Source organism: Saccoglossus kowalevskii, chromosome 9, assembly GCF_978046115.1.
Source record: "Saccoglossus kowalevskii chromosome 9, keSacKowa6.1, whole genome shotgun sequence".
Taxonomy (NCBI): domain Eukaryota; kingdom Metazoa; phylum Hemichordata; class Enteropneusta; family Harrimaniidae; genus Saccoglossus; species Saccoglossus kowalevskii.
The window spans coordinates 9907473-10025868 of record NC_140649.1 but is presented as its reverse complement, the minus strand read 5'-3'; the positions used below and the strand labels follow the sequence as shown (position 1 = coordinate 10025868).

The window sequence follows — 118396 nt, the reverse complement described above, 5'->3', positions numbered from 1 at the left end:
AATTAAAAAAATCACAAAATCAAAATCAAAGTAAAATAATAAAACAAAATAAAATAAAATAAAATAAAATAAAATAAAATAAAATAAAATAAAATAAAATAAAATAAAATAAAATAAAATAAAATAAAATAAAATAAAATAAAATAAAATAAAATAAAATAAAATAAAATAAAATAAAAGGGCATTAATAACAAAAGTAATAAAAAATAAAATTAAAATAAGTTAATAGCCAAAATAATTAAAGCCCGTACACTACATCAGATTTTAATCAGATTGGTTAGGGTCGAGCCTGTGGGCGAATACGAGCGTTTTATGTGGTATATATTATTTCACATATACTTATCAAATGACATTTTTTTTTGTAAATGCGTTCTCATCACTAAATGAACTGTGTGATTGTGGTTTACCCAGTACATTGTTTCATTATGTCACTAGTAATGAGAATGTGTGTACTGTGAATATAACAAATGTCCACCGAGATCTCGAGAGTCACGAGACTTGGTTTCTGTCTCCTCAAGTAGTGTTCAAGTTTGTTTCCAGCAATAGCGTTCACTGCTACGAATACCGTTTGTACATAGGTCAGGAAGCAGTGGACGCGATGCCGTGATAAAATGGAACTCCACTTGGGACAAAAACCCAATCTCAATCTAAATGTAAGTGTTCTATAACGTAGCAATGAATATAATACAATATTTTTATTGATCAGTATGTATCGAGGCAATTGTACTTTTGACTAAATTTCGGGTTTATTTTATTTAGAATAAAATTTTACCAAAAAGGTCATGATTAATATAAATATGTATGAATGAATAAACTTTATGGTAGAGTTTATTTTGTAAAATTTATACTATTTTTGTTGTTAGTTCATACTTTCATTTTTTTAAATATCTATAGCTATGTTTTTTTAAATCGCATTTAATGTCATGGTAACCTCAAATCGATGTTATCAACGAATTTGTTTGCATTGTACTATGTTTATTTTTTGACTTACAACAAATAATTTTAATCGCATGACACAAGGTTAATTATTAACACGCGCACTGATATAAGTGTATACACAATGTAAACAGTAAATTATATTACAGAGGGGTAATGTTTAGTTCATGTCTGAGTACATTACCTTTTCAGAGTTGTGTTTCTTATTCATTGAAGTTTTGTTTTAATTGAGTTTCATTTATTATTACAGAATTTTTAATGTGTACTTACTAATTAACGAATTGTGTAGGCATCTATTATTACACATGGTCCGGGGCTATAATGAAAATGACAACTTACAACTGCATTCAGATTGATTGACAGTAAATACTACGTTCACATATTTCACTATTTACAGCGCTTTTGATTGTAAATTTTATATATACATATGTATATATATATATATATATATATATATATGCACACAAGTGCATTTCAGTAATATTCGAATAATGTTAAATATTCAAAGGTCAAAGCTAATTTGCATATTTAAATAAAATGCAACTATTTTAATTTTCTCCTATGGGCTGTAAATCGGTCTCTCATTTCAGACATTGGTCAAACAACAAGCAAAACTTCAAATCAGTATACGAATACGATATTTGTGATTCAGCCACACACTCATCTTCTCCGGCCAAGGTTGGTTTACTTGTAATTGGCCCTCGCCTTGTCAGTTTGTAAGAAAGGGGTATGTTTACGAAACCATACGATCCGGACGATGCCACGCACTCGACATCATCCAATACTGTCCTTGTCATGATTGGAATGCGCCTAGTAAATATAAATGCAAAAACTTCACCCTAGACTGGGTGTAATTCTATTAAGTGATACAGCTGCTATCAGTATATCGTAAACACACCGTACTGACGTCAATGCGAGTTACACCCATACATAGATTGCACACCGATTGCAAAGTAATTAGGGGAGTTCACAGTGGTTGTTTAGGAGGCATATTTTACTGGGTTAAACTGAAATTTCAAGATGAATATAATGTTTATTATATATACACTAATTGTTCTCCAATAATCTGCAATACTAGATTGGGCAAATATTGACAGAGAGACAATCGCATGTACTGGTGAGCACACAACAACGTCCTCAACGTCGGTATCTCACGAAAACTATTCAATAACGATTATTGATTGCATCGATGTAATGAATTAAGAAGCGTTACAAACTGGAATCAGTCTGATAATCCCAATTTTCATTGTCAACAGCTTACGTTTCGGCCTGGTTATAGAGCGGTGGTCGTCGCGCTGCGCATGTGCGACATTTGTGTTGATAAACATTGATTTTCCCACAATACAATGCGCTATTCTAATGGAAATCACAAGTATGAGGTTTGGCCTGGGCACGACCTTACAATCATCTAAGAAATACCTAATTAAAGATTGGTAACGTCTCAGTTTGTACTCGTCCCCATCTTTGTTTATATGACGTATAAAGGCGTAGAGGTGTGCAGTTGCGCCATAAGTTAATGGTTATAGGGGTATATCTATCTATTTTTAACAATAAAATAATCTTGATATATTTTATGAATATATACAAAACACGGGATATTACACTATGAACTTTAATACCTGAAACACTTTTGTTCTATATTCATATATAAGCAACATTAATGTACAGGACTGATTAATACAATTGATAGTTGTACAATACAGTTTATGTTAAAACTTAACAACTTTGGCGATAGCATATTAATTTATCTCCAGTTAGCTTTCCTCGAATAAATCACTTATAGGGAAGGAATGATGTCTGTGCCTCGGTGTACTAGTAACATTGCAAGAGCACTGAGTCTGTCTTGAGCCATGCTAGATCGTGTCCATAACTTCACCCGCCGAAGTGCAGAAAAAGAACGTTCACATGACACGCTTCCGACAGGTGTTGTAAAGAATATTATGAGAATTCTGTGGATGGCTGGGAAATAGTTGACATCACAAACAGCAAGAGATGAAGCAGCATCATTGGGCCTTTGCTCAATGTGTGTATCACTGAACTTTGTTATCCACATTGCAGACCCTGTGGAATCTCGACCACCAAGAAGATCATAATGAAGTGATCGAGCTTGAATAGTGGCTTGATAGCAACCAAACAAAAAGGTCCTTTCAGGGCCACCACATATTCCGAAAAGAAAAACCGTAATTTAAATGATTTATATCATCAGATTGTGGCGAGTGTGGTCGATTGTTCGTTTATTTGAATTTACTGCCACACATACTGTCAGGGCGACATCATACATCAATCATACTGGTATTCCTTACCTCGATTCCTTACTGCTTTTACTATAAAAAATCAACATTGACAGTTGCAACGTTTCTTCGGAGCTGACATGGCTGACGTGTCAATCAGAAATACTTGAAGGTAACGTTTGACCCGCTGTGCTGGGTGCATGCGTCCTACCTGTACGCGTCAAATCGCTCAACAATAAATATAAACAAAGTACACGAAACTGGCTTACCATGTTTTATTTCATTATTTCAAATCGTGAACAAACTAAATACGTGGTTGCTCGAAACTTTTCTATTTTAAGTTTTAAAAAAAAGATCCCTTACTCAGGGGGGCTGCCCCCCTTGACCCCCCCCCCCCAGCTACCGCCTTTTAATTATTCGGGTATTTGTTACGCCAAGAATATATGTCGGTCATAATCTGCGTCCCATACTCATGATCACGTATTATTTGGTGATGGGTATTCTTTGTGTTACGCGGTCACTGTGAACGTGAATAAAAGAAATTATGATCGGAGACAGCTCGCATGTAAAATGTGCACACGTGTGGCGCGCTGACACAAGAAAACATGAACCAATTCCGTCCATTGTCTTTCTTTTAAGTGGGCAGTTCTCAGTATAATGACCCACATGCTGCTACTATTTTAATCAAATATAGAATTAAATAAATCACTGTTCAAAACGGTAACTGACACTAGTGACTCTCTTGGTCTCTATGTGTGTAGTCCTTTTACACGTGACACATGGTTACTTTGGTGATGGGCTGCTTTACGTGTCAACTATGGCATTTCTACAAACCATACACACGAGATCTGATAATAATTAGACACCAGCTGCTGGGACAGATACATACGATGCAGATGATATTTGGTAATTAATTGTATATTTCATCTGCTAATGAGGAATGGTTATTTTACGAAATATCTAGCTAACTTGAAAACAACAACGAATATCACAATACTAGTAGATATGATATTGGTTCATACGTGTTGTGGATAAGATCACTTATGTGTATGTAGATGTTAATTCTCAATCACAGGTAATTGCTATATTAGAACTTGCTGAATTTGGCGAATGGATTGTTGCCCACAGGCCTTATTAAAGCGGGCAGTCGTCACCTGCGCACGCGCCAGACGGCGATAGCGTCTTTGCGTTTTAGCGGACGTTGATATCGTCGCTTAGGAGTTCCACATACACAGGTTTCGTCCCCTGTGTGCTATGTACAAGGTATAGTCCAGCGGATAAGTTGAAGAAATGTTCAAATTATGACAAAAGCATGAAACTTGGTACATATGTGGGGTTTAGTGTGCTCAGGAGATGGACCCACTACGAATATCTGCTATAATATTTGGGTGAAAAAAAATATTTTGGATCAAAAATTGAAAAACAAGCAATTAACCATTGAAAAATATATGCATGAAATATAGCGTATATGTCAATCAGGATAATACAGAGACGTAAGGATTTAAGATAAATTACATATTTTAGCTAAAAATAGCCAAACATATTTTTGGCCAAAGATTTAACAAATATGTTAAAACTACTCCATGCAGCACGTGGTGTCAGAAATGGTTACTACAAAATTATGATCAGAACTGTCAATCTTTCATGGCTTCACTGGATGTGACACAGTCTCTGCCTTTTCCGGAAGAAAAAAAAACGATTCGTTGTTTCGATGCATATAGTGGCACATCGCACAGTCAATGAAGCTCGCCGAGCAGGGTACAAGATCTATTGAGAATATTCCACCAAGTCAAGCTTGGGACACTTGATCATGTACGTAGACAAACCCTCACGCCTATTCAAGAACTGCTACGTCCTGGTGACTGGGCTGGGAGGTGTTGGATACCAAATTGGACCACACTGCCAGATACATCCAAATAGTGCCTTGGGTCTTTGTGAGTTCCAAGGCTCGTCTTTGCTGTACTAGACTTTGTTTTTGTGATGAGAATTCTCAACAGGAATGAGAATGTGTATATAGTTCAGGTTCACCTCTGGCGTATTCAGTTTCACTGACAATGTGCCTTTCTTATCATACATCAAAGTAAATGCGTCTTGGCGCCATTTTGTTACTCGTGACAATGATATTGCAGTAGCATCACCGTATTTTTTCCATATAAATGTTTACATTTTTTTTATATCTATATTTATATATTCCCACTTCTCTGACCGGAAATCAAATCTATAATCGCATGATTAACATACATGAATATATTACAGTCGGTTTAAATTTTGGCTAGTTTTGGCAATTTTCAAATCTTTGATCCAAAATGTTGTTTTTTTAAACCTAAATATCAGTCATTAGAGAAGAGAAGAAACATTAATTAGGTCCATGTCTAATTTGGATAAGAAATTATATATAAGCAAGCTTTTGTCATAATTGGAAAAAATACTGATATCTTAGATGGCGCGATCTATCCCAAGATGGCGCTGCGCATTCGTTCCTATGTCATGAATTTGTTTTTGTGTATCTGTTGACCGACTTAATTAGCTGATTATTAGCGAATTGCCGTGTTATGTCTGTCATCGTTCAGGCCTATTTGAAGTTTTGGACGGAACTTGGCTCAGTGATTTGGAACTAATTACGAGATAACCGCCGCTATTCTGACTATTAATTTTGACAGTTGGTATTCATAGTTATTAATGTAGTGAACGATTAATCAAAATATATGACGTATTCAGTACTTAGTGTGATTGGCTTTATGGTTGAAGGTTACGCCCTAGAGTCTTTTTACTGTTTTGTAATTGGTTAGAGTTTTGAAAATGAATAAAGAGAGTTTGAGTTGGTCTTGGGGAGCACAGCACGATAGACGCAGTCTAGAGCAGTCCTGGAGAGCCTTGGGGCGAGTGTTGACGCAGTCTAAAAGAGTCTTGGGTCAGCCTTGCGATAGTCTTGGGGATTTTTCCCCAGGGCGCTGTGTCTTATAGAGTGCTCGATTGACCGACTAAGACAAGAGCTGAAACGTATTTCGTTGTGTGTGTCTTATTTGACTGTAAAGTATAAGTGACTTTCCCGATCCCATACCTCAAGGGGACGAGATATAGAGACGAGACGAGATTCCCCCCTGACAAGTGTGGAGAACCCAGAGAGAAGAAGAACTTCACCCCTGATACATGGTGTGAGAACCCTGGGCATTGCGTCTTACGCACATTGACATCCTGTGAAGAGAAGTGAAATGGCGAAGGTGTGTCTTTCTTGCGAACCGAACTAACCAGCTCCATGGCAGAGACGACTCAGAAACCGCCCTTGACGACTAACACCGTTAACAGTATGGCTCCAATGAACGACGCTGAAGAGATGAAGATTTCAGAACCCCTTATGAAGGACGAGTACCAGATAGGACTGTATAATTAAGAATTGAACGACATTAAAGACAAGAAGACTATAAAGAACGACCCGGACTAACGCGATGACAAGAGGAGACGCTTATAGACTTTGATTAGAACTTTAGCTATTTGCTTAGAGTACCGCTCGCTGGACACTGTAACTGACACTGTGTAACTCAAGATGTTGAACTCTTTTTCACATCACAACACTATTGCTCAGTAATGTAATGTATTGCTGTTTTTTTCTATTGTTTTTACCGTTTTTTTGTGATGTTGAATTGTATGTATGTAAGCGCCCAGATCTTTGTTTTGAAATGATATTTAGTGACGTGCGAGGTCCTTTATAACGATTTAAGCGCGCCTCAGTGGACAAGTATTTGCAACACAGTGTTTTGAGTTTTGTGAAGTTTTATGGAGTTTTAATACGGAATATGATGGGGAGAGTAATGCCCCAATGAGTTTTTCAGAGTTTTGAGATTTGTCGAGTACAGAGATACCGACGTTTTAAGAGTTGTTGTTGTTGTTTACGTGTTGTTCCGGAATACTTCTGACGCTTTTTGAGTTGTTAGTACCTTTGTAACGTTTTTCAATGTCTTTATGGGATGAGAGTTTGGTGCGCTTATATACGTATTGTTTGATAACGCAAGTTTTTTTTTCATGATTGACAGGATTATATGTAACATAGTAGTTTCTATTGTTTTGCTTTTCCCCGTCTTTTTGCCAGAGGAGTAATGTGTTATGATAGCGGCTTTGTCTTTGCATTCCGTTTCCACGCCGTATGACTTTTGTTTAGATTAACGACTTGTAAGTTCAGTTGAAGTTTATAAGCGTATGTGACAGGAGTTTGATTAATAGCTTGTTTATTCGTTACCGCTTTGCAATGCTTTAACCGAGAGACGCATCCCTAGTAATCACGTGATCATGCTGTCGACTGCAGCGATTGGCTGATCGCTTGGTTACACCGCCACGCCTTAGTTTTTTTGACCTTTTGATATAGAGTTTGTAACCTTAGTAACGGAGACAGTGCAGCGAAGGGTTACCCTCGGCGGACCGTTTGAGAAAAGCGAGTCGATTGGTAGCCTTTCCCTTGCTTTTTGATTTATAACCGTTGATATTTGAGACTTTATAACCATAATTGTATTTAGACTTTATAATCAGTTTATTAATTAGTGTGTTTTACTCTTTTTTGATTTATACCTTTTCTTAGTATTGTATTTAACCCTATGACGATGAGTGGCTGACGGTATCTTTGATTTGTGAACGTGCAGTGCCAGGAGGCATATCTCAGTTTGGGTGAAGGGATGTGTCATGAATTTGTTTTTGTGTATCTGTTGACTGACTTAATTAGCTGATTATTAGCGAATTGCTGTGTTATGTCTGTCATCGTTCAGGCCTATTTGAAGTTTTGGACGGAACTTGGCTCAGTGATTTGGAACTAATTACGAGATAACCGCCGCTATTCTGACTATTAATTTTGACAGTTGGTATTCATAGTTATTAATGTAGTGAACGATTAATCAAAAGATATGACGTATTCAGTACTTAGTGTGATTGGCTTTATGGTTGAAGGTTACGCCCTAGAGTCTTTTTACTGTTTTGTAATTGGTTAGAGTTTTGAAAATGAATAAAGAGAGTTTGAGTTGGTCTTGGGGAGCACAGCACGATAGACGCAGTCTAGAGCAGTCCTGGAGAGCCTTGGGGCGAGTGTTGACGCAGTCTAAAAGAGTCTTGGGTCAGCCTTGCGATAGTCTTGGGGATTTTTCCCCAGGGCGCTGTGTCTTATAGAGTGCTTGATTGACCGACTAAGACGAGAGCTGAAACGTATTTCGTTGTGTGTGTCTTATTTGACTGTAAAGTTAAAGTGACTTTCCCGGGACGCGATATAGAGACGATACGAGATTCCCCCCTGACACGTGTGGAGAACCCCAGAGAGAAGAATTTACCCCTGATAACTATATCAGAATATGATCACCTACCCGGGTAGAACAATTGTGTAAAGTTTGTGCTTTACTCATACGTCTAGTGTCTGAAAGAATAACCATCGCTTGTTTCACAATTTGGACTAAAATTTGTTTTGTCAAATAAAATATGCAATATTGTTTATAGAATAAATTGCTATTTTCTCCATTTTAAATTTGTTGGTACAAAATGTTGTTTTTTAAACCCAAATATCTGGATTGCATGTCTTATTTTGATAAGCACAATAAACTCAACATCTGTACCAAATGTTATGTTTTTATCATAATTTGGCAGCTTATCTGCTGGACTAGTATAGGGTTGTCTCTCGCAAAACATGGTATTAACCAACCATTAACATCTTTGTCATACTGTTTACAATGAACTATATCACACAATAAACAGATTTAGCCAAAAACCATCGCACTTTGGTTCCTGTTGGTCATGTGCTATCGTATGTTGTGAACCTGAGAATTTCGTGACGTGGGCATTGTAGAGTGTGGTTTTTTTGGGTTTTTTTTGATCGCCAGTGCTTACTGGATTGCATGCCAGCAGACAAGCAGGTGATAGAATAAACACGATCAAGAGTAGACAAAGCATTACTCGATTATTAAGAAGAAAATAGAAGAGCGCGGGACAACGTTGGTGATTGCCGATAAGCCACTCAACGAAATTATGAATAAGTCTGTTTTTCTCCTACATGCAGTCACATACCTACTCGTTCTACTTGAACTTCAATCATAGCAACGAATCTTTTCTATTTTAATCTATCAAGAAATCAATTGACAGTATCCAGATCTGTTATTTAGGATGGATAGCGTAAATATGTAAAGTATCATTTTTTTTTACAATTTGTACTCGATTTGTGAAAACGTATTCGATAATTGATAATTAAGTATCAAGAAATCGAAGAACCACATTTTTTGTTCACTCTACAGCATACCAAATTCACACCACCCTTGAAAACATTGGATACAATAATATTACACTGTATTACAAAAAGACACAAATAACAATTATCTTTGTACAAAGAGGAAAGAATCAATAATTAAAATAATGATTTACAGCAAAATCTTCGAGTGACTACCAGGGAAATCTGATGTTGATTAAATTTGTTAATGTAATTATACCAATGGTTATTTTTAAGTTACAATTACATCTTGAAAAAACGCAAAAGCAAACTTAGGCGAAATTCTATACTTATGGATAAAATGTTTGTATTTTAAAACTTGTACATATTTTCAGTTATTGCTATCACAGGCAATGTGAACACTATGGCAACGTCAAAATGGAAATATTATAAATATTTTAAAAACTACTATATTTAACCTGTTGCATTTCATTATGACCCAAACCATTTGAATACTTTAGCAGAACACCTATTCTGTAAAAAAATTTTGACACCACTAAAGACAGCTCATATGCATATCCTTGTATATTTTAACAATTGCATATTTTGCACATTGCATGTATATATATATATAAAAAAAAAACTTTATATATACTAGAATCGAACTTAGGTGGGACTTCAGACATATGCATATAATGTCACGGTTTGGAAACAATCGGATTAAAACTATTAGAACAGCAACGACGACACATGGACAGAATTCTTTACATTAATGCCTATGCCGCTGAGTCCACAGTGAGTGCAGTAAAGCATGATGAAGAATAGGTATCTGTAAATTACCTGAACAAGACATCTGAAGAAAGCATAGATCTATTACAAATGTGCGATATCCAGTATAATTGCATTTTGAAGCGCAACTTTAAAAAAGTACCCGAACTCACTGAGTGTTATCAAGTTGTGCTAACTGGCATGTAAACCAAATAACACTATATTAAAGGGCGGCAGTCGTCGCGCCTCGTCCTGTTCGATACGGGACTCATATCGACGTATACAGCGCGTGTAAAATACATTGTTTATTTACATGAAATTCGAATACGCGCAGCGCGACGACCACCGCGCTCTAATCTATAACGGGTCCTCACATATATCACATCCAGACACCATAAAGTATCTATTTAAGTTCGCTAAGTAAAGCCCATCTTTTTGACAATGCTTTCCTGACAATGTCAACTTGAAAGTAAGCATAATACCGAGATACTACTAAAACGAGACAAATTATTATCATTGATACAATAATTGTAGCTGTTATGTTTCTATTTGTTTATAAATGTTTCGTAATACTGGCTTCTTGGTAGCACGTTCCAAGGTCGATACATCAATTTCGCTCTAACCGTGATGTAACCATGTATGGTAAATACTGACATTACTTTCTGTGAACAGGAAAACCTCAGGTGACGTACTGTAGAAATTACAGGGACATATTCATATTTATAGGAATCCTGTTGGTAACTTGCGTTAGCTTTGCACATTAAGAAACTAATAATGATGGAAAGAATATATATATTTATTATTTAGCTACGATAATGATGTCACACTATTGTTTATGCGCTAATTATTTGGGGGAAATAACCGGAGAGTCAGGCTAGAACTCTTGGATCGCCCTCTATCACTTTAGTGTCACTATGTTTCTAGCATTGAATAAAGCCAAAAATCTGACCAACAGGCAGAGTCAGAGTTTGAGGACCTTATCTGACCTAAAACCCACTGCCCTATCTATACAATGTATATTCAATGAAAAATAATCCATACTTGTTAGCTCCTGTCAACAATTCTGCACAGTCACAACTCGTAACAGAGTATGCTTTAAGTCCCGAGGTGCTTCATCGCGCAATGCGTGAATCCGTTACGCTGGTACATGGATATTTATAGAATTCTTCTTCATAGAATTTGCATACTGAAATTGTTGCAGGTAGACAATATTTGCATAATGACCAATTAATGAATAATCATTATCTAAGTTGAAATATCATATACAGCCCAAAAGTTAATTACAGATATGTTCCAGATCAATGAGCAACGCATGTTACCGAGCCCATAGTATTGTGCGTGCTCAAATTTACGAGCCCACTTTTGTTATTTCCTCGTAACACAGTAACACACGGTGTTCTATTTGTGGTGTTACATGATCTACATGAAAGTCCCAGGACAATTTATAAGAATAAAAAGCAAATACAAGTCAAAGGCCATTATGGTATAAATGTCGTAGGTCAATTTATGTAAACTTGCAGAAACAGGTCAGACTCAAAATCAGGACATTTAGTGTATATAAAAGTATTGCAATTAAGCATTCTGATTGGTAAAGCAGCGCTAGATGGGTTTCTGATTGGTTGAGCAGCACTAGACCAGTCTCTACGGGAGTTTAAGACTATAAGCCTTCCATTAGTACACAACTTACTTCTGAATTTTGTTAGTGGTCAGACTACGGACACGAATCTCAAATCACAGGTAAAATACGGATCACTGTGAGAAAAAAAATAAAAAAAATAAAAAAAATAAAAAAAATATTGTCTGCAATTGTAAAAGAGTACTGGTATATTAGGTCTTGTATCTTTGTTCCAACATAAAAGATGCTCATTTGTCAACATGTAAGGTTTCTCTTCAAGAAATAGAATTAGCCGTGACAATCGACGTCACTCGAAAGCAATTCTCCACAACTATCCAATCAAAATTCACAGGTTCTGTAAGATGCAATTGTGTTACTGTGTTTATAGCGTAAACTATTCGAAGATGATGTATCGTGTTGCCATCACAACTGACACAATACGCAAGAAATACTTATAAATCCAGCATGACAGTGCAGACAATGTCTTCAGAATGACGTGCAAATAGTTAAGTCAATTCAATAACAAAAAACCTTTCTACAATTGCATTAAAAAATAGCTGGTGGCTTGATGACAGTTTTGCAGCAAGTTTAATTTGAGTTTAGTCTAGTTGATTTTACTTGTTTAAATATTTTTCAAAGCTGTACTGGAGCCAAGCGGACTATCGCACTCTAGAGGGCTGTCATCTCTAGTATGTTTATCCTTTATGTCATTTACACCACCAAAGCTCGCCCACCAATGCTTACAAATTGCATTTAATTACTGTATCATGTCTCACTGTTACAGCTCGAGTCAGATTGACTTGTGTTCTCTTTAAACCCTGCACTATAGCTGTCCCATTTGAGCTACTATTAGTCTAAAATAATGTGTGTTAGGAGGCCTGAATTTTCTGGTATACAATCAGTATAGTCATTAGTAAAATCTCAGATCGTTCTGCATAGCATGTAACACAGCAATCATATCAACAGAAAAGAATAATGCCTAATAACGAAGCCTGAGAACAATAGTCCCTCTAAGATTGTCGAGACTGTGCCGAGAAATTTCTTCCAAATGCTTCACTTGGTGGTCTGTCACATGGTGCAACAATTTAGCATCGCCAGAAGTTTCTAGAAGCCTCGGCATACTCTGTCCTCAGGAATGTCTTGATCATCCATAATAGGGTTAGGGGGCTTACCCATATCTATATACTATTTCTAATGGCAAAATCACTTTAAATGGAGCTGGAGCTGGAGCTCAGTTTCAGAAGTTCAGTTCCTCCGCTGGAGGTGGTCACAGGTGCAATATTCTGTCTAACATAATGTGGTACAGAAAATGCTGAAAGCAATATGACTAATTTGGTTGTTGTATTTGTCTCCCCAAAATTGGAAATTTGATTATCCCAGATTGTTTAAATATTACCACCACTGGTCTTCATCACCATGGCAGTGCCAAAGTCAGAGTTACCCAGCTCTTTCTTGCCATGGTATTACACTCTCCCTAATCTGTTGAAAATTTGATACTGTCAAACCAGGGGCTCCTGTCCAGGCAGGCTCTACAGTAGTGATGCTTTTAACCTTCCTTTTATTATTGGGTTACTGCACAATCTAACAGATCTTGAAGAGCATATTATACAAATATCTAGTTCTTATGAACGTATCCCATACATAATATGGTTGTTATAGTCAAGGTAGAAGCTTTATTATAGTACTAAATGTATATACATGTACTCTTGGTCAGGTTAGGAATAACCAGCCTATTTTTTTTAATTATCAAAAATGCTATTTCACTTTATCATTGTGTTCTAAGAAACTGTTTCAAAAACAGCCAATTTTTACATAATATCTGGTAAATTTTTTCAAAACACAACACAGCACAGAATGTTGTTTAAGTTATCATGTAATTTTCATTACATTACATTAGTTTCATGATGGTATCTAGTTACACAGTGAACATTGCCATGTGATTTCATGACAAACAATTACTTAGATGTAGACTCCACAATAATGGCGAGAGTCTAGTAAATGTAATGATTCATTCCAGGGTTCAGCTTTTGTGAAGTGACAAGAACTAAACCTAAGGTAGTAATATGAAGTAATTGATTGCCAACAGCAAGGTGGTTGTTGCACCAGACAAGGTAATAATTGGTCTGGGGTTGAATAAAAGAAAAACAGTAGTTGAAAAAAAAAATTATTATCATGAAAAAGTTTATTGTAATACAGGTATGCATACATAAAATAATGTGTATTTTTTCATTAAAAACAAGTTGTTTTTTTGTTTTTTGTTTTTTGAGTGAGCAAATTCGTTAGCAGTGCTTCACATGTTACACAGGTCAACAGTGGCAGAGTGGTTAACTGATTTTTACTTCCTTTTTGAACGAGACGACCTTGCATTCTTGTCAGTCAACTTCTCTAAAACTTGAGTTACTGTAACAGGACAACAATAAAACTAAGTGTGACACATTAACACAGTTACCGGTATAAATAAATATCATTAGTAATTCTGGCAGGGAGCACACGACCTCTCAATTCCTCATAATTGTATTATTTAGAACAGCATTTACTCCAATCTGATTAAAATCCGATGTAATGTACAGGCTTTAATTATTTTGGCTATAAACTTATTTTAATTTTATTTTTTATTACTTTTGTTTTACTTTGATTTTGATTTTGTGATTTTGTGAACGTCTACATCTACTATATATGCCTTACAACTGTTTTTTGTCAGAATTTTAGAACAAGCAGCCTCTCGGCTGAAATAGCTCCGCTGTTGGCAATGTACATTTCAATTAAAGAATTGAAGATATCATCACAAAATGAACAAATCTCACAGAGGTCCACCTGTAGTACCTATATGTGTAAGAAGTCAAAAATATATTCATCTAAATAAGAGAATCAAAAATATCATCACGAAATGAACAAATATGAGAGAGGTCTACTCAAGGTATAAATACACCAAATTTAAAGCAATCAGACTTGTATTTTTCAAGAAAAAGTAAAAGGTTGGCACAGATGCTGGACAATCACTTGTATTTCAATTAAAATAAAATATCATGCACGTGCATTAATTTAAATAAATTGACATTGACATTTTTTACTTTTTTTTTCTCTGACAGTTACATATGAGTTAGTAATGTGTGAAGAGAGATTAACAATGTCAGACAGTATTACAAACATGATGTGCACAGATGTGAAATTTACATTTTATAAAAAGTGTAAAACAAAGTAAATCAAGGGGCTACAACATTTTTGTTTTGCGCCTAAAGTCACCTATACTGTCACATACATTTTTCTTGAAGACCGACCTCTCCAGCAGTCAACGAGACTAATTTCATTTTGGTGAATGCTATTTTGACTCAGAATCCCTGCAAAATCAGTCATGTTGGAGGGCACATTGGTGCAACCATTCTTTTGCACAGATTGCACAAACATTGTATACATAGCATGGGACCCATATAAACATGTAGACTGTAGAGGAATAAAATTACCTTGAAATCATAATATCACAATCTACATATTATATAATTATGAGGGAATGGAGAGGGAATACAAAACAAATAAATTGTTGTATTACTTACACAAAGCATTACTTCTTTTGAGTTCATGTGCTACAGCTTTAGAATCACAGTTTTTAGCAAGATCTTCACCAGTTTTAGCCAAGTTAGATATTGACTGCAAAAGATCATACAAAATGACTCAAATTACATTTAGAATTGGCTCACAAATTACTCAGAGATAATATTCACCATTCAAAAACATGTTATTACCGGTACCCACAGACAGTTGAAATAAACATCAGAAAAACATTTTATCTGATAAATATGTGTCTTTACATGTAGGCATACTAGTACGAGTATTTCAATTTGTTTCATGAATATGACAAATTGTTTTATTTTTCATATCTGCTCTTCCTGTTTGTAATGTGGGTAAATAAGTTAGTGATTGGCTACAAAAAAACTTATAGTATTAGCCATCTCAGCTAAAACTATATTTTAGCAGAAGCCCAAAGGAATGTCCAGTGTTTACTGATTTTTTTTTTACTAGACATGACATGGTGGTGCCTTCTGTTGACACCTCAACTCCGAAGGGATTTGAAATGGTCATATTTGACTAAACACTGTTGTCTATGGGATTTCTATTACTGATCATTATAGCCATCTGACTATGGAAAACCTGACATCATTCTGTCAAGATATGATAAATACCTGGTAATTAAGAGACTCTTTCCTCGCCTTTATTACTGTTCTATTCAAAGCAAATACTCTACTTCTAACAGCAGCATACCTACACACAGAGTAAGAAATACAACTTACAGTAAATGATCCAATCACTGGGTTATAATTACCCGGTACCAGCATAAATTACTTATTTATGTTATTATGCATGTATGCGTACAGAGACAGTTTAAGGAGAATCAGTATTGAGAATAACACTAACAGCATTGTTCGCCATATCTGTTTTTAAATATACATGTGCGAGTCCCTGTTAATAAAACGACTTATGGGTAAACTTGTCACAGCAGTTCTCTAGGTAGAGTGCTGTTCAGTGAATGACACTTGTTATCCGACATTTGTATGCTGGCTGGCAAATATGAGAAATGACATCGCAGTGCAACAGCCAATACTTATATAACACAAAGAAGACAAATATAGTGAGTCTGTTGCATGTATGCTGCTTGTCCAGTGGGACGGGAGGTGTATGTGATATGGACTTTATCAGTACCAACCATTTTGCATCTCTGTGCAATTGCTAACTCCCATACATATGATTACATTACCGGGGGGGTTATGTTGAATTACCTCTCCAATTTGTCATCCAGTTCTTCCTGTGTGATGTCATCCACATCATCATCATTAGGCCATTCCATTGGATATGCATCAAGTGCTCTTCAGAAGAATAAAAAAAATATTGAAATGACATGCCACATAAACTTGAAAGCTAATGTTAGATATTCATATCAATAATTTGAATTAAAAATGGAAATGTATGAAATTAATTAAAAAAAAATTAAACAGACAGACAGACATATAGAGGTTACCCTTCCAAATAAAAAAACAGGTAGTTTGGTCAACAACAACACACAAAAATGATACTCGCCTCTAGCTATACTACTACAGCTACAGATTCTCAGATCAAATTTTCATTTGTGGCTATAATGAAATAGTTACAATAATACTACAATAATACTAGTCCATAGGATATACAAGATAGCAGTACAAGAAGATGATGATATGGCTTGGGTCTATGAATTAAAACACGTTCACACATTCACTTACTCCTGAATATCTGCCCCTAGTCTTGGTTTCGGTACACCACAATGTGAACGTTCATCCTCTGATAGCTGTTTCCTATATTGATCAATATCTTGAAGAGTAAATCTGCGCTGTGCTCTGGTAAACTCAGATCTTACACTGCTATCAAGGCGATGATTTACTGTAAGAAAAAAATGTTTGTTTTTAAATTGTTGTTACTAAACCATACTTTTATTAACCACAGTTTCAAAACAATTTTTTTTCTTCTACTAATACTTTCCTGTCCAAATATTGGTTGAAATTTTCTAACATGAAAATTTCTATAACTGTAAATTTTGGACCAAATGGGCAGAATTCCCTATTTTGCAACATGTCCTGATTAACATTTTGAAAAACTTAAGTGAGTATATTTTGTAAAAGTTGATTTAATTGACTTTTGTGTGCAAAGAGTCAAAAAGACCTTTCTCATAGTCCTTCACAAAATTTTGCATTTAGTGAAAAATAAACTTTTCTTCAAAGAATAAGTTGATGTATTGATGACAATAATAGTTTTCATGAAAAATCAAAGCCAGATGACGGCCGGCTTAAGTTGGTTGTTAAGTTTTGCTCTGATTGTAGTGTACGTACATGAATGAGGGGTCTTCCGCAGATCATACAATTTTAAGACGAGACCACTATTTTTTTATTTTCATTAACATTTTATGAAGAAATATTCTCCACATGTGAAAATATTATACACAAATTTGAATTAGAAAGCAGGAAGTAGTTATAACACTTACATTTTCTGACAGCATTATCAATAGCAATTCTTGGGATAGAAGTTGATCCAATTTCATCTTTCCCTGAAAGACAATTAGTTAAATCATACATGGTCACCATAAAAATGGAATGGTTTGTGAGTAAGAAATGATTTTGTTTCTAAATTAATTTAGTAATTTTGTTCATTTAGTAATACATGTACCATATTCACTCTATTAGAAGAGCATTCACTTATGAAACTAAAATTTCCAATCAGCAACCATGATATAATCAACAACCAAGATATCATAATCAGAAACCATATAATCAGAATCCATGTCATAATCAACAACCAAGATATCATAATCAGAAACCATATAATCAGAATCCATGTCATAATCAACAACCAAGATATCATAATCAGAAACCATATAATCAGAATCCATGTCATAATCAACAACCAAGATATCATAATCAGAAACCATATAATCAGAATCCATGTCATAATCAACAACCAAGATATCATAATCAGAAACCATATAATCAGAATCCATGTCATAATCAACAACCAAGATATCATAATCAGAAACCATATAATCAGAATCCATGTCATAATCAACAACCAAGATATCATAATCAGAAACCATATAATCAGAATCCATGTCATAATCAACAACCAAGATATCATAATCAGAAACCATATAATCAGAAACCATGTCATAATCAACAACCAAGATATCATAATCAGAAACCATATAATCAGAAACCATGTCATAATCAACAACCAAGATATCATAATCAGAAACCATATAATCAGAAACCATGTCATAATCAACAACCAAGATATCATAATCAGAAACAATATAATCAGAATCCATGTCATAATCAACAACCAAGATATCATAATCAGAAACCATATAATCAGAATCCATGTCATAATCAACAACCAAGATATCATAATCAGAAACCATGTCATAATCAACAACCAAGATATCATAATCAGAAACCATATAATCAGAAACCATGTCATAATCAACAACCAAGATATCATAATCAGAAACCATATAATCAGAATCCATGTCATAATCAACAACCAAGATATCATAATCAGAAACCATATAATCAGAATCCATGTCATAATCAACAACCAAGATATCATAATCAGAAACCATGTCATAATCAACAACCAAGATATCATAATCAGAAACCATATAATCAGAAACCATGTCATAATCAACAACCAAGATATCATAATCAGAAACCATATAATCAGAATCCATGTCATAATCAACAACCAAGATATCATAATCAGAAACCATATAATCAGAATCCATGTCATAATCAACAACCAAGATATCATAATCAGAAACCATATAATCAGAAACCATGTCATAATCAACAACCAAGATATCATAATCAGAAACCATATAATCAGAAACCATGTCATAATCAACAACCAAGATATCATAATCAGAAACCATATAATCAGAAACCATGTCATAATCAACAACCAAGATATCATAATCAGAAACCATATAATCAGAAACCATGTCATAATCAACAACCAAGATATCATAATCAGAATCCATGTCATAATCAACAACCAAGATATCATAATAAGAAACCATATAATCAGAAACCATGTCATAATCAACAACCAAGATATCATAATCAGAATCCATGTCATAATCAACAACCAAGATATCATAATAAGAAACCATGTCATAATCAACAACCAAGATACCATAATAAGAAACCATGTCATAATCAACAACCAAGATATCATGATCAGAAACCATATAATCAGAATCCATGTCATGATCAACAACCAAGATATCATAATCAGAAACCATGTCATAATCAACAACTAGGATATCATAATCAGAAACCATATAATCAGAATCCATGCCATAATCCACAACCAAGATATCATAATCAGAAACTATATAATCAGAATCTATGCCATAATTCACAACCAAGATATTATATTCATAAACCACCTCATAATCAGCAATAATGTTAATAATAATCCTAACCACATTTATCTATACCGGTAATAATTAACTATATCCATAAATTAAATATCAAGTCATGTTTTGACTGTATATACTCACTTTTCCAGCTTTGAAACCATTTCAATAAATCACCTTGCAAATGAAAAGGTTTTGACAACAGTTTAATTTGATTGTCAATAAACTCTTTATCTGCCATATGGGTTTCCAAATCACCACTTGCCATGTAACATGTAAGTCCTGTATGAAAAAAAACAGAAACGAATTCTGTAACCATTAAATATTCACCAGAAAACTTGGATCTTTTGAACATCACTGTTGACAATTTTGATCAAGACAGCAGCCAATAGGAAATAATGCCTATTTTGTCCAAAATTATACATAAAAAAATACATAATAGGCAAAAATGTGTCTGTTTGCTAAAAAATTTACAATTAAATGAAGCAAAATGTGCAAAAATTGACATGATATGTAAGGAAAAATTTGGGGGAATTTTGGAACATTTGGGGAAAGTCGATCAGTCCACTATAGAGAGGTGCAAAATTAATAATGTCGCATCTTTTTGTTATTGCTTTAGAATCAGATCAATCAATGCATCTCCTAGAAATGGGACCAATGATATAGATACATCTACATGTATTAGAGAACAAATTAACCACCGACATAGATCTGTGTACCTACTTTTGGTAGATTTTTTTGACAATGTTGGTTTCAATTTTGTTTTTACAACTTGAGTTTCTTCATTTGGCTTTTTCTTTTGACTGCTACTAGGCTTAGTACTCGTACGACCCTTGGAAGACAACGCTGAAGATTTTTCAGTCCTGCTAAACAGATGAGAAGTCATTGTTGATGTTTCATCAGCGCTAACTTCTGACGATGCTTTCCGTGTTTTTCGTCGTGGTAGTTCTTCCTCTGTTGAATCATTCTCAGAAGTGACTGAAGAGGATTTTCTGGTTTCTCGCATATTAAAACTCACTTCATCATTCAAATCACAGTTGGAAGTCGTAACAGCAGAAGAATTTCCAAATCTTGAAGTTTCAGCTACACTGGAAGACATTGGTGTGGTTGTAGACTGGGCGGTAGTCTTTTTTCCTTGATGGTTTTCTACTCTTGGTGAGTGTAGATTATGCTGCTTCATGCTGCGTTGCTTAACATCTAGATAGTGTTGTATACTTTTAGTTGGCACAGGAATTTTTTCGGATTTCTTTTTAAATTGTGATCCACGTTTTGCATGTCTTATATCAATATTTTCATCAGGTGATCGTGATGTTAAATCTGGACTACGGTATACTCTGGAAGTTTCTGGTGAGAAAACCTGTTTATAAAAAGAATAGTTATATTTATTCTCAGGCTGTGTATGATTGGAATATGTATACCAACATTGAATTTTAAATCAGATTGCATCCTCATTAAGGTATGATGATACTGAAATGTATGCTCAATGGCAGTACAGCGATTATATCGAATGTGTAGCAGTGGTCAGCGCAAGCCCACACTGCCTTAGTACATACATTGCGGTAATCTTGTGATAACCTTATTAATATAAATATGTTTGAACATGTACTATGTTTTGGAACGAGTGCAGATATAGCTTTGTACGGTAAGGCAAATTCTGTTGTTTCCGATGCCAGCGTAAGTTAGCAAGTTTCCGGTGTGAGCAATCTGATTAAAATCTGATGTAGTGTACGGGCTTTAATTATTTTGGCTATAAACTTATTTTAATTTTATTTTTTATTACTTTTGTTATTAATGCCCTTTTATTTTATTTTATTTATTATTTTACTTTGATTTTGATTTTGTGATTTTTTTAATTCCGCCCTACCTACATCTGAGCCGATGCCTATGTAACGAGATTTCAACGAGACCCACTATCGACGATTTTAGTCAACGAATCACATACCTCCTTCTATAGCGCACATGATGACGTCACCGGGCGGAGTTGGGTGGCAAACACACTCAAATAAAATGGCGGATTATACCGACGTTAGCGACCAAGAATAACACGGCTTTTCGGTAAGTTTATCATTGTCAAATGCAACGAAAGTCATGTTTATGTTAATATTGTGGCTCGAATGGTTCGACTTTAGATCGTTATTTTGCATAGTTATTCTGGGAGTGACGATTTTGTTTCCGCCGTTTCGACCGATGTTTTGTTGAAGATCGGGCCAACATCGTCTACGGTATTGAAACCGTAGCTGTAAATATTCATCAAATTGTATCATCATTTTGTACATTATACAATAACTTTTTATTAAAGTAATTGAGCTGATTTGGACTGGAATAAAATATTTTTTATTGGAACACATCGCAATTGATCAGGAAATACTTTTTTGCTCCAATTTTCTGCGTCGATGCCGTGGGCCAGTGACCGTTATACAATTTAAAATCAGTTTGCATTGTTTACTATAGCTGTTTACAGTGTTCTAATCATTACGATTTACTTATTTTTTTGTTTCCATTCTAGATAATTATGCTCAGTGATGTAAAATTGAAGCGATGACTGAATGAACGAACCTTGGTTGGCGAAGATGTATCTGGAAGTGTACACATTTGTTGGAAGTGAAAAAAATATTCAATGTAATGACAAAAATTGTAAAATGCTGTGGAATTTCTTTTGCAAATAAAAATATACTAGCAATTTTCTATTAATGGTTTATTCAAGTGGGCAAAATATAATGTACAGAAAGATTGCCCGTAGAGTATCGCTACACTGAAAAGTAAGCAAACGACAGCCTGTATAAAAGGGGGGCTGTGATTGGCTGTTACTTATGCGGGATTTGAACGGGACTTACATAGGCGTCGGATCAGATGTAGGTAGGGCAGAATTAAAAACAAATCACAAAATCAAAATCAAAGTAAAATAATAAAATAAAAGGGCATTAATAACAAAAGTAATAAAAAAATAAAATTAAAATAAGTTTATAGCCACAATAATTAAAGCCCGTACACTACATCAGATTTTAATCAGATTGCGGTGTGAGTAGTTATTTTGGCATTGCAAATGTTCAGCAGTGCAAAATTTGAATTTGTCACAAACTGCCTTGATTGAAAATAATGAACTTCTGAATGCCACAGTGTTTCAAACTGTATTTGCTCGTTTCAATACACATCTCCAATAACAAATCATTGATGACACATTCACCATTGATACTTTTTTCAAAGTGGTCTTTTTAAACACCAGAGACTAAAGAAAAACAATTTCATGCAATCGCAGATGAAAGCAACAATATATTTAAATTGTCCATTGAAGTTGGTATGCTAAATAAAGTGGAGATGTATAGATTTACTTTCATGTTGTTTGACCAGTGTCCCCAAACCTGCATCTAAACCTTACAGGGCGGTGGACGCCATGCCTTGTAGTGTTTAATATGGGTCTCGTGTGCATGCATACAGTAGGCACCATTTTCACAAAATTCTACTGCAATCTAACAGAGTGTCTATAAATAACTTCAAATACAGTTGACATGTGATATAGTTCTTATTTTGCTTACTGTGTCAATGGTAGCCTGGGATAATCTGGATTGCTTCTTCTTTTTAAATTCAGTATTTAGCGATTTTACTGGTGATGAAGAATAGGTACCACTATGCGACAATTTCGTTTTGTTTGAACCTGATGTCTTCATTGGAACTTTCTGTTTTTTTTCTAAAAATGAAAAAAAAAATGTTTAGAAAGAGAAAATATTTAGTTCATACAAATGTAAGAGAATCATTTATAATACATTTGTTGAATACACATTGAACATAAATATGTTTTATCGCATTTAAGAAATATTTAATACAAGTATACGTTTTTTCAAATACGTGTACATATATAAAAAAAATGAATATCTTTTTTTTAAATATAAATATGAATGTTTGCATATAAATACATGTTTACGAACACTACAACACTTTAAGCTTGCCATACAGGTATCTATAACTTTAATTGTTTTAATTGTTTTATAAATGTCAGCTATCAAAGAATTGTACCATATTCGTTTTACCATATATGCAAGGTTATCTAGAGGTGTAAATATTGTACCGGGTATATGCTATTTCTAACTAATCTGCAACAACAAGCTGACTTGTGGATTCTTATATCTTTATGAAATTGTCTAACATACAGGTAAGACTAAGAAGTAGATCGTCGTGGAAACTGACGTCCATGACAAAAAAAGCTGATATTTGAGGTGGAAAAACATTCTATTGTACCCCCACTCCTTACTCTAACTCAAACCCTAACCCTCAATTCAGTTTTATATACGTCTCTCCAAATAATTATAGGTATCTTCAAAAGGGGCAGATACAATTAATTTAGGGGGGATAGAGGGTGGGAATAGATTTAGGATTAGGAGTTTGGGGGGTAAATTGAATGGCAAGTTTTTTCATTTTAGCTGAAATGCAATATAAACAAGTTGTTATTTGTTAGGCATTCAGCTCTGTGGTTTGACAAATAACTCCATTGAACCAGGGCAAATTGATTCAAATCCCCCTAGCAACGATGATTGAACCAGAACTGCAAAAACTTATTGTGATATTTATAGTGAATGGCAGAAACCTGGGGACGTTATGAACGTTTTATAAATTGTTATAAATCAACATGGCTGATAGATTTCAAATTGACCAATCCAGAAATAGTATTCTAACATCATCATTCATTTCAATTAATAATAATGAGTTCAACATTGAGCAACCATGCAGAAATCGTGGCGGTTAAAAGCGGTTAAAAAAAGGGCTTTTGGATTGAGTGATTTGAAAAGTTACTTCGACAGGAGGTCCGTTAAAATTAAGAGAACAATGTAAACATTATATGATGTGGCTAAATGAATCATGGCAGAGAGGAAAGATCTTGGGATGGACGTACATGTATACCAATATGCAAAACAAGTGATAAAAATATGTTGCTATGTCCTGTTTATCTCTTGAGCCAATATGGATCCCTATTAAATATTTGAATTTGAATGAAAGCCGATGATCGGTATTTACAATTATTAATAGATATGTTTATAAACTAGTTCACAGCTTTCTGCCCTTCACTGTACATGACATTGTCCATCAACACCCACGGGCGTTCCGAGCGCCAGTGTCAACGTCCACTGATTGGGAAATTTGGAAGAATATTTGATTTGCTGTTGCACACAACCACAGTCCCTCACACAACACACACAGAGCTCAAATAACGTCCAAAATCAAAACAAACAAACAAACTGCGATAACTCTACAAATGTAGCTGAACTGCTACTAATAAGACAAATCCAGGGGGAAAAAAACGTAAAAGCTCGTCAATCATGACTGAATGACCTCCCATGGCATAAACATAGATTAAAAGAACTTATTCCTCAATTTACGTACTTAACTTAATCGATCTGTCAACAATTTTCCCAGTCACTTTTCTCATTTTAGTGCAGGTTGGAGCAACTTTAGAATAATTGACAAGATCTGTAAACACGGTAATTTCGATCTGACCTCTAGTTTACCCCAACTTCAAAGACGGGCGCCATTTGTTGACAGCTCTGATGGCCGTGACCACTTGGCATGTTGTATTTTTGTTGTCGCCAATATTTATTACGGTAAAATGTAATCACACAATTATCATACGATAATATGAAAGTATCATAGTTAAAAAATAGAAAATAACACAACACATATTTATCTTTGATTAATAATGCTCGTTAACTGAACTAGCAAAAATAAAATATACTTGGTAGTTTTAACTAGGTTAAGTAGTCTGACGATTTTAACGTTTGTGCGCAGCTTCGGTGAGCATTTAGTAACAAAATGGCTGAAGCTGTTGATAGTGTTGCTGCCCGCAAGATTTAATGTTCGGTTATTGCTAATGGTCATTTAACTAAAATCAGGAATTCTTCTATATTGAATAACATTCACTGAATAATACGTGAAGCACCCTCGTCTATTTCAAGTTGCGTCAACAGGTAGGTACCTAATGGGCGCTAGATTGTTGTCGCCAGGCGCTGTTATTCGCCTCGTACTTGATGTCTGGCCGCTGCTCACAGCATCGGTGTCCAGGAGACGGTGTTAGTTTATAGTAAAATAAATAACCAGTGTTTATGCGGCCATATTAGAAGACTTCACACCCAATATTGGTAATGGTACGCAACGATAATACTAATTGCATAAACAATCGACCATTATGGCATAATATAACTGACGACCGTGTCTGAAGGTCGTCATGCTTGCTCGGACAGGTTTGGAGCCTAGATAATTGCAGGCTGTAATTTCAGTATTTATATCATATCAAATATTTAAGTGTGCATTTCCATGGATAAATAGTGGCTCAATTCAGTCGCCCGAGCGACTGTTTATTGGAGATGTGGTTGTTGCCTCAGACAGCTAATAAACAACTGGCAACGAGGCGTTTTCTATTGAAGTAATGCGTGCCAAGTTTGTTTAGGTTATCAGTTCTTACCATGTCTAATAAAAGTTGCAGAGCAACGAGATTATCATTAGATCTCAGAAAGTAATGCAAGATCTATTCATATTCCAACCAACTATCGCGATATATCGCGAGATATGAAACACAGGAAGCCATGGACAACAGCAGTTGTTAGTGAGCCACACCATGGAGGTAATGAGAGGTATTACCTCCATGACCACACCGAACTTCGAAAATGGCATTTACGGAAGAATTTAGCAAGTCACGTACTATAAAGTTGAACGTGACAAAAATAACACACCTCCAGTTTTTACCGCTAACTGGATTACGCTGATACGCTAAGAGTTATCATGTATATGACACCAGCTATCCCATGTATTGAACACAAAAAAGAAATGTTAACACCCAAAGTGGTATGATCGCTCAAAATGCTGCGATATGCCCTTCCGGAAAAAATGACGAAAACCTTCCGCAAAATCCGCAACAGCAAGAAATATCATTGTATTCAACAACTATTTGAGGTATATACTAAAACATTCAGTTACTTGTAACTCGCCTAAATGTTGGTCGATTCTTAAAATTTTATACAGCTACAAAGGGCAAAATGTCTTGAATGCATCTCCTGTTGTTTTACGAAGAAATACACAATTTTCAAAGAAGTGTGCAGAATATCTGATGTTCGTTAAACTTTGATGGTGTCTATGTCAATACAACTGAGTGAGGCACTCATAGCATATAGAATTAAGCTGATTAACACCTTAAACAATAGACATTGCCAGTCTGTTTATTAGTTGTCTATGGTTTACTAAAACCCTTTTAGTTTATTTACAAGTAAAAACAGTAATCCAATGAAGGGTCAATAGTAGCATTCACGCACAGCTCCTTAGCATAAGTACGGTTACTAAAAACTACTACTACTTTTTTAGTAACCGTGAGTACCTAAGCTTGTGCTATGAAAGTGTGTGTGAACACTTAGCATGGGTAAGAATCGCTAAATACAGATTAAATCTGGCTGTTTTTTAAGACCTGATCTGGATCGATAGCACGGGCTAACAAAGTGTGTGAACGCTTAGCTCAGGATGAGCCCATGATAATCAATGTAAGCACATCTAGAGATATTGTTCTTGAAAAAATGAACTGACAATGAGACTCTGTGCTACTTCCCGTTATTCTGCAATCTGCATTTTTTGAATTTGCTTTGGTATTTTTTTGTAACCGTAGAACTAACATGTATACCTTCTTACTATTCTTTTGTAAACTTTGGAGATATTGGGTTACATCGCCGAGCATACCCCTTCTAACACATACACGCTCACCCAATGATCTAGGGTTAGATCACCACGTATGCACACTCTCAGGAGTTTTTCTAGAAAAAAAACTGCCAGAGGGAGCACTGCAATTCCACTAAGTGGGGCGGTATGGTTTCTCCCTACCAGGGTGTGGAGTTTTTGATAATTCTAAGTTAAAATGGCTTCCTTGGGGCCAAAATTACTATCAGACAGGTCACAGTTGAAGACTGTGGCCACATGTGATCCCTGGTCAGTCAGAATTTTATGGTTGCCAGAGGATCTGCTCCCCAGGGTAAGGGGGCGCATGACCATGGCATGAGGGCGCTGCACCCTTGTTCCCTTGTTTAAAAAAAATCCTTGCACTCTGAACATAACAGTAAACAATACTAAACACAGTATTAATTTCATTAAAACAGCAATGAGTAGTTGAAGAAAACTTGACTTTACCAGAGATTGGCTGGAGCTGTTTACTACAGCATGACTTGCAATGAAATAATCCCTATTGTTTAGAAGTGTATTTATAGTATACATGTACGTGGGCCTATATGTAAGCCTACTACATGTACAGGAAGTGTATAACACCAGAGCACTACCAGTAGAAATGTTTTCATGGAACATCAAAGACAACAGCTATATTGGGAAGCTTGACAATGTACCATATATCTTATTACGTACCCTACATCTGCCCCCTTAACTTAATGCTAAGACACTAATTCATATTAGCAAAAAGTAACTTTCTTTGATCATGGACGTACTAGAGATGAACGCTGCACGGTGATTCACACCTAATAAGACGCATTGTCTTTCTATTGTACTCATCTTAAATTTATGAATAGGCAGACGTACTTTCATCTTGGCTGAGTTGCCGCCCGATCTTAGTTTTGATTTTTCACGACAAGATTCAAATCTTAAATTTTATATTATATTGGGTCAAAAAAAAAGTACAGACCTTGCCCGTGAGTTGGTGCAATGTTAAGTTGTAAATCAAGGGCTTAACGCAATTCCGTATGTTCTAGGCAAGTTTACGAGCATGTTTGTACCGATCTTCTGCATTTGTTAACAATTTTAATTTAATATTGCCAGTAAACCCGGTGTGAGCGAATGACGATTTTTTTATCCGAGGTTCAATTTGAGTGAAATTTCCAGATGGCACAAAGCTCAAAATGTTCGGAAAAGTTCGGCCGCCGTAATTCGATGTTAAACATGGACTTCCTTAACATTAGCTTCCACGTTCATGGTGGGCTCTCGCGAGAAACAATACTGCTGTTCGTCCTCTTCAGGGACAGCTGAGTCGACAGTTTCAGTGTTTTCAATATCAAAATCATTTTCGTCTAGTTCTAAAATGTCGGGATCAACAAAATCCAAACCGAAACCAAACTTTCTGTTGCCTGCTCGTTGCCATTTTGTTTTCTCTTGACGATCGTAAACAGATCGCCGGGGGCGTTCGGGACAAAATGAAGATGAACCGAGCTATAATCGAGTGTGTTCGTGATCGTTCCCCGTGGACAGGAAATTATGCAGACACGATCTGGATTAACAGTAATCTGGTGGCGGCAACGCACATACATCATAGCGAGTAAACACCGTGCAGCGTCCATCTCTAGTACGTCCATGCTATGATGTCATAATTTATTTACATGTGCACAAGACAATGTGTGACCTTGTTGAACTATAGTAATCATGTGTTTACTATTCGCTAATTTGGACTTTTAGGGCATTTTCTTGTGTGTTTTTTTTCAAATTATTAACATCACTGTAAAGTTTATTCAACAAGAAAGTGTTTGGTATGCACGTACAATTTATATCATGAAAACTGTATTTTCAAGAGATTACTGCGGACTCCTATTCTACACTAACTCCAGAATCTTCAAATTTCATCCCCATTTATGAATCGGGACAAGAAAACAAAATTTAATTTTGTTAATGGTTGAACATGCATAATTACTGAAAAGCTGAATTTATTAAATGTTACTTTTCCACAAGACAGAGACATCAAACAAAATTGCAGTATATTTTTGTTTTTATTGTTACCCTTATTTTGTTCCTGTTATGTAACTTTAGTGAACTTTTTGTAGCAATAATTTCAGAAATAGATAAAAAGAAGTTGATTCACCTATCTGTATAATACAGCGATGTACCCAACTATATTTATTTATGCTTTTTTTATCGATAAAAAATAACAGAATAACACTCATATATACAAACTTTTCTTGTCGTTAGTAATATACATGTACTTCTGTATTTGTATCTGTAATGTAACTGAGTAATGCCATTTGAACTGAAAGTTCAATGCATCTTTTCACTATTTGTTTTAATTTGTGTGTGAGAGTCAATACGTATGGTTTTGACAGATTTGCTGGTACATGTATAAAAAACCAACCAAACAAAATTGCCAATTTAAATAGCATTGCAATTTCTTTGTTGTTAGAGAGTGAGACTGAGAAAATATAATATCAGTTTACACTGCCATGAATCTGTATTTGTTATGTAAACATAACCTGTATAATATATTGTTTGTTTACATAAAATAAAAACACATGCTGTGCATCAACCTCACAGTTCGTTGATGACTGAAGTATGACTCTTTGCTTTGTCAACAGAAAAGCAGAACAAAATGAGTGGTAGTCGCAGAAAGACCAGTAAAAGTTCAGTTGACAGCACTAGCTATAGGTCACCTGGATCTGCCGGATCACACAGAAGTAACGATTCCGAACTATTAAGTGAATGTCATTCAGTTTACACTATAGTGTTTGACAGTGTAACCGAACCAATCAGATCAAAGGAAGAGTTGTCTCAAGGTACGAATCAGATGTATTAATGCATGAAAATACTAAGACAAATGTTTCTCAGATTGTCCAGTAGAGTTTGACGTGAATGCAAGATTTTACTAAAAGTAGAACTGGCCTAATCAACGCTGTATATCACATGATGAAAGAAATCACGTAAGAACTTGTGCAGATGGTAGATTTTTTTTCAATTCCGACTGTTTTTAGTCCCCGTTCGGACGCAGTCCGAAAACGGGGACTTATGTTTTGCCCTGTGTGCGTCCGTCCGTCCGTGATCACCTGTATCTCGAACATGCATGGACCGATTAAGTTCAAACTTCACTCATACATCACACATTATATGGGACATATGCACATGCATTTTTTTCATGATCTGATTAACGATAGCCGAATAGCGGCCATTTTAAGGCCGAAAATGCATCAAAATCGCACATTTTCACCATTCCGGACCCGGATCTCAGTTATGCATGGACGGATTTTGTTCAAATTTGGTACATACATTAAACATAATAGAACCTTGATGCACGTCATTTTTTTTTTTTTGGATCGGGTTCGAAATGGCAAACTGGCGGCTATTTTGTTTTAAAGAATTCAGTTCTGGATCCGTATCTGAGACATGCTTGGATTGATCGAGTTCAAACTTCACACACACAAGGTACATCATGTCACAAATATGTATGTGCATTTATTTCATGATCTCATTAACGATAGCCAAATGGCGGTCGCTTTAAAGCCGAAAATGCATTGAAATCGCACATTTTCACCATTCCGGACCCGGATCTCAAATTTGGTACATACATTAAACATAATAGGACCTTGATGCACGTCATTTTTTAAGTTCGAATCAAGTTGTTTTAAAGAATTCAGTTCTGGATCCGTATCCGAGACATGTCTGGATTGATCAAGTTCAAACTTCACACACACAAGGTACATCATGTCACAAATATGTATGTGCATTTGTTTCATGATCTCATTAACGATAGCCAAATGGCGGCCGCTTTAAGGCCGAAAATGCATTGAAATCGCACATTTTCACCATTCCGGACCCGGATCTCAGTTATGCATGGACGGATTTCATTCAAATTTGGTACATACATTAAACATATTAGGACCTTGATGCACGTCATTTTTTTTTTCGAATCAAGTTCGAAATGGCCGACTGGCGGCCATTTTGTTTTAAAGAATTCAGTTCTGGATCCGTATCCGAGACATGTCTGGATTGATCAAGTTCAAACTTCACACACACAAGGTACATCATGTCACAAATATGTATGTGCATTTGTTTCATGATCTCATTAACGATAGCCAAATGGGGGCCGCTTTAAGGCCGAAAATGCATTGAAATCGCACATTTTCACCATTCCCGACCCGTATCTCAGTTATGCATGGATGGATTTTGTTCAAATTTGGTACATACATTAAACATAATAGGACCTTGATGCACATCTTTTTTTTTTTCGGATCAAGTTCGAAATGGCCGACTGGCGGCCATTTTGTTAAAGAATTCAGTTCTGGATCCGTATCCAAGACATGTCTGGATTGATCAAGTTCAAGCTTTACACACACAAGGTACATCATGTCACAAATATGTATGTGCATTTGTTTCATGATCTCATTAACGATAGCCAAATGGGGGCCGCTTTAAGGCCGAAAATGCATTGAAATCGCACATTTTCACCATTCCGGACCCGTATCTCAGTTATGCATGGATGGATTTTGTTCAAATTTGGTACATACATTAAACATAATAGGACCTTGATGCACGTCATTTTTTTTTTCGAATCAAGTTCGAAATGGCCGACTGGCGGCCATTTTGTTTTAAAGAATTCAGTTCTGGATCCGTATCCGAGACATGTCTAGATTGATCAAGTTCAAACTTCACACACACATAGTACATCATGTCACAAATAGAGATGTGCATTTGTTTCATGATCTGCTTAACAATAGTGGAATGATGGCCATTTTAAGGCCGAAAATGCATCAAAATCACGTATTTTCACAATTCCAGAACCGGATCTCAGTCATGCATGGATGGATTTTGTTCAGATTTAGCACAATGTGTTGTACATATGCAGGTGCATTTCGGTCATGATCTGCTTTGAATGTATATGTCACTCAAATATGAACGGAACGGGGACGTGTCATTGACAATGACTTGTCATTTAATCATTTTTTGTTTGAAAGCAACATCTTTGTGAATAATAACTCACAAAGTGTATTAATTAAAGTGACATCATTTAAAACATTTACACTTTCACTGAAAGTACTTTCGATAAATAAGACTTACAAGGAACATTGAGGGTTACATGAAGTACTGTAAAATACTTTATTTTAGCTGGAATTAATTTTTTGCTGAAAAAACTTTTTGGGTGTTTTGTATAGAATTTATTTTCACTGATTTTTGTGAAGTTGAATGTAAAATATAGGAAAAAAGGTATATTCGCTGATTTTTTTTATTTTCACTGAATCATTCCTTCAGTGAAAATAATGAAAATAAAGTATTTTACAGTATACTGGTAGTTTGATTGTTCATTTTACTAACTTTACATGCATGACTACTATTTTTCATGTAGTGCTATACCAAGCAGGTCGTAATCCCTCAAATCGAACACTCAGCAAATATTGGTCTAGTGACACAAGTAAGTAAAATACAATTAGGGTAATTAGGGTAAAACTACATCAGTAGTGGTTACACCATGGACTATGTGTATATGCAATATACATGGTTAATACTGCATCACAAAATATTTGTGTGTGTTAGTGTTTTAGAGGGCACACTATTTCTTATAAAACATAATCCACTGTGTATGATAAGTTGCTAAAAAACTAAATTATCAGGCAATGAATGAAGGAATGAATGAATGGGTCAAGTTTCTGAAAGGATTATGTTGGGTGTCAGTCAGAAGAAATATTTCAAACGCATGATCAAGTTTTTTGACTACTCACTAAATTTATTCACTCAGCTTACGTACATCACAAAATGGATTTTTGACTTCATCCACAAAGAAAAATAACATTGCCATCTTCTACTGTACTTGAAAGTTGTTTTTGAACTCGTTTTTTTTTTTTTTTTGACAGACCAACTGAGCTATAATGACTTTTGTGATATCATGAGAAAAGAGAAGGCCACATCAGAGGCGGATTTGATCAGAGCTTTTAAAAAGATAGATATGAATGGGGATGGATATATATCTCATGATGAGTTGTATAAAGTAATGACTGAGGTGAGTTTCACTTTGGAGTATGTACCACAGTTTGACGCTGATCAGAAACACCTACAAATCCATCAGACCAGTGAAATTTTGCTGATCCATTGATGGTCCTAATGAATCACTTGAATATGTCAATTCTGATTAAATTTGAAACCACTTGACCCGAAACATGTAGCCACATTTCTATCCTGGAGTCAGTGTTGAGAATCAGCTGTTGACAGATTTAGATTGAGATCTGTTATTATACATCTGACAGAAAAAATAATTTAGCCACCTGTTAAAGCCTAACCAGGCGAAGTCTTCCTTATTTAGATCTTATGTTTCGCATGTTGAATCCAGCCACAAGAGCAGTAGATCCATCAACAAAAATGGAAATTGGGTCAAAAAAGTTGAAAATTGATATTTTCGTCAATTTCTCAAACAATGTCACTTTGATTGACATGCTATTTTGCATGTAGGTATCTTGTTTGGTCCTCTGTGTGGCCTGTTGACGTGATAGTATTATCTTCAAATTTGTCTTTTAAGTGAATTTTTTCATTATTATTTTGTTGATATTTTTAGCTGAAAGTGTTATTTTCAACTTCTTCTCTAAAACCATCAGTCAAATTGCTTTCATATTTAGTATCTAAGGATCTGGGGCAGACCTTTTGCTGGTCCTCTGAACATATTCTTATTTTTACATCAGATGTAGCATCAATATAACACATGGCAGGAATACAATAGCACCACTTTATGTAAATTACGGTGCAGAAACAAGCCTCATAAAATAATTTTGGTAAAATTAGGACAATGTGTATAATACCATAAATACGCACTGTTCGATACAATAATCATAATGCTTTTGTATATACTTTGTAATATCATTATTAATATTGTAATCATTTTAGAGGGGTGAAAAGATGACCAAAGCCGAAGTACGAGCTATGATTGATGAAGCCGATGATGATGGCGATAGAAGACTTGATTACAATGAGGTGAGAAATAAATTGTAGTTAATTACATGTACATCAATGACACATGCTGTATTACAGTATGGCAATTTACATACGTGTAAACATACTGTAAAAATAAATCTTGTATTGATTATTGTATGAAATAGAAAAATATGTACAACACTATGCATTCTAATTATAAAAAAGTGATGTCACAGATTACAGGGACCAGATGTGTCAACTTTTGAGTGCGATTTTCAAACTGAAATCTAGCTGATCGACATCTTTATTTTTATGCACCGGAGCTGCAGTTTAAAGCATTAAAATAATTGCATCATTCCATGCAGCTTGATAGCTTTCTTATGCACAATGTATATCCAAATTTTAAAACATATAATGACGACTACTGTGTGGAAACTTGAAACACACCTGATGTTTTTTCTCTCGTTCATTTTGACCGTCTGTATCCTTCAGCAGACGGTGTGTTGAATTTTGACACAGACATGTTGTAATAATTGTTCTTTTCAGTTCAGTAAGATGTTGATGTCTACATCAACTAAAGCCAAACAGATTGCCAAAGATAAATTGGACAAGATTGAGAAGTCTAAAAAAAGTAGCTTTGGACATTCACTTGCTGATAATTCCCCTGTTCCGTCCCCAAGACCAGCAAAAAGAGGTAATGTCGAGTCACCCGAACACATAATGTGTATGTCATCAGAGTGGCAGTTTTATGGGATTCAATGTGGAACAAGTTTACTGTTAGCATTCAAGAGACATCAAAAGACAACTTCAAAATACACACAATACAGCACATGAGCCTTGAAATTATGCCAAAAGATGATTGCATTTTGCACCAATTTAATGAGTGCATTCATTCATTCATTCATTAAAGTCATAGTATCTGTACACATTGGATACAATAACAAAACTGTGAGAGAAATTATTTCCTGTTTCAATCAAAATTATTTCCTGTTTCAAAATTATTTCCTGTTTCAAAATTGGCTTCTATCTGACTAAAGAATTGAATTCCCACACAAAAATTATGTGAAAGATTTTTTTGCTTCTGCTGTACTCTTGGAATTTTTATATACTAGTATGAATGCACTATTAAACTATATATTTATTTTGTTAGTCACTATGCACAGAGACATGACAAATTACTGCCCTCTCAACTTACCAGGTCTCTCACCAGCCACCTGTCTACCTGTCTGTCATTTTTTAGGCAGCTACTTCATATTTTAGACAGGCACAACGTTTCAATTGACAGGCTACATTTCTATGAACCTGTCAATTTTTATTGAAAATTTCCATTGCTTTAAATAGTCAACAAAGAATAGAATTACAAGTGTGAGGCTTTACACCAGCAACTACTCCAGTCATGTAACTTGCATGTCAACATTGATTTTTGAAAGGCACTTTTCATTTCCAGCTGTAACTACCTCATCTTACCTCTCAGATTACAACATGTACTTTTAAAGAACATGAATCTAGCAGGGACTATTAGTTTGATTGATTAACTTGAAGCTTTTCGATATCATGTATAGAAACAAATTATTTCAGTAATAAGAGAACGGAAATTTATGTAAATGTTGGTGATTGTCCGTCTGTCATCTGTTAACAATTATCGTTGACTTCTTGAAAACTTGAGTGCTTTGATATTTTTATATATAATACATATACTTTAAGTTTATATAAATTAGTTACATGTATGTCTAAAAGTTTGAAAACTGGAATACTGTCACAAACGAGATGAACGCTTAGTGTACTTCAATTCAATACCTATTAATGTTATATTTACTCTCTGCAGCCGGTTTGCAAGACTCCAGTCACACACGAACAAAAACTGCCTTATCGCATCCCGCTAATTCAAAAGCTGTTGAACCAAAGAGTTTAAGAAACTGGCATCATACTACTAGTAAAGGAAGTTTCCACTTTGACGATGACGGTGCTATTATAAGTAATCAGTATCGATTAGATGTACCAAGTGCTACTAATGTATGGCTGACAATACATTCACGGAACCCTGTGGATGCAGATGGTAAGTATGTGACATATTCATCCAAAGTTCAACTTTGAAATGGTACATCTTAAGTACTTTGGTGTTGGCATATTTGGTGGCATGAATTAAGCAAATAATCCATGAGCATTATAATTGATTTCAATTATTCTTTAAGTTTCATTTGCTAATAATTTTCATTCATGTTCTGACAAATTTTGTTTATCATCGCAAGGATTTGCCTTCATTGCTATCTGCAGTAATTCATAACAAGAGTGAATCTGGATGAATCCTGGAAATATGTCATTTATTCTTGCTTATTCTGCTTATGAGTATTCTACTCTAGCTATAGCTTGCGGTTTTATAACTGTCTAAATTGTCATAGTTGTCATGGTAGTGGTAATATGTGAACATACATTATACATTTTGCTGTCTGGTTTAGAAGTTTAACCAGCTACCCAAAAGTTCCTCGATCCATCCCTTTATTTACCCAAAACCGATGTAATATAGATATGAGCCAGACTAATTATTTTTACATCACACTGTATCGTGTCTTAAAGGGCGACAGTCGTCGTGCTGCGTCCTGTTCGATATGGGACTCATAGCAATGTATGTAACGCGTGTAAAATACATTGCTTATTTACATGAAATTCGATGACCACCGTACTATTAAACTCTGTGATTCTGTTTACACTAGGAGACAGCATTGTTGGTAAACATATTGATACAGCATTATTTATAGTGAGGGAAGATGATGATAACGATTGTATTGCTTATACTCACACAAAACATCACCAGGTAAGACGAAACCATTCAGTGTTGAATGACTTGCACGGCTGTGATCATGCTTGATGGTAGCGGTGATTAATAAACTTTGAAAGTACCACAGCTGCCACATTGCATATGTTTTTACATGCGTTATATCTGGTTGTAATTTGATTGTTATTGTTATCTCAATAATGAATGGAACTAAATCCACAATATTACCAGCTAATTGGCTAACCATTGAGCTGAGCATTGGAATGTGCAATTTGATTTGGGGGTCACATCATAAGAGGAGACAAGCTGCATCATATTACGAAACGTGTCTGTCTGTTTTTCCTGTATTCAAGTTCTCAGACACTTACGTAGATACATTTGTTGCTAGTGGGAAGAAGTTTTTATGTTACGTACTAGCTAAATGCTACAATAAAAACATATTTTGCCAACAAATTAGCCAAGTTAAGAGTTAAAAGTAATTGCCAAGTCTGGTAATCACCTCCCAGATTTTATTATCAGGGTTTAATATGAAGGCAGTACTGATTTGGCTACTGATTTTTTATTATGAATGCACACGTCTGACGCTCAAAACAGTCTTTATGATTGTACCTATTGCTCATACACAACAAATATGTACTCACAATGAATCACCTGAACACTCTCAAAGAAACATCAAACAATTCCTTATGTCTATTTTCAGAATAACACTTTGCGATGCGATTTGAGATCGGGAACCTATCGACTCATACCATTCACTACGGGGTGTAGATTCAAAAAAAGACGATCAAACCACAAAAAAGAAGCTACACTTGTTAAAAAAGAAAATGATTCATATATCTTAACAAAAGCGTTTAAGTAAGTATAAGTTAGTTATATCCACACCTCAGTGCATAACTTTGTAATCCTTGGGGCGGAGCTACGTCACAAGACGTTCTACGTTGCTAAGACGCGCACCACTGTACCACGTATTTCTATGGGCTCTGTGCGCGCTGCTGAGGAACGCCGAGTGAAGAGCCGGTGAAAATTCGAGAAAACAACAGGAACTCAACTTTGAAGTAATCCTGAACAATCAAATTTATATGCGTTACACACGCAAGGGTACTCTTGTTATACTGTTCAAGGGAGTCTCAACAACCATCCCAAAGTATCGTTTTCTGAGAGTTTTCAGCCTTTGTTTTCACCGTGATGGTTGCCATGCAGTTCTCATGTTCATTTCACATTGGGAGGCTGTATGCTCATTGGAATGGTACTTTTTTTCTTGAAAAACCCCTCCCTCCTACAGTAAACTAGCAGTTTCAACTAGATTTGGGGAATTCCATTTTGATTCCTCCAAATTCAATCCTGTTTAATTGAGAGCACACTTGTATGGATGCACACAAATCACTGATAACTTTCTATAACCTGAAATGTACAGTTGTTTTTAATGGAACCTCATTGATTAAAATTATAAATTCTGTTCTACAGAGATACGCTGTCAATTATGTTTGATATGATTGACTTGGACGGCAACGGGACTTTGAGCCGAGAAGAGTTTGATTTCTTTCAAGTACGGACCAGTGGTGAACACTGTGACGATGATGCGTGGGAAGTCGTGGAAGGTTTGTATATAGCTGTAGTCGTGTACATGTATATAGTGAAGATCATCATTATTCAAACTAGACTACGGTTTATGTTTGCTAAGATTTCACCCTGAGAATTTGAAAATTGTGTACTTCTGGTCGTTTCGCAAATTATGTTTAGCAAGACAGCTCATTTATGATAAGCCGATTGTTTTCTGGCAACCTAAAACTTGGAGTTGTGTTTTGAGTCATTTGGAACAGCGATGACAGTCGTGTGTAGGGGCATCTTGAATCCCTCTCATCTCGGCCAATATTTATATGTATTTTTCTGCAGTTTTATTGCTAATTTTGGATCAAATGCACATTACTCATTGGCTGCAGATCTTTATCAAAATATAGAAAAAGTTTTTCAGGTTTCTTTTGTGAAAGATGTTTTTATAAGTTTTAAAACATAATATTATAAAATAGGCTCATTCCATAGAATTGTCAACCATGGATGAAGAATACCGTTTCTTGACTGTAGAATTTTATTTTTTTTCAAACAGAAAACTTTGAGTTAAAAAATGGGGAAATCACAAAGAAAGGATTCTTTGATCTGCATCAAATGGAGGCCAATGACAGCGATGGGGATTTAGAAGATCTTTGGGTTACCCTCAGCTCTATGGGATTTTCAAAAGATTTAACTCTTGATGAGGTATGTATGCTATCATTGATGTCACCAGTATATTCACCACTAGAAAGCTCCGTTATCAAAGCCACAACATTCAAAATACTGAACCAAAGGGTCAATTACCTACCTGTGTTCTGTGGTTTTTGCAAAATATTCGCCTTGACAGGAGCCAAACACCATCATTCAATCTTGGTTCTTTGGTTCTTTCTCAACCTGTATTTCAGTTACTCCCTGTATTTCTATTAGAAGCACACTCTAATAGAACTACATGTAAATAAAAAAAATTGCATTAACTTTATATTGGATTATTCATATATTACTTATTTTGACCATAGACCTGCCATACACATGTAAGTGCACATGTTACTAAAAAATATGGCACCCACCTGTTTCCTGCATTCCGAAACTTTAATTTGAATTAACAGAATATATCCTCTGTATTCCAAAATAACAACATGTCATGTTGTATTCTGTTTGCAGGCATCTTCCTTCCAATTAGATATTTATACAGAGGATGCCAGGGTAAAGCTGAAAGCGTTGGAGGCAAGTGAAGGTGGGCATGCATTAGAAAATGCCCTGTGTTCAACGTCTATTAGAGATGGAGTGGAAACAAGGATTAAAGGAATGAAAGATCTTACTATGTTCACTTACACAGGAGATACTAGAGCTAGTATTGTTTTAGACAACAAGGTATGTATTTACAGTACCACTGTACAACCGTGAAATGTAGAAAGTGTCCTTTCCTCAAACAGACCTTGAGAACAAGAAAGCTTCTGTTTATACAGGCATATAATTTTTGCTTTTATTAAATCATCATAAAACATTTTCTTGATTGACGTTACTAAGCTTTATTTAGATGATTGGAAAGTATCAAAGGAGTCATCAACGGTAATTAGTGCAAATCATGGCCAGGTCAAACCTCATACTTGTGATTTCCATTAGAAGAGTGCATTGGATTGTGGGAAAATCAATGTTTATCAACACAAATGTCTCACATGCGCAGCGCCATGACCACCGCCTTTCAAAATTACCAGTATTTTATTTTGTGAGTACCATATGTCTTTGGATATATGATCAGATATGGCCACCAAACAGCCATTTCTGTTTTATTAATGCTCTATTTTGGAAATGTTTCTTGGATATGCATTGGGTGATTTTTGTTTTTAACTTTTTAGCTCTGCTGTCGACTTTGTCAAGCGGAGCTTATCATATGAGTAATTGTCCGTCGTCGTCCGTGTCAATGTTTTACTTTTTCGACTTCTTCTTGAAAACTACAAGCTTGAATGCTTTGATACTTGGTGTATATGTATCTTGGGTAGACCACTCTCAGATTTGTTCAATTCATGATGATATCTTCAATTCTCTAATTTTGGTGAATATTTTTGTCATTTTTGGTAAAAAGTGATATTTTCTTCTTGTTAATAACCACAATCATTTATGGTCAAAAATGATATTTTTGAATTCTTGTTGAAAACAGCAAGTCCCATTGCATTGATACTATGCATATTGTTCATTTTCTAATGATATCTTCTGTTCTTTAATCGAAATGTGCATTGCTAACAGCGGAGCTATCTCAGCCGAGAGGCTGCTTGTTTAATAAAACACAACTTTCTGAGGAACTGTAGATATTGAACCTAGGCATCTATTTTTGATCCTCTCCATTCCTTTGATATTACATATATAGGTACTACATGTGGACCTCTCTCAGATTTGTTCATTTCATGATGATATCTTTAATTCTCTAATTTTGATGAATATTTTCGTAATTTTTGGTAAAAAGTGATATTTTTGACTTCTTGTTGAAAACCGCAAGTCCAATTGTTTTGATATATTATACATACATTGTATAGGTACTACATGTGGACCTCTCTCAGATTTGTTCAGTTTCTAATGATATCTTTTGTTCTTTAATTGCCATGTGCATTAAACAGCAATATAATGTTTACATATGACATGCATGTTGGTCAGTTTTGTGATTCCAGCAATGCAGGGATTTGTGCACATACAATTGTTTCCTTGAAAACCATTAGTAGGACAATGTGCACAAACAGTATGAATCATGCATGTAAATATTTTTCACACCTGTCCATGCGGAAGTGTGTACCAGCTTTAGTTGAGATTTCAAACAAGTTTTTTTTTTCTCCTTTCCAGTCCCACAGCAAAGTGAGAGTTCGACTGGACTGCCTGAAAAGCAAGAACTGTTGCAGTCACAGGGGAAATTTGGACTACACAGTTGATGTTCCATCCAAATCCAAAGTTGTGAGTTGTCATACATGTAGTTTTACACTATTTTGCAACAGCTGTGGTTTTCACAAGATATCCACCTTGCCAAAAGCAGAACATATATCAAGCTGCACATCGATTTGGTTCTGATTAAATTTTCAGCATCTTAGGGTGTCATCAAGATGGACTGTATTACAAAATTAATATTTGATGAGAAGTATTATTTCTATTAACCTTTTCACCACCAGACTTTCTTACCCAAATTTGTCTGCACTTTTTTTCTTATATTCTTCCATATTTTTAGTAATGAATCCTAATTTTAAAGCCAATTTGAGTTTTTGCTAATCTTCTGAAGGGAAAGTGCAGACTATAAACAGCACTATTTTGTGAATTTGTGCTGAAAAGAGGAAACTAGTGGTGAAACGGTTAAGATTTTTCTGAGGTGCACCAAAGTTATTTCCTGTATAATCAATAGTTTGATACATAAGACGACAATTTTACTCAAGTTACTACTTCAAACATTACGTACCCCCTAGGTTTGTTGTGTTTAGCACACTCCTGAAGTAGAGTTTGAACAGCAATGCATGATGGGATTTATTGTAGTGAAGACAATAACTAGGTAACCTAGTTGATAAATGTTGCAATACACCAGCTTTTGATCATTATTTCAGATTTGGTTTTTGGCCAAGTTACTCAAAATTGGAAGGATTTTTTATAATAAATTGCCTACAATACAACTTCAATTCTTCTTCGGTTTGATAGACACATCACATGTATTAATGACATTTACAGAAATCAGTTCCGAAGGAATTTGACATTACAATGAAAATGGTACATACCCGGTAGATTTATATAAAAAAATTATTTATTTAATTTCAGGTTGGTCATCATCTTTTACCAAACCACGAGGACAAGGAGTGGTCCGTCAAGTGTACAGAAACGATAGTTTCGAAATAACTACCAACTATTTTTAAAGAATGAGAAATTAAGATGAATTGAAAGCTGGAATAATTAAAGTATCAAACTAATTGTTTTGTTAATATATATTTGCTATATTGAAAGAAAACTGGGTTGCTTTGATAATATTCTGTTATAGTAGTCTACATCTCCATTACAGTACTCAGTTTTACAATTGTGTTTACAGACTGTTAACCTGCTAGTTTGTTAGTGAATGAATCTGCTTGGAGGGCGCAGTAATTATTACTGACCATGTCAAGCTCAGTGCAGTGATATCCTTGCAGATCAAACGGCAATATCAAACACAATGATTGCTTGATTTACTCGACTAGTTTATCATTGATGTCATGGACTGACTGTCAATTTTAATCTCATTTATCAAATTTTTTAAAACCGATCAGTTAAAATTATGAAGCATATACTGTGCAACTGTGAGATTCCGCGCCATCAGAATTTTTAAGTTGTGTCTGATGTTTGAGAGTAGATACAGCTCTTAGAAATCTTAACACATTGTCTGTTGACGCAGTTATACACCTTTCATATAGACTATCTGTGAAGGCTTTTTAATGATTTCATCATTTCCTGTCACCAGGGTAAACTTTTCTGTGGTCTTATCAACTATAACACAATTTGGCTGTATTCTGTCAAACGTACGTCATTTATGAAGTTATTAACACCTAAGTTTGAACACTGCAAAGAAAGCACCCCTATATCCTTGTACTATTATAAAACCTGAGGTCTTGCTTCCACTTAAGGATGAAGCCTTGTTGCACAGGTCATTAGCCTAGCCTACATTATAGTTATTAGCAAAACAGCTTAAGTGTTTCTGTGACTTTGCCCATTTGCTTCAACCTCAACTACGTGTATGCCCGACAGAATACAGCCAATTTGGTCTCTGAGATAACATAGGCTGAATCATGGTATACCAATACTAGTACATATCTGACTTTATCAAAGCTTAGTTCATTAGATAAAATGTCTATAGTCATTCTCCTTCACAGAGACTATGGGTCTTTTATCACTAAGCTAGGTAGTTGCCAGGAAACACCCCCACCAGTTGTGGCTCTCTGTGACTCCCTAGGTCAGATCATAAACTTGAAGACTCTGCAAGGGAGAGTGGTCTATAGTGTAGAAAATGCTCCACCTTACATACTTGCTGAATGTTCATAAACAGTGAAACAGTAGTAGTTTAACTGAGTATCAATAACTGGATACAAAAAATATATTTAAAAAGTTTACATATCGTAATGGAAAATTTAATGTACGAGTATAAATATATTACTCATTACATGAAATGTATTATTATCCTCCCAATTCAATTTCCTGGAGATCACAGAATGAAAGATAAATTTCGACAGTACTTAAATAAATTTGTAAGTTGTATTTGAACACATGCATTTCTTTTATATTATTATAAGATTACATTACGGTTGTATGATTTATTTAATATCGCCCTCTACTTATCCGTATTTAATCATTACCATGTCGCATGTTTGTACATTTCTTGGTCATAATTATATGTGATTATTATTCATTTGACATTAGTTTTGGGATTCGCCAAAATCGGAAAATTTTTAGGGATCGGGTGCAATCAGTTGTAATTTATAGTTTACGCGGATGATTTTTCAAATAAACGGTGGGATTTTGAATAAGAGTACGTAGTTACACAGAATGTTAATACAATGGGCAGCACACACATTTAATTTGGGTACCCACCATAATGCTATGAACACATTATTAACTTATTGCGTAGTTTGGTGACCCAAAATTTTGTTCGCCTTTTTTCGAACCTACATGTACCCGGTACATGGCTTATCGAATATGTGTCAAATTTATGAAATTGTTGAGGATTATTATAATTCGTTGAATATTGAATTCTGTAAATTCCATTTTGGTCCTTGTCAATCAATCTACCATCTACCGATGAATTATTCCAATATAGATAAAAATTGAATGATACTTTAATATTTATTGCATACATGTGCAGTGGTATATATATTTATCACGTTCTATTATATGAATCAAATAAAAAATGCTTTTTGAATGACATTGAGAGAGCAGCGGTTGTTTCACAGTGCATATTAGAATTTTGCGTATACCGCTACATTGTATTGAACCCATATCAAACACATGATAACTGTTATACTTTAAGTGTAGTTTCTAAAACCCATTTTGTTTATTTTTTTATTTAGTTTTTGTTTATTTAGTTTTTGTAAGATTGTACATTTGCATGCAGCCTTATTTTATCTCCCCATTGTTGGTTGCATACTGCTTGCTTTTTAGCTCCACTTTCGACTTTGTCGAGCGGAGCTTATCATATGAGTGATTGTCTGTCGTCGTCGTCCGTGTCAATGTTTTACTTTTTCGACTTCTTCTTGAAAACTACAAGCCTGAATGCTTTGATACTTGGTGTATATGTACCTTGGGTAGACCTCTCTGAGGTTTGTTCATTTCATCTTGATATCTTCAATTCTCTAATTTTGGTGAATATTTTTGTCATTTTTGGTAAAAAGTGATATTTTCGACTTCTTGTTAAAAACCGCAAGTCCAATTGCTTTGATACTACATATATAGGTACTACATGTGGACCTCTCTCAGATTTGTTCATTTCGTGATGATATCTTCAATTCTCTAATTTTGGTGAATATTTTTGTTATTTTTGGTAAAAAGTGATATTTTCGACTTCTTGTTAAAAACCGCAATTCTGATTGCTTTGATACTACATATATAGGTACTACATGTGGACCTCTCTCAGATTTGTTCATTTCGTGATGATATCTTCAATTCTCTAATTTTGGTGAATATTTTTGTCATTTTTGGTAAAAAGTGATATTTTCGACTTCTTGTTAAAAACCAAAAGTTCAATTGCTTAGATATTACATATATAGATACTACATGTAGACCTTTCTCAGATTTGTTCATTTCGTGATGATATCTTCAATTCTCTAATTTTGGTGAATATTTTTGTCATTTTTGGTAGAAAGTGATATTTTCGACTTCTTGTTAAAAACTGTAAGTCCGATTGCTTTGATACTGTACATATTGTTCATTTTCTAATGATGTCTTCAGTTCTTTAATTGAAATGTGCATTGCTAACAGCGGAGCTATCTCAGCCGATAGGCTGCTTGTTATACTTGTATCACATGATTTCAATGAGATATACACCCTTGTCTTTATTCACCCTTTGATTCATCCAATCATGTATATTTTAATATAGTGGCAACGATCAAGATGTAATATTTTAATAATAAAATTATTACAAGCTATATGTACAGTAAGAGTTTATGTTTCTTGCAGTAGCTGTTCATCAGTGGTATGGTGACCCAGGATTCTGGCCCCAGTGGGCTGGCATGATCGTTTGTATTTATGCCCTCTTTTGCTTGGGGTTTACAAGAAAAACTTGTGTGTCTGGCTCTCGGGGATTTGGAGTGTGTACACTAGCCCTCGAGTGTTTTTACAAAATGCTCATTTTCTGTTGTCTAACAAGTTGCATATATATAATATGGTGATTCTTTCTTTGAGGGGAAGTACAGATACATAAGTTTCATAAGTATAAGTATCTTGAAACATTACATATGTTCTAAGCTTTTTTTTGGGGGGGGGAGGAATTCTATCCTGAATTCAATGTAATCCTTTTTTTTTATAACATTCGTATTTTTTTTTGAATCCTGTGTTAAATTGTTTCTTATTACAAATTTGTTTAAAGTGCGTGTGAAATGACCACCCACACATTTCCCATTTTGGATTTGTGTTCCACTGAAATAGACAGTTATTGATTTGTTGGTTGAAAATTATCACTCGTGTACGAGTAAATTTGATATAATTCTCGTGTTGTAGCAACGCCCACATATCCTGAAACAGTCAACTGTTTCTGGCTTTCCGACTCCAACTGAAGTAAATGAGCACCGCCAAAAACCAAAATATTAGAGGAAGCCATACTCTTACGCTATACTTTTATAATACTGCGTCATACTATATATATTTTTGGGTCGGCGCTTTTTTGAAATGTTGTATTTTTGGCGGACGTATAGTAATAGTAATAGTGTGAGAATTTACGCGCTTCCAAACGATCCGAAGGTGTTACATCAGTAGACGAAAGCCGTAAAATCAATTTGAAAAAAAGTTATACCGCCATACCGTAGATTCCTACGTGGAACAATCGTCCTCATTTATAAAAGAACAGCTTGGATTTAAAGACAAGTCCCGAGAAATTTAACCTGGCACAGTACTATCACTTTTTAAAGAACCAGATTCCGGACCAGCCCATGTTCACCGCGTCGGCTTTCAACGGGAGATACATGTTGGCTAGGTGTTTCGAATGTTTTGGGAATCTCAATAACGTTTTGTAGAGGCCATGTAGTTATGTTATGCAAGAGGTAGCTATGACGTGACGTGACGTGACGTGACGCGAAAACCGAAGCGTCAGTCAAACAGGAAATTACGCAGCACTCACACGTTGGCAATTGTTTCTGTTTTGTGATTGATTGATTACATTTGTAAAATTTTAGATGAACTTTTTCTGTTAAAGAGGGCCTGAAAACGATCGTTCAACCGCGATTAATGTGTGTGTGATTTAATGATGCATGGAAAATGGGTGGTATGTGGTAACAAACCACAGATCTGGGTTCGACATTTACGAGTCCGAGTCTAGCGAATTTATCCGTTGAGGTAAGCACGCCCTCTTGTGACAGCTGCTGTAAATTGGGTGCTTGTTTGGCGTGCTTGGCACGGCGAACTGAACTAAGAATGGCCAGAATATTTAACACGTAAGTCCAGCGTTTCGCCTCGTTTATTCTAAAAATGGCAACAGTTTATTGGAGCATATAAAAGTATCATGGGGTAAATAATATCTTCTATGGCAACATCCATTTTTCTCCAGATATTTTCAGGGCTAAAATAAATTTGTATTATCCAAATATATTATTCAAACTGTGCTCAATTTAACAAATGCGTAACAATCGCAGTTTCTAAATGACAACATTTTCAACAAAATTGACCTTTTAGCTAAGAATTCCATTACTTTAATATACTTTCTTAAAGTTCACTTGCAGATTTGTATAATCGGTAGAATGACCCTCTGACTGGTTCATGTAAGCGTTATAGGGATTTGGGGTTTGTTTTCTGTTCGTGAGAAAGCTTATCCAACATAATACCGGAGTCGAACTTAGACAACCTTCCCAAAGTAACATATATAAACATCAACTTGCGCACACATACAAATGACCTCGGGTGATTACAACTATGACCGTTTTTCATGACAGGATAACCGTTTTATCATCACTAGTGTGTACGTGTGTGTGGGTCCTCATTACACAGTGACTACATATAATTCAAGTATTAGTATTCACAGACATTAAAATAACCTGAATAAAGTACTAGTAAGTCCTTGGTGAATATTTTATTCTGTAAAAATCATGACAAATGTTAATTGAATGGTATGGTACATGGTTGTGACAATCATAGTACCGAATACAGTACTAGTAGGTGCGACAGAGTGGAAATTGGTGTACTATTTCTAAATATTGAACTATTTTGAGAGAGCGCAAAATTCCCTTGTGCATAATGCCCAACAGTACTCATTGAATACTAGTAAATCAATAATCAACATACAGTATCAACAATTTCAAACGTGTTCCCGTCCATATTCGCAATAGCGTCAAAGTGTCTCAGGGTTTACAATGTTCTCTCTCTTTTTTAAAAAAAAAATAATTAGGTGTGTTTGAAAAGACTTACATCTTGAGATTGAAATTTAATATTTTATTTATTTGTATCGTTTATATCCAATGGCCATTTACTGCCGCAGAAATTATCAAAGACAATTACCTTAAAAATTAGTCATTTCCGGTAACTTTTGTTCAAAAATTGGTTACACGAACACTAATTTTCTATTTGGGGACCAATAAAAGTTGAGGAAAATAAATCATTTGCAGTGGGCGGCACGTCATGCATACGTTTCCATGTATCTCGGGCGCAATATATTATAGAATGGACAGACAAATCATTTCTATTTCAAAGTCAGTAAATTCTAATGCGCCCTCTATAACGTTTCTGTCAGTAACTTAGGGTTGAATTTCCCACCGTGCACTTGGAGTGACCTCTCAACTTGGCAAAAAGTTGTTGTTATACCCTGGTATTTTGACTCGCCTCATGCTTTTCTGGTAAGTGGAAGTCTACATATTTATCCTGCTAGAAAAAGACTGGACTATTCTGAGTAATGGTTTACACCTCGTACAATATAAACTTATTTATTGTGAGTCATGTTCGCGAAAATATGGTCGTTGTTCCATAATTTATCGTAACTGGTGTTTCAGCGGGGTGTATGTGTCGCCTGCTCCTGGTTTCATTTACAACCACTCGCTGTGTTGTTTGCCTGCGTGCTGCCGACCTGCTGGTGATTTGCGTTGCTAGGTACAACTAACGTTAACGTTTTCAGTATCCCTTTTCGGAACTGATAGCTTCAGACATGGAGAAGATCGTATGCTTGGAAACTCTTAAAAAATGAAAAATACGCGAACAAAACGAAACAAACGATGAATGTAGCTGGCACTCCCACCCACAACTATAGTTGTAGTATTTATGTTATTTTTAGAAGCGATTAGATATTACTAGTACTACGAATATCGTGGTAAATTATATCAATGAGTAGACTAACGCGTTATATTATGTTTAAAAGTACTAAAATATGATATCATTTGGTTATAAGGAAAACACACATAAAAAAATACCACATCACGTTTTTCTAGTGTGTGAAAGAATCTGTTGTTATTACGCATATGTCAGCACATCAAACTCGATATATTGCAGCATGCCATCATTTCCCGGTACTATTCAACGTGTAATCGTCCTAGTACAGCTTAGAATCTGTGGTAGTCTACCTCCTATACTTCATTCTACTCAATGTCGAACTTAGTTTTGGTTCTGCTGCTCCAGTCTTTGGTGATGTTACCCTACCTTGTTGTTGTTGTTTTATTATTTTTTGTTTTTTTGCGCATTTCCTCTTGTCTGCCACTGAGCAAGTAAAATATGGATGGACATGAAACCATAAACCGTAACTATGTCTATATTTAGTAACAGTAATATTTCATTGCATCTTTTGAAAAAGAAATTTTTATCAGTTTTTAGCAATAAATATATCAATAACAAAAACTAACAAGTAATACAAATATGCAATTTCATTTTGTGTTGCGAAGCAATTGTTTGCAAAACTTTTGATCATTTTCTCATCTATTTTTATATAGTTTCTGGATTTGTTGACGGTCTAAATGATAATTAAGACAAAGTAGTAAAAAGTGTAATTCATCTTCAAAATTATTTAGCGAACATTGTTTACAAATTGTATTCGCTAAGGGTGTCATTGGCTGGGTATGCCTTTCTTTCACAATTACTAAACTGTGCTTACTTGTTCCAAAAATTTATGACTAATATCAGTATACCTATTGAGATTTCTGCAAACATTGCATACTCCATTGATGACGTAAGTGTCTGAATGAATAGCGAATTCCTAATCTGATCTCTGATGATTGGAAATATTTACATTGACAGCATTAGGACCAATCAAATCTGGCATATAGAAAGTAGAGTGGTGCATGTGCTCAGGACAAACCATTATCATGTAATTCAAATTTAAATTATGGAATAATGATGTGAAAGATATGATTTCAAAAAAATTACTTGTTTAATAGATGTATCTTGGTTGTATTATACATAGGTTAGAGGTCAAAGGTCATTAAAAGGTCAACCCAACTTTATTCCCTTTACTTCTGTAATAAAACATAAAATAACCTGTGTGCATGAAACATGAATGACTGCAGAGAATAGAAATATAATTTATATTTACTGGCTTTTTGTTTTGTGATGATGGCCATACAATAAACTAGAAAGAATAATACCAGTAAAAAGCTTATAAATTGCACTTGTCTAAAGAAAATGTTTAAATAAAAATAATAAACTTTTTTACATGTATGTGCATGACCAACTCCAACTTTCAAGAGTCAAAATGACAAAAATTGTGAATTTACGGGGAACTATGCTTACGAATCGTATGCTATTTTGTGGTAATTAGACATATCTAAGTGCATCAATGGAGATGCATTTTTAGTTACATTTGTTTATGGTTTTCAAAACCTGTTAACATGCAATAAATACCATATGACTCAAAGTTTACTTTGTTGGTGAAGTTGATGACATTACAGTGGGGTTCAAAGACAACAATGGGGTTAAATGATAACCACATGGTCAAATGATAACCACAAGGTCAAATGATAACCACAAGGTCAAATGATAACCACAAGGTCAAATGATAACCACAAGGTCAAATGATAACCACATGGTCAAATGATAACCACAAGGTCAAATGATAACCACATGGTCAAATGATAACCACAAGGTCAAATGCTAACCACATGGTCAAATGATAACCACATGGTCAAATGATAACCACATGGTCAAATGATAACCACATGGTCAAATGATAACCACAAGGTCAAATGATAACCACATGGTCAAATGATAACCACATGATCAAATGATAACCACATGGTCAAATGATAACCACAAGGTCAAATGATAACCACATGGTCAAATGATAACCACAAGGTCAAATGATAACCACATGGTCAAATGATAACCACATGGTCAAATGATAACCACAAGGTCAAATGATAACCACATGGTCAAATGATAACCACAAGGTCAAATGATAACCACATGATCAAATGATAACCACAAGGTCAAATGATAACCACAAGGTCAAATGATAACCACATGGTCAAATGATAACCACAAGGTCAAATGATAACCACAAGGTCAAATGATAACCACAAGGTCAAATGATAACCACAAGGTCAAATGATAACCACAAGGTCAAATGATAACCACATGGTCAAATGATAACCACATGGTCAAATGATAACCACAAGGTCAAATGATAACCACAAGGTCAAATGATAACCACAAGGTCAAATGATAACCACATGGTCAAATGATAACCACATGATCAAATGATAACCACAAGGTCAAATGATAACCACAAGGTCAAATGCTAACCACAAGGTCAAATGATAACCACAAGGTCAAATGCTAACCACATGTTCAAATGATAACCACAAGGTCAAATGATAACCACATGGTCAAATGATAACCACATGGTCAAATGATAACCACATGGTCAAATGATAACCACAAGGTCAAATGATAACCACAAGGTCAAATGATAACCACAAGGTCAAATGATAACCACATGGTCAAATGATAACCACAAGGTCAAATGATAACCACATGGTCAAATGATAACCACAAGGTCAAATGATAACCACAAGGTCAAATGATAACCACATGGTCAAATGATAACCACATGGTCAAATGATAACCACAAGGTCAAATGATAACCACAAGGTCAAATGATAACCACATGGTCAAATGATAACCACATGGTCAAATGATAACCACATGGTCAAATGATAACCACATGGTCAAATGATAACCACATGGTCAAATGATAACCACATGGTCAAATGATAACCACATGGTCAAATGATAACCACATGGTCAAATGATAACCACAAGGTCAAATGATAACCACAAGGTCAAATGATAACCACAAGGTCAAATGATAACCACAAGGTCAAATGATAACCACATGGTCAAATGATAACCACATGGTCAAATGATAACCACAAGGTCAAATGATAACCACAAGGTCAAATGATAACCACATGGTCAAATGATAACCACATGGTCAAATGATAACCACATGGTCAAATGATAACCACATGGTCAAATGATAACCACAAGGTCAAATGATAACCACATGGTCAAATGATAACCACATGGTCAAATGATAACCACATGGTCAAATGATAACCACAAGGTCAAATGATAACCACAAGGTCAAATGATAACCACAAGGTCAAATGATAACCACAAGGTCAAATGATAACCACAAGGTCAAATGATAACCACATGGTCCAATGATAACCACATGGTCGAGAGATAACCACATGGTCGAGAGATAACCACAAGGTCGAGAGATAACCACAAGGTCGAGAGATAACCACAAGGTCGAGAGATAACAACAGAGCTGAAGGATAGCGAAAGGGTCAAAATGTAACAACAGGGTCAAAAAATAAGAATGGAGTCAAAAAATAATGGGGTCGAGGCATAACAACGAGGCCGAAAGGTAACAACGGGGTCTGAAAGGTAACAGCTTTGGTCAAAAAGGATCAATAAGGTCAAAAGATAACAGGGTCAGAAGATAATGGGGTTGAAAAGTAACAATCTGGTCAAAAGATAACCTGGTCAATAGAGAAAACAACAGGGTCGAAAGGTAGCAATTGGATCAAAAGGTAACAATGGTTCAAAAGATAACAACGAACTCAAAAGATAACAGGGTCACAATATAACACTTGTTGTGGATCAAATACTGTAGAATATGGACATAGTGAAAATAGGTAATCGAAAACTGATATCAAAGTTATCCACAGGATGCAGTGTCATTAAATGAGGATGATATCAATTCATAAAATTAGTTAAAATATTGATACATGCAAGGATTAAAGTTGACACTTGTCTGGCTTTGTCATAAAAACTGAATATAAAAACTGGTATCCGACTTAGACAACTATGTGAAACTCGGGTATTTTTCGCACCAAGTCCACCGCGAGATATTTCGTTTTACGCACAATGGAGGACGTGGATAACCGGATTTAGGCTCCGGTGCGAATCTCCCAATTTCATAAAAATAATCGTATTCGAATCTCAGGCTAGCTAATTTGGCGTGGTGAGGAGCATACAGGCATTTGTACCGCCTGGGGGAACGAACAACTGACTTGTCAAATAAAAATAAATAAAATACAAATTGTAAAGTAAACAGATTTAATATTTAAACTAGTAATTCACTCAATATAGAAACGCCATGGCAACAACATGTCTAAGTACAACAGCAATTTACGTGCTTTACAGAAATTTTACAGTGAGAACACAATAGCTTTACCGCTATCGTCAGTTCTCATAAAATGATACATAATACAATAAAAAACTTAAGTCAAAAATATATAGTACGATGTCAAAAAAATCGCCAACCAGTTCACAACGTTCTGTACAGTCCCGAAAATTCGCTGACCACGAGGCAAGTATAATCAGCAATGACGCAATGGCGTCTCCAGAGAACACGGCCACTCTCAGGAAATCACAACTACTCCCGATGATTCTAGGCTCCACGATCTGATGTACGTCAAGTTCCTTGAGTCGTACGTTGCAAATGATCACTCACCGCTTATCGACCAGTTCCTGAGTCGCATCTATTCAATCATCAACGCTGGATGTCAACAGAGTTGGCGCAATGCAAGTTCAACAGTCACTTTGATTTCTTCGCGGTAAGGGAATAACATGAACTCGTCCGCGGGCTGCAACACCCTGAACTCAGTTCTTTTCTAGTTTGTTGTACGCCGACTTGATGCTTTCCAGAACACGTTCGTGTTCACATTTCCAACACAATCCCGCTTTCAGCTCCTGCCATCTTTTTCTCTGTGTCCTCCTGCACCTTCTTCTCTTGCGCGCGGAGTGGCGTGACATCCTGGGACGCACCAATCACTGTAGCGTGTCTCAATGGGCGTCAATCATGAGGCCAAAACTTGTCCATGACGTCACAAATACGGGTTACCAAAATAAATAACGCACAGGCCCGTAGTAACAAGAAATATAAAGAAAAACTACATAGATTTAAAGAAACAGTAAAATTACCCTGGTTTCATATGGTAATAAATATACATGTCACCAGTATTATATATATACCGGTAGTGTATTATGGTCTATGATGTTTTTGCTAAAATAAAAAAAAATTAATTTCACTGACAGGATAGTTATCAAATTTTAATAAAGTTTTGTTTTGAGAAAGGTGAAACAAGTTGTTGTTCAAAGCTGGATTGAATGCAAAATATTTTATTGGATAAATTTTATATTTTAATATGGAAAACCAATTTTAAAGGTATTTTTTTTTTGACCCCTGAGATGAATATTGTTCTGCTTGCATTTCTCAATAGCGCAAGATTTATAGAGATTTCTGTAACTAACTTTTTGACAAAATAGCAAAATTTGTTAATGTATATATATTTATTATTAAATGACATCTGCAACAAAATATGTTAACACAGACAGCTGTGGCAATAAAAAATGTCAGTAATTTTGGCCATTTGGCTGCCACTTCCTGTTTCGTACATCTGTCGATATTTAGTGATACAACATAAAGACCATTTTTGATGTATTAATACTAGTGATGTGTGTACTTATAGCACAGTTGTGTGGACAAAGTAATTTTAATAATAATTTATTGAATCCTTAGAAATACAATTTCTATCAGTTGACAGCAATAACATTTTTGGTAAAACAATGATCCAGCATACAATGAATGCAATTTTTGCCTTAAATTCTAAGCTAATAAACATGTACCTATGTGTGTGCTTCTGTTAGAGATGCGCTTGTAATACAGCAAATACAGTATCATCATGATGATAGAGTGCCATCTGCTCTGAGCAGCTGTCATGAATCTCAATTCAGGTCTTTCCTTTGCACTTCTAACACATTCAGCTTTGTTTCATCCACTCCTTGATGTTATCCATTCACTTTATTCTTTGTCTGTCTCTTCCTTGCTTTCCATTTATTTTTCCATCTCGTAGCAATCTTTTGTAAACCATTTTCTCTCATTAAGTGTCCGAAATATTGACAATTGCTTTTCTTGATGGTAGATTTACTTGTACATGTAGTAGTGATCTTTTTGTTTAACTCAGTATGTATACCAGGGTACCTCTTCTATAATATATACTGTTAACCCTCTTATTTTCAACGGTCAAATTGCATTTTATGAGTCATAATATAACTAAAATATTGTTACTACCTTATACTAGAATATGTTTGCATATTTAGAGTACATGTAGTAGCAAATTCTCACTTCTGGTCCGATTAGAATTAAAATATACCATGAATATTTACTTTTGAGATATAATTGTTGGTATGTGTTGGTTCTTGAATATTTAAGTTTCGTTGTCCTGTACTTTATTTAGTAATTTGGACTTCCCAGATTGCGTAAAAACGAACAGTTTAGGGATTTTGACACCGAGGGGGGGGGGGGGTGCCTTGGCTTAATCATTTGCTGAGGGACGGTCGCTTAGGTATGTGCACTCTAACATGTAACACCTGAACCTAAAAGCGTTAGGTAATCAAACAAAAAATTACTTTGTACATAAAGTACATTCAAGGTCTTCATTTTTTCATAGCATAAAAAACGTTTTTCATCCTCGCTTATTATGAGATCCTCAAAAGCGAGTAATTTACATTCTTCTCACAGGTAAACAATAGTTTAGTCCCCTACTTTACGCTACGACTCTAAACAGTTTTTTATGCTTCACATACGTTTTGATGGTCGTCACTGTCGTCCCTTGAATCTTGCTGATAAAGTTTTGGTTTCAATTTACGTAGCTATCGCCGAGATAATTAAAAACATCTTTCATTTTTGTGTCAACTGACAAGCTGGAAAACAAATTATCATAACAATGCGTTTGACGTTTGTTGCCATTTTAATTTTTCTTGACTCATTTCCCATACCACAGACAACTAAAACCGTTGTTGGGTAATTTACGTGCAGTAAATTGCATTTTTACAGTCTCTCAAGTTTGTTTCAAAAACTGCGGTCGCACCAGAGATAACCAGGACATTGAAACATTTGTTGAAACGTTTGTCGTGAAATTTATGTGCATTGAATTGTGTTTTTTGTTTTTTTTGAGTCATAATATATGCAAATGATAAAAAGCTCAAATGCAACCATAGTACACATAAGTAAACAAAATTGTCGAGAGTGATTTTGGATCAGTTAAATTTTGCCAACATGCTGTGACATTATATATAATTGCCAAGCCAGTTTGAACAAATATTTTTGAAAATAACACTGACCGTGAAATACACCAATCATTGTCTCGGATGGAATATTTATAATGCAATTTCTTGATTTTATTTTGTTGTATTGCAACACATTAGAAATTATAGTTTGAAACATATGTATAATTATAATAACATAAACTATAATTTCTAATCTATATTGGAAAATTGTGCTGGGGATTATTAATTTCAATAAACAGTATTCAACTATCCTTCTGCAACAGCAATAAGATCATTACTCATAGTATGCCACTAAGCAGTTTCACAAAAATGCTATAAATGGTCAATTTTTTCTCTGTCAAAGTAAGAAACTCGGTAGCTATATCAGAGCATGGGTCTTATTTAGGAACTCCTGACAAAGGATCTGCACAAATTATAAGGACAAATTAACAGCTCCTAAGGATGGTATTTCAAGATTAACACCTGTTGTTAATGACACAATAAACATTAATTCTCAACTCTGATGAAAAGACCAATTACTGCGACAAAGCCCTATTTTTTGAAAAAGCAACTCACTGCGAAGGCCACTCATCACAAAGCTACTAGTCAGTGAAGAAAATAAATTTCTAGCAACCAAAATTCAACGGTTTACATATAGGGTATTTATTAAGTTGAACAATCACTATCTGTACATCAATTTACTGAACTACTTTCCAACATGATGTTTGAAATACATCTTTGCATTATGTCATCAATTATCTGAACAAATTCATCTATCTCCCTAAGGAGTTTGTATAGTTGTATACATGTCAGTACGTGCTCGTGTATTCTTATTCATGGCCATGCATGCAACGTACGTGATGGTATATTTTAACAGATATCAGAATTAACACATAATGTTTCCATGTGTTTTTTGCATGGTAGAGCTCAGTGCATTGACTTGTTTCATATTGCATATATTACAGGGTATGTGCCTTATTGACCTTAACCATAAATACCCAGTTGTTCAGCTCCGAGCAAGGAAACTAACACCAGCAGTTTATCACTGTCTGCATTTGCTGGAGGTTGCCACTGCTTGATGCGTTGAGTCCATTCAAGCTACAGTATGGTGCTGTCATGGTGCTGCTGCCGTGAAGATAATGCAGTGAGTACATCATGCTTTTTTCTTGTGTTAAAATAGTACTTTTTTTTACGAACGGAAATAAAATAGGGTTGCTTTGAAATATCAAAGAATAAATATGTTGATAATGAGTCACTATGTTGACAGTGTTATCGTTGATTTATATTCATCAGACGAGTCAGACAATATTTGTCAAAATATGAATGATTGTAAAATGATTTTTTTAATGGGCTGTCTTAGCATGTTATTGCCATTTGCTACCTTTTAGTATAGTTACGTCTGAAACCTGCAAAATGATACATGCCATTCTCTCAGTATTTATTGTAAGAGTTCTCTGTATGACCTACATGTTGTAACTGATATATCAATTTTAAATATAAAATGTATTATTATTTTCAAGATTTTGTCGTCAACTTTTTCTTGAATTCTCTGCATCATGACATATTTTATCTAAATGTTAAACGTTCATGTTGAATAAGCTTTAATCAGGCCAAAGAAAAAAATAATTTGTTTCTCTGAGACGCTCAAAAAATGGTGCGAATTTGCCGTTTTGTATTTCATGTTTACATAATTATGTTAGAAACAAATAAAAAAAGTTTGTGATGCTGACCAAAAAAAAATATATTTTTGTTGCATTTTATTGTTGTTGCACAAGTTGGATAAGAATTCTCAAGTATAAGCCTGAATTTAATAAATTACACTATTTTGGTATTTGATCATATTCACCAATTTTTAAATTTACAGATTTTCTAGTAAAACAATAATTTCCAATTGAAATCTAATAGTATATGATTTCAAATTATGCAAAAGTCTCTTATCAAAAATATTGTAATTAAAACAACTTGAAAATTAGTACATGATTTATGTAAACTATGTACACTATGAAATATTTTGTTATACATATATTAAAGTGTGGCTGATAAAAAAATGTTGAAATGTATCAAATACTGGTTTTTGGAGACATTTCCAATAGCTTTCCTCAAGGTAACATGTTGGGAAATAATTTTGCTACAAAATGCACATGTGTAAAATGTAAAAAAAGGTAAAGGTTGAAGCGAAAGTGATTTTTAAGTTGTTTGCATTCTGTTGCACTTTGTGTATGCTTCTAATTGAGCAAATATATTATTGTATAAACAAAAAGGCCAAGCAAGAGACGGCCACACATCAGGGAATCAAAAATCGCAAAATTTGCTAGCAGTGAATATTTTGATGCTGGCTGGTAAATAGGAGGCTCGCATTGACTTTTGTGCAAATGTAAAAACGTTACATTAGAAGCAATAAAAGTTTAGTATCATAATTGTAACAGAGTTTAAATTTGATTATTTTAATGTTAAGGTGCTACTGTATACTATTTTATTCTCACAATAAGATAAATTTTCTTGAGTTGGTTGGTAGTAGTGAAGAATATTTCATAGCAGTGAAACTTTTATTGAGATTTTCAAGCCAGTGAATCACAGCATTTCATCTCCTCACTAAAACTGCTAAAATTATTGTATGGAAAATTGATAGTGGTAAAAATTCAACTGTTTACACTATATTTGCTAGGCATTATCTAAAATTCATGGTTTTATCAAAGAAGCAGTACTTGTTATCTTAATTTGTCCAGGGAAAAATTTCAATGTTTGCAGTAGTGAACATTTCATTGTTGGTTTCATGAAATTTTTTCCTGACAGTCATCCTTTGACATCATGAAACGCTTTACTGTACGTATGAACTATTGGCACAATTCAATTACCATGGTAACAACAATCCTCTATACTGAGCTGAAAAAGTGTCGTTGCCTCTTATTGCTACGTAGTGTGTTTACTTGCATTTATTAACTCTTTTTTTTTTCTCACCAAACTTTTAGAGCTACATTTTGCTATTCTTTGGGAATTTTTGATAATTTTAAACATAATGAACATAATTCCTTGCTTGCTACATATCTTCATCAAAACTTTTGAAATTTTGGAATGTGTTTAAATTTGTTGAAAGTGACTATTGGCGCTATAAAGTTAACAATTTTTCGAGTAGAAACCCCTTTCCTCCCCACTTTACTAATTTGATCTAGTTCACACTGCAGTGAATTGTTCATGCTATGATAGTGACAGCAATTTACATGAAGATAGACAATAAGCAAATGATTTGAATCACATGCCAACTCTGCAACCAAAGTGCCCATGTCCTTTTTTATTTCATCTACAGTGCTTATGTATGCATCAAGGTACTGTACTTTGAATGTATTATAACAGTGATAATGATCTTGTTAACCCTTTGAACTGCAATCTCTATTTTTCACAACACATTTCACAAAATAAATCCACATCCTTTTTTACATATTTCTTTTTTTTTGAAATTAGCCAATAATGAAATGACAATATTTCCCTATATGTTGTCAAAAATGTTGAACAAGGTCTGTAACCTATAGGAAAATATATTTTTTTTTAAATGGGAAAATTATATTCATTTGATTGAAAATTTAAAAAAATTATATACAAGTTGACTTTGGTATCCAGAAGAAGATTAATGAATCCAGAATGCAAAAAAAAAAAAAAAAATACAGAATGCATATTCACTTTAAAACTCTAGACTTGTTCATACATAATGATGTTAACATGTTAATTGACAGAGCTAAGGATGAGGTGATTTAGACGCTTTAGAAAATTACTAGCCTTTAAATGCTTTTAAAAATCTAGCAATATTGAATATTAATTGTTCAGGTTGAAGCTGTCCATTCATAATGATGTATCATACATGTGTATGCCTGCCTGAATATGGAACTACTATAATTTTTTCTTTTTAATTTTGCTCTTTTCGTGGTTAAGTAAAATTTTAATCCATATGAACATGTGGAATAACAATAGAACTCATTGTTTCCCTGTAGAGTTTGTGAACCTTAAAACCCAATTAAATTGCTCAAAACAACAAAATAGTGAAATTAAATGTCGGTGAAAATAAATGGTTTCGCAGTATGTCAGTTCATAGTCTCAATCTATCTATTACAGCATTGCATAATAATGTCAATATAAATCCTAGCGTTTTATAAATCATCCAATTTATCATTGAAATAGTTTGACACTAATGAGACTCGTACAAATTGAAACGATAGACACACTGTAGCCTTCAGTAATGGTAAAAAGAGGTTCTTCCTGTTGTCAAGATTCCTCCACTTAGAAACATATTTCCTGGAGTTAAAGCACTATACATTCGTTGTGCATCTTCGCTAGCCCTCTTTCATTAATTCGGCTGTCATCTTACCATTATAGCTTAGCAGAATTCCAATATGAATCTGTATTCGCTGTTGATGAAATAAAAAAAATAACTGCATAGGCTATGATGCATTTCTTTGGTATGGTTGTGGTTCATTTCCATGGAAAATTCAATGCAAAATTGTGTTTCTATCACTTGCACTGTATTAGGTGACAAAGTCTATTGGTTTGGATTTGAAAATGATTTGAGCTGTTATTACAGGAATGCTGATTGGTGGATCCCAATCATTTTCTGTTCCAAATCAAATCATTCAATTTAACTGATGTCAACTGCAGCTTTACATAACATGATCAAATACAGGTTCATGATGATAGTCATGGATCGTCTGCTTTATGAACAGATGATGGTCATCATAGTGTTAATTTGCATTTTATGTATACAAGCAATTATTTTTATACAACTGTTACGTTTTAATACTAACCTTATATAACATTGAAAAAATATAATATATACCAGTCTGTTTCTTATACTCAGTTGAAAAAAATATGATGAAAAAAATTCCATTCCCTCTTGATTTATAAATTCAGTCAGACTGTTTCCAGATGTTACTTGATTTAAATTATGGATGTTTTTCTACTCATTAACATCATGATATAACATCGCCATTAAATGCCGCAATAAATGTGTACAACATAAGATTTTGTTATATACAGAAAATAGTGAATTGTTCTTATGCATGCCTCCACACGGTATCTGGGCATTTTTTGGTGTTATTGTTTTTTATTATACTTCAGTTTGTGTCATATTACTGTAAAATACTTTATTTTAGCTGGAAATAATTTTCACTGAATACATTTTTCTGACGTTTTGTATGGAATTTATTTTCACTGATTTTTGCCAATATGAATGGTAAAATATAGAGAAAAAGATTTATTCGCTGGATTTTATTTTCACTGAAACATTTCTTTTAACCAAAATTAATTCCAAGGGAAAATAAAGTATTCTTCAGTAGTCTGTTTTTGAACCTCAGTGATCACTGCTTACCTTGTTGAGAAGAATATTTGAGAAATTCTCATAAATAAAGAATATTAAATTCAAAGTACCAGGATGTGTGAACTTTGGGATGTTTTGCATATGACCGTTTTAAACAGCTTACAATGTACTAGGTATGCTCTATTAGAAGTGTATCTCCAACAGAAATCACATATATATTCTGAATCATCAAAATATTTGGACCATAGAAAAATGTTTGTAATTTACTAAAGTGTATGCACTACCAATAGAACAAATACGGTAACTGCATTCATTGTTTTCACACTGTAACTTGTCAGTGAATATTAAGTAAATGATATTTTATGATTAGCTCCAATATTTACGAGTATAATTAGACTGGATTTTGATCTAGGACTAATTTATTATTAATTGTGTTGTCCTCCATGTCTGAATAATTATATAGTCACTTGCATGTTTATTATTTATTAATAACTACTTTGTTGACCTTTGACCTGCCTCCCAGGGTTCAGGTGTTTCCTGTTAATATATTCAATACAAGCATATTTTGTCATGTCTATGTGAAGACCTAGATGACTATAGATGTTATAGCTACTCTTGTAATTTGACAGCTTGTTCTTGTTTCTTATCCTAAAAATTTGTTAAAGTACAAATTTATAATTAGAGACTCAATTCAGAGACAAAATTTTAATATGGGACTCAAAATTTTAAATTTTTGTTATTTTTCTAAATTGTTTCTCCAAATCTTGAATTTATTAATAATATAGGTAATTAAAATACAAAATTTGATTGATTTTAATATTGTGACCTTATATTTTGATGACTACATTGAATTATTATGCACCATGAACAACAAATGCTTTTCTTGTAAGCAAATTCAATGACAATGACACGTGGAATCTCGTTAATTTGCTGGATTGTTACCGTACAAACAACAACAATCACTGGGCATGCGTATTAATGTTTTGCATTTTACATCAGACAAATATGCTGCAAAATAACATTTTTAGCTTACATACAATAAATTTTTCTTCATTTTGGTACTCAGCATGCCATATGAAACAACAAATTTAAAAAAATTGGTGAATCACAGTGCAGTGTAATCACAAATATACAGCATAAAACATTTTTAAACAACAGTTACTAGTATATAGTGGAATTAGAGGGTTAACCCGAACGCCAGCCACATTAGACAAATCTTATTCTGGTCAAGTTGTGGTTAAAGTATATAAAATAATCTTATTTCTGTAGGTGTAGTTTTTTCATTGCAACAAATACATGTGGGAATTCAAATAATATATCTTCAAGTATTGGATTAAAATATGTGTATTGATTAAATTTAAGATTTATCATAATTTCATCAATTCAATTTGAAATGGCTGCTTGCTACAATGCAAGATTTATAAAACATGAACCCTCGTATGACGCTTACATTACATTCAAATCAACAGAAGCTTTCATTTGGTGTAATGCCTGTTACCCATGAGTCTCTTTGCCTTTTCCTCATTTAAGGGTAATGGCAAAATTCAATTGGTCGAAACTGATTGCACTTGAATTTTGTACTTTATCATCCACTAAGGCATTGTGATTGGTTATTTTTCGAAATTTATAAAAAGTTTATAAATGTTTAATAAAAAAAAATGTCATTCCTACACGCAAGTTAAATTCAGTTTATTTTAAATTAGTCAATTTCAAATGCGGAAATTAGAACTAATTAATTTATTTAAAAGAACAACTTTACTTGTGAGATTAGATATTTTGCTGAGTATTAAAAGTAAATAAAATCCAATAGGTAAATTAGAATACTGCTTTAAAAAGACATGAATACAGTATGTATTTTGATATGCGCAAATTAATAAATTTTTCTATGACCTTATGTACAGCACATTAAGTCAGAACTCAAGCTGTGGCTACAATCATTTTAAATTCCTAGGGTTATCAATATAAGCCTGATTCACAGTAGACCGAGAAAATATAATTTTTTCTGATAACCCTGTCCAGCCATATTTTTGGTTAAACTCAAACTTTTATTTCATGGTTTATGTTTTATTTCATGCAAATTGACTTCATTTATATTTAATTTGTTATTCAAATTAGCCATGTTCTATGCACAGAAATGATTTTGCCGTTTACTAATTTTGATGTAGTTGATGACCAAAACATAACTCGAAAGAAATCCACTATAAATGACATACTGCAATTCATAGTCATTTTTTCTTAATCTTCAATTGTTATTAACTGCATGATTGGGGAGCACCAAGTATTTTGTTACATCATTACGGGAAACACAGAATTTTTTTATCTTGGCTTTTTTACGAACTGTTATTATATGCTCATTATATACAAGCCTGAGGATAGATGTAAATGTCTTGTATATATATGATGAATATTACATGCTGTCTTTCTCCCTATGCTTATATAACAATCTAATCTAAAGTATGACATGCATGATATATTATTAAAAAAATGAGTATGCCTGAAAGCAGTAATTGGTTCAGTCAATGTATTAGGTTTTATCTGACCCAGATTTGATTATTAAAATTATAAAAAATGATGTAAATGTTACCTCACCTATAGTGAATGCACTTTCTAATTAGAGTGTGAAACCTATAAACTAATCTTCACATAACCAATTCTGAGTATAAAAACAACAGAAAATCATGATTTTACAGAATCTTCTTAATTATGCGATACATCCAGGTACAGCAGTGGACATGCATTTGGTGTCACTGGTTTTTTAAAATCCGCAGAAATATTAACTCTTGTTTAATAGTGATATGTTTCTTTCAAAATGAACTTTCAGTCTTCATTAATTTGTCATCACATCCTGTAATTACTTGTTATCCAGTCTGAAAAATTATACCGCTGCAATAAAAACAGTAGCATCGCTCAATTTGGTTTTCTTCACATGCTATTAGCACACGCATAGACTGATGACGTTTATCGTGTATACATCCTCGTTTAGTGTGAAATATTAATTAGTGATATTTCACACTAATTGTTATGACTGTGAATGATATGCACCTGTCTTTATGGTCATGTGATAATTTTATCCAATCCCCTGATAATCCAAATAAATGTGATGTCTTCGTGGAAGAGTGACTTCCTGTATCACAGCTTTATCCCCCAGGGCTGCATGTGTTACACATGTATGAGGTTCAAACACAGGCAGGCATTGCACCTTGTGTATTTAAACGCATGGTTAAATGTCGCATAATCTCCCGATTATACACTGTTCAGTAGTATTTCTGGATTTACCGAATTTATTAATACTTTAACATTAATCGGAGGAAATATGTCGCCATTTTCATGCATTTATTGACAAGGTGGTGTACCACATCAAGTAAATACTGGTATTTAAGATTTTCACGGTTCTATGTGCTCTGACAACGACGGTACCATATTAAACACACATATGCTGATATGGAATTCGTAAAATACATATCACAATATTGTAATGTCACATCTTGGTGGCAATGTGTCGACATATATGATACATATAAGATATAAGATAAATATTAAAATTGTGAAAATAAATATCAGTAAAAAATGAATGGGTTTCAGTATATTTGACGGATCGGCCATATTGGTCTGATATATCATGTATAATTCATTTGCTTGTTGTACTTGTACAATTTTCTTTATTTGATTTGCGATGAAAACAGAAAGTCTCGCATGTTGTTTGTACATGTATGTCTATCACATTGTAACAAATCAATGTACTTCTGTCACAGTTACATTTCTCTGACTCACCAACCAAATAGCAGTATTTTTTCAAGTGAGTATTAGAAACTATCTTAATAATATTTTGCTCTTAGTAGCACCTGCATTTATGTAATTTACAGAGATGTTTCTATGGTCATAATATTTTAATAATTCAGTGTACAACTAAACACATGATCTGTGGTTTACATACATGCTCTTCTATTGGAGATGCACTTCAAATAAGTAAATATGGTATATATACAATGTAAGAAGCACTACTGTTTTCACCCTGTGTCACATTTGTACCATGTATACATGTACAACATCTGTAAGATATAATAATACACAAAATGGTAAAACACTGTACATGACTATGGTGGTTTTATTATTATACTGATAGCCCAATTGTTATATTTTGATATCTAATGAATATTTGTGGGTTAACTTACTGTTTTCACTGCCTGATACTATGCAATTTGCTTTTGTAAATTACCATACTACCGGTAAATCCTTAGATGGTTTCAGTAGCGTAATATTAAGTTTAACGCTTAAATTATTAGCTGAATGTACTAATTTAAAACCTCAGAAGAATATACAAAATTAATCACGCGAAATAAAATCCATTAAAATTAAACTCAGTTACCCCGGTAACTCTCATTCTACAGTAGTCAATGCTAAATGGGGTAGTTACAGCTCAGATATAAGTGTGAGCTGTCGTTCCACTGATCTATGGGAACAATTAATTTTATTGCAAATGTATGCCAATTGCAGACTACTGTCACCCAGTCAGTACAGTTCATATTGACATTTAACCTTTTCACCACTAGACTTTCTCACCCAAATTTTTCTGCACTTTTTCCTTATATTCTTCAATATTTCTGGAAATTAATCCTAATTTTGGAGTCAACAGACAAAATTTTAGCCAATTTTCGGTTTTTAAAAAAAAAAAATGAAAGTGCAAACTATAAACAGGCTATTTTGTGAATTTGTGATAAAAAGAGGGGAGTGAATAGGGATAAATACATGCTGCAGTGTATAGTTACTGGATGCACTGTGTCACAAAGTGTCCCAGAATTCAAAGTACGTCTCACCTGACAGGTCGTAATAAGTGAGTAATCTGATGTTTACACTCTGAATTTACACAAGGTTGTGAGTTTTTTTTAGTAGGATAAACCAAATAAATCATATCAGTAAGTGACTCCAAGCTGGGATTGTCAGGCACCCTGGGAGCTTGCCAGTCTGGTACTATGTAAATATCAAAAGCAAAGCTTACCAGGACTTGATAATTATCAGAATACAAGTTATCTTAACATTCCAGTGTGTTATGTGATGATATAATAATAACAACTGCCAGCATATCTCTCATCTCAACTGTAATGGGATCTCTATATAAAGTTAATTATGCTAAGAATATACTGTACACTGCTTTAGTTTTGCAATCAACAAATATTCATAAAATTCCTGTCAGTGGAACTTGTGAAATAGGTTATTTTACGCTCACTGCGAGATCTCACACAATGTATGAATAACATGGAACGAGCGAATCCATAAACGCCACAAAATCTTTTATTTTTTACTTCAATTTCTCTTTGTCATAGTTCAGTGATGAAATGATAATCTTTCAGTTAGGCATTGAGATATGTTTACTTCATCAAATGTATGTAGCACATCATTAGACTTGTACATGTAAATATCTCCAAAATACTTAATAATAATAATTAATATTAATAATGTTTGTCGAATGAAATACAATGTTTTGACGTTACTAAAACACTATCACCTTCATTTGTTCTGTTTTTATGTTCGGATTTCACACATGACGTGGGATCTTGCAGTGGATGGAAGTTGGTCTATTTTCGGGGCCCAACGTTATGTCATTAAGTGTCAGTGACTTTCACAAAATTTTGTCTTCACAATTGAATGGAATAAAAAACCTGAAATATCAAATAAATTGCTAGAATTGAAAATTAAACCATTTAAAGTATGCATGTTTTATTCAAGTTGGTTGACATATCAGTGGTTGTCTGGAGCCTTAAGCTTTCTTTGACTTTACACAGTTGGGTTTGACACTTTGATGGATTATGTACATGTTCCGATGAGTACATGTACATGTATATATGAATGCCATTTAGAATTTTACTGCTTTGTTCAAGTGTCATCACTGGTGAACTTTTAAATTAATATATTATAATATTAAAATTGTCTCATTTATTTACACTTTTTAAATCATTAAATTATGAAAATTGTTTAAACATTGTTTAAAATTATTATTTAATTGTTTTTTATCGTTAAACACCAGTTGAAATGAACAAAACTAGATGCAAAAATGACAGAAAGAAGAGACACAACAGACAACAACAACAGCAAATTTTGGTACAAAATTGTGCCTGTTTTAACATTTTTAGTCCCCGTTCGGACGGAGTCCAAAAACGGGGACTTATGTTTTGCCCTGTGTGCGTCCGTCCGTCCGTGCGTCCGTGATCACCTGTATCTCGAACATGCATGGACCGATTATGTTCAAACTTCACTCATACATCACACATTATATGGGACATATGCACATGCATTTTTTTCATGATCCGATTAACGATAGCCGAATAGCGGCCATTTTAAGGCCAAAAATGCATCAAAATCGCACATTTTCACCATTCCGGACCCGGATCTCAGTTATGCATGGACGGATTTCGTTCAAATTTGGTACATACATTAAACATAATAGGACCTTGATGCACGTCATTTTTTTTTTCGGATCAAGTTCGAAATGGCCGACTGGCGGCCATTTTGTTTTAAAGAATTCAGTTCTGGATCCGTATCCGAGACATGTCTGGATTGATCAAGTTCAAACTTCACACACACAAGGTACATCATGTCACAAATATGTATGTGCATTTGTTTCATGATCCCATTAACGATAGCCAAATGGCGGCCGCTTTAAGGCCGAAAATGCATTGAAATCGCACATTTTCACCATTCCGGACCCAGATCTCAGTTATGCATGGACGGATTTCATTCAAATTTGGTACATATATTAAACATAATAGGACATTGATGCACGTCATTTTTTTTTTCAGATCAAGTTCGAAATGGCCGACTGGCGGCCATTTTGTTTTAAAGAATTCAGTTCTGGATCCGTATCCGAGACATGTCTGGATTGATCAAGTTCAAACTTCACACACACAAGGTACATCATGTCACAAATATGTATGTGCATTTGTTTCATGATCCCATTAACGATAGCCAAATGGCGGCCGCTTTAAGGCCAAAAATGCATTGAAATCGCACATTTTCACCATTCCGAACCCGGATCTCAGTTATGCATGGACGGATTTCGTTCAAATTTGGTACTTACATTAAACATAATAGGACCTTGATGCACGTCATTTTTTTTCCGGATCAAGTTCGAAATGGCCGATTGGCGGCCATTTTCTTAAAGAATTCAGTTCTGGATCCGTATCCAAGACATGTCTGGATTGATCAAGTTCAAACTTCACACACACATGGTGCATCATGTCACAAATAGATATGTGCATTTGTTTCATGATCCGCTTAACAATAGCTGAATGATGGCCATTTTAAGACCGAAAATGCATTAAAATCACGTATTTTCACAATTCCGGAACCAGATCTCAGTCATGCATGGATGGATTTTGTTCAGATTTAGTACAATGTGTTGTACATATGCAGGTGCATTTCGGTCATGATCTGCTTTGAATGTATATGTCACTCAAATATGAACGGAACGGGGACGTGTCATTGACAATGACTTGTTTTTTTCTAATTTTGGACCAACTGCACATAATGTTTCTTATTGTTCAAAATTTTGGAAGAATTAAGTAAGTCTAAAATTTGTCTTAATAAAAAGTGATAAAAGTAGTCTTTGCCACTCAAAAGTTTGAACATTACATTTAATGAATGCAATTTGGGTTGGTATTCACTTTCAATGGAGGCAATACAGTACGCTAAGCTGCTTTCAGATTCAAAAAAATAACTACAACACGTAGCTACCAGTAATATTATTTTATTTGGAGAGTAGTCAGTTAATTTAAATATTAATTCACAAGTTCAAGTGCATTTATTTTAAATTTATCCTGAGGTTAAAAATGTAAATGTCCATTTAATAATTCAACTACTCACATGGGAGTAATCATTGAACCTTTATAAGCAGTTTACTTTTTGAATCTGATTGATGGCCTAATGCTTTCAAATAAAAGTCTGTACTAGCATGGTGTGATTTCCTTCAATATGTGTTCTGACATATAGTATGTGTCGTATTTTGATGAATTTAACTTCTGGGAAGGGTAGTACCTATTTGAATTATCTTTATGTAACTAAATTTTATGAATACTGTTTGATTTTAATTGTATATGTGTGATTGCACTTTTACATTTAAAAAAAATGGTTTGGGTCTGAAATGACAGAGATTAATGATGCTGAAGTTGAATTTAGGTTCATATTCAGGTTTGTGTTTGAGGGACTGAATGTATTAACTCATTGTTATTTCTTTACATAAAATTCTTATGTTTTTTTTCAAAACAATATGAATCACAACAATTGTAATGTATTGAATTTGTCAAATGCTGAAGATTCTTAGCTTAAAATGTTGTAAATCAATAAATTACAATTTTGAACTTTTTCTTTTCATTCAAAAACATGTTTCTTATTACAACAGTATTCTTGACTGACATCAACAAAATATTGAAAGACAAAAACACTGTTTTGGAGAATGTAGTGCTAAGTAATTAAGTTCCTTGAACCTGAACCTAAATGGAAATCACAGAGTATGGGAGTATGGGAGTATGGGGGTCAATTTCAGCATATCATAGAGACTATGACACTGCCATTAAATGACCCACTTTCAATCTTTTAAGTCATGTGACCTAGCAAGCACTTAGTGGCAGATGATGTTTCACTTGAAAGCATCTGTCAATATCCTCATGGAAATTACCAAAGTGTTAGTATATATTGTTGTAACTAACGCTCTGTGACCACCTTTAGGTGGTTGATAGATAGATGAGATAGTCATCTATGTATGCATTAATCCATCTTTTCTTTGTAAGGTTGCTAAAGGCTGTACATTTCTTGGAATTGATAATTGAGAGTATTATGCAATATAAATTCTTTTATTATTATATTATATTCAATATCTGGTGTAATTATGTATTGATATAATATTTAAAACGATTCCAAATTGTGAGGATTTAAATCCTCATATGCATTGAGGTCAAATGTCAAAGGTCACTTTGTAGAGTGCACTATGAATAATTCATTTGACATGTGTATTTGATTCGCATCTGAAATTCTGGAGTTACTGGAGGGGGTGGACAAACTTGGCACAAAAAGAATCTGTAATTAGGGGTACTGTATTTGTTCCATTAGAGGCACATATAAATAAAAAATTGCATTTGTTGTACATGTATACTTATTATGACCAAATTTATGTAATTTCCATAAACTATAAGTATTTTTAAGCATTTAGGAGTATGAATTACAGTGTATTGCATTACTATCTAGCACACTCCCAGGAAAAATTTGTTGGTAATGCATCCTGTTCTGTCATCCATTGTATTGAAAGATCTGCTCCTTTATTGTATCCAGGAAATTAAATTAATTTGTACGTTTTTGTGACTATGTTGAAGGTATAGTAACTTTATCCTGTGAGTTAAACATGCTTATAAGGGGCAATATTTATGTCCAGTTTTCAATGTTAGGCACACACGTTTTAAAAAGCATAAAGTAAAACCTTTCAGGAAATGTTTTTACATGTATTTGCACTTTGCCAATTACAATGTACCTTACTGCTATCCTAACTTGTATTCCTACTTTTCCAATTTATGATCATCTCCCCCAGAACAAGCTAAACACATATCAAGTGTAAAAATTATGTTTGTTTGTCTAAAAAATGCTAATACATTAAAGTTAATATTAATAATCCTGTCCTCACCTTTCCAGACATTTCAATTTGAGAGTATTGGAGGGTATTATCCACAAACATACCTGCAATGTTCTGGCCATCAAGGATAAACAAAGCCATCTAACTCATTGAGTGTCTATTGTTTACAAATCTAACTTTAGTTCAGAATGCCTACCTAAATTCATATCTGCAATTAAATTCTCCTTACCAAATCCTAACCTCATTATTTAATTGTGTACATATTAGTCAGGGGATGGTACCTTACAGATTTACAAGTTGAGAACGCAAATTTCATAAGGAGAATCACATTGAAATACTCAGTACCTCAAAATGTCACAATTTTCCATGACTCACGAAAGTTTATCTTCTAGATCTCAAGATTTGTAAGAGTATTATACATTGTATAAAGTACAATATTTGATTGAGTAATTTAGTTAATGAATATTTGTATTCTTGGAGTGAACTGTGGGAATGTCACTACATTTATTAGATTTTAGTGAACAGAAACTGGATCATACTAAGGTTGGTCATAAATGGCATGACAATTTTATTATGTACAATCATGAAGCTGTTGTCCTATGGCACCATGAAATAGCATTCTTTTGTGTGTTACAGTGACGTTTTTTGATAAACTTTTTCTAATATTTTTTAAAAATCATTATTTTCAAAAGAATTCTATATAACACAATGTTAAAGAAGAATTGCATTTTTTTGACACTTTTAAAATCCAAATTTTTGAAATAATTGAGGACAACAAAACATACCCCATCATTAACAATATACAAGTTTTTCAGCCTGTTTCACCAGCAGACAATTTGAGATATACCGGTAGTATTATATCTCTGCCATAGGAACCTATGGTAAAAGTACTGCCAAAATGGCCACTACAATTTTGTACCCACTAAAATACAACCATTAATTTCTTGAAAATTAGCCTGGGGACCCCCAATGTTTTTGAAGTTAATAACCTTATATTGCCATGGAGTACAATTTATTGCACAATTAATAAAGTCTGGGTATTTATGAGTAGGTTTCTTTTAACCACCAGTTTCTTCTTTGCATCGAAAATTCACAAAATAGTTCTGTTTATAGTCTGCACTTTCCTTCAGAAGATTGTGTCAAAAATAGCCAAATGTTTTGAGTAAAAACTGAAAACTTACTCCAATTTTTGCTGTTTTGAATAAAAGAACAAAGCGCAGAAATTTGGGTGCGAATGTTTGATAGTAAAAAAAACTTAAGATGGAATGCTAGACAATTGAATTGTGTGTCTTCCTCATTACACAGCTGTGCCACTACTTGAATTGTATCTATCATATTTCAAGTTAAATTATTTATTTTGATGTCATATTCCTTATGATAACATTTAACAGTGTTTATCATATACCTCGTATTGCCCGGCCTTGTAACGCTATGGGAATCCCGATGCGCGAGCCGTGCAATAATTTTCCATATCACGCCTGGGCCCCGTTTACCATATTTGGTAAACGCATCTATTTCCTGGAACTACTTTCTGTTTATAAACAACGCGCGTAATTTGCGTCTGCGCTTCGATAATGGCTGACGATATTATTCTGTGGATGGAAAATATACCGAAAGACCAGTTGAACTCATTATTAACCTGAAGAAAGCCGGCATTCCACCACAGCCAATCATAAATATAACTGGTCACAAAAACGTGTCAAGTTTACAGCACTACGATACTCACATTCAGCTGGCATCGGTGTCGCGTGATACACCCAGCGACACCGATGCCAGCTGACTGTCTAACGATACTGTATCTCAACGGAAGATCGTCAGCGCATTTCAGATATTGTTGGTTACGCCAGAATCTGGAACTGTAAACCAAACTGCTTCTTGTCAAGCAATTGTTTCTCGTTCACCGACTAAGGTTTTTAACAACTGTGAAATTAACGTGTCTTCACCCGTCTTTACCTGTGGCTACAACATCAGCTCCAAGAAATCGTCCGTTGTCGGACGGTCAGTAAATGACCAACTTAGCTGGACTGTAGTGTCCATTCTTAAGAAAGAAAGTTTATAATGAGTTCGTATTTATTACCGTTAAAATATTGTTATAAATTTATGTTCATTTGCTGTTTCATTAAAACGTAATGTGTGGATATATTTGGTGACATTAGTTTGTCTATAGATTCCTGTCACTGACGTCATGCGGTACCGGTCTATTGTGAGAGATGTTGACGCGTTTGCATCATTTAGAATCCATCGTATAAATCCGCACCAGTAAAAAGGCCTGTATCGAAACCTGGATGAAATCGAATAGGTTTTCTTTTGGGCCAGACGAGCGAAAAATAACATAACTATAGACTTTTTTTTTTCATATAAGGTATATGATAAAACCTTTATGGACTGGATACGACTTTTGCTGCCCTCGATCGTACGGCTTACGCGCCCTCGCAAGCTCGGGCGCTTCCGCCGCACGACCTCGGGCCGCAAAAGCCGTATCCAGTCCATAAAGAATATTGTCATTTAGATGGCTCAGCATACCAGTCTGGTAGGAATCTAACCATAAATATTTATACCACATGTACAACATGAACTATAAAGTAATATGAGGTTAGCCTGGTTAATAACTTTTTACTATGTTGTATTTGGGAACTACTGTAAAATACTTTATTTTCGCTTGGAATAAATTTTTGCTATTTTCGCTGAAAAAATGATTCAGTGAAAATAAAATCCAGCGAATATACCCTTTTTCCTATATTTTACATTGAACTTGTCAGAAATCAGTGAAAATAAATTCCATACAAAACACCCAATAAATCTTTTCAGCGAAAATTAATTCCAGCTAAAATAAAGTATTTTACAGTTTGTACTGGAAACATGCAGGCATTTTGTCTGCCTTATAAACTCCTTGAAAAAATTTAAAGCAGCTTAAGTTAAAAGCATGATCATATATCCTAGGTCTGGACAGATGTAGAAGATTGTATGTGTCCCTGTTGTGGAAATGGTATTGAAACAATGAAATGTTTCATTTTGAAATGTGGTGCTTTGTTCAGCCAGAAAAAAATTACACGCATAATGAATAAAATCAAACACATCTTACTGAGTAATAATGAATTTAACATGTGAAAAGATGTCTCCCAGGGCAATGAACTGCTAATTTCTCTCTTGGGGGACACTAGCCAGGGCTATATTGTTGAACTTTGTGGGAATAATAACATCTTTAAACAATTCCTCATTGATACAGTTGAACTAAGAAAATCATTTATTTTTTAATTACCTGTTGAACCAAGACTTTATATTTTTAGACATGTTGCAATAAATAAATAAAAAATGCCCTCTCTGGTTTCTTATTTTGCTGCTGAAAAAAGACATGTATTAATTAATACATAGGATGGTGTACGATACTGTATGTTGGATATTTTATTTGGCAAATAAGCAATAACGAGCTTGACCAATACACCATAAGATTCTTCTAAGATATTACATACACAGCTACATGTAGATGAGTTACTGTAAATAGAATCAGAACTATGAAAAAAAAAAACTTTTGTATAATGATTAATATGCAGGGATTAGTAATAAAGAACAGTTTTCTCTGAAAATGCTCATAATTTCACTATTTTTTTTTTTTTCTGTATTTATAAATTTTGCACTGAAATTAACATCTTACATACCTGGTTTGTACATTACAAATTGCAATTAATCTACATATTGTGAAGTGGATTGGGTAACATTTTTTATAAAATATCCCCATTTCTTGTTATGAGAAGTCAACCTATTCCGTCGGACATGAAATATTTTACATATCTTTTGTATGCCGTGAATTCTGGCTTTTGATTTTTATGTCTACACAAGTAAATATATTTTTTTGTGCATATGGGAATGCCCTCAGGCCAAGCTTACCCTCCAAAGCATGTACAGTGTTTCCCAAAAATCTTGGGTGCGTTGACATTGGTAAAACAAATGGATAAGAACATGATGAACAGAAAGTACAAAGATCAGACTCCACGATGGGAGGGTTCATCTTGAATAATGTTTTGTTTGTGGTCAGAATATTATGGATTATTTTGAGTTGAAATTCTGAGGCGAGTATCAATTGTAGTGCGAAAGGGTAATTGGTAGATTGGCAACCAAACATCAAGTGTGAAATATTCAATAATACAGTAAAATAGGTCTCAGATCTAGGAGAGATAAATTTGTTGTTCACAATACTCTTAGCCACAGTTTTTCATAATGTCACTATTAAGAAGTTGAAAACTTGTCCAATTTCACCAATTTTAACACTGATCAAATTCTAATGATTAATTGCATACATCTATTTGTTAAGATTCCCTTAAAAATAGAAAATTTTGGGGACAGAAAAAATATTAAAGGTCACCTGTGAGATAACAGATATGTACAATGGTACATACCGATAGCTCACATAATTTGTTACAATTAGGTTTTATTTATTGTGATATACACGAAGTCTGAGCATATGAGACAGTAAAATTAGCTTTCTGTATTTGAATAGCCACCCACAATATTTCACAGAAGCATTTAATTCTTTACCCTTGTTTATCAGTTATAATGAACAAATATAATGTTTTCATCACATACTTCATTGGAGGTAAAATGTACAAAACAAACAAATAATACCCCTGCCCATTGGACTGTGTTCCTACCAACTTGTACATATCCAAGAATTAAAGCAAGGTTTATGTTTTTAGTCCATCTGGAGCCGTATTTCAGGCCCCTTTGGACTGAATCTGTTCATACTTTGCATGTGCCTAGTACAAAGATACCGACTGGCAGCCATCTTGTTTTTGAAAAAGGTAGTGTCATTGACATGCTTTGTTATTTTCAGTCAAATTTTGAACATACATCATACCTGTTAGAATACATGTCCATGTTTGTTTGTTTTCATAATCGGATGAAAGGTGGCCGTCTGACAGCTATCTTGTTTGAAAATTGTTGACATGTTTTTTTTTTCTCTTCAAATTATACATGTTATGATACATGTCTATGACAATTAGTTCACAATCAGATTAAAGATGGTCGACTGGCAGCCATTTCTTTTTTTTTGGCAATACTGGTATTTCTTTCACCTATATATCGTTTTCATATTTAGCATGTGTCATAAATGGAATCATGTTCATTTTGTGATAGCCGTCTGGTTTGTAGAAATACTGTGCATGATGACGTTTTTTGATTGGATTAAAGATGGTCTACTCCCGGTAATCTACCTTCTTGGCCATACCACTAATTGCTGATACTATGCCATGTACAGTCTCATGTTTTTGTCAAAAATTCACGAATGGCAAGATTTCCTCCTGAGATGCGTATTAGCTCATGCTACATATTACGACTAAGGTGTGAATAAACTTAATAATTGGCACACAAAGTTGTACATTCTAAAAAATATGGTGTATGTTAGTCACTTGGTACACACTCGTGTTTGACTTATACCGGTAATTTGTTCTTATACTAATAATTCATTCGTGACTTAATTTTCTCCCATGACAATATATTGGATTACAAAGTCATTTTATAAATCTGTTTGTTGACACTAAATAAGTCTATTATTCACTCTCAATTACTGACCCATATACTACAAATTCAATCAGAAACAATTTACCTGTTCACATTATTCCTATAGAGGGCGGCATGAATGAATGCATGCAGTACAGTTACAACACATACAATAAATACCCCTGTTGGCAATACTGTGTCATCCAGTTTTTACCAACTACTGTAAAAAAATTATTTTTTAGCTGGAATTAATTTTCACGGGAAAGACATTTCAGGTGTTTTGAGTTTATTTTCACTGATTTTTGATGAATTGAATGTAAAATATAGAAAAAAAAATATTTTCACTGATCATCCCTTCAGTGAAAATAAATTCTGAGTGAAAATAAAGTATTCAACGGTAGTATATATTCCAGAATTAAAACAAGGATTGAATTGTTTATTTTTTCAAAGTTGTCCACATTTCACCTATAGAGGGCGGCGTGCATGTCAACAGAACTGTTTTCCCTTACGTCTGTATCGCTTAAATTTGAGGTAACCCAATTTAAAGGGCAACATTTTCAAAAATGTCTTTGATTAATATTTTGAAAATAAAATTTGATTTTTTTGAAGAACATGGAAGCATTTCAGTTGAATTAAGTAATCGCCTCCATGTTCTTTCAATTCTGAGCTCTGCATCTGAGCAGCGGGAGATGCATGTAGGAGACTAATTAAAATTTTTAAAGATTGTCAGTTCAACTTGTACATGTTGAGGCACAGTTACGTTGTATGTTCTTCTAATAAGAATAAAAATTTTGCCCCAACATGTGCTCATACGCATTTATAATATAAGGTTATTACGAAAAAGTATGCACAAATACAGTACAGCGCGAGTATCGACAGATGCACAGCAGAGGTTGATGCGACCACGTACTGTCTGTCATACTTTTCCATATCCTCGTAATAACCTTATTAATATACATCTTTTCCTCCCAAGGATACATCATCATGGGAATGCCGAAATACAAAAAGTTTAGAACAGATTGAGCAAACTTTATATGGGGTCTGGTCAAACCCTGGGGACTGCCATGTTTGTTTTTATCATTAGAGAATGCTTATGTGGGTAATCATCCTATATTTGGAATTCGCATTTCCTAATATGGTAGGATGAAAATACTGCGTAAAATACCGGAAAATTACAGAACGCTGTAACTTATCGCGCTACAGTGACAGATGTATCATTATATTTTATAAGGTATTGTACATGTATAATATAAAAAAATGCATACAAATGTACAAAATATTTTAGCCAAATGGATAATACTGTCTATTTGGTAAAACATTTCTAGAAAAATTATATAAAAATGCTTAAATACAAAATTGGCATTCAACATCATAATAATGCTTGAGCTAGGGAGGTGTAAACATAGCGATAGTATATTGACCAAGCTAGGGAGGTGTAAACATAGCGATAGTATATGATGACATAAATTATGTATTGTATGTGATTTGTACAATATATCTTGTCGTTTTAGTTTAGTCGTAGACATTAGTCATTTTATGGGGCTATGTGTACTTTGTAACTTCCTGAGCTCATATTGGAGGCAATAAGTCTAGTCTTTTGAACCAATTTACTACATCAACAAAATAGGCCAAATTGTTGAATGATGGATCACAAAAATACCAGTACATTTAGGGGCAATTATACATTGGTAATATTAAAAGCCCTGTGCAAGACCTCTAAAGGTCATACATCCTGGTACTTTATTGGGGTATTTTTGCTCAGCAGTAATCTCCAATGTGTGTTTTGGCCAATGTGCATTGTTATTGTACTTCATGACAGCTGTAAGGGGAAATAGTTGAGAAATTCTCATTGATTACAAGTTTCTACCCCCAGAAGTACCAGGATGTGTAGCATTTTGGAAGTCACTTTTAAAGCCTATTATGCTGTAAATCACTTAAGTTTTGTGAGGAACGAATTTGCATAAATTTTAAAAATCGTGAAGCATTGAAAAAAACCACTGGGTTCTTTATGTAATGTCATGATTACGAGTTGTTTCTAAAAATAGAATTGACGTAATCATAGAACCTGTTCTGCACGTGAAACAGATCAAATAAGAACGACGTGCGCAGACGATCGATAACAACTGAGCTGCGTTACTTTGCTGTACTTATTTTTCATTTGTTTGTCAACAATCCCAAGTATATTGCCTGAACAAAGCCCTTGTTAAATTATTTCAGTGAACCCATTCGATATGTTATAAATTCATCTGTCTTAGATTTTGTTTATGTAATATTAATACTGGTAATTTTATTGCATTCTTAGAAATACAATCTCCCTATCAGTTAATAGCAGTAAAGATTAGTTGTGATAATTAATCCTAAAAAAAAAAAAAAAAGAAGAAAGTAGTTAGAGTGTAATGGAATAAAGCAAATGTACGTGTTTGTCTGATTCAAATGTCTTCCTGAATAATTAATGCATTAAATTATAGTGTGTCTTCATTTGTGAATTACACTAAAGATGAGGAGTCTGACAATCAGGAAATCTAGATTTTTCGGAGGCCTTCTCTCAAATGAGTTGAATTATGCAAAAAATACAAACAGTGGAAATTTGATTTACAGTGTTGGAGAATTAATGTGGACAGTACAAGTGCAGCATTAATAAATGACCTATATTAAACTCTAATCCCTCCAAGGAGGGTCAACACCTCATATAATTTGTGTGTAATCTCATCTCTCACTAATTGTCACATGCTGGCCAGGGAATTCCACCATATTATTATATCATTTTATATTACAACCACATAACGTGATAAAATAATAAATGATCAGTGATAAAAAGTTGTTGTTAAACTGACTTCACTTCCTCCATGCTATCTACAAATCATAGACTCCACCTTTTAACATCAAATGTTGTCGTATCTTTCACAAAATGATTAGTGTTCATTTGGTTGTAATGATTATGAAAATTCATAAAATTGGACAAAATGTTGCGCCTACATTTTTTGTGAAGATCCATGGCAATTTTGTATATAGTTATCAGTTTTTTTGGTAATTTGGACCAATTTGATATAATATTCCATTGGCAACAGATTTTGATAATAAAATTTGAAAATAAAAGCACAGAAAATTATTATGAGGCTATACTTTGTAAAAGACGACAAAAGTTTTTGGACTTTGGTGCTCAAAGAATATATGAGCAAGTACATGACTTGATAAATATTCAAGGAAAGACGCAGACACTGAGTCATGTAGTAAATGTTGTTAGGAGTATTTATAGCAAGTCTCGGTGACTCATCCCGTCTAGCAGACTGTAATTTCTTAGAGTGTCATTAACTTAACAAATCTTGCACAACAACGTATCAAGGAAATTTGTCTCTGTATATATTTGGATGTAAATCATTTTTTATCTGGTTATGGTGGTGCATCGGTCATTGTCAGAGAGTTATGATGACTGTTGTCACAAAGTGAGAGAGCTTCAAAGGAGAATTTCACAGGTAGGAAATGTTGTACACATTGACTCAAGGTAAAATCATGTGGTCACCTTGTACTTTGATTCACCATAAAGTAGCCTGACAACGCCCCATTTGACATTTTTTATTTATTAGTAGTGTTATATTTATTTACTATTTATTTATTTGTTTTTAATATTTTTTTGTTAATTAATTATCAGAACTATAACACCATATTTATGAAATAATATTTAATAATAACAAAACAGATTTCCTTCATAATTTATTTTAACGTGATTTTAAATATCTTGAAAACAACTAATATTTTTAAAGATGGGAAAGCTTTCGATGCATGAATTGTTTTATCAGACAAGTAATTGATTTTATATCATTCATGTTAAATGTTATGAGCTACCGGTATCCCCAGGTGTTTTTTTTGTAAATTCCAATTCAATACAGATGGGATAGTTTTAATGATTATGCTGTATGCTTCATCGCATACGTTGTACATACAGTATTTAGGGATTAATATTACACTAACAAATCTTTTGTAAAAAGTCCTATGTATATGAGTAAATTTTCCATTGGTTAGTTCTCGCTTCTTCTATCACATCTTCTCTGAAGTATGATTTTTTCCAAACTTGGTACATAGTTGATATATATGGTGGTATAACATAAAATGTATTTTCCATTCTTTTTTTTTTTTTGATGAGATTTAAAATGGTCAACTGTCGGCTATATTTGACTGAAAAAACCTACATTCTATGCGAGTAGAGTTGTGCTGGGTGATTCTGTTTAAACATAGATAGTGGTTAACACCTGTTGGCCATCTTTGGTTATAACTTGTGAATGCAATCACTCAAATACATGGTACATGTATTATTTCACAAAGAATCATGTCTAATATGGCTGACTTGGTAGCCATTTGGTTTGACAAATTCTGCTTATATCAAGCTATCTAATAAGGTCTAAACTTGGTTCACAGACAATTGTGTTTTTGCTCATCAATAATGTGTCATAATCCAATCAAAAATCGTCGCGCGGCAGACATTTTGTTTGAAAAATTTGTTTATACAGTTCTGTTTTTATTTCAAATTCACACAGTCGACTTATGTTCAAACTTGGTAAACAAAAACTGGGTTCAAGCTCATATTAAAAAGTTGATCTGTGTCACAATCCAATCTAAAATTGTCGACTGGCATCCATTTTCTGTGAGAAAAAGTGTTGTTTGTACAATTCTGCTTATATTTTAAATTCACAGTCTACTTATGTTCAAATTTGGTAAACAGACAACAGGGGTCAAGCACATAATTAAAAGTTGATCTGTGACGCAATTCAATTGAAATTACATATGAAATTAAAATTCCTTTTTCTTCCTTTTAAAGAGCAATTCAACTCTTGACCAAGAGTTTCAATAGTTTTAGTTTCAATTATTTAATTGATTAGATTTTTATTTCGAGATTATTACGAGAGTGGAATTGTTGGGACTATTAACCCCTATGTGATATATCTGATGGTCTGAATATGACGAATTGCAGAGAATAATTAATGATTTACTTGCATGTATTTGCTATTATTCCATATTATTGTAAAATATGGTATTTCTGCTGGAAATTTATTTTCGCTATTTTCAATGAAGGGATGATTCAGTGGAAATAAAATCCAGCAAATAAACAATGTTTTCCTATATTTTACATTCATCTCATCAAAAATCAGTGAAAATAAATTTTATACTAAACACCCAAAAAGTCTTTTCAGTGAAAATTAATTCTAGCTGAAGTATTTTACAGTACTGCAGTCCTCAGTATTTTGAAATAGAAGCAAAACTCTGTTATCAAAATTGTTAGCAAATGGAAGCTGAAATGATTGCAAATGGGCACACTGAAAATCATTGAAATTTGAATGTTTATTGCATCAAATAATTCATGAAAATTCAAACAATCAAATATTTCACACAACTGTCACAGCTATATGAATGATGTCTGAGTGTAATTTTTCAAAACAAAGTTCCCCTGTTTCCCAAAGGAATATTATTTCTCATGTGAGGTTATCATCCGATATCATTCTGTCTCGCGCTACAAGAATCAACCAATTATACGAATAGGTAATATCGGTATCACATGACCTTCTCTGATTGCTACACTAGTGGATGCTAATTACACATCTTAGCATGTCAATGGATTTGCATTTAAAGTTACAACCGGTGAAAGTTTTTGACAGTCCGCAAAATTATTATCACTCTTGTATCAATATCGTTTCAAAACTAAATTTCATTCTGCATAATTATGAGTTATACAGTCTAAAATTATTATAATGTACCGTCCCATGATTTGTTATTCTCCATGTACCGTAAAATGTGTATTAGAAGTCACATTTCTAATAGAAGTCGCACCCATTCTTTTTGAACAACTGAGAAGCAAAAATTCACCATTTGAGCATGACATCACAGTGTTTTCACCCTTATCTGGTCAAGTCATTGTAAAACTGCATAGGGGTTACTATTTGCACTGAACATTACAACCAGTGTTCATAGCATAGAACAGTACAACCAGTGTTCATAGCATAGAACATTACAACCAGTGTTCATAGCATAGAACATTACAACCAGTGTTCATAGCATAGAACATTACAACCAGTGTTCATAGCATAGAACATTACAACCAGTGTTCATAGCATAGAACATTACAACCAGTGTTCATAGCATGGAATATTGGCTGACTTGCATAACAATATAATACGTTAAGCACATCTACGGTATTATATTCATTGTTGTGCTAAATTGGATCTATTTTTTCATCCAAAATTTGCCGGTTGAGAACCCCTATGCTATAATGCCCATGGAGAACCTGGGAAAACTGTGAATGATACTGTTGAAACTATTTCAATTTTTAGGTAGTTGAATTTCTGTAAATTTTGCACATCTTTGAATATAACATTTGACTGGGAACTTAAAAAAAATGAGTCCTCATCAATAAATAAACAAATCACAAAAATTAATTACAATTTACAGTATAGGGTCATGTGATATTTCATGTTATAATTGATTTTTCTGAAAGAGTGGTTGGATGGAGAGATGTTGAGTTTATTCAATACCTTTGATAGTCACTGACGTAATTCACTTAATCCGCTCTACAACATCTAGGAAGTAAAATGATCTTTACAGTTGATGTTTTATGCAAACTAAATAGTCGCCAGATGTTACATCTATTTTGATAACACGTAACATTGAAAAAGAAGAGTAATGTTTCTGGAAACATTTTTTTTTGAAAATCGACATGTGCAGACAACTTTTTATTTTTATTCTGAAATTGCCAGTAAATTTTCATGAAAACTGTTCCTTTGTTTGTTTTTCTCAAAATTCATACTACAAAAAAAGGTAAAGCTGTGACATTCATGGTTTTCGACCACCAGGCATCCCTAAAAACTTGTCTGTTCGAGTCACACATACAGTTTACACGTTTGCTTTCATTCAACATAATATTTTCCTGCATTACTTCCTATGTTGCTAGCTAGCTACTAGTACTATAAGTTCATATATTTAAGCATTGTAATTGGTTGTTTTCAATATTAATTTATAAATTTTAAAACAATTATAAAATGTTTTACAAACATTCATGCCCCTATGAAACTGAGTGAATGTATGATCTAATTATAAATAAAATATAAAGAACAAATAGTGATTGTCACCAACATGTCTGTTTCTCACACAAAATCATTTTAATATAATTTCTCTTTTCCCAGAAACAAGAGGAGGGGAAGTGGAAGCCATTATCACAAAGGCAATGCACTGATTGTACATGTGTTATTATATTTATATTGTTTTGGTGTGGAATGGTAAGTTATCACAACAAATAATTTTGCGTATTTGCTCTGTTATTAGTAACAGTGATGCATGCATTTTATGTTAATGAGAGGTGTGTGTCTATGGTCAAACTAAGTAACTTTAATGATCCTGTGTACAGATGCATTTTTGGGTTTGTTTGTTTGTTTGTTTGTTTACATTAGAAAGGCACTTCCAATCAAGCAAATTTGATGTATTAGTTATTTCTGATCTTTGGAAATGTCATCAATGATATGAGAAATGTTAGAGCTCATACATGCTTCTATGCTATGTACCAATTGTAGGTTATCTTAGTTTTTGAAATCTAATTAGCAGTACATACACATTTGTACAATACATTGTATGAAGATTCATCTGTCCAGGTGTATGCATTGACAGTCATTCAATATGCTGCATACATGCATGCATGTCTTCAATAACGATATGATAATTCAGTTCTCATTATGAATGCTCATTTTGCATGTTAGTACCTTCGTTTCTTCTGTGCTGTATTTGCAATTTGAATGCCAACCAGATGAGCAAAAGATCTAAATTATAAATTTCTTTCGGTTTTCAAAATGCAAGATTGTTTGATTTGTCATTTGCTCAGCTGAGAGAGTAGCCAACTCAACACATGGATCCAAATTTAAATGTTACATGTATGCTACTGAGCGTGTTATGAACATATGTGCAATTTAATTAATTATTTGTATTAACAACAATATATGACATTTTTGTCTTATGATACTGGGCAAAATTTTTAGATACATTATGAAATACTTTCACCCTAGATCATTATTGGTGAAAACATATACAAGTTGTACATTTATTATTATTTATCAAAGTATTTCCTAAATGTCAACATTTCAGTGGTTTTCAGTACGTCCTAATGTTGCAGAACATTTTAACTTCCAGTTATTTAGTTTTTTCAAATTCACTTTGCTAATGCTTTTTAGTTGTTTTCCTTGACTTTTAGAGATTTTCGAATATTTTCGTGTTCATCTCGGAGTTCAACTTTAACCTTAAATTTTCTCTGTTTTTTTCCCCAAGCTATATATAGCGGCATTCTCGTTCACCACAGGGAATGTTGAAAGATTGATCTATGGTTATGATAGTTATGGTAATGTATGTAATAAGAAGAACCCACCCATTGAGAATATACCATTTTCTGGCAGTGACATGACAGGAAAACCGTGAGTTGAAAATCCAGCCTGTTTACAACACTTGGAACACCATAATATTTTCCATCAAAGTTTGTGAAAGAATCTTCACAATTTTATGTATTTTTCTATAATTTAATTTTGGACCAAATGCATATACTGTAAAATCTGTATTATAAGTCGCGGCTTCTATTAAAATGGTACAATGCAACAGAGGAGATTCGGCTTCTGTTAGAACATCTACACATATGAGAAATGGCGAATTTTTGGTTCTCAATTGTTCAAAAAGAATCTGTGCGACTTCTATTAGGGATGCGGCTTCTAATACAGATTTTGCGGTAATTATGGGTCCTGATCAAAAGTTCAAAAAATTTTGTGAAAGCTTAATGATTTTCATGTTCAAAAGTATTTTAGAGGTTGATAAAAGAAAAACAAATAACGATCACAATTGTGAAGCCACTGTAGCTAGAACTCTTGACAAATTCCATGCATAAAAATAATAATATAATTATATAAATGTCTAATATTATTAATATAAAAATTGTTTATAAACAACTTTCTATCATGTAAGAAATAAATCATGTGATTGGTAGCATATAATTCATTATTGAGGGCTTGGGGTTGAACAAGATATTTATCTCTAACAAGGATGATGTGAAGCCTAAGGCCACTCGCAAGGTTTCATTCCCTGTGGAGATGCAACTTTGAATGAAACTTATTTGAAAGATGTTTGTTGCACAAAATTCAAAAGATGCACTTTTTGATTGATGTATTTGATTCTAGTTTTTTTCCCAATTTCAAATTATTAATAAAACTGCCAAAAAAATTTACATTTTGGTGACAATGTAATTTTATGTTAAAATGTTTCATAACAAATGAATATAAGGTTATTACGAGAATACCTCAAAGTATGCACAAAGACAGTACAACTGGAGTATCGACAGACGGTCGATGGCCGGCATACTGTCTGAGTGCATACTTTGTGGTATTCTCGTAATAACCTTATTAATATACATCTTTTCCTTCCAAGGATACATCATGGGAAAGCCGAAATCCAAAAATCCTTGATGGCAGCCATGTTTGTTTTTATTATTAGAGGATGCTTATGCGCGTAATCATTTTATATTTGAAATTTGCATTTTCTTATATGGTAGGATGAAAATACCCAGTAAAACGCACGCTGTAACATATGGTGTTACGCAGACAGATGTATAATAATAGTATTTATCAAAATGTCCTAATATTCACTGACAACTATCTTAAAACTACATGTACATATGATTTTTTTGTTGCCATATGTAAATTTTATTTTTCTTTTGAAATAAATACTATCATTGAATTTTCTGCATTCTATATTTGCAGACATGTGTTCTTCATGAATGTGTATAATCCAAGTGACTCCTTAGAAATCTGTGTCAGCAAGTGTCCTGATATAGACCTGAATACTATGAGTGAAGTGCGTGATTTCACAATTAGGACTGGCTCTAGGCTTTGTAGATATGACTATGAACCAGACTCGTACACTTCAGTCAAGCAGGGTACACAGGGACCTTGTCCTGAGACTCCAGTCAAACAGAGGTAACCTCATATTCTTAATAATTTAGCATAATTGTTTATTTTTAATAGTTTAGAATTGTTGCAACACATTTTCTGCCGACATTGTTTTTTGTGGTTGAGGCTTCACCGTAGTCAATAATGGAAAGCTTTTCTTTTTCTGTGTGTTGAACACTGCAAGAGTTTGGACATGCAAATAACATGTGGATCTTATGAACTACTTGTTGCTGTTTATGAAATAAATGCATTCCCCAACAAACACCATATACTGTTATATACTATTATGTCGCATTCCCTGGAGACTTTAATATACCTATTCACTTGGTGTAACCACCGTCTCATAATGGCTTCAATATAATATGAATACTAAAAAGGTACTAAAAGTAGGAATTGAAATTAAAAATGTGTAAAATATTTTCACATAATCAGCATTTTGGTCTGATATGCTTAACTTAACCTTTTTAACACCAGTTCCCTCATTTTATCGCAAATTGACAAAATAGTCCCGTTTATAGTCTGTACTTTCCTTCAGAAGATTAGAACAAAAATCGTAAAATCTTTTGTTTAAAGACTGAAAATTTACTCAAATTTTGTCTGTTTACCCCAAATTAGCTGTCATTTCCAGAAATATAGAATATTAGAAAAAAGTGCAGAAAAATTTGAGCAAGAATGTATGGTGGTGAAAAAGTTAAGAACTGTTATCACGACTAAGACTGACTAGTAAATATTTTCCATATTGGTACATTATTGTCTGAATTCTCTGCATACGATATGGATTTTCTTATTTATTGAAATATGAATTCCATAACTATAAATTGAGATTGATTTTTAATATGAGAATGTTTGTTCCATCTGTACCACCTGCTTTTTTAATCATTTTTTTTTTTGCAGCAATTCAATCATAAATCGTTGCATCCCAACTGACATACAAGATCTGTTAGCTAACTATGTTGATGAGATTGTTGATTGGTTGAATGCTGCGGATGTTTTCAATAAAGTTATTGCTGATCTTTACATAGCTAGATATGAAATCTTAGGAATGTGTATGATTGCATTCGGTAAGCATCTTTTCTTTTTATCTATGCTGCCATGACAACTGAAATTCCTTGATAATTCAAGTATCTCTAAATTTAGCATTTCTGTAATACTATTATTGTAATTGAATGAAATAAAATCTGCCTAAAAAATGTTAATGCACCTAAATGTTGTACTCTGAGAGCATTTATAGAGCTTTTTTTGAAGTCCTGTGACTAGTTTGTGACGTATTTGGTAGTCTGATTATGAGCTAATTGTGGGGAAATGTCAATGCATCTGAATGCTGGTAATCGTTTCAGCCTCCCATTGTGCATTTGAATTTTCTATGCTAGCATTATTTAATGGTATTCCAATGCGTACAGATTTCTGGTCTGTATTACTGTTGGCTGAAGAAGATAAAATACTGGTGAATCCTCAATTTTAATGATGGAGAATTCAGACTATCAAATACATCAATTGATAGTCCCAAGACACCAGTACAGCACTATGAATGCTCTAAGTGCAACTTTCAAGTCTGAAAAAAATCATAGTGAAGTGGATGATCTGTCTGCATCTATTTTACATTTTTTACCTTAATTTGTTCATTTTTGGACAATTTTGATTTTTATAATTAGTGAATATTTTTGTCAGTTTTAGTAAACATTGCAAATTTCAACATCTTAGTGATAACTGGTGGTGTGATTTATTTGATATGTAGGGACCTTATGTGGATTTAATCATTCATGCTGCTTGACCTTCATAGACAATTGCCTTGATCCTAAGGAGTTTGCCTTAGTGCCCTTTGATATATACATGTACATGTAATCCCATAATGTTTTCTCTTAGCTTGACGTCAGCAAACATGAATGATTACCGTAAGAGTTTCTTATCAATACAATCATATACACTGGCAGTAATGATAAGTGTATGTTGATGTCAACGCAATAACAAATATCGTGGGATTTTATATTTATCTCATGCATATTTCTACAATACGGCGTAGTGGAACGGCAGAGTTTTGACATTGAAACAATTGCTGAAATAACATCGAATAGAAATGTATCATTCTCTGTGCATTGCATGCCAATTTTGTTGAGGCCACTGTGTTCTATTTCATGCGAACACCTTGTGTATACTGTATACCAATTCTGCTCATTCATGAAATTTACTCTTATTCGTTAAGTTTTTTTAATATTCAACCAATATTTTGGAGGGAGTGAATAATAATTCTGAAAATACATTCATGACCTTGCCAAAATGAACCATCTGATATATCTCCTATATTTTGAATCAGGTTGTTATTGCAGTGTGTATCATATACAGCAGACCATATCAGCTGAATTTCAGATTGTTTTATAAGAATTTTAATTTCAAATAAAAAGTATTCCCTCTATGACAAACCATAGTTGTGATGTGCAGGTCATATACACAAGTCACTTCAATTTCCCACTGAAATTATAAAAATGCCATAGTAGATATCCATGCCACATGCGATATTTTCACAAATTGAATGCAAACTTTAACGGGTGGTAGTTGTCTCATAACATGTGTTTAAGTTTCGCACCATGTAAATGAAACAGCTATACAAAGTTAGGGTTAGAAGTTATGTCAGAAGTTATTTCCCATTGAAAAACTACTCAAATCAAGTGAAATTAAATCATGTCATGTTTGGCTGTAGTGATGTATATTTATACATACATGTATGTGTGTGTGTGTTTATCATTTCAGTTATTGCTATTCTCATGGTGTTCCTTATCAGATTTATAGCTGCAATCATTGTGTGGTTGATCATAATATTAGCTGGCTTGGGATCCATAAGTAAGTCTCAGCAGTTTTTTATGAATAGCTTAATCTCTTCACCTTATTGCTGGGCATGTGTATATGTTTATGCTCAGCATACATTATATTTTAATTATTTTGTCTCAGTATGTGGTTTAAATGTTGGATTGGTTTACAGGTTTGACTTCTGTGGTTGGCCAACTTGGCATACTGTCCACTTGCAAACTCTGTGCATTCAGGTTTGGAAGAATGACATTGAGTCTGAAGGGACATAATACTACATACTGTCAGTCCTGTATGCCTCTCCCGTCCTCTGTGCATGTAAAAAATCACATTATTTATATGACAATGAACAAAACAGTGGCATGACTGGGACATTCCATTCATGAAGACTTTTTTAGAATTTTTTCTAGAAGCATAGCATAGGTGCTTATGACATAATGTGATCACCCTATCCTATGTACTTCTTTGTAAGTTACTTTCAATGAATCTTGATAAATAAATTAGAATTAAGCATAGCAGAACAGAACAGGAAAAAAAGATTAATTATGATAGTGTTATAAGGGCGCTATAACATTATTCTTGTGAATGACAAATATTTTTTAATATTCTTCCCATCAGCTGCCACGGTTTTATTGTGGTGGAATTATGCCAAAAGAAAAACAGCTCTTGACAGTTTTCCCGAAGAACAAAGAGTAGATGCCCAGAAGAGTAATGTCAGAGCTTTTTTAATATATTCAATCATTGCTACAGTATTTACAGTAAGTATTAAGATAATAATTTCATAAAGTAGGATCAATAAAAATTTCATCAAATATGAACGTATCTTAAAAATAATTTTGTATTTTGTCTTTTGTTGTAAAAAACAATTATTGGATTAAATTTTAGTGGATTTGTTGTTGCAGAGATATTCATTGGTTGTAAAATTCGCTGTTTTATGAAGAAAACTTAAATTCTTTTTTTTTAAATGTGAAATATTCACTTGGTTTGAAGTTAGCACATTCATTAATCAACAAAAATAAAAAAATACTTAACATAATCAAATTTGGCCATTGTACTTTATTGTCATTGTTTTTACAAAAATTTATAATATCCAAATATTGTCTTAACCACAAATTGTGGTCATTTTGAATTCAAATCTGGTAACATTTTGATTGGTAATTTTGATTTAACTGCATATTGCATATAGACCCCTCGAAAATGTGTTTTTGGTATTCATTTTTGCTTCTATTAAAAACATGCATATACAGGTTTTTTTCAACATTTCTTGTCAGAATTTGAAAAGAAATTGAATCACAAATTTGATTACTAATTCAGAAAAAAATAGAAAGCAGCAAATTCAATAGAATGTTAAATTTAATGGAAGTTTGATAACTGATTGATCAAGTAGACCTGTATGTTTGGGTACAGCCTCTATAGTTAGTCTTTTACTCTCCAACATAACCTGTTCTAACATCAACTTGCTATGTTTACCAATACCAAATACCATTCAATGGCATTCAGATATTAGTGGCGTTCACATTAGAGATCTCGGCACGTGCCGAGACTCAGTCCCGACCGTTCACACAACTCGATGCTGAAAAAAACTTGATCTCGGTCCCGATAGATGCTTGGGACCGAAACTCGGCACATGCCGCGATTTGCTACCTGAACGCTCGACATGAGCCGAAATCATGCCCTCGGTGGTTAATTTATGAAAACATGCTGGTTCATAATAGTATGAAATGACAATGACAGAAATGCAGATATACTAGTATATGATAGGATGCTGTAGTAACGAATGAAATGAATGCAAACCATCGTCAGTGACGCATATTTATATTTTCTTGCAATGCTACATTGACGTGAAAAAATAATTGTTTTTCAATTCTTCTTTCATGTGCACGTTCAATTTTTCGATTCTTCTTTCATGTGCACGGTTTTCCTTGTTTGGGTCACACAATGACGAATGAGGGCGTAATTTCGGCATGAGCCTAGTCAGTTGGTCCCGAATAACGTGAACGCAACTGCTGTAATCCCCCTGCAAACACAAAGGATTAAAAGTTTCGGTACGTGCCGAGATCCTGTAACGTGAACATAGTAATTTTTTAGCACATTCACTAATTAGCAAAAAAAAAAATACTTAGCATAAGAACATTGTATTTGTTGTATTTATCAATTTCTCTTTTTTCCTCCAACAGGTTATTTTGTTATTGATAATCCTGGTGATGAGGAAACGCATTGCTTTCACTGTACAACTATTCCATCAAGCTGGTAAAGCGCTATCACACATGCCGTTGTTATTAATTCAACCACTATGGACGTTCATTGTGCTGATACTCTTTTTAGCTTACTGGTGTGTTGTCTTAGTTTACATGTCAACTGCTGGTAAGTACTTCATTGGCAAATGTAAACTTTTGTCCTGTTTCACCAAAAATATTTTCAAAAACTTTCCAGATTTTTTTAAAAGATTTTCATCAAGTCTTGTAGCAGTGGAAAATTATATTCATTTGGTACAAAATTATCATTTGTATTGTCACCCTGGGCAGTGATCTGCTACTTGATCATTTATGTATGGGTGTCTCAAAACAGCGCTTGCGACCGCAGTTGCGACTCGCCAAAGTGGTAGCAAAGGTGCTTTGCGACCTGAGAAAAGGTATTTTGCGACTCTGTCGCAAAGCTCTTGTAGGACAGCGTTAAACTTTCTTTCTATGGCCAATATTCATCCTCCAATATTTATAGTGAAGCTTTGTTTGGCTTCATTGCCACGCCAGCAAGTCATCGCCATTTCGTTTTGTTTATTTGACACTCTCTCCTCCAGGTATGCTGTTCATTTTATTTTTACGTATGTTGTATGATTTCACGCCAAGAACAACTGTCAGCGGTAATGTACTTTCACGCCGAGAACAATTGTCAGTGAGGCTCAGTCAGCAGTGTGTTAACACCAATACACCGACTGTGTAAAAGTGGCTTGGAAGTGACAGAAAAGTCACGGTAGGAAAGTTCAGGCGGACGTTTGCGGCAATGGGCAGTGGGTTCCCCAATTTGGGGCCTAGGGCCGTGTATGGGAGTGGTTTTTGTTAGAGAGGCCTACAGCGAGCGCAACAACCCAGTGAGTTCTGGGGGCCTATTGCAGACATTAAACCGACCTACTGTCAGAACGGACCGATTTATGTAGCCCTGAAATTTAATCTGTCCCAACTCCAATATTCACACTGAATACATCGACCATCCAACCAGTTACATCACATCCGCTGTCTAGTAATTCAATCTGTTCAACCTAAAGTGTGCATTTTGTTCAATTTACCGTGAACATCTTATAAACAATACCGAATCTCACACTGCACTGAACGTTCCATGTAAAACAACAGTAACCGACATGGTATATAAACAGGCACAGGCGGAGTTTATTATTCAAATGAAGTCGCCCTCACCCACATCAACAACGGTGACTAAAAGCTCCACAAAAACATGAGAAGCAGTGATTCATTGCATTATATTTTCTAGTTTTTAACTGATGTTCACATGTATCTGCTATCAAAACTCTTGTGCATGCTTATTGGGTGGATGTGGTAGAAAGTACAACTGATGTTCACATGTATCTGCTATCAAAAATCTTGTGCATGCTTATTGGGTGGATGTGGTAGAAGGTACAACTGATGTTCACATGTATCAGCTATCAAAACTCTTGTGCATGCTTATTGGGTGGATGTGGTAGAAGGTACAACTGATGTTCACATGTATCTGCTATCAAAACTCTTGTGCATGCTTATTGGGTGGATGTGGTAGAAAGTACAACTGATGTTCACATGTATCTGCTATCAAAACTCTTGTGCATGCTTATTGGGTGGATGTGGTAGAAGGTACAACTGATGTTCACATGTATCTGCTATCAAAACTCTTGTGCATGCTTATTGGGTGGATGTGGTAGAAGGTACAACTGATGTTCACATGTATCTGCTATCAAAGCTCTTGTGCATGCTTATTGGGTGGATGTGGTAGAAGGTACAACTGATGTTCACATGTATCTGCTATCAAAACTCTTGTGCATGCTTATTAGGTGGATGTGGTAGAAGGTACAACTGATGTTCACATGTATCTGCTATCAAAACTCTTGTGCATGCTTATTGGGTGGATGTGGTAGAAGGTACAACTGATGTTCACATGTATCTGCTATCAAAACTCTTGTGCATGCTTATTGGGTGGATGTGGTAGAGGGTGCAACTGATGTTCACATGTATCTGCTATCAAAACTCTTGTGCATGCTTATTGGGTGGATGTGGTAGAAGGTACAACTGATGTTCACATGTATCTGCTATCATAGCTCTTGTGCATGCTTATTGTGTGGATGTGGTAGAAGGTACAACTGATGTTCACATGTATCTGCTATCAAAACTCTTGTGCATGCTTATTGGGTGGATGTGGTAGAAGGTACAACTGATGTTCACATGTATCTGCTATCAAAACTCTTGTGCATGCTTATTGGGTGGATGTGGTAGAAGGTACAACTGATGTTCACATGTATCTGCTATCAAAACTCTTGTGCATGCTTATTGGGTGGATGTGGTAGAAGGTACAACTGATGTTCACATGTATCTGCTATCAAACTCTTGTGCATGCTTATTGGGTGGATGTGGTAGAAGGTACAACTGATGTTCACATGTATCTGCTATCAAAACTCTTGTGCATGCTTATTGGATGGATGTGGTAGAAGGTACAACTGATGTTCACATGTATCTGCTATCAAAGCTCTTGTGCATGCTTATTGGGTGGATGTGGTAGAAGGTACAACTGATGTTCACATGTATCTGCTATCAAAACTCTTGTGCATGCTTATTAGGTGGATGTGGTAGAAGGTACAACTGATGTTCACATGTATCTGCTATCAAAACTCTTGTGCATGCTTATTGGGTGGATGTGGTAGAGGGTGCAACTGATGTTCACATGTATCTGCTATCAAAACTCTTGTGCATGCTTATTGGGTGGATGTGGTAGAAAGTACAACTGATGTTCACATGTATCTGCTATCAAAAATCTTGTGCATGCTTATTGGGTGGATGTGGTAGAAGGTACAACTTATGTTCACATGTATCTGCTATCAAAACTCTTGTGCATGCTTATTGGATGGATGTGGTAGAAGGTACAACTGATGTTCACATGTATCTGCTATCAAAAATCTTGTGCATGCTTATTGGGTGGATGTGGTAGAAGGTACAACTGATGTTCACATGTATCTGCTATCAAAAATCTTGTGCATGCTTATTGGGTGGATGTGCTAGAAGGTACAACTGATGTTCAAATGTATCTGCTATCAAAACTCTTGTGCATGCCTATTGGGTGGATGTGGTAGAAGGTGCAACTGATGTTCACATGTATCTGCTATCAAAACTCTTGTGCATGCTTATTGGGTGGATGTGGTAGAAAGTACAACTGATGTTCACATGTATCTGCTATCAAAAATCTTGTGCATGCTTATTGGGTGGATGTGGTAGAAGGTACAACTTATGTTCACATGTATCTGCTATCAAAACTCTTGTGCATGCCTATTGGGTGGATGTGGTAGAAGGTACAACTGATGTTCACATGTATCTGCTATCAAAAATCTTGTGCATGCTTATTGGGTGGATGTGGTAGAAGGTACAACTGATGTTCACATGTATCTGCTATCAAAAATCTTGTGCATGCTTATTGGGTGGATGTGGTAGAAGGTACAACTGATGTTCACATGTATCTGCTATCAAAAATCTTGTGCATGCTTATTGGGTGGATGTGCTAGAAGGTACAACTGATGTTCAAATGTATCTGCTATCAAAACTCTTGTGCATGCTTATTGGATGGATGTGGTAGAAGGTACAACTAATGTTCACATATATCTGCTATGAAAATGTTATTATAGTAGTAATAATGTATTGCATTTATTGAGTCAGATAATTGAGTCAGAGTTTGATAAAACACAGCCCGTCTAGTCTGTATCCTTTCTGAATTCTTATTCAATTATGAAAAAAACATTTATTTTTCACTAAATTATATAATTTGCACTATTTTGAGCAACTTCTCTTGGTTTTAAGTTCACAAACGTCACAGCTAAACGATGAATCCTATTGTTAATCGATAAGTTTATGTGCATTTAATTTTAGCAGATTATACTTATCGGCGAAAATAGAGAAATTAAAAACTAGCAAATAATTAATCTGATTATAGTATATAGAATCATAATGGGCAAGGCTATAATAGTTGCACTATGTTTTTTGTATAGGCAAGCCAAAGAGACACCCAGAGACAGGGTTTGTGTCGTACGAAGATCCTGAAATGGTGAAATATTTTTGGTGGTATCATCTTGTTGGATTGTTTTGGACAAGTGAATTTATCTTAGCATGTCAGCAGTTCATAGTAGCAACATGTGTTACAGAGTATTACTTTACGAGGTAAAACAAAAGAAACTTATTTGTTTTGATGAATTGTCATTGTTTGAGTGTGAATAACAATTGCTGTTGTTTACTGTAGCTGGACTATATCCCTCCTGGAAAATATTTTACCTCTCTGATATCTGAGGTATGTAAGGGTGCCTCTAGAGGGTAGTTGCGCGTGCAAAAGGTGAGGCGCATTTTTGTCTATACGGCAGTTACGCGTTCACGCAAATCAGACTTACGCGTGGTATTTACATTGGAGAACGAATGGATTGTACGCATAAATCAGACTTGCGCGTACGCGTAAATCAGACTTGCGCGTACGCGTAAATCAGACTTGCGCGTACGCGTAAATCAGACTTACGCGTGGCATTTAAATTTTAGAACAAATGAAATGTACGCGAAAATCAAACTTACGCGTGACATTTAAATACAGTTCAGATCAACTGAAATCTACTACTAGCACTGTATTGTGGAGAGACGAGTTCTATGTGTTTTTAAAAGGCAAAAACATGTATTTAAGAACAAATCAACATCAGACTTTCGCTTGGGATTGTAATCACAATCCATTGGTTTTCATTCACAAGCCGAAGCACAACTATACTCCTCAACTATAAGCGATAAGTGTTTATGAGGTGTGAAAGAACGGCGTCTTCAGAAAATAGCTAGGGCGACTCGCGAAAAACAAAGCGAAGCAATGCAGATTGGGTGGTCGATAGTATTGTCAGAAAAAAAGTATTCCAGCTTGTGGTCGGAATGAAAAAAAAAATATGGTAATAATCATGGGATGTAGAAAGGGAGACGAATCGAAAAAAAATAGCTTCCCCCATAGGAAAATATAAATCTCTTAAAGCCAAAAGGCATCATAAGATGAGATGTTCGAGTACTGGCTGAAACGCCACGTTCCGTTTTTTTTCGGCCCACACTAAATCCGTTCAAGACGCGAACGATATGTTTCGTCATTGATTGAGCTTGAGCTTGAGCTTGAAACTGAATAAAAACACGGTTGATGGTCTATTCATGACAAACCGCATGCAACTTGACTTTTCAATGATACGGTGTGCATGAAATATGCTAGAACCCTGTTTGGTTATTCCATGGGTTATTGAAACTTAACTGGGATATTATATATTATACAAGGTTCTGTGACTTGGTCGTGTTGTGTGATTTAGATGTAGATGAAATGAAATGTTCTATTAACACTAGACATGTTGGCCAGGAAAAACAAAGGTTATGGAGAAGGCGTGAACAAAATAAATTGAGAGGAAATCCGAGAGACTGTCGAGTGTGACCCAGCATTGTTTTATTTTGAGACTGGATTTTTAAGCTCCACAAAAACATAAACAGTGATTCATTGCATTATATTTTCTATTTTTCAAACGTAAGTGATAAATAAAAATAGTAGTGAATTTGACGGCACTGTAAGCTCCACCCACATAAACAAAATGAGCAAAAGGGATTCACTGTGCTGGTTGGTTTATGCTTTATTTCCGGCTCGTAGCGAGGGCGATTATTTTTATTGTGATTTAATTTGACACTAAGAACCACAACATGACGTTCACATACAATTTCGTATAGAAATGAGTACGGACAGCGTACATTCTGTGAAATTGCTCAGCCTAGTTTTGCCGTGAATGCTTTTCGGGCCAAATTGATATATATCCGGTAAAAATACACTTTTACACATTCTTGTGTTTGACTAGAGCATGGAGCTAGAATGACTAGAGTGGCATAGTTTGAAATTCATTTTGATAACCTGTGGCTGCGAATGAAATCTTGAGCAGTTTAACAATTCTTATTTTCTCAATCTAAATTCAAAATGGCGCGGGTTGGAGAGTTTGTTATATGTGTCTGAGTATTAAAATTGAAATTGAAAAATAAAAAAATTGTCACGGCGGCTGTGAGAGGTTTGTAATGTCGGTTGGTAACGCAAGTGAACTGGAGAGTAACAGTGACATGGGTGGAGCATAGAAATAGAATGCTATTTGGAATGTGTGTTATTTATATACTCTTTATTAGAACACAGAAAATACAGAAAATTTTGGTCACGGCAAAAACAACTAACCGAGGTTAGGGGAAAACGCCGTGATAAGTTTACTATTTTGTATGCGATGTGGGTTCTGGGTGGCACTATTTGAGATCGAACGTGGAATGCTCATTAGTGTGGGGTTGCAATTAAATAGCCGGGCGGGGGCTTTTTAGACAATTTGAATGGTGAGAAACAAAGCGAAGCATTTAGAAGCTATACGGAGAAGAATTTACTTCTAAATCACACAACACGACCAAGTCACAGAACCTTGTAAAATTTATTATATCACAGGGTTCTAGCATATTTCACACACACCGTAATGGCATTACTATTGCGTAAAAATACATCTTTATTGTAACTTATCGGTCCACTAGTATTTTCAAATACTCCAGGAAACAACATAACATGTTTTTATTCAGTTTCAAGCTCAAACAATAACGAAACATATCGTTCGAGTCTTGAACGGATTTAGTGTGGGTCGAAAAAAACGGAACGTGGCGCTAGCCAGTACTCAAACATCTCATCTTATGTTGCTTTTGGCTTTAGGAGATTTATATTTTCCTATGGGGGAAGCGATTTTTTTTCGATTCGTCTCCGCTACTACATTCCATGATTATTACCATATGTTTGTTTCATTCCGACCACAAACTGGAATACTTTTTTTTTCTGACTATCGACCACCCAATCTGCGTTGCTTCAAGTTCGCTTTGTTTCTCACGAGTCGCCCTAGCTATTTTCTGAAGACGCCGTTCTTTCACACCTCATAAACACTTATCGCCTATAGTTGAGGAGTATAGTTGTGTTTCGGCTTGTGAATGGAAACCAATGGATTGTGATTACAATCCCAAGCGAAAGTCTGATGTTGATTTGTTTTTAAATGTTTTTACCTTTTAAAAACACATAGAACTCATCTCTCCACAGTACAGTGCTAGTAGTAGATTTCAGTTGATCTGAACTGTATTTAAATGTCACGCGTAAGTTTGATTTTCGCGTACATTTCATTTGTTCTAAAATTTAAATGCCATGCGCAAGTCTGATTTACGCGTACGCGTAAGTCTGATTTACGCATACATTCCATTTGTTCTCAAATTTAAATACCACGCGCAAGTCTGATTTGCGCGAACGCGTAATTGTCGTATAGACAAAAATGCGCCTCACCTTTTGCACGCGCAACATCCCTCTAGAGGCACCCTTACATACATGGATATCTGTATGGTAGTATAACTCGGGCCTTGCTTTTGGAAAATGACTAGAGAATGTTAAATTGCTAAAGGCTATGAAAGGATTTCAATTTTCTGAGAAAAAAACAGTTCTTCTTGACAAAATTTTAAGTAAGCAAAATGCCTTAAAAAGAATGTGTGATAAGTATTATTTTAATATTAAGGAGGTTACCCCTATATGCACTCCTTGTGTATTGTCCATTCAGTATGTATAAATAAGTCCCCAAAATATGTAGAAGAAATAGTTTTCTCTAGATTGGCTAGAAGTCTAGATCTGTTTTTTTTGGATATACGCACCCTGCAGATTTAACATGAAAACTTTTGCAATTTGATGCAGATGATTGCATTTATATGCACTGATTAATGTGGATATGTGTTGCCAGGCAAAATTCAAAGCAAACCAGAGTACCGGTAAAAACATTTGACATAAAAATGAAACAATATAAAAAGTTACAGTTAAGTTAAAGTTTACAGTTATTATCATTACATTCTTTCTCATAACAGTAATTTTTATATTTCTACAGGGAGAAAAAATATTTCCGGTCACCGATTTTAAAATCACTTGGCCGATTGATAAGTTATCATACAGGTTCTTTGGTTCTTGGTGCCTTCATTATCACATTAGTTAAAATACCTCGGGCTATACTCGCTTATACACAAGCCAAGTAAGTTTTATCATCATATATTGTAGCTTTTCTTCAAAGCCTGGTCAGAAATAAAATTCTTATTTAGAATGTCAGAATTTTTAATTATGAGGAAAAAAAGTGATGGAGATTCAGAATACAATAATTTCTTGTAACTGCATCCAATAACGACAGTGTATGCAAATTTAAATGCAGGGTTCAATAATTATGCAAATTTACAATGTTATTGGATTTCGCTTGACCTTTTTCATCTTATCAGTAGATCAGTGTAAACACAACTAAAACACCTACTGAAAATATATTTTTGTATTTAAAGTAAAATACATGTATGGGTGATTCAAACTTCAAAATCTGTTGACTCACTCTATCACATATCAACAAGGAATATTTTGGCAGTGGTTTGTCAACGAGGTTTGTCAAGTTGGCAGTATTATAGCTGCTTATCTTTACAGTTGATTGTTTCTTTACATTTCTTCTACATGCAGTATTACTTTCTGAAGCTATTTGTTTAGTTAAACACACAAATAAATGAGCCAGACAATCTTTCCAGCTTGTGTGAAAATAAACAAAAACAGTTAGGGTTGTTCTAAGGGTCTGACTGAGCAGGACACAAATGCTCAGAAATTGTGCCAGACAATTGTGCAAATTTGGCTCATTGGATTATGCAAATTTGGCTCATTGGATTATGCAAATTTCTAATATGCCACTCACTTTGAATTACCGGTACATCAATTTTCACTGCAAAAGTTTTTTTTTTTTCTATAATTAAAGTTATTTACAAAATGATTTTTTCGTAAAAATTGACAGAAGTCAGTCAAAGAGTTCCCAATTGCATTCACTATTGGTTTATTGTCTCTATTTGATTCCTCCTAGATTGAAGGATAGCACATCCAAAGTAGCACAGTGGATTATGACTTGTCTGTCATGTTGTCTTTGGTGTTTTGAAAAATGTCTAAAATATCTCAATGAAAATGCCTACATTGTGATTGCTATCGAAGGAGTCAGCTTTTGTCCTGCAGCACAGAAAGTAAGTCATTCTTAACTGTTTGACAAAAATCAAATGCTTGCAAAAGGATTACTATTCTGATATTTTCGACTTCTTGTTGTAAACAACCGTAAGTCCGATTGCCTTGATATTATACATATAAGTACTACAGGTAGACCTCTCTAGGATTTGTTCATTTCATGATATCTTCAATTATCTAACTTTGATGAATATTTTTGTCATTTTTGGTAAAAAGTGATATTTTCGAATTCTTGTTGAGAACAGCAAGTCCAATTGCCTTGATAATTATACATATAGGTACCTCGGGTACCCCTCTCTCAGATTTGTTCATTTTCTAATGATATCTTCAGTTCTTTAATTGAAATTGCATTGCTAACACCAGAGCTATCTCAGCCAAGAGGCTGCTTGATTTTTTTTCAAATAGTGTTCCATACTCTACTGTCGTCATGTCAACTGTATCCCATGTAACCATGGTATTGGAAGAGCGGACACGATAACAAGTGAACACAATATTGATGTAATATCTCCTTGCTATTCTTATTGCAGGCTTTCATCACATTAGTGTCCAATGCCTTAAGAGTTGCTGCAATCAACTGTGTGGGTGACTTTGTTATGTTCCTTGGAAAGCTGGCAGTAGTGGGGATCACAGCATTTATTGGATTACTGATATTTGGGGTAAGTTCTGTGTATTATAGATGACACTTAAGAAGAAATGCTGGTTGTGAGTCTAGCATCTTCATGGGTGTCACTGTGTTGGTGACATTATCATGTTTTCTTGGCAGCTGGTGTATACAGGGTTTGTCTGGGCATGATCTACAACTACAATAGACGGAGTAACATACTTGTTCGCATGTAAGCTGTGATCCTTGAGATGCATGTTGTAATACATCAGTTCTGTCTCTGTGTTTTGTTATTCACCATGTCTCATCTTCAGGGGAATCGCTTTGTACTTTCACCTCATATAAATACATTAGTACCAGTAATGCATCAGCATTGCTGGCATGCATACATGATGAGCACTCCTCCAGTCAACACATGCTATTCTGTCCTTTTATATGAGACTACAGAAGCATTGTTGGATGTTACCTGGGTATCTTCATTGGTGTTACTGATATTTTGATTGCATTTATCTTTAGAGTCATAGCAGTGTCAACTATTATGCCATTCCCATTCTTCTTGCCGGTATCTTTGCATTTCTCATTGCCCATGCCTTCTTCACTATATACGAGGTTAGTAACATCATGTGTCACTGCCACTTTTAGTATCCATCTTGCAATACAGACTACACTGTGTCATGGAACTGTCAATCATGTCTGTCGGTATTCTCATTACTTCTGTGACATAATCATTGTACTTGACCAAGACTGCATGAATTTGTAAACCTTTCGCTTGAATTTAATACTCGTTATTTTTTATTTCACTTTTTTATTTCAATGGAAACAAATTGATGACTTTTAATGATGAAATTTCCCATCTGTTAATTTGTTCTATTAAAAGTGTATACATTTATGTATTATAAAAAGACATGTCAAACAAGTTAGAATACTGTAAAATACAATACATTTTAGCTGCTTTGTATGAAGTCTATTTTCACTGATTTTGATTAGTTTAATGTGAAATATAAAACAAAAGGTATTTTCTCTGAATTTTATTTTCACCAATTCAGTCCAACTGATGATTTTCTGTTCAACAGCTAGATCTTGCTCATTGCGTGAAAGATGCAGACCGAACGTCTGCTGCAAAAATTGCATGATTTGATTCTCAACTTGAATTTCTTTTTTTAATAGCTCCGATAGAGCAATCTTTGAAAGGGAAATATTGCATTTAGATATCCTTACTTTGTTGAAATTGACCATCGTCAAATATGTACAGCACGTTATTAAGCATGAAAATAACCCCCAAAATACTTTCGAGTTTGTTGAATTCCACATGATGTTTGTCACTACTATGACGCTATGACCTTTGTTTGTCCTGTTTTTATGTTTGATTTCACACATAACGCATGATCTTGCAGTAATTTACAGTAAATGACTTAGTGTGAGGCTGATGTCCAGCCGGGTCTTGCGCTATTTTGAAGATGTGCTTCAAATAAAGCAAATACAGTACATGTACAATTTGCATTCTACTGCTAAATTAATATTGTATCTGCGTGAAAGAAAAAACTAATTCTCTTGAAATTATCGGAGTTCCATCACTGTGTAGTTTGTTTGTAAGTTGGCCACATAAAGTGGCTTATACATATTATTATCTGTAATATATTGTATTTTGTATCCGGTTTGTAGAGTAAAGATGATGTTTTATTTTATGCTGTCCCAATGTTGTTAGTGTGTGTCTTAGCTTATTATATTGCAGACTGCTTCTTTTTAGTATATCAGGTAAGCATAGCAATGTAATTGCTGATTTGTAGATTAGTTTCAATCATTTTTTTTCAATTAGGTTATATAAAGTAAGAGTTTCTTAAAATTGGTGGAGTGTTGGCAAAATTGTGCTGAACTCAAACATAATGCAAAATGGTTGGTCATTTGTGCAGGAGAAGTGTTGCTGTTAGGTATTCCAAAATGCATATTGAAATGAGTACTGCATGAAACATATTAGTTGGGTAATTTAAAGTTAACCTTTTCACCACCAGTTCCTTCTTTTCGTCACAAATTCATAAACTAGTCCTGCTGATAGTCTGCACTTTCATTTAGAAGATTGTGACAAACAAAAGCCAAATTTTTTTTTAGTAAAATCTGAAAATTGGCTCAAATTTTTTCTGTTGGCTCCAAAATTGGGGTTCATTTCCATAAAGAATTGAAGAATTATAAGAAAAAAGAGCAGAAGAATTTGAGCGAGAAAGTCTGGTGATGAAAAGGTTATGCGGTCGAGTATTGTTATCATCATTCTGAACTCAGTGCTGTTATTCTGCAACTTGCACTTTTGGTATTGGCATTATTATCATTTTATAATGGTGGAGCTAAAATACATACCTCCCTGTCGGTTTAATACTGAGAAAGCAAAGTTAACAGATCTGGAGATTTACATGCATGTTCTTAGCAAGTTTGGACATTTTTTAGTCTGTACTAACTACCCCTCCTGTTCATGAAACACAAATGGGTCAAACTGATATGCAAACATGTGGGGATCTTAGTCGATACTAGAGTGTAGCCTTAACACATCTGATGATATAATAAAAAGTTTCATTATTGTACTGACAGATGACCATTGACACATTACTGTTGTGTTTCTGTGAAGACTGTAGAGTGAATGATGGATCACCAGGTAAAGAATACTTCATGGACAGACAACTCATGGTAAGAATAACTCAATAACAAAGACAGAACCATCATGAGCATTTCTTTTTTCAACTCTTTTTAGTTATGGTGTGAAATATTAGTGTCATGCAATTCTTTGCTGACATTACTATTACTCAATATTTGAAGACAGCTGCTTCTCTTTATAGAAATTACAAGTAGACTCTTACAATAAATAATGTTTTGTTATTATTGCATCATCCAGCGCACATCCAGAAATAATGTTGGTGTAATGTTGATGCACAACATTGTAATAGCTTTATATCAATATTTGGTTGCTTTAAAATACTGAAAATTTAAACGTACATTGACATACATTCAAAACTGCCAGATAGGATCAACAATGTCTCTTCACTTGAAATGTAAATTGTGGTCAATCTCTGCTGATTTTTTGGTTTTCACTGTGCTAGATGTTTCAGTTCAGCAGATGTTGATGCATAGCTGAGTACGCTTGTGTGTTCTAGACCTGGTTAGATTTCTCTACCTGAATGGTTGCCAATAAAAAGTAAACAAATCTAAGTGTTGACAATTTTTATTTATTTGCAGGATTTTGTGAGTAACAGTAGTGAGGCTATAGATAACCTGGAGAGGAAGAACAATCCCAACTCAATGGTTAGATCTCATGAGAACATTGACTTAGAAGGGGTATGTTATTATTACTAATCTGTATGTATGTATGTATGTATGTGTGTATGTATCAACAAGGATTTGTAAAATAATGGTATGCACATTTTCATAATCAAATACGGTATTACGTGATATAGATCTCATTTTGTGTGAATAGCGCTCGTTTCAAATGATCTTACAAAGCTGTATGTCATGTGATTAATTATTCATGAAGATGTTAGATCAGGACAAACAAATGAGTAAACAAAACTCAAATAGCGACTGGCATATTTCTAACTACTGTGTTGTTGATATAATTTTTTGAGGGCATTATTCAGGCAATAGATGCCCTTAGGTTTCACAACAAATCATCAAAAAGTCACTGCAAAATAACATTTACATCTTTTGTCTCCATTTGTACCACATTCTGTGATTACCGGTACATCAGTTTACTTTTCAGACCACGTGATTACGATAAATGCTATACCATGTGCATGCGACCAATAAACATGGAAGATTTGATTGTGGAAAAAGAAATGAGTGAATCTATCACCATATGCAAAAGTTCATCATTCAGAAACACTAACTATAATCTGAGAATAAATGCTGGTCAATTCTTTCACATGCATTTAATTTCAGTATTTCTCAAAATTTACTTTTGTTCATCAATCACACTGCATTCACACAAATCAAATCAAACATTTCACACCAGTTGTATACCCTTATCTCATAAATCCTTGAATAAAGAGATATAGAAAGTGATATGAATTGTACAAGTGAAAAACAAGAATGAATGTTGGAGTAGAAAGTACATGTTTTTCAAGTCAAAACACGTGTCTAACTTTTAATCTCAGTCAGTGACATGAATATTTGCGACATTTTATGACAGTACTACTGACTTATTCCAAGCAATGGATCTGTATCAGCAGGCCAACTAGGTCTTGTCTTTTTGTTTTCTAGGTCTCTTTTTTAAGTTATTTTTATTTCTGTCATTTAAATACTTGTCTTCTATAAATTTAACAAAACTTCTTATATACTATGCTATAATCTTTCAAGCATTTTGTCCAACTGCAGCATGAAATATTTTGTAAAGGGAGTAGTCTCCTGGAATGATGCATGAACACTTCCCTCTATTGACCATATTAGTAGTTTTCTTGTTTTTTTGAATGCTGGCTGACTACCTTTCTCTTTGGTTACCATGGTTCTTGTAAGTAATTATCGCTGTATTTCTTTCTCTTGCAGTCTGCAAATGCCACTGCTGTTTAGTTGATTCAAGACATGACTTTTGTACAGTTCATCTTTATACCTTAACAACATGTGTATATTTATCGTGTGGTGCAGTGCATGCTGGGACATATTCTGTATCATAGTAGTGTAGTGTAGTGTAGTGTGGTAGCTTTCATACATCAATTGGTGTTCTGCATGCCTGTTAAAGGTCACTCTTCCTGGTATTGTACAAGGGTGAAATTCACTGTCATGATGAATTCTCAAATATTCATATTGTCAGTGGAGTTGAGAGATAATTTGGAAGCTGGCAATAATGATAATAATCTAATAATAATGTCAGAATGTGTGATCTATAGGAGTCATGCAGATAAGGTAATCTGGGTATTTTGTATTTGTATTAATCAGTATTGATCATCAATGTATACATAGAGTATGATTCAATATTGCACAATTCCCTTTTTTTTATTTTATATATGACCCAAAAATTTCAATGTACTGATCTTTCTATCTAAATCCTAAACCACCAGATACATTTTTTATTTAACTAGATTCACAAAGAATCGCTGGAATTGTCACTGCTACAAAATGCTGCAATTTTACCTGAAATCCAAAAATTAAAATGTTTTAGTATATGGTGATTTTGACCATGTTGAAAGTCCATAGTGATTGCAGCATGTTATGTTTTATATCGGCCCATGCCTTGTAGAACACAAAATACAAATATGTACTAATATTATGATACAATGTATCCTTTAACCTAGAGCCAAAATAATCGTTTGTGATCATTCACAAGCTTTTAAGCATTTGCTAATCAGGTTATTCAGCCATGTATATTTATTGTAATTTATAAAATCCAGTGTCAACAAGCACATGCCACAGTAGGAATCTCATAACACAAGTCTTTATGCTCAGAAAAAAAGAAAAAGTTTCTGGTCAATTCATCATTAAATCCAAAATGAGACGTATGCAGACCTATATACAGGGACTTATGGATTGAATTCTGTGTGTGCGTCTGTACAGTTCTGGATCCAATTAGTCGACATACATGGGCAGATCAATTTTAAACTTCACACATATATCAGATATCCTATTGGAAATATATGCACCTGTATTTGTTTCATGATCTGATTCAAGATGGCCGAATGGCGGTCATTTTAGGACAAAAGTGCACCAAAATCACACATTTTCAGAAGTTCAGAACCCAATTTCATTTATGCATGGGCAGTTTCTGTTCAAACTTGGTACATACGTAGAACATAATGAGACGTCATTTCATATATCAGATTGGACTCAAAATGGCTGACTAACATCCATTTTGTTTCAAAGAGTGCTGTTCCTGATCCATATATATTCAACATGCTTAGACCGATAAAGTTCAAACATACACATACATCAGTAATCGTCAGACACTATCAATTCCAAAATAGCTGACTGGCAGTCATGTTGTTTAAACCAGGGCGGTTCCACAGACATATCATATCTCAGACATGCCTTTACCAATCAAGTTTAAACTTCACACATACATATACATCACACATTACTTCACATATATATATTGCAACTATACAAACAAGGGCTTGTCATTGACAATAACTTGTTTTATTTTTATCCGCTCATTGCCATTAATAATCGTGCTTTTGTTTTGTTTTGTCATCAAAATTGAATTTTAGTTTCATTGTTTTCAAAATATTTGTAATGATTCTATAGCAAGACAGTTTTAACTGACATGCATGCTGACAGGAAATTTGAATATTTTTCTGAGCCTTAACATGATTGAGAATGTGACACTGGGTGACAAGTCATCACTGTATTTAAGGGATTCAGGTATCAATATTCTGTCTACAAATCATGAAACATCATGTAAGAATATTCTCATTGTTTTGGCAGTACAGTTCCAATTTAATGATTTTGAATTTACAGGAGAATGACAAAGAAGCAATCATAGAGGGCGCTGTCAACCCAGCCATAGAATCACAAAGAGAGGATTTTGATGAAATATAGATTGGTGACCTTAGAAAGTACCTTGTTCTAACGTATAACTGCCAAATATGTAGCATTCCAGGGTGGACATTTTTAATATTGCTCATATAGTAGGCCTGAACAAAATGTCAGAATTTTAATTATAACCACAAATCTTAAATCTAATTTATTTGTATTTATTGAAGCTGAATTAGTCATTTAATTTGTTATTGTTATTTGCAAGTAATTGTTTTTATTTTCATTTTAAGCTGTATTCTTGGTTAGTTTGATCCAATATCTAACTCTGTTGTGTGAGGCAAAACTGTATGATTAACAATGTGGTAAATATTTGAGAAATATTAGAACTTAAAGAATAGTGCATGTTTTGTTCAGTGCGAGATCCTGAGTTGTGCGTGGAATCGAACGTAAAAACAGAACAAACATAGGTCATAGCGTCGTAGTGACATCAACACTTCATGTGGGATTCAACAAACTCAAACGTATTTTTTTGGGTATTTCCACACTTAATAATTTGATGATGGTCAATTTTGTTGATGTATTAAAGTGTATCGCAATTGCCATATTCTACTCTGGAGTCTCGGCATTTCAATATTGAACTATGAAGGAAAAGTTCAAAATCAAATCAGTAGAATTCTGCGTCAGATATTTGATCCACTTCTTTCATGCACTATGCAAGATCTCGCAGTGAACGTAAAATCACTGATTGGTATTATCCATCCATCCATCGATTGCAATAAAAATGACACACACGCTATCATTGCATTTATGATAAAAATAGCTTTTATAACAACATATCAAAATATGAAGACCATGTAGAAGTTCATGTGAACATTTAATTGGCTCGCTTAGTTCAACTTCATTGTAAGCAAATTATGTTTGCTACTTTAAATCAGTTTTCTGCTTGTAAATACATGCAATATGACAAGGAGGTTGACTTATTATCATTACCCGAAACTGGAATGTATATATTTTTTTTTTAACTTTTAAAATTGATTTTAAAGCAATGTGTTTTCTAGTGTCCACAGTGCAGAGCTTCAGATGTGCCAATTCGTTTTTGTCTGTCTGTCTGTCTGTCTGTCTGTCTGTCTGTCTGTCTGTCTGTCTGTCTGTCTGTCTGTCTGTCTGTCTGTCTGTCTGTCTGTCTGTCTGTCTGTCTGTCTGTCTGTCTGTCTGTCTGTCTGTCTTTCGATGTGTGTTGATAACCAATCTCATCATTCATATCTTAAGTCATCTAAATCTTGTCCAGTACCAAGTAATGTAAGAAAATTTAGGTTTAATGCTACTCGAGAAGTATTACAAGATTGTCATTTTTTAACTTGTACTTTTTAATTAGTTGATTTGCATTTTGATAAATGTCATTGTCTTAATCTGATGTTGTTTCTCTATTATCCAATTGACTTCCGTATCCATATACTTTTGTACAAATGAGAGATCAAAGTAGCTTTTGGTTTACATAATAATTAGAATATTGGCATTTTAATAAATTATTACTGTCACATGACCACCAAAAGGCATCTTGATCAAGGTAGAATGCTACTAAAAAGCAGAAATATTATGTGTTATTAGGTATATTGAGAAAAAATTCGGGATCTGTAAAAAAATTGTGCACAAAATGAAAAGAGTGAAAAGAGCATGTTTTGTCTGTTTCAGGAAATGTTTCCAGTATATAAGTATATGTTTCACAATTTAGCTTAGTGAAAACTTAACATGTGCATTGTATACAAGGTATTTGTTAATGTCAAGGAATATTGTCAAATTGATGTTATTTTTAACTGGTTTTGAAATGGTGAAATGTATTTGTAGTCTATGGAATGTGCTGTTCAACTGCCATATGCATACCATTTGGTAATGTTAACTAATACCAGAATAATACAGATTTTGTCACAAAATACTGTCACTGTTATAGATGCTAAAATATGTAAAACAACTCTGTAGTAGCATTCTACCTTAATCAGGCAACAAGTAATTTACAAAACTGAACAAAAATTGCAATACTAATTGTATCATTTATTGATTCAGTAAAGCTGCATGGGATCACTTGATAGAAGTTTTTAACTAATCATGAGAGTCAGTAGACATTTATATTCTATCCTAGTTTGTATACTACTAGACAACAAATTGGTGATTTAATTGTTGATGGATATTTGGTGCTTATATGAATATGAGATGTATTTCTGACATTCGTGTTTTAAATAAAAAGTTAGTAGTAAATGTGAATCGCAGTATTTATTTTTACCAATATTAAATTATGATACCATGTATGAAATAATTCTTATTATTCTGTTGATTGATAAGAGTAGAACACTGGTATACCCATCATCATCATCATCATCATCATCATCATCCTAGAAGAGTGCACACTCGCAAAAGTTCTTCTATGCAAGTTATGTGCGTCAATTTATTGTTCATGCCACCTTGCTAACTCAACCATGCGATGCTAGTGTCATAGGTATTTTTATTCTGCCAGTTACTTCTAATACTAGTTTACCATGCTATGCTAACTAAAGTGCAAGACCACCTCACTGAAAAATTCCATCTCAAAGAATATTATTCATGCCACCCATCTCAGTGAGCACTGATTGTCGAGTGGAATGAGAAAAGATGTGCCAATTTAAATGTCCTGTGAGGAGGCTCATGGGGCTGCTCAATGCAATGATCTTGTCCAACAACACTATCTCCTTGCTTCCTTCACTTTTCTTTTCAACCCAAGTTTCAGAGATTGTTGAGCTTGCCTCAGATTCCGACCTTTCAAGAAAATTTCAGAATCCTGGGATGAGGAAAGGAAGAAAAGCCATGGAACGAGTTTTTGCTAATCAATCCTCAAATTAAAGCTGGGAGAATAGATGCATGCAATAATATATCCATGCCTTGCTGCACCATTGCTTAAAGTGAAGCCTCCTCCAAAATTGTGTCCCAAAACTGCTGTTGACGATAGTCTATCATTGACAGTACCAGCTGAGAGATAAACATAAAAGTTGCCAATGATGTACTCAATTGGGACTAGATCCAACACCACCTGTCAAACCACTGATTACTGTTAACTAGTCGTTTATTCCATCTACCAGTCCCTGTTTTTTTTTGAGATACTATTACTCATAGGCTGTCGCTTGGGAAATCCCATGCCTTGTTCGTATGTACAGCACACCAATGTGAAGTGGCTGTGTGACCAATACATGTGCAATCACAGTCATAGGACAAGGTTTTTAGATTAGATGTCAAAAATACCAAAATACCATTGATTTTAGTCTCTGGATGAAAAAGTGACCATTGCACACACAATCATTGAGCATTGAGTTGTTTGATAATGCCATTGAAATATTACAGAAATATATATTATTAGATTCTAGTTATTGGAAGAACTATAGCATTGACCATTTTCTTTTATAACATTCAATTTCACAAAATCTGACAACATCAGAATCCACAAATTTCAATTTCAGGACAAACAAAGGAGGGCAAAAACTACACTGTATACAAAAGTCAATTCAGAGAGAGATAAATAGACCTGGAAACAAACCATGAAGTGATGCAGTTGTGGCACCTGCCACATACATACCCTGCGATATACATCTCCAACCCACAATTAGTTGGGATACCAATCAATCATATAAATACAAAACTCTGTGTTGTATCAGACAATTATATTAAAAAAAAACACCATTTGTGATAGAGAAAAACATGGAATTTTCATTCACAATATTGTAGTATCTGTCATAATACTGTTTGAATGACAGTTTTAGTCGCATGGCATTTAAATCTACCCATGAGCCTTTGCGTTTTTAGCATGCGTTGTTATCGTCGCTTGGGATTCAATTCCCGCGCGTGACGACCCCTCCGCTTTAATGTACAGAATGCGATGACTGCTCAAAATGCTTGAGTGTAATTGTTCAACTGTCATATATACGCACAATAGTCGGGAAAGATAAGAATATTACTATTAAGCTTAAGGTGTTAGAAGATTATGATGTCAAAATCATCTTTTTTGATCATAGTATGGTAAAAGCTAATGTCTTTTTTTTCATTCGTTGGGGACCTAATCTGTGTGCATTGGGGATACGAATTGGTGGGTGTGAAGTTGATGGTTCGATCTCATTATCTGGTTGCGAATGTTGGGCTCCACCAGCTAACAAGGACATTTTTTCCCTCTGTGCTTTGTTCCGTGATCTGTTTTTTTATTATGGATTTGTGGACGAGGGAATGACACCTTTTTTTGTCTTTTTGGTGAACAAAAATATAATCGAGAGAACTGCCTGGGCATGGTGTGTTGGGTGTGATATGGTGCTTCTGGTTTTTAAATTATAAACCTAAGTGTGTGGTAAACAATAATGTAAAACATTGCTCTGCATCCCAGGGTTACTTGCGAACTGGAATATGTTGTATACCACAAGGAGAAACAAAATAAATTAAATCATGTCATTAAATACGATACCAGCATTGCTAGGCATAATGTTGTGCCAATGTCCCAAAAAGCCAGACCAATCATTGGGAATGTGTTAAACCATAATTATCAATATTGATGCTTTTCAATTAAAATATAGCATCTTGGTTATTATGAAATCATATCTGATAAAAAAAAAGTTGTATACTAGTATTGTTTCCTGCAATAAACAATTACTCCAGCGACCTCTGGAGGCCGGAAACCAAAGTATAGATTCATTCCAACCACTGGTGGCGCTTTTACCCTCGCAATGAGACACGATGTACACATTATAAATTGAGCACTGTAATGAAATGCTTCAACGTACTTGAATAAATAAATATTTCATTAAGTTGTTACCATAGTGACATCACGTTCGCATGTTTGGTTCTCGCGAGGTTGTATTATTAGGATCAACAATTTGCATGTTTAAGATGGACATTTTTAACATTCACTACTGGAATTTTATGAATACATCGTTTACCAATTATGTTCAGTATTGGCGATATCGTAATGCTTTAACCTTTGATACAAATCACTTGTAATCACATGATCATGCCAACCAGAACATTTATAGTGTAAATAAAGTCTCGCAAGGAGCATTCTGATTTGTCGAGAATATCTAGGTTAGTTTTTTAAATACTAGTATGTATTTCGGAATCCGTCAACTCTATTTATAGAATCGGTTCCAGTATCGTGCCGCCGCAAAACCTTGCCTCTGCCTCTGAAGCCCGGCTTAGATAAACATAGATAAATAAATGCAGAATGTGGACTAGCCCAACCTATCGCTGTTATATATATAAGTTCCCCCGCAGTATAATAACGAATACCGTTAAAGGCAACATGAAAAACATGAACGGTAACTAATGTACGCGCCAGACAGAGACTGGAAATCTAGTTTACTATATTTACGTTATTTCGTACATCAGTGGAGACAGCATCTGCAAAAGAAAACGCCCTCAGTGTTGGAAAATATCACTGGACCGGTGCATTCGTTTTTTCATATTTCACTAAAATCGATTATCTTTTCTTCGCCAACTGATCCATGTTTTGACGTCTTGGGAGATCACTAGAAATAAACACTTTTTAAAGTCTTTTTTGTTTATGCAAATGTCCCCCCCCCCATTAGAAATTGGACGAAGCAGTGTGTGCATTTATTTCACGTTTTCGTCGGATTGTCGTGGTACAAATGCTAATATTAATATAAAACTTACCATTAAATCTCACTCGAAATGTTTGTCCTCAAAGTGGTCTTGACAAAAACGGTTAGTTTTGCACATACAAATTGTTTTTTATCGCCAGAATTCATAGATCTTAAATTTTCTACAGAGAGCAGCAGAAGCCTGACTTCCACCTTCTTTTAATCACACCTCAATTTGAGCTGTTTCGTTCGAGTGACGTTTACAAGATACCGACCACAAGTGTAGCTGTTACACTAGAACCAGCTGCTCGTGCGATTAAGTAGAAAAACACTGTCACAAAGATGATCTCAGATTGCTTCAATGTCACTTGTCTGATGTGGACATGATGGTATATATAGAACCCATTTGATTATGAAACACATGTGGGGCAAGGTGTGTTCAGTCTTTTTCAAAACACTTGACATTTCAGACATTTCGTCTATCTTACATAAAACATACAACATCACTGAAAGTGTGATGGTAACACAAAATCCGGCCATGCTGTCATATATAGCACTGTATATGTCTTATCCATCTAAAGCCCTGAAATTACAGATAACATAATAGTTATACTACCTAGTTTTGTTTTTCTGCTTTCTACTGTAACAATTTCTATTGTGTTCATTTGTTTCGTTTTGTTTTTCTAGTCACAGCCGAGGTATATATATATAAATGTGCGTTACATTTATTTATGTAAATGACAAATTGAGTCCTTATTCGTGAATAAACAACCTCCTATTATCTCATCTTCCAATGGAATAAATCAATATGTTTAAAGTATGAACACGTACGTTTTATTGTGTGTTAAATGTTTAGTTCCTCACATTCAAATATCTTACGAACTAAGAAATTATAACCATCGGTAAATGACTTGTTGGAAATTAAAATACCAGGAATTCCGTTCACTCCGAATATATAGCACATTGGCCAGTATCCGTAGCTTATTTGAAAGGCGGTAGTCGTCGTGCCACTCATGTGCGACATTTGTTTTGATAAACTTAGGTTTTTTCATAATTCAATGCGCTTTTTGAATTAAATCATGAGTGCTAGTTTTGTTCGATACCTTCCAAACACCAAAACAAATATCTAATTAAAGCTTGGCAACTTCTCAGTTTGTACTAGTTGGTGTGCGCAACAGTCAGAATCGCTATCTTTGTTTATATGAGACCTATATCTTGCGCATGTGCGGCGCGACGACTACCGGCCTTTAAAATAAATAACATTGGGAATTATGGCCTTGTACGAATCATAGCCATTTTCTTCGTTTTCTACACATAGTTTCTTTCTTTCCTCGCCCATTATTTTTCGACACTAATTTTGGAAGCGTGTTATGGCAATATTTTGTAAACATTGGTTTCAATAATCTGTTGTCGTCATTGTATATGACGTTGTTACAAACAATTAATTAACTTCAGTATCCCCGGGCTCTCCACAGTTAATCAACATTTCTTTTTTAAACGATTCGTTTTCTTTGTTGCTTCATCTTCCTCTATCTAGATTATTATTTTTTTCTGTCACTGTCACAGTTAATCAACGCCAATACTTGTTGCATTTGTTCCATTTCACCTCGGGAAATAACACAAATCGCCCATATACTTAATAATTAGTGACTATTATTACGTAATCTCTATTGATACACTCCAATTAACTCCTAATAATTTCTATCAACACAACATATTTATGTTAGCAAAGTTGTCATGTGCGAATTACAAGCATCAACCGTGTGGATATACTAAATGCTTGACTTCAATGTGATTTTCCCATTACGGCAACACCTTAAAAAAATATTACGTCAGATATTCATTTTGAAAATCTAGCACTTATAAACGTGTATTTGTACATATCGTTTTAAATGACATACTGAATAAATACACTCATTTAATGGATATATGTAATGCTGTTCTTAAAACATTGAATTGAATGTGATGAAGTAATAACTGATTAAGAGCGCATAACATACAAATTGCAACTGTAACAAAGAAATATTAATGACAAATTATATGCTTTCTTTAAGTTTTCAAATGTGCCTTAAAATCATTAATATTGTTTTATTTTTCTAATGATTTGGTAGAGCGTTTCACAAATGTAGTGCGCATACAGCAGATGTTCTATCACGACATGTTACTAAACGTGACATTGAAAATAAGTTTGATGATTTTGAAGATGACCTTAGGGTGTACAAAAATGATAAGTGTGAATGGAACATTTCGGTAATATATTTGGGGACCGGCCTAGCCATAGAGGGCTATCTATGCTAACAACAATATTGTGTATACAATCCGATCCTTATTGGAAGCCAGTGAAGAGAAATCAAAGTGGGTTTAATGTGATCATATTTTCTTTCTTTTCAAAACGGTCCTAGTTGCTGCATTATTTGCCCTCTAAAATTTAGATAAATTGACATTCGTTATACCACACAATAAACAGTAATCCAGTCTCGATCCCACGGGAGTATGGACAATAATCTCGGTAGTTTTTGTTGAAATGCATTTTCTGATCTGGGATATCTTATGTAAATGATGAAATTATGATTTTGTTACCCGACTAACATGGCTTGCCATATTAAAATGTTTATCTAAGATCACACTCAGATTACGGACATCATCTCTGACAGAAATGAAAGTATCACATTTTCCAGTACCAGTTCGTTATTTAAGAATTAGTAAACTTGAAAATAATAGCCTTGTAAGAGACATTTTCTCCGTTTCCAACTCATAGTTTATTTCTTTGCTCGCCCGCTATTTTCTTCGTTAGTTTTGGAAGTGTGTTATTGCAATATTTTGTCAACATTGGTTTCAATAATCTGTTGTCGTCATTGTATATGACGTCATTAAAAACAATTACGTAACTATAAACCTCTCCTTTTATAATTGTAATCCTCGGGCTCTTCACAGTTAATCAAAATTTTCTTTTTAAACGATTCTTTTTTTGTTGTTGAATCATCTTCCTCTAGATTATTATTATTATGTCACAGTCCCTGTTAATCAACGCTAATACTTGCTGCATTTGTTCCATTTTTCCCCAGAAATGACAAACATCGCCAATATACTTAATAATTAGTGACTATTATTACGTAATCTCTATTGATACACTCCAATTAACTCCTCATCCTCTCCATCAATACAACACCTTTATGTAACCAAAGTGACCATGCCTGGATTACAATCATCAAATGTGTGATATACTAAATGCTTTCTCATTTCCCAACTTTCTGTCAGATATTCATTTACAAACGTACATATCGTTTGAAATTTACACACCGAATAAATCCAATCATTGAAAACATTAAATTTGTTCGACATCACTTTTCCAGGAGTTCGCGATACTGTCAAAGTCAAAAGTATACCTGCAAACACTTTGGTCTTATATCAAGGAGAATGCTTAGAGGATTATTTTAATTGTTTTAAAACAATCAAATGCCGAATATTTAGCCATTATTAGGGAAAATAACCACACAACCCACAAATTGTCTATTTGAATATAATAATATGTATGACGTGTGTGCTGTTATATCATTTTTATTAAATTGTTATATATATTTGTAGTACGTCTCTAACACACACAAAAACACAGGAACCATGGTACAATTACTGGCTAAATACATATAATATTTATATATCTTTTCCAATACCGCGTATATTTCTAAATTGATTTTGATAGTTATTCGGTAATCGGTTAATAATATTCAGGCCTTTCATTTGACCGACTACTTCACCTGTCTTGTGATACTCAATTGTAATGAAAAAAATGTAATCCTATATCTTTTTTATAGAGCTAAAGGTGTTCAATTAATCTTTACATTTTTGTTTACTGGGTTTGTCTGTTAGCAGTTTTTATTCGACACCCAGTACAGATTCAAAAAAAGAAACACACGATTCTAACTCGATCAAAACAATTGCCCCACCATTGCAGACAGACGCGATACCTACTACATCACTTTCACTGCGCCAAAAAATGCAGTTCGAAATAACGTATTACAAGTCATTAAAAATTACACAAGGGTCCAAGTAGAGAACTGTAAACCATGGCCCACATTGCACAGTTTTGATGGTATATAATTTCCCTTCCATTCAATCCAAAATGAAGACTAATCGTAATGCACTTAGCACATAATATCATAATTTTAAACCCAATTTGTGAGAAATTGATTAACGTCTTTCTATAATCCAACATGGCGGCAAAATAGTATGACTGATATATTCAAATAGTTTTTTGTCACAAAAAAGGTCTCCACAACCATGTAAAATACCAGATTACTTGATAATCTGTTCAAGTTGATTTTCACATAATGCTTAGCAAATATATAAGATGGCCACCAAACCACGTGACTTGATATTCCATGGGCTTACTAAAATCTGCTGTACCAGCTTTGTCAGCTCTTTGAAGGGATAAAGTTAGAATTAGTTTGTATTCAAAATGGCGTCCGTCATTTAAATCGACAACTGTGTTTGGCTGAGTTGTCGTTCGTCATCTACAACATGAAAAAACATACCCCAGTTTCACTCACTGTCGTGAAACACATCATCTTCATTGGTGGACAACCATAGATCAAAACTTGATCGACGCTTTGAACAGTGACGCATAAAAGCTTGTAACAATGTATACAACTATTGTGTTCAGGTATTATCCTGCTAGGGAAAATAAAACTATCCTTTGCCATAAATTTAAATTTGTTTCAGTTATTGCTTCACAGTTTCCATGATTTAAAAAGTAAAATGTGTATAACAACGTGCCAAACTTAATATTACTTTTTTCGGCAATTTTAGTTTATTCGTTCCACATGTTTAAATTTCCACATGCAAACTTCAGAATGTGGAGGCAATTTGAAAGCTTACTACGTTTGTGTCAATTTCATCGATGATCATCGTTCATTGCCCGCTGGCCAGCATGTATGATATAACAATTCGACGTCTGTAGCGCGTTATCCA

General features: G+C 34.3%; 3 protein-coding genes and 1 long non-coding RNA gene across 4 annotated transcripts; 3 read left to right on the top strand and 1 right to left on the bottom strand.

The window, feature by feature from the left end:
* Nucleotides 1-13883: 13883 nt before the first annotated feature.
* On the bottom strand, nucleotides 13884-25220 carry LOC144351298 (uncharacterized). The gene is made up of 10 exons (XM_085503725.1): nucleotides 25026-25220; nucleotides 23186-23337; nucleotides 20376-21009; nucleotides 19797-19934; nucleotides 17724-17786; nucleotides 16969-17125; nucleotides 16492-16578; nucleotides 15898-15976; nucleotides 15271-15364; nucleotides 13884-14119 (listed from the first exon to the last, which is right to left on the bottom strand). The coding sequence occupies exons 1-10, from the start codon at nucleotides 25069-25071 to the stop codon at nucleotides 14055-14057; spliced, it is 1515 nt and encodes a 504-aa protein (XP_085359851.1). The 5' UTR covers nucleotides 25072-25220; the 3' UTR covers nucleotides 13884-14054.
* Nucleotides 21513-22284, top strand: LOC146738300 (uncharacterized). Its single transcript, XR_014930531.1, has 2 exons — nucleotides 21513-21707; nucleotides 22159-22284. It is a non-coding gene; the product is annotated as an uncharacterized LOC146738300 (long non-coding RNA).
* A 231-nt stretch (nucleotides 25221-25451) lies between the features above and the next one.
* On the top strand, nucleotides 25452-45716 carry LOC102808366 (EF-hand calcium-binding domain-containing protein 7-like). Its single transcript, XM_085503145.1, has 14 exons — nucleotides 25452-25606; nucleotides 29957-30154; nucleotides 32716-32781; nucleotides 33221-33366; nucleotides 34242-34328; nucleotides 34815-34962; nucleotides 36094-36324; nucleotides 36980-37080; nucleotides 37742-37896; nucleotides 38506-38639; nucleotides 39146-39294; nucleotides 39751-39960; nucleotides 41422-41529; nucleotides 42373-45716. The coding sequence occupies exons 2-14, from the start codon at nucleotides 29971-29973 to the stop codon at nucleotides 42448-42450; spliced, it is 1797 nt and encodes a 598-aa protein (XP_085359271.1). The 5' UTR covers nucleotides 25452-25606; nucleotides 29957-29970; the 3' UTR covers nucleotides 42451-45716.
* A 2817-nt stretch (nucleotides 45717-48533) lies between these two features.
* Nucleotides 48534-110087, top strand: LOC100378355 (choline transporter-like protein 1). The gene is made up of 17 exons (XM_002731309.4): nucleotides 48534-48608; nucleotides 57282-57460; nucleotides 83894-83986; nucleotides 85023-85165; nucleotides 86495-86710; nucleotides 87578-87744; nucleotides 89429-89518; nucleotides 90101-90240; nucleotides 91660-91846; nucleotides 95715-95883; nucleotides 99639-99779; nucleotides 100632-100785; nucleotides 101311-101439; nucleotides 101901-101993; nucleotides 103962-104057; nucleotides 104604-104702; nucleotides 107811-110087. The coding sequence occupies exons 2-17, from the start codon at nucleotides 57422-57424 to the stop codon at nucleotides 107889-107891; spliced, it is 2037 nt and encodes a 678-aa protein (XP_002731355.2). The 5' UTR covers nucleotides 48534-48608; nucleotides 57282-57421; the 3' UTR covers nucleotides 107892-110087.
* The last annotated feature ends 8309 nt before the right edge of the window (nucleotides 110088-118396 follow it).

Excerpts from the sequence above, each read along its gene's own strand:
- LOC144351298 (XM_085503725.1), bottom strand. The coding sequence starts at position 25,071 with ATGAGAAAAGTGACTGGGAAAATTGTTGACAGATCGATTAAGTTAA. Across the intron at positions 19,935-20,375 it reads GTCAAAAAAATCTACCAAAA|GACTTACATGTTACATGGCA; the intron begins GTAGGTACACAG and ends TTTTTCATACAG. Across the intron at positions 17,126-17,723 it reads TGATAATGCTGTCAGAAAAT|TAAATCATCGCCTTGATAGC; the intron begins GTAAGTGTTATA and ends TTTTTCTTACAG.
- LOC102808366 (XM_085503145.1), top strand. The coding sequence starts at position 29,971 with ATGAGTGGTAGTCGCAGAAAGACCAGTAAAAGTTCAGTTGACAGCACT. Across the intron at positions 34,329-34,814 it reads GAAGACTTGATTACAATGAG|TTCAGTAAGATGTTGATGTC; the intron begins GTGAGAAATAAA and ends TGTTCTTTTCAG. Across the intron at positions 38,640-39,145 it reads TGCGTGGGAAGTCGTGGAAG|AAAACTTTGAGTTAAAAAAT; the intron begins GTTTGTATATAG and ends TTTTTCAAACAG.
- LOC100378355 (XM_002731309.4), top strand. The coding sequence starts at position 57,422 with ATGGTGCTGTCATGGTGCTGCTGCCGTGAAGATAATGCA. Across the intron at positions 99,780-100,631 it reads CTCGCTTATACACAAGCCAA|ATTGAAGGATAGCACATCCA; the intron begins GTAAGTTTTATC and ends GATTCCTCCTAG. Across the intron at positions 104,703-107,810 it reads AGAACATTGACTTAGAAGGG|GAGAATGACAAAGAAGCAAT; the intron begins GTATGTTATTAT and ends TTGAATTTACAG.